Raw genomic sequence first — 129,222 nt, 5'->3', positions numbered from 1 at the left:
TTACCATTTTGACATTAGTTTGAGTTTTCAAATACAAGGACATTTTATGAAGTAGGTTTCAGGCTTCTGGTCATAAACACCAAGCAACAACTTTGGCATAATCAAAACCAAACTTTACACACTACACTACAAGCAAACTTAAAACGCGAATAACTAAACTAAATGCAATTGGAAAAGTTAAAAAACTGTACAAATGCAACTTTTGCGAGTTCAAGGATAAGGAATCATACCAGCTTATGGTCTTAGTCAACATGATTTGATTTCTGTTTAAAGTTCTTGATAAGTATACTACCTCGATTATCGGTATTGTTGTCCACATAAACTCATGCTTATCAAACGTAATCACACTTAGGAGATACGCATTACGGTAAGGATTATACTTACAGGTCGATGTGAATCCACTTCACGACACATTCCCGTATCAAGGTATGCACGAGAATTCATCTTACCGGTGAGTATACCGATTTTCATCTGTTTGACCGTATAAGATGTAAGATACTCACTTATTTTGATTTGAAAACAAGCCCTATGTGATAGAATCACTTATTGATAAGGAACTTGGTTTTCGATGCATGAGGGCACAGGAGCAAGTCCGTGAACAGGTCAGTACTTTCGTACAGCAGAGAGACGAACTTGACTCCTGGATAGATGTGATATTTTATCACTTATTTGTTTGGACATGTGATTGTTTATCACTTATTGAGGTCGGATGCAATATGTACACGTATGTATGGTATCATGGAAGATCTAGACTTGCGTCCCGTTATTTTTCGGTAAAAGATACAACCATGATACCCAGATGATAAGCAGCATAAAGACCGAATATCTCAGAACCTCGGCAATCTATCAAACGAAATTTCGGGACCAAGACCATATGCCAATGAATGGTTCCACCTGACTTGAAGTCTGTTAGGTTTGTATCATCCTGCACATTTTAGTTTGATTGTGAGCCTACTGATACATCGTTAGCAGAGATACTTATCATTTGTTTAACGATTTTAACCATGTTGACCGACCACACCAGTGAATATCATCACCTTCCTTTTCCAAGAAACTCATTTTTGGGTTTTCTAAATTTTTTTTTTATTTTTGAATTTTTCGAAAGAAAAGACAGAATCATAAAGACATCTTTTTGGATTTTTTTTTTTTTTTGAGTTTTTCTAATGTTTTTGTATTTTCTTGAAATTTTCACCCCCTAAAGTGCTAAAAGATTACGAAAGTGAAAATCTTTTTGTATTTTTCTTAGGATTTAGAAAGAAAATATTTACAAAAACGATTAGCCAAAGAAGTTTACTCGGGTATCACCTTAATGCCATTGACCAAAAGTAGATAATCAAACCCTGATTTATCAAAAGATTTTGTAAACAGGTCGGCACGTTGGTGATCGGTGGGGATATGAACGATATGGATTAACTTTTTATCAAAACAATCACGTATGAAGTGATATTTAATTTCGATGTGTTTGGTCTTGGAATGCTGCACAGGATTTCTAGTGATCTGTAAGGCAGCATTGTTATCAACAAAAATAGGAGTAGATAGGAATTCAAAACCGTAGTCACGCATTTGTTGTTGTATCCACAAGACTTGGGAGCAACAACTGGAGGCAACAATATATTCTGCTTCACAGGTTGATGTAGCAACACACGTTTGCTTCTTGCATTGCCACGTAACCAGGCGACTTCCTAAGAATTGACATCCTGCTGTTGTTGATTTGCCGTCAATTTTGCAACCGCCGAAATCAGAATCACTGTATGCAGTTAAATCAAAGCTATCATCCCAAGGGTACCAAAGACCGGTGTCTGGGCATCCCTTCAAATAGCGAAAAATCCTTTTTGCAGCTGACAAATGAGAGGCCTTTGGATTAGCTTGATATCTTGCAAGCATGCACGTTAATAAAGGTGATCTGCCGTTGAGATACAAATTTCTGCTACACGTTTTAATCCAGTGTCTGAGCAATAAACGGGCCGGTTATGACATCGACGAAACAGACCTTTGATATGTTGTTCCTGTTTCGTCAAAGTCAATGGCAAATCACATGTGATTCGTCGTCTGTTGGGCTTAGCTTTGGGCTTACTTCTGGTTCGTCGGCCCAACTCTTGTTTCGCCGATGTTAACAACCCAGCTGCTATAAATAGGCACAGATAGTCACAGTTTAGAGTTAGAGATGAGAGAATACCCTTCAAGTCTGTAAACTGTGTTTGTATCAGTTTGTTCTCATCCAGTTAATCAAACGAGTGTGTTTCTTTGGTTAACCATTGTGTGTTACTTTGTTCTATGTTTGATTTGGCTTAGTTAAGTGGATTCCACATACTTAACTTTGTTTGTTATAAACAAGGCTTTGGTAGTGAAAATCGATCCTCCGATTTCGAGACCTACAAGTACGTTACAGGTTCTCTTTTTCAATTCAGGTTTGATACCATTTTCAGTAGGTGGCAAAGAAACCGCAAGCAGGATGCACGTGTACATAATAAAGGAATGAATACCAACAGAACATGAGAGAATATGAACATTTCCTTTGTTTATGTTCAGAATGTCAGATAATTTGTTTGTTTTGATTAATACCTCTAATTTTATAATAGTGAACTAATTACTTTGATCACCGTATGGAAGTTGTTTAAAGTTAAGATTTTAGAACAATTTTCATAATATGGATGTTTTGTAATTCTAAATTTGCCTCTTCATCCTTTGTTGTGTGTTCATTCCCTTTAGAATCAATTTAACAAATGAACATATAAATAGATATAGAAAGAGCCATTCGAACAGGAACAAGTGTTTCTTTGGTGTACCACTACTAGAAAAATTAAAAAATTTGACACCTTTTTCCGTCGGAAATTCGTCACAACTCGCGATTTTCTACGAATTTGTGACAAAATGTATATGTAGGAAAACCACTCGTAGGAAACTAGTTTCTTACGCATTTTCTAGGCATTTTCCTACCCATTTCTGACAGAAAAGGGCTGTCACAAAGGACAAATTGCTACACATTTTCTACGCATTTTCCTACCCATTTAACATAAGTTAATTTTTAATTTTTGCTACACAATTGTCACGAAATTTAATTTTTATATTTTTTCATAGTTTATAGTTTATGACAAATTTCCGACTACCTATTTACTACGCATTTCTGACGAAATTTAATGTTTATATTTTTTCATAGTTTGTGACAAATTTCCAACTACCTGTTTACTACGCATTTCTGACGAATTTGTAATAAATAAAATGACAAAAGAGTCTTTTTATTTTTCATGGAATATAACGAGTTTGAAAATATTTAACATGGCTATTTATTTTTTTTATTTAAAATGACGAATTTGATTGAATATCTCTCTACCATATGGAATATAACCAGTCTTTTTATTTTTCATGTGTGCCTTGTATATGAAAATATTTAACATGGCTATTTAACAGTCATCATATTTAAACTTGAATGATTATTTGCTACAAAAATTTAGGAAAGATCAATGGAAGGAAAGTAATTGTGATGAATATCATATAGTTGAAGGGCTCAAATGTAGCTTTGTGATTGACGAATAACTAACTTGAGTTAGTCCTAAATATGATATTCTCTCAATTGTACTTAATATCAAATATGGAATGAGAAGCAACTAACTTTGAATCGAATCAATCTATTTTATCTATTTTATCTGAATTCTTTCTCAACTTTGTCCTCCAACATTTGTATAAAAGCTGACGGTCAAGGACTCCATTGTTATCAGACTTTTTACCTCAACCTCCAACATGGCAGACAAAAATAGGAATCAAGGGATGGGGATGTTGTAAAACACCAAAGAAATCAACACTCAATTGAAAAACAGAATGATGCCCACTTTTTGCTTTCTTAACCTCAATTATCTATCATATCATCTGAAGATAAGTAGCAGGGAGAGGGAGAAAATGGGAGGGGAAAAGAAGATTTGTTTTGTTATGTATAAACATTTTGTGTTTCTTGAAGTTTATTTTCATCCGTTGATTTAAAAGGATTTGAGCAATGGATCACCCTAGGATTGTGATCCATGTGATGGCTAACCAAGCATTTTGATTGGCTCACATGTTTATATTTGAAAGTGATTTATTTAACATATGCCTCCATCACATTTTTTTAGTTGAAAGTTGGAATCTATAAATTTTATTATTGTTATACATAAATTATCAATATATTTTATAAAACATTTTTTAAACTATATATTTCAAAAATTGTATTCTATATACGATATACATGGACGAAGTAATTTTTTAAAATCTTATATTTATTATACAATTAAATATGTTTTTGATTCATGTTTATAATTTTTTTAAAATCTTATATTTATTATACATTCAAATTAGGGTTGTAAACGAGTCGAGCCGAGTCGAGCCAGGGTGGGGTCGAGCTCAAGCTCGAAATTAATTCAGGCGGTTAAACTTGGCTTAAGCTTTACGTCAGAGTTAAACGAGCCTAAGAACGAGCCAACGAGCCGACCCATGGGCCGAGTCGAGCTTAGCTCGAGCTGGCTTGGTTACAAAATAAGCCACCTTGGTTCACGTCATCTCAAATTGAGTTTTTTTAGCTAGTTTTTCTCGAGCTTCTTTCGAGCGAGCTACGAGCCGAGCTACGAGTCGCGAGCTTTATGAACAACCCTAATTCAAATAGTGCCATGTGTAAGGGCACTATTTCGACGTGAAGAAGCTTGATAACGGTTTGGTTTACAGTTCTGTAGGTCCCTCGGAGGATGAGGTCAAACCTTAACCTTGTTATGTGAAACACACTAGCATGTGCGGAATCCAAGCTAGAGTGCAAACCGAGTAGAAACAAGCATAAACACAAGACACACAAAGTTCACCGATTAACACTACTTGTATTAATACGAATGAAAGGTTCGGTTACAAGCTCAATGTTCACAAATCTGTTTTGCAAACTCTCTAAGTGTGTGTGTGTGTTCTTGACAGAAGTGTCTCTCTATCTCTCGAGTCTATCTTTCTGTCTTGGTTATCTCTATCTAAAGTGAACACACTACATGGGTATATATACCCAACACAGATAGTCTGTCAGAAGGATCATGTAGGCTGATCGAAGGATCCGATAGATGATCGAAGCGATGTTAAACCTGTCGAAGGACCTATGTATATCTCGAAGGATGATCTATCGAGATTCATCTTTCGAGCTCATCGAAGGATCTAAACTATCCTTCGATGAGACATCCTTCGGCACAGACATGTTACATTCATGCACAAACTGTTTGGCCAAGTCAAACCAGGAGGATGGTTGACTTGGTCAAACTTACCAGACTAACAAAGACATCGTTTTACATCATGACCGAATACAGACAAAGTACAGACACAAGTGCACCAACAAACTCCCCCTTGGCTGTAGCTTTGTCTCGATCTTGATCATCCTTGATCTTCGTGTCTTCAAGACTCTGATGTCCTTTTAAGTCTTCAATGTCGGAGGATCTTCAAAGTCTTCACGTCTTGAAAGCAGAAAGTGTATCAACAAACTACCCGTATCATGTAGGAAGTGTGTTGACAAACTCCCCCTTAACATAAGCTCCCCCTTGAGTTATGCTCGTGAATGACTTGATCTTCAATGCTTGAGATCCTTGTGGTGTTGATGATGGTCAGCGGCAACTCGATCATCTTCATCTTTTGAGTGCCTTCACGTCGTGTCTTCATTCCAAAGCTTGTCGTCGACCATGTTCTCCTTGCCTTTAGGATCTGCACATGCAAGAAATCTAAACGCGTAATGAGAACAACTGCTTGGAATATAGTTAACATAAACAAATGACACACTAATGACCATGTCACAATCAAACACCGTCCGACAGTTTGAAAGTTTAATAAATTTGTCAGTTTTAGTTTCTAACTTTCAAAACTTGCAAATTTTGACCGTTTATGAAGATTTAGTCAATTCGGTTTTCGTTCAGGTTTCAGGTAACGAAGACTCGAGATCCAACATCGTACGATCGAAAATAAAATAGAAATAAAATCTTTTTGGCTTTTATAAAGTTTATATTAAAACATACCTAAAATCTTTTTGGTATTTTTGAATATTTCAAATGTAAAGACTGAAAGCAGTAAATAAATATATACAGACATTCTTTTTGCGAGTTTCGAGAGTAATAGAATCATATCAGTGTACGGTCATGCCAAAACGCTCTTGTTGTTCAATTAGTTAACATTAAGATAAGCATCCTATAACAATTATCGGTATTGTTGTCCACTTAAGCTCAACTTATCAGATGTAATCATGTTTAGGAGATACGTTAAGGTATGATTTATACTTACCGACCGGTGTTCATCCACATCACGACACATTCCCGTATCAAGGTATGCACGAGGGTTCATCTTACCGGTGAGTATACCGATTATCATCTGTTTGACCGTATATGATGTGAGATTCTCACTTATTTTGATTTGAAAACAAGCCCTATGTGATAAAATCACTTATTGATGAGGAACTTGATTTTCATATGCATGAGGGCACAGGAGCAAGTCCGTGAACAGGTCAGTACTTCCGTACAGCAGAGAGACGAACTTGACTCCCGGATAAATGTGATATATTATCACTTATTTTGATATGGACATGTGATTGTTTATCACTTATTGAGGTCGAATGCAGTATGAGATATGTACACATATGTATAGTATCATGGAAGATCTAGACTTGCGTCCCCGTTATTTTTCGGTAAAAGATACAACCATGATACCCAGATGATAAGCAGCATAAAGACCGAATATCTCAGAACCTCGGCAATCTATCAAACGAAATTTCGGTACTAAGACCATATGCCAATGAATGGTTCCCACCTGGTCTTCAGTCGATTTAAGTTTATATCACCCTGCACACTTTAAAATGATTGTGAGCCTACCGATACATCTTATATAGAGCTGCTTATCGTTTTTCATTTAAGGTTTAAAGAGGTTTGGATAGACCACTAATGTACTATCATTTTCTCTTTTGCTCGCCAGGAAACTCATTTTTGTTTTTCTATTGTTTTTGTGTTTTTGAAATTTTTCGATGTTTTTTGATTTTCAGATTTTTGGATTTACTCCCCCTAAAATCAATAAACTAAGACAAATTTAAAAACAAAGATATTTACAAAAATGATTTTCCGATGTTGGTTTTACTCTTGCTTGACCTTAATGCCGTTTACCAATAATAAAAAGTCAAATCTTGATTTGTCAAACGCTTTGGTAAATAAGTCGGCACGTTGGTCATCGGTGTGGATCTTAACAACATCAATTAGCCTTTTCTCAAAGCAATCACGTATGAAGTGATATTTGATTTCGATGTGTTTGGTCTTTGAATGCTGCACAGGATTTCTAGTGATCTGTAAAGCAGCAGAATTATCAACGTAAATAGGAGTAGTTAGGAATTCAAAACCGTAGTCGCGTAATTGTTGTTGGATCCACAGAACTTGGGAGCAACAACTTGAGGCAGCAATGTATTCAGCTTCGCATGTTGATGTGGCGACGCATGTCTGCTTCTTGCACTACCATGTGACTAGGCGATTTCCTAAAAAATGACATCCAGCCGTTGTGGATTTGCCGTCGATTTTGCATCCACCAAAATCAGAATCACTGAATGCGACCAATTCAAAGTTATTATCCCTAGGGTACCATAGACCGGTGTCAGGGTAACCCTTCAAATAACGAAAAATCCTTTTTACAGCTGCAAGATGTGAGGCCTTCGGGTTAACTTGATATCTGGCAAGCAGGCATGTTGGTTACATTATGTCTGGCCTTGATGCTGTGAGGTACATAAGAGATCCGATCATTGCGCGGTAGTATGAGGGGCTAACAGCTTCACCCTTCAAGTCTGGAGTAATTCCGAGATTTTGTGGCAGCGGGGTACCAATGGGCGTTGCATTAGACATCTGGAACCGGCTCAAGATGTCACCAACATATTTAGTCTGATGAATGAATATCCCAGACTCAGTTTGTTGCACTTGTAGGCCCAAAAGGAAAGTCATTTCCCCCATAGCACTCATCTCGAATTTATCCTGCATGATGCGCTCGAAATTCCTACACAAGACATCATTAGTAGAACCAAAAATAATATCATCAACGTATACCTGTACCAGAAGAAGATCTCCATCTTGTTCTTTGATGAAAAGAGTACAGTCGATAAGACCTCTTCAAAAACCGTTCTCCAGCAGATAGTTAGATAAGGTTGCATACCAAGCTCGCGGTGCTTGATGAAGACCATAGAGAGCTTTGTTGAGCAACCAAACCCGATCGGGATGGATAGGATCTTCAAAACCTGGAGGCTGTTCGACGTATACCTCTTCTTCAACCACACCATGTAAGAATGCACTTTTGACGTCCATCTGGTAAACTTTGAATCCTTTGAATGAGGCATAAGCCAGAAAGATCCGAATTGCTTCCAGACGTGCAACAGGTGCATATACTTCGTTGTAGTCGATTCCTTCTATCTGACGAAAACCTTGAACGACTAAACGTGCTTTGTTCCGGATAACAACTCCGCGGTCATCCTTTTTGCATTTGAAAACCCAACGAGTACCAATCTTCTTGTAGCCAGCAGGCCTTCCTGCATTGCTTCAACCCAAGAGTTATCTTTCATGGCTTCTTTCCAAGTTCTTGGCTCTTCCTGTGAAACATAACACGCGAAAGACCAATCGTTTTGTTGCCCTGATTCTCGAATAGCTGCATACAGGCCTGCATTGTTGTTGTTTCGCAACATGTTTCTTGTTTGAATGCCACTTTGCACATTTCTAATGATGTTTTGTTGAGGATGGGTATTATGAATCCTTGTTTCTGGATTATCTGGAACTGGAATATTTATACCCAGGTTGTTGAGATTAAGATCAACAACTAAATCAATGCCCGGAATTGACGAAGTGGATGATGCAGTAGCTTCAGCTGTTCTATGGGTATCCACTGGAGGAGTACCCTCTGAAGTACCATGAACTGCTGTGGTTGGAGCTTCTTGATCTGCATCTAGAAATTCATCATCCTCTGAAGATTCGTTCAATTCGGCAGCATCGTGAAAATCCTCATTGTCGAGAGTATTATTGTTCACCGAAGATGGTTCTTGATTGACAAGAATTGGACGAACCACCGGTGAAACTGTTGCATTGTCACTCTCGAAAAACATCCTTGCCGCAGCACTTTCTTCAACGGCTTCAACATTGATCGAATTGAAAAAGTCATCGTACTCAAACATCCAAGGCTGACCAGGACATTTGACTGGCAAAGTGTGCCTTTGTACTCTGACCTCAAACCATTCCTCGACCCTTTTAGTCTCTAGATTCCAGACTCGTAAGTTAGGGGTGGCATACCCAAGAAAGTATCCATCAATTGCTTTTGCCCCAAACTTGCCATTAGGATCGATGATTGTACATGGAGCTCCAAACGGTTCAAGATAAGACAAATCTGGTTTCCGTTTTTGAAGAAGCTCAAAGCAGGTCTTATTGTGCCTTTTGACTGTAAGGACGCGGTTCAATGTGTAACATGCAGAGGCCACAGCTTCAGTCCAGAATGGAATGGGCAACTGCGACTCTACCAACATTGTCCTAGCAGTCTCGATCAATGTGCGGTTCTTACGTTCAGCGACGCCATTCTGTTGAGGAGTATAAGCTGCACTAAACTCATGATGAATACCCTTTGAAGTGCAAAACTCCGCCATGGCATGATTTTAAAATTCGGTACCATTGTCGCTACGTATCCGCCTAACCTTCAACTTATACAAATTCTCAATCTGAATGATCAAGTTTTTGATAATACCAAAGGTTTCACTCTTGTGTGCCATGAACGCTACCCAAGAAAATCTTGAATAATCATCAGTAATCACGAGGCAGTATTGATCACCCCGAATACTCTTGTGCTTGACAGGACCGAATAAATCCATGTGCAAACGTTCAAGAGGAACTGCCACCGTGTTGATCTTCTTAGTAGGGTGCTTCTTCTTTGTTTGCTTTCCTTTCTGGCACGAAACACAGACGTCTTGAAGATGGAAGTTTTTGAGAGGAACACCATTCACCAATTCATTTGAAACCAAATGATTCATTTTGCGTAAGTGAATGTGACCCATTCGTCTGTGCCAAGAGATAGAATCTTTTTCTGTGGCTTTGGAAACGAAACAAGTTGCTTGTGCAGACGTAGTGATAGCTTGGCTCATATCAAGGACGTACAAATCATTTATCCTTGGAGCTGACAAGAGAATCCATTCTTTTGGAATTTTGAAGCCGGGTTTCAGCACATGACATCCATTAGCATCAAAGTGTACTGAGAATTGCTTGTCACAAATTTGAGAAACACTAAGAAGATTGTGATCAAGTTGTTGCACAAAGTTGATCTTGTCAAAGCTGACAATCCCGTTGGATATCATTCCTTCACCCGTAATATAACCACCTTTATCTCCAGCAAAAGCAACATAACCTCCTCTAATAGATTTGACGTCGTAGAGAAGCTTCATGTCGCCTGTCATGTGCCTGGATGCCCCACTATCAACAATCCAATGACTACTGATAGTTCCTCCTGGAACACCCTGCACATGAACTCAATCAATTAGTTGGAGATGGGGACCCAAGCCATTGTGGTCTTGGGTCTTCCATTTTCATCAATAACAATAACTTCTTGTCTTTGATGATTGGTGAATTGTGATGGTCCCCCTGATTCAGTAACCATTTTTGGTTTCCATGTCTGTTTTGTTTTACCAGTGTTGTTCTTTAAAATTTTAACTTCATGATTGTCTGAAGTTTTTGAATTTTCTGGTTTTACAGAAACAGCTGTTTTGTTAAACACATCGGTTTTAATCGCCTTTTCAATTTTCTTGACCTGTTGGCGTCTCTGTTTCATTTCCCTTTCTTTTACAAGGCGGGGATCTTGCTTTGCAGAAACAGGTCGCTTACTGTCAGTTTGGTCACGGGGAACATCAACTTTTTCTTTTTGTTTATGAAGATATGGACAATTTCGAATTATATGTCCAATTGTTCCACACTCAAAACATGATCTTCGTTCAACAAACCCCGAAGTATCATGTGATCGTCTCGCCGATGATGTTGAACTTTGTGAACCCGAGGTACTAGGCTTTGAACTGGTTTGTTCATTTCTTTTCAATACAGTAGGTTTCTTGACAAAATCTAAGTTCGATTTATTTTCAAACGTTTCAATCTTGTCCGTTCCCGTCGATTTCACAAAGTTTACATTCTTGTTTTTCTTCCGATTCGGCTTCTTTTGAGTTTGAGCCGGTGATTTTGCTTTTGGCTTGGTGTGATTTTGCTGTTTCTGCACTGTTGGTAATTTCTTGTTGCCAAATTGTTTTCGAATTTCGGCCTTTGGAATAGGAGGACACTGTGTAACTGTAACACGTGGTCCTGTCTTTCCCAAAAACTTACTTGTCGAGTTTTCCAAAACTTTGTTGATTAAGGATTGATTCACATTCTTAATGGGAAAGTCTTTGTCTGAATAGATTTTATCATCACCAATAAGAGTGTACAGCAAGTTCACACTCTCCGACTCTTTTACAGGCGAGGACTCAATTACCACAGTCTTAGCGGGTTTTGCAGGAGGATCACATAGAATGTGATTCTCGAGAGGTATGTCCTCATTTTTGACTACCGCATCAGACTTTGCTGGGACAGCATCATCAGATTCATCATCAGAAGAATCAGCATCCTCAGTAATGACTGGAGGATCATGATTCAGTTCAGCAGAAGACACACATGTATCTGCTGATACATCCGAATCTGATGATACTTCCTTTGTATATCCGAGCCCTGCTGCAAATTCTTTCACATCTAGAGGCACAGATGGTTCAAAGAACACTCTGTCCTCCTCATCCGGCATAGCATCATAATTATGTCTCACTGGTGGTGGACAATTCTTATAGCCTATGCATGTGACGTCCCTTTTCTCCTTTTGGACATCAATGATGTGATCCAGCACATAGCTAGAACTCAAATAACTGTCTAACTTGAGTTGGATTGCCTCACTTTCCGTCTTTACACAAGCCATCTCTTTTTGCATTGTCTCAAGGCGAGAGATATACAAATTAATGTCAGTTTGTTTTCTGGAAACCATTTTACTTAACTCGGTTTTATCTTTCTTTAACTTTTCGATTACCGATTTAAACTCCTTTTCATGATTTTCATAAAACATATTGGCTTCAGTGCATTTGGAAAGATCCACAGTCAACTTCTGGTTGTGGATAAATGTCACATCATATTTCTCTTGCAAAGCTTCATGCTTACTTTGCAAGTCACACAAATTCTCATTCACTGTAGTATGTTTGTCTTGCAAGTCAAACAAACTAGCTTGTAAAGCATCATGTTTGCCTTGCAACTCAGACATACTTTTCTCTAAATCAGCATATCTAGCATGCAACCTATCACATTCATCACAATTTACAGCAGTGGGTTCATCGACACATACCTGACTTGATGAACCGTCGACATTAGCCATAAAGGCTGAATGGAGAGAAGACGAAGAATAAGCAGCTTGATCCACCAAGATAGATCTTCTTTGTGTTCCTGCTTCAGCTTCCTTCAAAAGTTCATCAATATCTGCATCGATTGCTGCATTTGATGTCTCACCCATATGATCATCGCCTGAACTCGAGGATTCTTCATCTGAACTCCTGCTATAACCCGAAGAGTCGTCATCCTCAGAAGATTCACCACCACTGGCGGAAGATTCTCCACCACTGGTGTGAACTGCCTCCTCCACAATTCTAGCGAAACAAGCTGTACCATCCTGAGCATCACCACTCAACTGGATTGACCAGTCACAACCTTCATCCACTTGAACCACAAGTGCCCGGTTGGCTTGGTTGTTGACAGGCACTAATGTACGCTCATTGTTTCTGTTCTGGTTCTGCTGGTTGCCTTGGTTTCTGAAGGGGTTCTGGTTCCCGTGATGTGCTGGCTTTGTACATTCCCTTTTAAAGTGACCCCGTTCACCACAGTTGAAGCATTTTACTGCCTGTTTATCGAACCCATACTTGGTGTCTTTCTTGCTTCCAAGCTGGTTCTGCCAGTACTTTCCATCCAATCCTCTGCCCTTCTCACAGCACTAGCAAAGGCCCACTTGATATCCATCAAGTCCATCTCTTCTTTATCAATCTGCCGATAGTCTTCTTGTGTCAGATTAATGTTGCCAATCTGACCTTCTATTAACGCATAGTACGCGCTCACTACAGTGTTAAGCAGCTCCATGTGTTCCCTTGCTACTTCTACACTGACTTTAGAGAAGCTTGAAGTGTCGAGCTGTACTGTATTTGGTTTTGATTGCTGACCAGCAGATGATGTTCCTCCATAACACGCATGTTGTTGTTGAGCAGGAGGAGGAGGAGGTGGTTGTATTGGATTTCCATACATGTCTGTGGTGGGAGGTGGCTTAACAGGAACTTGCACTGGATTGCCATACATATCCGTGCTTGTGACAAACGCCGTTTGTAGTGGAGCATGTGGACCGGTTCTTGCAGACGAAGAAGTGGAAGTTCCATAATACATTTCTGGATTTTGTGGCAATGGAACTCTTTTTGCCTTTAATGTTTCCTCCTGATCCTTGTTTTCTAAAAGCTGCACGAAGTCGTTGATGTTTGTAGTTCTCAAGACTCCGTTATACTTCAAGATTTCCAAGAAACTGCTCCATTGGGGAGGCAAAGCATCAGCAAACTTTTTCACCACTTCTGTTGTAGTTGTCGCTACTCCAAAATTGTTCAGCTCAGTAAGCAAGTGATAAAACCGGCTCGTCATGTCTCCCAGAGACTCCTTATCCATGCACGTGAAACAGTCGAATTCTTTCTTGAGCAGATCATGACGCAATTGACGTGTTGCTTCATTCCCTACTCCTCTGGTTTTCAATCCGTCCCACAACTTCTTAGTTGTCTTGAAACTGACAAACTGGTGATAGATATCTTTGCTTAACGCCTAAGTGAGAATGGCGTATGCTTTCTTTTCCAGATCATACGTTTTCTTTTGATCTTCAGGAAGATCGGCAAACATAGCAGTATCTGAAGCAGCAACCTCTATAGCTTGATCGAAATCTGTAGTGAAACGTATCCACAGTTCGGTATTTTGACCAAGAACGTATGTACGAAATCTATCAACCCAGCCCGGATATTCGTTTAAGTGCATCAACTTTGGAGGTCGATTCAAACTTCCGGTTTCGCTTTCGCTCAATAAGATACTTTGAATGCTCGGAGTTTGATTCGATACTAATGCCCATTGACTTGACGATATGGCATTTGCTTGCGAAGATGTCGACACTGGAGACTCGGCCCATGAAGGAGATAAACTTGTACTCGTGTACTTTCCACTGTCTGGAGCCGGTGTACCCCACCATGAGGGAGTGGAACCTGTACTTGTATATTTTCCACTATCTGGAGCCGGAGTTCCCCACCAACTCGGGTTCATCTTCTATGAAATAAGTTCCTGGAAATCACACTCAAATCAACTTAAAAAGTTATAAGTGACCAACCGAAAGATCCCTGATCGAAAGACAAGACAAACACAAACTTGTTAAAGTTAAAACAGACAAGAATCGAAAGGTAATACTTGTTCGAAGGATCAACACTTGTTCAAAGGATCAACAGTGTTCGAAAGATCACTGTTGAATTTCGAACAATGATTTCGAAAGACTCACTACCGAAAGATCCTTATCTTTCTAATATATATCCTTCGAATAGATTCCCTGGATCGAAGGATAGATCTCAGACTTCGAAAGACTGTTCGAAAGATGCTTATCTATCGAACTGTCTTTGATCGAAAGATGATCTTTCGATGTCGAAGGATATCCTTCGAACACTACTGACACAACTGACACGGAGATGACAGGTTGGTGAAAAGGTGATGGGTTGGTAGTCAACTTTCGGCAGAAAGGTATGTTCAGACCTTTCTTTCTACCAACTTTGATTTTTCAAATAAAATATTCCTAAAATGGAAAATCTTATCCAGAAAATCCGGTCACCGGAACACACCGGAATTTGGCCGGAAATCACCAAATTTCTTAAACACAAGTTTTAAATTACCCAACCCGCTTTTTAACACACCCGGTTGGTTTAGAACACGTTTTTATGTTTATAAATGCAAGAAAACCACCAAAAACGGGTACTAAACCAAGTGTCCAAACACACCAAGACCTTGAACAAACCCGGTTTTTAACAAGGTAAAGAGCCTTAGCTCTGATACCACTTGTAGGTCCCTCGGAGGATGAGGTCAAACCTTAACCTTGTTATGTGAAACACACTAGCATGTGCGGAATCCAAGCTAGAGTGCAAACCGAGTAGAAACAAGCATAAACACAAGACACACAAAGTTCACCGATTAACACCACTTGTATTAATACAAATGAAAGGTTCGGTTACAAGCTCAATGTTCACAAATCTGTTTTGCTAACTCTCTAAGTGTGTGTGTGTGTTCTTGACAGAAGTGTCTCTCTATCTCTCGAGTCTATCTTTCTGTCTTGCTTATCTCTATCTAAAGTGAACACACTACATGGGTATATATATACCCAACACAGATAGTCTGTCCGAAGGATCATGTAGGCTGATCGAAGGATCCGATAGATGATGAAGGATCATCTATCGATGTTAAACCTGTCGAAGGACCTATGTATATCTCGAAGGATGATCTATCGAGATTCATCTTTCGAGCTCATCGAAGGATCTAAACTATCTTTCGATGAGACATCCTTCGGCGCAGACATGTTACATTCATGCACAAACTGCACAAACTGTTTGGCCAAGTCAAACCAGGAGGATGGTTGACTTGGTCAAACTTACAAGACTAACAAAGACATCGTTTTACATCATGACCGAATACAGACAAAGTACAGACACAAGTGCACCAACAAGTTCCTATCGTATAAAACCAGAAACAATTCGGTATTGAAAACGCCAAATAGTGAGTACCGAAAACAATTTGGTACAAATTTAAATATTTAAAATATGGTAATAATAAAACTAGTTAAATATTTAAATATAGTAATAAAATTTCCGTAACAAATGCCTAGCAAGTTGCTACGCTTTTCCTACGCAGTAATTAATATAATGCATCCGTTATAAGTGTGTAGCAAGTTGCTACGCATTTCCGACGCAATAAATGTTTTGTCAAAAATGCGTAACAAGTTCCTATGCATTTCTGACGCAACAATTAATATTTAAATGAATTCAACATATAAATATAATTCCAACAAATAAATAATAGTTTCATCGGAAATGCGTAGCAAGTTACTATGCATTTCGACGCAATAGTTAATAACAACAATAATTAAACTTTAAATATAAATCAAATACAAATATAATGCATCCGTCATAAGTGTGTAGTAAGTTGCTACGCATTTCCGACACAATACTTAGAATTAGTATTTCTGTCACTATTGTGTCACAAATTGGCCAAAAAATCAAGGCTTTCTTTCTGTAGGAAATGCGTAGTATGTGTTAGAATTTGTGACACATTTTTTTGCGTAGGAAAATGCGTAGGAAATGCGTAGTAAATGTGTTGAATGGTTCCCACCTGACTTGAAGTCTGTTAGGTTTGTATCATCCTGCACATTTTAGTTTGATTGTGAGCCTACTGATACATCGTTAGCAGAGATACTTATCATTTGTTTAACGATTTTAACCATGTTGACCGACCACACCAGTGAATATCATCACCTTCCTTTTCCAAGAAACTCATTTTTGGGTTTTCTAATTTTTTTTTTTTTTGATTTTTTAATTTTTCGAAAGAAAAGACAGAATCATAAAGACATCTTTTTGGATTTTTTTTTTAGTTTTTCTAATGTTTTTGTATTTTCTTGAAATTTTCTCCCCCTAAAGTGCTAAAAGATTACGAAAGTGAAAATCTTTTTGTATTTTTCTTAGGATTTAGAAAGAAAATATTTACAAAAACGATTAGCCAAAGAAGTTTACTCGGGTATCACCTTAATGCCATTGACCAAAAGTAGATAATCAAACCCTGATTTATCAAAAGCTTTTGTAAACAGGTCGGCACGTTGGTGATCGGTGGGGATATGAACGACATGGATTAACTTTTTATCAAAACAATCACGTATGAAGTGATATTTAATTTCGATGTGTTTGGTCTTGGAATGCTGTACAAGATTTCTAGTGATCTGTAAGGCAGCATTGTTATCAACAAAAATAGGAGTAGATAGGAATTCAAAACCGTAGTCACGCATTTGTTGTTGTATCCACAAGACTTGGGAGCAACAACTGGAGGCAGCAATATATTCTGCTTCACAGGTTGATGTAGCAACACACGTTTGCTTCTTGCACTGCCACGTAACCAGGTGACTTCCTAAGAATTGACATCCTGCTGTTGTTGATTTGCCGTCAATTTTGCAATCGCCGAAATCAGAATCACTGTATGCAGTTAAATCAAAGCTATCATCCCTAGGGTACCAAAGACCGGTGTCTGGGCATCCCTTCAAATAGCGAAAAATCCTTTTTGCAGCTGACAAATGAGAGCCCTTCGGATTAGCTTGATATCTTGCAAGCAGGCACGTTAATAAAGGTGCCGTTGAGATACAAATTTCTGCTACACGTTTTAATCCAGTGTCTGAGCAATAAACGGGCCGGTTATGACATCGACGAAACAGACCTTTGATATGTTGTTCCTGTTTCGTCAAAGTCAATGGCAAATCACATGTGATTCGTCGTCTGTTGGGCTTAGCTTTGGGCTTACTTCTGGTTCGTCGGCCCAACTCTTGTTTCGCCGATGTTAACAACCCAGCTGCTATAAATAGGCACAGATAGTCACAGTTTAGAGTTAGAGATGAGAGAATACCCTTCAAGTCTGTAAACTGTGTTTGTATCAGTTTGTTCTCATCCAGTTAATCAAACGAGTGTGTTTCTCTGGTTAACCATTGTGTGTTACTTTGTTCTATGTTTGATTTGGCTTAGTTAAGTGGATTCCGCATACTTAACTTTGTTTGTTATAAACAAGGCTTTGGTAGTGAAAATCTATCCTCCGATTTCGGGACCTACAAGTACGTTACAGGTTCTCTTTTTCAATTCAGGTTTGATACCATTTTCAGTAGGTGGCAAAGAAACCGCAAGCAGGATGCACGTGTACATAATAAAGGAATGAATACTGTGAAAGCACCGGATCGATGACGAACATCAAACATTGCACTTGATTCAAGACATGAAGAACAAAATATGAAGAACAAGATAGAAATATGTAGAAGATGAATCTCTTTATTGATGAATCAGTCATCACAAATTACACAAACCAAAGGAGTATACATCATCTACAAGCTGGTTTAGATCACAAAGATCTAAACCCTAGCTTTCTCTCACTAACACAAAGTCTCTCTCTCTCTGGAACTCACACCAGGAGGAAGAACGAGTGGGAGAGGTGCACCAAGCTACAAGAGTTGCCCTAATCTACACAATACACACATATATATAGGCTAGGGACTAAACCTCGGACAAACCAATTCTACACCAAAACTCAGACAAAAGTTCTCCTAAAACTTGGACAAGTTGTCCCTAGGATAAACTTGAGACTAACTTTCAGGACATGTACACTAAAGACCCTAACAATTGGAAGGCATGCACTTTTCACCCAAAGTGCATTAACAGCTCCCCCTTAATCAATGCATGGTCTTCATGTGGTCTTGAATTCTTCGTTATGGTTGACTTTAACTTGGACTTCTGCTTTGGTTGACCAGAACTGATAAGCGACAGTTACCCGGCAGGAACTGCACTTACAGTCTCCCCCTTAACTGTTGCATCAGTTCTGTGTGGCATCGATAATCTTCAATCACCGGATACTGCACTTAGAGACTCCCCTCTAACTGAAGATATCATGTCAGCTTTCAACTTTGGCTGAGACTTGATCTTTCTGGTAGAGCACAACGATCTTCAACCCTTCTAATTAAAGACTTGCTGACGATCACTTAAGGCCGCTTTGAGAAACCCGAAGAATCCAACATCAAACACTGTAGATCCTCCCCCTCAAACTACTCTCGAATCAAATTAACGCGAACCGACCTACAACCACATGTAGGAATATCGCTCGATACATTAATCTTCAAACCTAACCGGTAGCAGAAAGAAACATTGGATTTCCAACGCCCAATCTTGAACACTTCAAACTTCACAAAGACAAGAAGTTTGGTTCGATAAGTTAATAACAAACTGAACTTTGTAAAAGTACATCCACCATCTTGATCAGAAGTCTTCAACCCTTCATGTATGATCTCATCTCGTCACGAATCTTCATGAATCAATCTCCTATCTTCACGAATCCCCTGAATCCCCGATGGCTTTCATCTCCGACCATCCCCTCAAATCAAGAAGCCCCACATTATTTCGAGACCAGAACTAATCTTCTCTACTCTAAATAGCAACTTAATAAGGCTCAATCTTCAACTAGTCATCAACCGAGAATTCAGCTTCATCATGTCAACACTTGATTAATAACATAAACACACGTGACAAAAACTCCATCACACATGAGCTATTTCACGCACAAGCTTTATATTTACAAAGAAAACAGGAACTTCAAAATTTTTACTCCCCCTATTTCTTTGTAAACAATACAAAAATCCAAGCAAGTCTTATTCTCTTCACCTCCTCACTTGATCCGGACAACATAAGTACCATAAAACTTTTCGATAATCCGAAACCGACTTCAAGTCTTCAAACTACGCATAATTCTAACTCTTAGTTAGTTATCCGGTACCCCAGGTAACCCGGAATAACTAGAAAAACTCGGAACATGCACAACTCGAAACTTCCGAACTACACAAACTTCTAAACTTAGTTAAAAATCCGGTAACCAGGTAACCCGGAATTCTAGAAAATTCGGAACTCGTGAAACCCGAAAGCTCTTGAAAACTCGAATCAGATCATCGGAATAGTACTTAGAGTACAAAGAAATTCAGAACAAGCAAAGAAATCCAAAAAACCCATAAATTCGATTTTTTTTTTTTTAGTTTGAAATTTTTTATAATGGATTTTGCCTCAAGGAGGTAGTATAAGAAACCAAAACAAATGTTAATTTTCCTATATCTACTAACCCGATAACCGTTCACCAGCTCGTTGTAAAACCGTTCGAAGCTCATTTTCCAAGCCCCGCAACAGAACCGGTTTCCTGATCACCCCGTTCATCCCCACTTGCAAACATCGCTCCCACACTTGTTCTTCGGCGCTCGCAGTCAAAGCAATAATCAACGGTCGATTACGGCTACGAAACTTACGAATCCGTGTGGCAACTTCGGAGCCGTCCATCTCAGGCATGTGGAGATCCAAAATCACGACGTGAAACGGGCTCATTGTGGGCCCGAGCGAGCTCAAGCACTCGAAACCGGATGACACTGTGATGACTAGGCAGCCGATTTTTTTTAAGGAGCTTTTTGGTGACCATTCGGTTTACATTGTCGTCATCTGCTAAAATTACTTGAAGGCCCCTGAAGATCGAGTTTGACTTTGGTTGGTCAACGAAGTTTCCAAGGTCAAACATTGGTCAGCTGAATGTTTGTTGAATTTGAAATCTGAGTACTAGACTTGTGCTTTGTATGTAGCCTTGCGAATTTGTCGACATCCATATTTTTCCTTGCATCATCTGTACTAGCTTTTTACACATAGTGAAGCTTAAACTGTCTTTAACTCGGTTCGCCTATTGCGGTTTAACTCACGAATTCATACTCAAAACCGCTAACTCCGATTGAAAACCGACATCACCGGTCCCTATATCAAACTTCACATTCACAAACTCGTCACCCACAGGTCGACTCGTTCCCCACCAAATTTGATTAAAAATCGGACCAACAAGTATACCAAAACTCAGAATTCTAATTTGATTAAAAGAACTCGGAATTAAAGAAACTGTTTGGTAAAAAGTCGGACAGTCTGTTTAAAAGCTCGGAACATGAACAGTATTTTAAAACTCGAAAAAAAAAACATAAGATTTAATATCAGAAACTCGGACATCAATAACATTTAAAAAACTCGGAAAACAGTCCTTTCAACAGTCATAACTCGGACTTGGAAACAGAATTAAAACTGGGACATGGACACTTCAAACGGAACTGTTACACAGATTAAAAAAAAAAAAAACACGCGGACAAACAAATTTGATTCTCACATAACTCGGAACAAAGAGAAACTCGGAACTGTTTCTGACTATGTAACTCGGACAGTAACGTATTGGATTTCAAAAAAAAACTCGGACTATGTAATCTTAACTTTGAAACTCAGACAATATTTGAAACTCGGACAATATTAACTTTGAAACTCGGAGCATTGTAAACAAACTCAGACAAAAGAAACTCAGACACAATGAAACTCACACACAAAAGAAACTCAGAACCATTAAAATTCGGACAAAAGAATCAAAGAAACTCAGAACTGGCTAAACCTCAGACCTTCAAAAATTGAAAACTCTGAATATAAGAAACTCTGAATAACATATTTATAGTTCAAAAGTCAGAACTTCTTGTTTCTCAGTTTAAAACCTCGGACAATCAACACTTCTCAGAACTTCTTGTTTCTTAGTTTAAACCTCGGACACTCAAGACTTCGCTGTTTAAAACACGGAGTACAAAACTTGGACCACCATATATATGCGAAAACTCGGAACACTTTTTGTGACAACTCGAACTTTAGACTTGCTTTGATGTAACGTTGGTGCACGATATGTGATTTTATAAACCCGAATGATTAATTGATCTCATGATATATGTTATGTTATATGCATTATGTGTGTATGTATGTCGTATGTATGTGAACCGGCCACACAAAGCCCTTTGGGCCACTCCTTGTTCTCGGGTCCATTAGGTAACCGAGTGGGCTCGGCCCACTCCCCATTCGCAACACAAAACCGGAACAAGGGACTTGTTTTACCACTTTTGCAATTCACAAACACACACACACAAACCCTAGAAGCTTTGCTCTCTCTCTCTCTCGGCTTGTTGAGGAACCGACGGCACAAGGCCATCCGACCACCCTCTTGTTCGGATCACATCTCGTTACTTGTAATCGGTTAGTATATTATCTATGATTATGTGTTTTATGCTTAGGTGATGCCATGATAAATCGGATTGTATGATTTAGTATTCGGTTGGTATGAGTTATTTGATTGTGCTCTTGTTAATCGATTTCTGTGAATGATGATCATGTTTTCATACGAAATAGGTTGCATGGGTGATTTGTTAATTGGTCCGAATTGATGGTTGTAATCGACTGAGATGATTCTGTTTGTGCATGCGAATTAGGGTGCATGCTAGGATGGTGTTATGATTAGGATTCGGTTTAGTGTTGGTTGATAATCCGATTATTGATTTGATACGGTTATGAATTTGCTAAATGATGAAGGTTTGAAGACATTATGAATATGATTGAATGTTGTACAATCCTTGTTTGATCTGATTTCCGAAACTGCCTAAGTGTTTGCTGAAATCACGGAGTTTAATTGACTAGAATTATGGAAACCAGTTACACAGCCGGTTGCGACTCAGATTTGCGAGTCGAAACCTCCCCCGTCTCGACTCGAAACCACAAACAGCACCAGCCGAAACCACGGTTGCGAGTCCCGTTGCGACTCGAACCAGACCATGATGAACCGAGATCTCCATTGCGACTCGCAACCAGCTGTTGCGACTCGTAACCTCCGGTTGCGACTCGAGATCTCCGTTGCGACTCGAGACCACCCTTTACACGCACACTGTTGGGCCTTCACTGTCACGGGTCCAATCTATTGAGCCCAACGATTTGAATTGTGGACTGTTTATTGATGGACTTGTATGTGTTTGCTATTTGGGCCGATTGAGAATCTGGACTGTTTTGTTATTGGGCTGCTTATGTCTTTGGGCCGGGTATGATTGGACTTAGAACGATTGGATCCTCACATGCTATGTCTTATCTGTTTACGTGCGTACATGTTTGCCATGACTATACGTGATTACTATATACGTGCTATATACGAACCTGACTCGTATAATAACCATGATAGGACGTGAGTGATCATTTATTTGCTACTTGTACTTTCTGTGTATCTGCCGAGCAAACCAAGGTGAGTTCACACAGCCAAGGCATGGGATTCCCGGGTCGGGAATGGGGTTGGATATGATGGATATGGAATGATTACTCGTACTTACGCATATACCAGACTATAGACCATCGTCCTCAGGTTAGTCAGGACACGTTACGTAAAGCCTACGTAACCCAGTACAATTGCCATATGTCTCCCGGGTCGGGAGGACACGTTACGTAAAGCCTACGTAACCCGATACCATCTACTGGCTTCCAGGTCGGAAGGCCACGCTGCGTAAAGCCTACGTAGCCCCCACGCGTACCACTGTCCTCGGGGAAGGGCACGTCACGTAAAGCCTACGTGACCCTGTACGTTTTCCTGTTCTCGGTAAAGAAGAACACATGGTCGGAAGTTAGTCTAGTAAGTACCGTTAATGAGAAGCCCTCATTAACCAGGATGAACATGGGAAGCCCCCACCTTTATTACACACTAGTATGGGAAGCCCCCACTAGCTATACTTATGCATTACACTATGAACTTACTTTCTGTGAACTCGCTCAACTAGTTTGTTGATTATTTGCTGCATGCCTTGCAGGACCTTAGGTATACTTGGAGCTTGCACAGGGAAGAGCAGGTCGTTGTGGGCAGATGGATCGTTAATGATGTTGAACTCATAACTCGTATAACTATTTGGATTTACTTTACGATGCTTCCGCTACTTAAAACAGTGTTTGGTTTTTGAAACATCAATCATGTCATGGTGACTTATATTAACTACTTCTATTATTAATTGCTATGGTTTGATATGATTGATGGCTTGATCCTGGTCAGTCACGCTCCCAAGCGGTGGTACTCCGCGGGTGGATTTTGGGGGTGTGACAGATTGGTATCAGAGCCATTGGTTATAGAGAACTTGGTTTTAATATGGGAAAACGTTTTTATTAAAACCGGACTATAACCAGAACAGTGCTCTCAACGATCCACAACGACGCTTCGCTCCACGTGCAAGACTCGACACACTAGGTAATAAGGTTATGTTTATTGCCTGTTTGCTAGAACTGCTTAGAACTTTGCTCGCATTACGCATAGATACACATACTTTGATTACATGAGAACACCTATATGCCTACGCTTTTCTGTCATCGCCCTACTTGCGAACCATTCTTACGTATGCTACCTGTTACTATGAAGATCATGTCTGGACGAATCAACATGACACAAGCCCAGCTAGAGGCTCTCGTTCAAGCTCAAGTTGCTGCGGCAGTTGCAGCAGCTCAAGCAGGTAGTATATCCTGCAGTATAGGCACACACTAGGATCTTTAGATCCTACATTAACTCTCGTATTTAACTTCGTCCTATTCGTACACAATAGGTCAACACGCGCAGCAGCCTGTCTGCACGTTCAAGAACTTCATGGACTGTCGTCCAAACTCTTTCAGCGGCACAAAGGGGGCAGTGGGACTCCTCCATTGGTTTGAAAAGTTAGAATCGGTATTCGAAATGTGCGAGTGCCCTGAGGCTCGCAAGGTCAAGTTTGCTACTGGCACTTTGGAAGGAATAGCATTGACTTGGTGGAACGCCCAAGTTCAAATCTTAGGGTTGGCAGCTGCTAACGCCACCCCATGGAACGATTTTAAGGAACTCATCAAGCGTGAGTATTGCACGCGGGAAGATATTCACAAGCTGGAAGACGAGCTGTATAACTTGAAAATGGCTGGATCGGAAATCGAGGCGTATACTAAACGGTCTAATGAGCTGGCCGTTCTGTGTCCAACTATGGTGGACCCTCCATACAAGCGCATTGAGTTGTATCTCAAGGGATTGGCGCCAGAAATTCAGAGCCACGTGACGTCGGCTAACCTCGAAAACATCCAGGAAATCCAGCGCCTTGCTCACCGTATCACCGATCAGGCAGTGGATCAGAATAGACTGCCCAAGCGTGTTAATGCTACTGCTAACGTCACCACCTCAGTTACTCCTGCTACGTCTGGTGACAGTAAAAGAAAATGGGATGGAGACTCTAGTAAAAATTCAGCATCGGTTCAGCCACAATCTCAGCAGCAGAAGATTGACCACTATCAGAGTCCCAGTCAGCAATCCTCTAGTGGTCACAGACAGAGGAGATATCAGGGTAGTCAACCTAGGTGCCACAACTGCAACAGGCATCACCACGGCCCGTGTAACAAGGGTCGCTGTCAACGGTGCCTCAAAATGGGTCACGAGGCCAAAGACTGCAGGAGCCCTCGTCCTGCGAATCAGAATCAGCAGCCTCAGCAACCAGCTCCACAGAACCAGCAGCAGCAGCAGCCACAGCGTGGAAACCGGGGATGTTTCCAGTGTGGGGCTGAAGGTCATTTCAAACGCGATTGTCCTCAAGTGAACCAGAATCGCAACAACAATAACAACCAGGGCAACGGCAACAACAACGGTGGAAACAACAACAACGGCAATGAAGCTCGTGGTCGCGCTTTTGTGCTAGGTCGAGGCGACGCAGTGAACGATCCCAACGTTGTCATGGGTAAGTTTCTCCTTGACAATATTTACGTTACTGTTTTATTTGATTCGGGTGCGGATACAAGCTATATGTCTGTGAAAATGTGTCAACTGCTAAAACGTGCACCAACACTTTTACCTACCAAACATGTAGTAGAGTTAGCTAACGGTAAAAGTCTAGAAGCCACGCACGTAGTTCAGGGTTGTAATCTCATCCTAGCTGGCCAAGCTTTCACTATCGACCTCATTCCCATAGTTTTGGGTAGCTTCGACGTCGTGATTGGGATGGATTGGCTTTCCCAACACCAGGCAGAAATCTTATGCAGCGAAAAGGTTATTCGCATTCCACGTTCTGGCCAGGAACCTCTAGAAGTTCAAGGCGACAAGAGTGGTGCTGTGGTTGGCATCATCTCTTTCTTGAAGGCTCAGAAATGTTTACGAAAGGGGCACACTGCCATTCTGGCTCTCGTTACAGACGCATCAGCAAAGGAAAAGAAATTGGAGGATATTCCAATTGTACGTGATTACCCTCAGGTGTTTCCTGAAGACTTACCTGGCTTACCGCCTCATCGTCAGGTCGAATTTCAGATCGAGCTCGCTCCAGGAGCAGCACCCATAGCTCGCGCACCATATCGTCTAGCTCCATCGGAATTGGAGGAACTGTCAAAGCAACTGCAGGAACTCTTGGAAAAGGGTTTCATACGACCAAGCTCTTCGCCTTGGGGAGCTCCAGTGCTTTTCGTGAAGAAGAAAGACGGTACGTTCAGGATGTGCATCGACTACCGTGAACTCAACAAGGTGACGGTGAAGAACCGTTATCCTCTTCCGCGCATCGACGACTTATTCGACCAGTTGCAAGGGTCGTGCTACTGTTCGAAGATAGATTTAAGGTCTGGGTACCATCAGCTGAGAGTCCGGGATGAGGACGTCTCCAAGACAGCTTTCAGAACTCGTTACGGTCACTACGAGTTTCTCGTCATGCCATTCGGGTTAACGAACGCGCCTGCTGTATTTATGGATCTTATGAACAGGGTGTGCAAACCCTATCTCGACAAGTTCGTCATTGTCTTCATCGACGATATTCTGATTTACTCCAAGAGTCAGGAGGAACACGAGCAACATCTTCGTCTGATTTTGGAACTCCTTCGGAAGGAGCAGTTGTACGCCAAGTTTTCTAAATGCGACTTCTGGCTTCGTGAAGTCCACTTCTTAGGCCATGTAGTGAACAAGGATGGGATCCATGTCGATCCATCCAAGGTAGATTCGATCAGGAACTGGCCTGCACCGCGTACACCAACAGAAATACGCCAATTCTTGGGTCTGGCAGGTTACTACAGACGGTTTATTAGAGACTTTTCGAAGATTGCTCAGCCGCTTACGTTACTGACACAGAAAGGTGTTACCTATCGCTGGGGAGAGCCCCAGGAGACTGCTTTTCAGCACTTAAAGGATAGGCTTTGCAGCGCACCTATTCTTTCACTGCCAGAGGGCACAGAAGATTTCGTAGTATATTGTGATGCATCCATTCGGGGACTGGGATGTGTATTAATGCAACGCGACAAGGTTATCGCTTACGCCTCTCGTCAACTCAAGGTTCACGAACGGAACTACACGACGCACGATTTAGAGCTGGGAGCTGTTGTTTTTGCGCTTAAGATATGGCGACACTACCTGTACGGTACCAGGTGCACGATTTACACCGATCACAGGAGTCTCGAGCATATTCTTAAGCAGAAGGATTTGAATATGCGTCAACGACGATGGGTCGAGTTACTTAACGACTACGAATGCGCTATCAAGTATCATCCAGGCAAAGCCAATGTTGTGGCTGATGCCCTCAGTCGAAAGGACACTTTACCACGGCGCGTACGAGCGCTACAGCTAACGATTCAGTCTAGCCTTCCTGCACAGATACGAAATGCTCAGGTAGAAGCATTGAAGCCCGAAAACGTCAAGGCAGAAGCCTTACGCGGCTCACGACAGCAGATGGAACAGAAGGCAGACGGTGCTTATTATGTAACGGGCCGGATTTGGGTCCCACTTTATGGCGGTCTACGCGAACTTGTAATGGACGAAGCTCACAAGTCTCGCTACTCGGTACATCCAGGGTCGGATAAAATGTACCACGACATCAGCACTACATATTGGTGGCCAAGTATGAAGGCCCATATCGCTACGTACGTTGGAAAGTGCTTGACTTGTGCGAGAGTCAAGGTTGAATATCAGAAACCAGCTGGCCTACTTCAGCAGCCTAAGATACCTCAATGGAAATGGGAAGAAATTTCCATGGATTTCGTTACAGGCCTACCTAGATCCCAGCGTGGGAACGATACAATCTGGGTCATAGTGGATCGACTCACCAAGTCTGCACACTTCCTGCCGATTAAGGAAACGGATAAGTTCTCCACTCTTGCAGACGTATACCTCAAAGAAGTTGTCTCGAGGCACGGGGTGCCCACATCTATCATTTCGGATCGCGACGCACGATTCACGTCAGAGCTTTGGCAAGCGATGCACAAATCTTTCGGCTCACGGCTAGACATGAGCACAGCATACCACCCTCAGACGGATGGGCAGTCTGAGCGAACGATCCAAACTCTAGAAGACATGCTTCGGGCATGCGTTATCGATTTCGGCAACGGCTGGGAAAAGCACCTCCCTTTGGTGGAGTTCTCGTATAATAATAGTTATCACACCAGCATACAAGCCGCTCCATTCGAGGCATTGTACGGGCGTAAATGCCGGTCACCCCTCTGCTGGGCAGAGGTGGGGGATAGTCAGATCACGGGTCCAGAGATTGTAGTGGACGCCACAGAAAAGATTGCACAGATACGACAACGCATGGCGGCAGCACGCGACCGTCAGAAAGCCTACGCGGACAAGCGTAGAAAGCCATTGGAATTTGAGGTCGGGGACCGGGTTTTATTGAAAGTTTCACCCTGCAAGGGTGTGGTACGTTTTGGCAAACGGGGCAAACTGAATCCGCGGTATGTCGGACCATTCGAAATCATAGAAAAGATTGGCAAGGTAGCCTACAAGTTGAACTTACCAGCTGAACTCGGGGCAGTTCACAATGTCTTTCATGTATCGAACCTAAAGAAGTGCCTATCTGATGAAAATCTCATCATTCCTTTTAAGGAACTTACTATCGACGAGCGGTTGCAGTTCGTTGAGGAACCAGTCGAAATCACGGACCGGGATGTGAAGGTCCTCAAACACAAGAGAATCCCTCTTGTCCGAGTTCGTTGGAACTCCAAACGTGGCCCAGAGTACACCTGGGAACGCGAAGACAGGATGACAGAAAAGTACCCCCAGTTATTCGGGAACCAGGCAACCACTACTGAGGCTGAAGCTACTACTTCGGAATTTCGGGACGAAATTCCAGATCAACGGGGGGAGGATGTGACACCCCAGGAAAATCAGTGAACAATACAGTTTACCTAGCTTCCTCAGTGAGTGCATACCAAATTTCGGGACGAAATTTCCAATTAGTTGGGGATAATGTGACAACTCGAACTTTAGACTTGCTTTGATGTAACGTTTGTGCACGATATGTGATTTTATAAACCCGAATGATTAATTGATCTCATGATATATGTTATGTTATATGCATTATGTGTGTATGTATGTCGTATGTATGTGAACCGGCCACACAAAGCCCTTTGGGCCACTCCTTGTTCTCGGGTCCATTAGGTAACCGAGTGGGCTCGGCCCACTCCCCATTCGCAACACAAAACCGGAACAAGGGACTTGTTTTACCACTTTTGCAATTCACAAACACACACACACAAACCCTAGAAGCTTTGCTCTCTCTCTCTCTCGGCTTGTTGAGGAACCGACGGCACAAGGCCATCCGACCACCCTCTTGTTCGGATCACATCTCGTTACTTGTAATCGGTTAGTATATTATCTATGATTATGTGTTTTATGCTTAGGTGATGCCATGATAAATCGGATTGTATGATTTAGTATTCGGTTGGTATGAGTTATTTGATTGTGCTCTTGTTAATCGATTTCTGTGAATGATGATCATGTTTTCATACGAAATAGGTTGCATGGGTGATTTGTTAATTGGTCCGAATTGATGGTTGTAATCGACTGAGATGATTCTGTTTGTGCATGCGAATTAGGGTGCATGCTAGGATGGTGTTATGATTAGGATTCGGTTTAGTGTTGGTTGATAATCCGATTATTGATTTGATACGGTTATGAATTTGCTAAATGATGAAGGTTTGAAGACATTATGAATATGATTGAATGTTGTACAATCCTTGTTTGATCTGATTTCCGAAACTGCCTAAGTGTTTGCTGAAATCACGGAGTTTAATTGACTAGAATTATGGAAACCAGTTACACAGCCGGTTGCGACTCAGATTTGCGAGTCGAAACCTCCCCCGTCTCGACTCGAAACCACAAACAGCACCAGCCGAAACCACGGTTGCGAGTCCCGTTGCGACTCGAACCAGACCATGATGAACCGAGATCTCCATTGCGACTCGCAACCAGCTGTTGCGACTCGTAACCTCCGGTTGCGACTCGAGATCTCCGTTGCGACTCGAGACCACCCTTTACACGCACACTGTTGGGCCTTCACTGTCACGGGTCCAATCTATTGAGCCCAACGATTTGAATTGTGGACTGTTTATTGATGGACTTGTATGTGTTTGCTATTTGGGCCGATTGAGAATCTGGACTGTTTTGTTATTGGGCTGCTTATGTCTTTGGGCCGGGTATGATTGGACTTAGAACGATTGGATCCTCACATGCTATGTCTTATCTGTTTACGTGCGTACATGTTTGCCATGACTATACGTGATTACTATATACGTGCTATATACGAACCTGACTCGTATAATAACCATGATAGGACGTGAGTGATCATTTATTTGCTACTTGTACTTTCTGTGTATCTGCCGAGCAAACCAAGGTGAGTTCACACAGCCAAGGCATGGGATTCCCGGGTCGGGAATGGGGTTGGATATGATGGATATGGAATGATTACTCGTACTTACGCATATACCAGACTATAGACCATCGTCCTCAGGTTAGTCAGGACACGTTACGTAAAGCCTACGTAACCCAGTACAATTGCCATATGTCTCCCGGGTCGGGAGGACACGTTACGTAAAGCCTACGTAACCCGATACCATCTACTGGCTTCCAGGTCGGAAGGCCACGCTGCGTAAAGCCTACGTAGCCCCCACGCGTACCACTGTCCTCGGGGAAGGGCACGTCACGTAAAGCCTACGTGACCCTGTACGTTTTCCTGTTCTCGGTAAAGAAGAACACATGGTCGGAAGTTAGTCTAGTAAGTACCGTTAATGAGAAGCCCTCATTAACCAGGATGAACATGGGAAGCCCCCACCTTTATTACACACTAGTATGGGAAGCCCCCACTAGCTATACTTATGCATTACACTATGAACTTACTTTCTGTGAACTCGCTCAACTAGTTTGTTGATTATTTGCTGCATGCCTTGCAGGACCTTAGGTATACTTGGAGCTTGCACAGGGAAGAGCAGGTCGTTGTGGGCAGATGGATCGTTAATGATGTTGAACTCATAACTCGTATAACTATTTGGATTTACTTTACGATGCTTCCGCTACTTAAAACAGTGTTTGGTTTTTGAAACATCAATCATGTCATGGTGACTTATATTAACTACTTCTATTATTAATTGCTATGGTTTGATATGATTGATGGCTTGATCCTGGTCAGTCACGCTCCCAAGCGGTGGTACTCCGCGGGTGGATTTTGGGGGTGTGACACTTTTGCTCTTTCAACCTTGGAGTAATTAAAACTCAGAGTTTAATTCTTTCAACCTCGGACTGCTGAATGTTGAATGATTGAAACTCGGAGCACTTTTGATCTTCATCATCGGACTTGACTGTTGAATAAATTAAAACTCGGAAAATGTTCACATATGTAAAGACTTTTGCTGTAAAAGGTCAAAACTCGGAGCATCCTTCAACCAGTTCAAGAACCTCGGACATAGAAATTTGGGGTTTAAAAATCAACCTCGGAGCAAACAGATTGCATCCTCACACAACCCGGACAACAAAGAGGTTAAGAAAAACTCGGAATATACACTTGTGCTATAAAAACTCGGAACAAAACACGATGAACTGTATGTTTAAAACTCGGAGACATGTACAAAACACCAAGTCTCGGAGCCTGACAAAACTCAGACATCAAAACTCGGAACCGTTGGATGTAAAACATCGGAACTTTATAAACTCTCAAACTCGGAATATTTAGATTTCGTGTAAAACCCGGAATACAGAGAGGCAGGCGAAACTCGGAATATGAATACTCGGACAGGAGAAAAATATAAAACTCGGACATGGTGAAGATCAGAAACAAGTTTCCGGACTTTCTCCCTAGTGTGACTTCACACTAATTCACCAAAACCCCGGAAACAACAAACACAGAGTTTTAAAAACTCAGACAAGTTTAACACTAAGAAAAAACTCGGACAGAACAATTTTTGGATCAAACCTCACATCTGCAATAACTTGGAGAACAAAATAACCACGAACAGCTCCATTTTCTTCAACTTTTCTGCAAAATCTTCAAGTCTTCAAGATGTTTGGCGGAAACAAACATCAAATCAAGAGCAATGGTGATTCAGAAGGCGGTTAGACCATTCTGAATCGGTAACCATGCTCTGATACCACTGTGAAAGCACCGGATCGATGACGAACATCAAACATCGCACTTGATTCAAGACATGAAGAACAAAATATGAAGAACAAGATAGAAATATGTAGAAGATGAATCTCTTTATTGATGAATCAGTCATCACAAATTACACAAACAAAAGGAGTATACATCATCTACAAGCTGGTTTAGATCACAAAGATCTAAACCCTAGCTTTCTCTCACTAACACATAGTCTCTCTCTCTAGAACTCACACCAGGAGGATGAACGAGTGGGAGAGGTGCACCAAGCTACAAGAGTTGCCCTAATCTACACAATACACACATATATATAGGCTAGGGACTAAACCTCGGACAAACCAATTCTACACCAAAACTCAGACAAAAGTTCTCCTAAAACTTGGACAAGTTGTCCCTAGGATAAACTTGGGACTAACTTTCAGGACATGTACACTAAAGACCCTAACAATTGGAAGGCATGCACTTTTCACCCAAAGTGCATTAACAGCTCCCCCTTGATCAATGCATGGTCTTCATGTGGTCTTGAATTCTTCGTTATGGTTGACTTTAACTTGGACTTCTGCTTTGGTTGACCAGAACTGATAAGCGACAGTTACCCGGCAGGAACTGCACTTACAAATACCAACAGAACATGAGAGAATATGAACATTTCCTTCGTTTATGTTCAGAATGTCAGATAATTTGTTTGTTTTGATTAATACCTCTAATTTTATAATAGTGAACTAATTACTTTGATCACCGTATGGAAGTTGTTTAAAGTTAAGATTTTAGAACAATTTTCATAATATGGATGTTTTGTAATTCTAAATTGTAGGTCCCTCTCGGAGGATGACGAACCTAAACCTTGTTATACAAACCCACTAGCGAGTGCGGAATCCAAGCTAGCAAGCAAACCGAGATGAAACAAGTATAAACACAAACACACAAAGGTTCACCGATTAACACCACTTGTATTAATACGAATGAAGGTTCCGGTTACAAGCACAATGTTTACAAATCAGTTTTGCAAACTCTCAAGGTGTGTGTGTGTTTCGGACAGAATGCTCTCAACTTTCTATCTCTCTATGTGTGCATCTATTATCAAGTCTGTCTTCTAACACACACTGCATGGGTATATATATACCCAGCACAGATTGTCTTGTCCGAAGGATTCGATAGATGGTCGAAGGATCATCTATCGACTACAAAGTCTTCGAAGGATCTGCATTAACCTCGAAGGATGATCTATCGAATCATCCATCGAAGGTTCATCTTTCGAGTTCATCGAAGGATCAACATTATCCTTCGATGAGCATCCTTCGAGCCAGACAAAAGACAACCATATTTCTAACTGTTTGGCCAAGTCAAACTAGGAGGACAGTTGACTTGGTCAAACTTACATGACTAACAAGGACATCGTTTATAACGTGACCGAATACAGACAAAGTACAGACACAAGTGCACCAACAAACTCCCCCTTGGCTGTAGCTTTGTCTCGATCTTCGATGTTTGCAGATTTGTCTTGACCTTGATCATCCTTGATCTTCATGTCTTCAAGACTCTGATGTCCTTTCAAGTCTTCAATGTCGGAGGATCTTCAAAGTCTTCACGTCTTGAAAGTAGAGAGTGTATCAACAAACTACCCGTATCATGTAGGAAGTGTGTTGACAAACTCCCCCTTAACATAAGCTCCCCCTTGAGTTATGCTCGTGAAACACTTTAATCTTTATGAAGTGAGATCCTTGTGGTGTTGATGATGGCCAGCGGCAACTCGATCATCTTCATCTTTTGAGCGCCTTCACGTCGTGTCTTCATTCCAAAGCTTTGTCATCGACCGTGTTCTCCTAGCCTTTAGAATCTGCACATGCAAGAAATCTAAACGCGTAATGAGAACAACTGCTTGGAATAGTTAGTATAAACAAATGACACACGAATGACCATGTCACTATCAAACACCGTCCGACAGTTTGAAAGTTTAATAAATTTCTCAATTTTAGATTTAACTTTCAAAACTTGCAAATTTCGACCGTTTATGAAGATTTAGTCAATTCGGTTTTCGTTCAGGTTTCAGGTAACGAAGACTCAAGCTCCAACATCGTACGATCGAAAATAAAGCAGAAATAAAATCTTTTTGGCTTTTACAAAGTTTATATTAAAGCTCACCTAAAATCTTTTTGGTATTTTTGAAATTAAAAGACAACAATTTTAATATCCTTTGAGTGTTATCAAACGACATCACCGCTAATGTCGTGCTGATATGCACCAAACGACGAAACTGTTTAAAATAAGACAATAAAAGTTAAGCAGTAAATATATACAGACATTCTTTTTGCGAGTTTCGAGGGTAAGAGAATCATATCAGTGTACGGTCATGCCAAAACACTCTTGTTGTTCAGTTAGTTAACATTAAGATAAGCATCCTGTAACAATTATCGGTATTGTTGTCCACTTAAGCTCAACTTATCAGATGTAATCATGGCGAGGGGATACGTTAAGGTATGATTTATACTTACCGACCAGTGTTCATCCACATCACGACACATTCCCGTATCAAGGTATGCACGAGAATTCATCTTACCGGTGAGTATACTGATTATCATCTGTTTGACCGTATAAGATGTGAGATACTCACTTATTTTGATTTGAAAACAAGCCCTATGTGATATAATCACTTATTGATGAGGAACTTGATTTTCATATGCATGAGGGCATAGGAGCAAGTCCGTGAACAGGTCAGTACTTCCGTACAGCAGAGAGACGAACTTGACTCCCGGATAAATGTGATATTTTATCACTTATTTGATATGGACATGTGATTGTTTATCACTTATTGAGGTCGAATGCAGTATGTAATATGTACACGTATGTATAGTATCATGGAAGATCTAGACTTGTGTCCCCGTAATTTTTTGGTAAAAGATACAACCATGATACCCAGATGATAAGCAGCATAAAGACCGAATATCTCAGAACCTCGGCAATCTATCAAACGAAATTTCGGTACTAAGACCATATGCCAATGAATGGTTCCCACCTGGTCTTCAGTCGATTAAAGTTTATATCACCCTGCACACTTTAAAATGATTGTGAGCCTACCGATACATCTTATATAGAGTTGCTTATCGTTTTTCATTTTAGGTTTAAAGAGGTTTGGATAGACCACCGATGTACTATCATTTTCTCTTTTGCTAGCCAGGAAACTCATTTTTGTTTTTCTATTGTTTTTTGTGTTTTTGAAATTTTTTTGATGTTTTTGGATTTTCCGATTTTTGGATTTACTCCCCCTAAAATCAACAAACTAAGACAAATTTAAAACACAAAGGGTATTTACAAAAATGATTTTCCGATGTTGGTTTACTCTTGCTTGACCTTAATGCCGTTTACCAGTAATAAAAAGTCAAATCTTGATTTGTCAAATGCTTTGGTAAAAAGGTCGGCACGTTGGTCATCGGTGTGGACCTTAACAACATCGATTAGCCTTTTCTCAAAGCATTCACGTATGAAGTGATATTTGATTTCGATGTGTTTGGTCTTTGAGTGCTGCACAGGATTTCTAGTGATCTGTAATGCAGCAGAATTATCAACGTAAATAGGAGTAGTTAGGAATTCAAAACCGTAGTCCCGCAATTGTTGTTGGATCCACAGAACTTGGGAGCAACAACTTGAGGCAGCAATGTATTCAGCCTCGCATGTGGAAGTAGCCACACAAGTCTGCTTCTTGCACTGCCATGTGACTAGGCGATTTCCTAAAAACTGACATCCAGCCGTTGTGGATTTGCCGTCGATTTTGCATCCGCCATGATCAGAATCACTGAATGCGACTAAGTCAAAGTTATTATCCCTAGGGTACCATAGACCGGTGTCAGGGTAACCCTTCAAATAACAAAAAATCCTTTTTACAGCTGCAAGATGTGAGGCCTTCGGGTTGACTTGATATCTGGCAAGCAGGCACGTTGGGTACATTATGTCTGGTCTTGATGCTGTGAGGTACATAAGAGATCCGATCATTGCGCGATAGTACGAGGGGCTAACAGCTTCACCCTTCAAGTCTGGAGTAATTCCGTGATTTTGTGGTAGTGGGGTACCAATGGGCGTTGCATCAGACATCTGGAACCGGCTCAAGATGTCACCAACATATTTAGTCTGATGGATGAATATCCCAGACTCAGTTTGTTGCACTTGTAGGCCCAAGAAGAAGGTCATCTCCCCCATAGCACTCATCTCGAATTTATCCTGCATAATGCGCTCGAAATTCCTACACAAAACATCATTAGTAGAACCAAAAATAATGTCATCAACATATACCTGTACCAGAAGAAGATCTCCATCTTGTTCTTTGATGAAGAGAGTACAATCGATAAGACCTCTTCGAAAACCGTTCTCCAGCAGATATGTAGATAAGGTTGCATACCAAGCTCGCGGTGCTTGATGAAGACCATAGAGAGCTTTGTTGAGCAACCAAACCCGATCGGGATGAACAGGATCTTCAAAACCTGGAGGCTGTTCGACATATACCTCTTCTTCAACCACACCATGTAAGAATGCACTTTTGACGTCCATCTGGTAAACCTTGAATCCTTTGAATGAGGCATAAGCCAGAAAGATCCGAATTGCTTCCAGACGTGCAACAGGTGCATAGACTTCGTTGTAGTCGATTCCTTCTATCTGACAAAAACCTTGAACGACTAAACGAGCTTTGTTCCGAATAACCACTCCACGGTCGTCTTTCTTGCATTTGAAGACCCATCGAGTGCCAATTTTCTTGTAGTTCTCAGGTTTTTCAACAAGCTTCCAAACACCAAGCTTTTGAAATTGCTGCAATTCTTCCTGCATGGCCTCAACCCAAGCACTGTCTTTCAACGCTTCTTTCCACGATTTTGGTTCTTCTTATGACACGTAACACGCGAAGGACCAGTCATTTTGTTGACCAGATTCTCTTATAGCTGAATACAAACCAGCATTCCGGTTGTTTCTCAGCTGATTACGCGTCTGCACACCGCGATGGACATCTCCTATAATATTCTGCTGGGGATGGGTATCATGAATCCTCATTTCAGGATTTTCTAGCACACGTGCATTGATACCCAAATTGGTAAGATTAAGATCAACAACCAACTCCACACCAGGAATGTGTGTAGAAGTGGATGCATTCCCTTCAGCAGTGTCTACATTCTGCGTGTGAGGTGTATCACCAGAGGCACCTTGAACAGGAGCAGCTGGAGCCCAAGATCCTTCAGCTGCATCATGATATTCATCATCTTCAGAAGAATCATTATAATCAGCAGCATCTTCATAAACCTCATTTTGAACCATATTGTTGACAGACGAAGAAGCTTGAGGGTCAACAACAATAGGTCTAACCAAAGGCGAGACAGCAGCGTTGTCACTTTCCAACAACATCCTAGCCGCTGCTGATTCTTCGTCAAAGGTTGGCAGATTGAAGGAGTCAAATAGCCCATCGTAATCGAACATCCACGGATCACCCGGAGCCCTAACAGGACTCGTGTACCTTTGAACCCTCACTTCACTCCAAAGCTCAATCTTTTTGGTAGCTAGATTCCAAACACGAAAATTCGGAGTAGCATATCCAAGGAAGAAACCCTCGATAGCTCTTGCTCCAAACTTTCCATCCGGCTCAATCATAGTACATGGAGCACCAAACGGTTTCCTTTTCTGAAGGAGTTCGAAGCAAGTCTTGCCATGTCTCTTTACTGTAAGAACTCTGTTTAACATGTAGCATGCAGCCGATACAGCCTCCCCCCAGAATTGAATAGGGAGTTCCGACTCTACTAACATTGTTCTTGCAGTTTCAATAATCGTCCGATTCTTCCTCTCTGCGACACCATTTTATTGTGGAGTATAACGAGAACTGTACTCATGAAGAATGCCTTTAGAAGTACAAAACTCATCCATAACTTGATTCTTGAATTCGGTTCCATTGTCGCTTCGGATCCTCTTCACTTTCAACGAATAGAGATTCTCCAACATTGTAAGAAGATCCTTGAGGATGCCAGGAGTTTGACTCTTGTGTGCCATGAAGGATACCCAAGAAAATCTAGAATAATCATCAGTAAAAACTAGACAATAAGCATCTCCGAATGTTGTCTTGTGTTTCATAGGTCCAAAAAGATCCATATGAAGACGTTCGAGAGGCATGCTGACAGTGTTGATTTTCTTCAAAGGGTGAGACTTCTTTGTTTGCTTCCCTTTTTGGCACGAGACACAGATATCTTGTAAATGAAAACTTCTCACAGGCACACCATTCACAAGATTATTTTTCACCAAATGGTTCATCTTTCTCAAGTGAATGTGTCCCATTCTTCTGTGCCAAGATATAGACTCCTTTTCCGTGGCTTTTGAGACAAAGCAAGTGACTTGTGCAGATGTAGTAATCGCTTGGCTCATGTCGAGAATATAAAGATCATTAACTCTCGGAGCCGATAAGAGAATCCATTCTTGTGGAATTTTGAATCCAGGTTTCAGCACATAGCAGCCGGCATCATCAAAATGCACGGTGAATTTTTTATCGCAGATTTGCGACACACTGAGAAGATTGTGATCAATTTGCTTAACATAATTGATCTTATCAAAGCACACGATGCCATTGGAGATACTTCCCTCTCCAGTGATGAATCCTCCTTTGTCTCCCGCAAAAGCAACATACCCTCCTCTAATGTTTCTCACGTCGTATAGGAGCCGTAAGTCGCCAGTCATGTGCCTGGATGCTCGACTATCAACAATCCAGTGACTATTAATAGTTCCTCCTAGAACATCCTGCACATGTCATTTAAAAACATCAGTTGAGAATGGGGACCCAAGCCTTAGTGGTCTTGGGTCGTCCCTGAGCATCACGAAACGTGATATCAATCTCTTGATGGTTTTCAAGAACAACTGCTCCCCCTGAATTGTCACCCGCCTTAGGTAACCAAGTTCGTTTTTGCCTACCAGTTTTTGAAGATTCTGGTTTTACAGGTTGTGACACACTTCATTCCTTTTGAATTGTTTTAACTTCAGATTTTAAGGCTTTTTCAACAGTTTTCATGTTCTTACGTCGTTGTTTAGTTTCTTGTTCTTTTACAGTTCGTTTGTCATGTTTAGGTGAAACTGACCGACGTTGAGGATGAACTGTTTCAGGTGGAGCTTTCTCAACAAATTTATTCTTTGGAGAATTTGGGCAGTTTTTGATGATGTGCCCAATTTCTCCACATTAAAAACATGTTCTCCTTTCAACAAATTTAGGAGAACTTGATTGACCACAAGATGTCGAACTCGTGGAACCCGAGGTACTAGCCTTTTCATCACACCCATTTGTGCGTTGAGTGTAATTGTTATCACTGTTACGTTTTAAGATTGTGACTTGTTTTACAAAATCAGTGTTAGACTTGTTCTCAAAAGTTTGAATCTTATCAGTACCCTTGGATGACACGAACTTGACATCTTTTGCTTTCTTTTGAAATCGAGCTCCTTTTGTTTCAGACTTCATCTGAGAGACTTTGTGCTTTTGAGCTCGTTTGACTGGTTGTTTACCATTAGAAGCACTAGGTTGTTGAGTGGTTGAAGATTTTTGATTACCAAACTGTTTTCTAATCTCAGCCTTAGGAATTGGATCACATTGTGTTACCACAATTCCCGGAAGTGTTTTTACCAAAAATTTGTTTGTGTTGTCTTCAAAGACTTTATCAATCAGAGATTGATTTACATTTTTAATTGGGAAAACGTGATCTGAGTAGATTTTATTGTCTCCAACCAATGTATACAACACATTACTGCTTTTAACAGTAGACACACATGTCTTATCAACTTTGACAGAATCAATCACTTGTTTCTGAACAGATGGGACATCAGGAGTATCAGGATCACAAAGAATGTGATTCTCTCGTGGAATAACTACTCCTTTCATCTTGTTAAGTGAATTATTCTGATCACTTACCTCCACTTCTGACTCATCATCCGATGTCTCATAGTCCTCGATAATTGGAGGACTTTGCTTTACGGATGATGAAGTTTCTTGTTGCTCAGAAGATGTGTTTGAAGAATTGTCCGGTTTGAACCCTAGGCCAGCAGCAAATTCCTCAACATCAAGAGGCACACTGGGTTCATACCGAGGCATTTCCTCCTCATCAGGCATCTTGGTATAATTATTCATCAAAGGGGGCGGACATTTCTTATACCCTATGCCTTTCTGATTTCCCTTCGGTTGCTGAACATCGATGATGTGATCAAGCACAAATTGGGAGTTAGAATAACTTTCCAATTTTTGTTTGATCGCATCATGCTCGCATTGGGCAATGGCTAATTGCTTCTTAGTTTCTTCCACAATGTTAATGTATTCATTTATACTTACTTGCTTGTGGTAAACTACTTTGTTAACCTCGGACACATTCTTCTTTAATGTTTCTATTACAGATTTAAATACTTTTTCATTCCGAGTTAAAGCCATGTTCGCCTCTTTGCATTTCGACAGTTCAATAACCAAATTCTGATTATGGCTATGAAGCTTTTCTGATTCAAGCTTCATATCAGCACATGATTTACAAACACTAGGAGCAGGAGGTTCAGAATTTACCTGACTAGAAGAGGCTGAACCGTTTGCCATAAAGGCAGTTTGAAAAGAAAAAGCTCCATCTTCAGAAAATAACTTCTCCATTTCCTTTGATGCAGTAGCCGCCTTCCTAATCAGAATTGATTTCTGACATTTAAGCTCATCAGCTTCATTCAGTAGATCTTGAATATCATCACCTCCTTCCTCCTTCACATCAGACTCTGAGTGATTATCCCCAGAAACAGAGCCTTCTTCATCAGAACTTCCAGAATAACCAGAACTGTCATCACTTCCAGAGGACTCTTCTTTATGAACATGCTCGATGATCTTTGCATAACAAGCTGTTCCACTTCTCTGATCATCTTCACCAAACTGCACTGACCAGTCACATCCCTCATCAGCTTGAACAGCCAACGCCCGATTGGGATTTGAAGTTCCAGGCTGGCCCTGATTGTTATTAACTGCCACCATCCTCCTTTCACGGTTTTCTTATTGGGCATTCACATTTGTAGTACTCGTCTGGTTTCTGAAAGGGTTGTGATTGCCTTGTTTTGTTGGTTGAGTGCACTCACGTTTGAAGTGCCCTTTATTACCACAATTAAAGCATGTAACAGCATTGATATCAAACCCATACTTCGTATCTTTCTTTCCTTCCAACGAAGTTCTACCAGTACGAGCCATGAAGTCTTTGGCCCTTCTAACTGCACTTGCAAAAGCCCACTTAATATCCATCAACTCCATTTCTTCCTTGTCGATCTGTTGATAATCTTCATTGGTCATGTTGATGTTTCCAAGCTGACCTGCTACCAAACCACAGTAAGCACTGACCATTGTATTGATAATTTCCATGTGCTCCTTAGCAACTTCAATGCTGAGGTGTGAAAGGTTTGAATTATCGACTCGGATTGTGTTAGGGTTTTGAGGTTGAGGATTGCTTGTATAGTGAGCCTGCTGTTGTTGTTGTTGTGGAGGTTGGACTTGTGGCTGTGTTGGGACAGGAATGTAAGACCTCGGATCAAAAGCCGGAGCAGCAGTTGATTGAGGAAACGGAAGAGAACTTGTGTTGGACACAAATGCAGTTTGCAGTTTAGGTTGCTGAGCTGCAGCGGATCTTGCCAAAGCATCGAAGCCTGGAAGGTACATTTCTGTATTCTGAGGAGCGAGAGCACGCTTTGCTTTCCTGATTTCTTCATCATTTTTATGTTCCAGCTTCTGAATGAACTCATAGATGTTAACCGTGTCTAGAGTTCTAGTGTTCTTCAACAACTCAATAAAGGAACTCCATTTTGGAGGTAAAGCGTCAGCAAACCTATTCACCATGTCTTGTTGAGTAGATATGTTGGTGCACTTGTGTCTGTACTTTGTCTGTATTCGGTCACGATATAAACGATGTCCTGATTAGTGTTGTAAGTTGACCAAGTCAACCATCCTCCGGTTTGACTTGGACAACAGTTGGTAAATATTGAAGGATGTTCTGTGTCGAAGGATAGCTCATCGAAGGATATTGTAGATCCTTCGATGGCATCGAAAGATAGGCTTCGAATGATAGACCTCGAAAGGTGATCTGTCGAGGTCACTGCTGATCCTTCGAATACCTTGTCATCGATAGATGATCCTTCGGACCATCTATTGGATCCTTCGGACCAGACATCATGGGCTGGGTATAAATACCCATGCAGTGTGTTGAGTTCTTCAGAGACAGAGAGACAGACACTTAGACAGATTCACACACATCCGAGAGATAGCTTTGAGAGCATTCTGTCCAAAACTCACACACACACTTTGAGAGTTTACAAGTTAGATTTGTAAACATTGTGCTTGTAACCGAAACCTTCATTTGCATTAATACAAGTTGTGTTAATCGGTGAACCCGTGTGTGTTTGTGTTTATACTTGTCTCATCCCGGTTTGCTTGCTAGCTTGGATTCCGCACTCGCTAGTGGGTTAGTATAACAAGGTTTAGGTTCGTCATCTTCCGACAAGGGACCTACAAGTGGTATCAGAGCTTGGCTCTTTACCTTGTTTAAAACCGGGTTATTCAAGTTCTTGGTGTGTGTTTGAACACTTGGTTTAACACCCGTTTTTGTTGGTTTTTTCTACACTTTTAAACTGGAAAAAGTGTTTTAAACTTACCGGGAGTGTTCATAAGTGGGTTGGGTAACTTAAAACTTGTTTAAGTGATTTGGTGCTTTTCCGGCGAATATTCCGGTTAAAGTTCCGGTGACTGGTTTTAGGATAAGGTTATCCTTTCTGGGCAACCTTTTTCAAAGTTGGTAGGAAAGTTAGGCCTGCACATACCGTCTTGCCGAAAGTTGACTTACCAACCCATCACCTTTTCACCAACCTGTCACATCAACGTCAGTTGTGTCAGAATCTCTCGAAAGATATCTTTCGACATCGAAAGACCATCTTTCGATCAAGGAAAGCTCGAAAGATTATTATCCTTCGATCCATCCTTCGAAGTCTGAAACATATCTTTCGAAAAAGGAATCTATTCGAAAGACAGTGTCCGAAAGATAAGGATTTAACTCGAAAGATAAGGATCTTTCAAAGGAGAATCCTTCGAGTTCTTGAATCTTTCGACATCATTGTTCGAGATTCAACAGTAATCTTTCGAGTACTGTTGATCCTTCGAACAAGTGTTGATCTTTCGATTGTGGTCAGTTTATTGTTAACAAGTTTCTGTGATTTCAGATCTTTCAACCAGGATCCTTCGACTGTGTGATCTTTCGGAATTTTCACTTAGCATTTATTTTGCTTATCAATCATGAATCCGAATTGGTGGAATCCGGCCCCCGACAGTGGTAAATATACAAGTTCAGGTGTCACTCCCTCATGGTGGGGTACACCGGCGCCAGACAGTGGAAAATACACGTCTACAAGTCTATCGCCTTCATGGGCCGAGTCTCCGGTATCGACATCTTCTCAGGGAAATCAGTGGGCGTTAGTCTCGAATCAAACTCCTAGTATCCAAAGTATCTTACTGAGCGAAAGCGAAACAGGAAGTTTGAATCGACCTCCAAAGCTGATGCATTTAAATGAGTATCCGGGTTGGGCTGACAGATTCCGTACATATGTTCTGGGCCAGAATACAGAGCTGTGGATACGTTTCACCACAGATTTTGATCAAGCTATCGAAGTCGCCGCTTCAACAACTGCTAGTTTTGCCGATCTTCCAGAGGATCAGAAGAAAATATATGATCTGGAAAAGAAAGCCTACGCCATTCTCACTCAGGCGTTAAGCAAAGACATCTATCATCAGTTTGTCAGCTTCAAGACTACAAAGAAGCTGTGGGACGGTTTGAAAACCAGGGGAGTAGGGAATGAAGCAACACGTCAATTGCGTCATGATCTACTCAAGAAAGAATTCGACTGTTTCACATGTTTAGATAAGGAGTCTTTGGGAGACATGACAAGTCGGTTTTATCATTTGCTTACTGAGCTGAATAATTTTGGTGTGACGACAACTCAAGCAGAAGTGGTGAAAAAGTTTGCTGATGCTTTGCCTCCCCAATGGAGTAGTTTCTTGGAAATCCTGAAGTATAACGGAGTGTTGAAAACTACAAACATCAACGACTTCGTGCAGCTTTTGGAAAACAAGGATCAGGAGGAAACATTAAAGGCGAAGAGAGTTCCATTGCCACAAAATCCTGAAATGTATTGTGGAACTTCCAATACTTCGTCTGCAAGAACAGGTCCACATGCTCCTTTGCAAACAGCTTTTGTCACAAGTACAGATATGTATGGGAATCCGGTGCAAGTTCCTGTAAAGCCACCTCCCACCACAGACATGTATGGAAATCCAATACAACCACCTCCTCCTCCGCCTCCTGCTCAACAACAACGTGCATGTTATGGAGGAACATCATCTACTGGTCAACAATCAAAGTCAAGTACCGTACAGCTCGACACGTCAAGCTTCTCTAAAATCAGTGTAGAAGTAGCTAAGGAACACATGGAGCTGCTTAACACTGTAGTGAGCGCGTACTGTGGGTTGATAGAAGGTCAGATTGGCAATATTAATCTGACACAAGAAGACTACCGGCAGATTGATAAAGAAGAGATGGACTTGATGGATATCAAGTGGGCCTTTGCGAGTGCTGTGAGAAGAGCAAAGGATTGGATGGAAAGTACTGGAAGAACCAGCTTGGAAAGTAAGAGAGACACCAAGTATGGGTTCGATAAACAAGCTGTTAAGTGCTTCAACTGTGGTGAACGGGGTCACTTTAAGAGGGAATGTACAAAGCCAGCCCAGCACGGGAATCAAAACCCCTTCAGAAACCAAGGCAATCAGCAGAACAGAAACAATGAGCGTACTTTGGTGCCTGTCAACAACCAAACCAACCGGGCACTTGCAGTTCAGGTGGATGAAGGTTGTGACTGGTCAATCCAGTTGGGTGGTGATGCTCCCGATGGAACAGCATGTTTTGCTCAGATTGTGAAGGAGCTAGTTCACACCAGTGGTGGAGAATCTTCTGCCAATGGTAGTGAATCGTCTGAAGATGAAGACTCTTCCGGGTACAGCAGGAGTGTTGATGAAGAATCATCCAATTCTGGTGATGATCATGTGGGTGAGACATCAAATGCAGCAATCGATGCAGATATTGATGAACTTTTGGGAGAAGCTGCAGCAGAAACTCAAAGAAGATCTATTCTGGTGGATCAAGCTGCTTTTACTTCGTCTTCTCTCCATTCAGCCTTTATGGCTAATGTCGACGGTTCATCAAGTCAGGTATGTGTCGATGAACCCACTGCTATTAACTGTGATGAATGTGATAGATTGCATGCTAGGTGTGCTGACTTAGAAGGAAACATGTCTGAGTTGCAAGCCAAACATGATGCTTTACAAGCTAGTTTGTTTGACTTGCAAGACAAACATAGTTCCTTGAGTGCTGAGTGGTGTGACTTGCAAAGTAAGCATGAGGCTTTGCAAGAGAAATATGATGTGACATTCATCCACAATCAGAAGTTGACTGTGGATCTCTCAAAATGCACAGAAGCCAACATGTTTTATGAAAACCATGAAAAAGAATTTAAGTCAGTAATTGACACTTTAAAGAAAGATAAAACTGAACTGACTAAAATGGTTTCAAGAAAACAAACTGATATTAATTTGTATATATCTCGCCTTGAGATTATGCAAAAAGAGATGGCTTGTGTGAAAACCGAAAGTGATGCGATCCAACTCAAGCTAGACAGTTATTTGAGCTCTAGCTATGTGTTAGATCACATCATTGATGTTCAGAAGGAAAAGAGAGATGTCACATGCATTGGCTACAAGAAATGTCCACCACCAGTTAGACACAATTATGATGCCATGCCTGATGAAGAGGACAGGGTGTTCTTTGAACCATCTGTGCCTCTAGATGTGAAAGAGTTTGCTGCAGGACTCGGATACCAAAAGGAAGTATCCTCAGATTCAGATGTGTCAGCAGATACATTTGTAAGTGCTGAACAAAATCAAGATCCTCCAGTTGTGATTGAGGATGCTGATTCTTCTGATGATGAATCTGATGATACTGTCCCAGCAAAGTCTGATGCGGTAACCAAAAATGAGGACATACCTCTCGAGAATCACATTCTATGTGATCCCCCTGTACAACCCGCTAAGACTGTTGCAACTGAGTCCTCATCTGCAGAAGAGCCGGAAAGTGTGAATTTGCTGTACACTCTAGTTGGTGATGATAAAATTTACTCAGACAAAGATTTTCCTATTAAGAATGTTAATCAATCCTTAATCTGTAAAGTCTTTGAGAATTCGACGAGTAAGTTCTTGGGAAAGGCAGGACCTAAAGTTACAGTTACACAGTGTCCTCCTATCCCAAAAGCTGAAATCCGAAAGCAATTGGGCAACAAGAAATTACCAACAGTGCCAACACAGCAAAATCACACCAAACCCAAAGGTAAAACACCGGCTCAAGCTGACAAGAAGCCGAACCAAAAGAAAAAGAAAAAGGTTAACTTTGTGAAATCGACGGGAACGGACAAAATTGAAAAGTTTGAAAATCAATCTAACTTAGATTTTGTCAAGAAAGCTATTGTCGAGAAAAGAAATGAACCAAGCAGTTCTAAGCCTAGTACCTCGGGTTCACAAGGTTCAACATCATCGGCTAAGCGATCACATGATACTTCGGGGTTTCTAGAACGAAGATCATGTTTTGAGTGTGGAACCATTGGGCATATAATTCGAAATTGCCCATATCTTCATAAACAAAAAGAAAAGGTTGATGATCCCCGTGGCAAGACTGACCGTAAGCCATCTGTTTCCACAAAACAAGATCCCCGACTTGTAAAAGAAAGGGAAAAGAAACAGAAACGCCAACAGGTCAAGAAGGTTGAAAAAGCAATTAAAACTGATGTGGTTCAAAAACAATCTGTTGTTGTAAAACCAGAAAATTCCAAAACTTCAAACAATCAAGAAGTTAAAATTTTAAAGAAAGACACTCGTAAAACAAAACAGACATGGAAACCAAAATCGGTTACTGAATCAGGGGGACCATCACAATTCACCAACCATCAAAGACAAGAAGTTATTGTCATTGATGAAAATGGAAGACCCAAGACCACAATGGCTTGGGTCCCCATCTCCAACTAATTCATTTGAGTTCATGTGCAGGGTGCTTCAGGAGGAACTATCAGTAGTCATTGGATTGTTGATAGTGGGGCATCCAGGCACATGACAGGCGACATGAAGCTTCTCTACGACGTTAAATCTATTAGAGGAGGTTATGTTGCTTTTGCTGGAGATAAAGGTGGATATATAACGGGAGAAGGAATGATATCTAACGGGATTGTCAGCTTTGACAAGATCAACTTTGTGCAACAACTTGATCACAATCTTCTTAGTGTTTCTCAAATCTGTGACAAGCAGTTCTCAGTACACTTTGATGCTAATGGATGTTATGTGCTGAAGCCCGGCTTCAAAATTCCAAAAGAATGGATTCTCTTGTCGGCTCCAAGGATAAATGATTTGTACGTTCTTGACATGAGCCAGGCTATTACTACGTCTGCACAAGCAACTTGTTTCGTTTCCAAAGCCACAGAAAAAGACACTATCTCTTGGCACAGACGAATGGGTCACATTCACTTACGCAAAATGAATCATTTGGTTTCAAATGAATTGGTGAATGGTGTTCCCCTCAAAAATTTCCATCTTCAAGACGTCTGTGTTTCGTGCCAGAAAGGAAAGCAAACAAAGAAGAAGCACCCTACAAAGAAAATCAACACGGTGGCAGTTCCTCTTGAACGTTTGCACATGGATTTGTTCGGTCCTGTCAAGCACAAGAGTTTTCGAGGTGATCAATACTGCCTCGTGATTACAGATGACTATTCAAGATTTTCCTGGGTGGCGTTCATGGCACACAAGAGTGAAACCTTTGGCATCATCAAAAACTTGATCATTCAGATTGAGAATTTGTATAAGTTGAAGGTTAGACGGATACGTAGCGACAATGGTACTGAATTTAAAAATCATTCCATGGCGGAGTTCTGCACTTCAAAGGGTATTCTTCATGAGTTTAGTGCAGCCTATACTCCTCAACAGAATGGTGTCGCTGAACGTAAGAACCGCACATTGATCGAGACTGCTAGGACAATGTTGGTAGAGTCACAGTTGCCCATTCCATTCTGGACTGAAGCTGTGGCCTCTGCATGTTACACATTGAACCGAGTCCTTACAGTCAAAAGGCACAACAAGACCTGCTTTGAGCTTCTTCAAAAACGGAAACCAGATTTGTCTTATCTAGAACCGTTTAGAGCTCCATGCACAATCATCGATCCTAATGGAAAGTTTGGGGCAAAAGCAATTGATGGATACTTTCATGGGTATGCCACCCCTAACTTACGAGTCTGGAATCTAGAGACTAAAAGGGTTGAGGAATGGTCTGAGGTCAGAGTACAAAGGCACACTTTGCCAGTCAAAAATCCGGGTCAACCTTGGATGTTTGAGTACGATGACTTCTTCAATTCGATCAATGTTGAAGCCGTTGAAGAAAATGCTGCGGCTAGGATGTTTTTCGAGAGTGACAATGCAACAGTTTCACCGGTGGTTCGTCCAATTCTTGTTAATCAAGAACCATCGTCTTCGGTGAACAATAATACTTTCAACAATGAGGATTTTCATGATGCAAACGAATTGAACGAATCTTCAGAGGATGATGAATTTGTGGATGCAGATCAAGAAGCCCCAACAACAGCAGTTCATGGTATTTCAGAGGGTACTCCTCCAGTGGATGCCCATAGAACAGCTGAGGCTACTGCATCATCCTCTTCGTCAATTCCGGGCCTTGAATTGGTTGTTGATCTTAATCTCAACACCCTGGGTATAAATGTTCCAGTTCCAGATAATCCAGAAACAAGGATTCATAATACCCATCCTCAACAAAACATCATTGGAAATGTGCAAAGTGGCGTTCAAACAAGAAACATGTTGCGAAACAACAACAATGCAGGCTTGTATGCAGCTATTCGAGAATCCGGGAAACAAAACGATTGGTCCTTCGCGTGTTATGTCTCACAGGAAGAACCAAGAACGTGGAAAGAAGCCTTGAAAGATAATGCTTGGGTTGAAGCAATGCAGGAAGAGCTGCAACAATTCCAGAAGCTGGGTGTCTGGAAACTCGTAGAGAAACCTGCTGGATACAAGAAGATCGGTACCCGTTGGGTTTTCAAATGCAAAAAGGATGACCGTGGAGTTGTTATCCGAAACAAAGCACGTTTAGTCGTTCAAGGTTTTCGTCAGATTGAAGGGATCGACTACAACGAAGTGTATGCACCAGTGGCACGTCTCGAAGCAATTCGAATCTTTCTAGCCTATGCATCCTTCAAAGGATTCAAGGTTTATCAGATGGACGTGAAAAGTGCATTCTTACATGGTGTGGTTGAAGAAGAGGTGTACGTCGAACAGCCTCCAGGTTTTGAAGATCCTATCCATCCCGATCGGGTTTGGTTGCTCAACAAAGCTCTCTATGGTCTTCATCAAGCACCGCGAGCTTGGTATGCAACCTTATCTCACTATCTGTTGGAGAACGGTTTTCGAAGAGGTCTTATCGACTGTACTCTTTTCATCAAAGAACAAGATGGAGATCTTCTTCTGGTACAGGTATACGTTGATGATATTATTTTTGGTTCTACTAATGATGTCTTGTGTAGGGAATTCGAGCGCATTATGCAGGATAAATTCGAGATGAGTGCTATGGGAGAAATGACCTTCTTCTTGGGCCTACAAGTACAACAAACTGAGTCTGGGATATTCATCCATCAGACTAAATATGTTGGTGACATCTTGAGCCGGTTCCAGATGTCTGATGCAACGCCCATTGGTACCCCATTGCCAACTAATCACGGAATTACTCCAGATTTGAAGGGAGAAGCTGTTAGCCCTTCAAACTATCGCGCAATGATTGGATCTCTTATGTACCTCACAGCATCAAGGCCAGACATAATGTACCCAACGTGCCTGCTTGCTAGATATCAAGTTAACCCGAAGGCCTCACATCTTGCTGCTGTTAAAAGGATTTTTTGTTATTTGAAGGCGTACCCTGACACCGGTCTGTGGTACCCTAGGGATAATAACTTTGAATTGGTAGCTTTCAGTGATTCTGATTTTGGCGGATGCAAAATCGACGGTAAATCCACAACGGCTGGATGTCAGTTTTTAGGAAATCGCCTAGTCACATGGCAGTGCAAGAAGCAGACATGTGTCGCTACATCAACATGCGAAGCTGAATACATTGCTGCCTCAAGTTGTGGCTCCCAAGTTCTTTGGATCCAACAACAAATGCGGGACTACGGTTTTGAATTCCTAACTACTCCTATTTACGTTGATAATTCTGCTGCTTTAGATATCACTAGAAATCCTGTGCAGCACACAAAGACCAAACACATCGAAATCAAATATCACTTCATACGTGATTGCTTTGAGAAAAGGCTAATCGATGTTGTTAAGGTCCACACCGATGACCAACGTGCCGACTTATCTACCAAAGCATTTGACAAATCAAGATTTGACTTTTTATTATTGGTAAATGGCATTAAGGTCAAGCAAGAGTAAAACCAACATCGGAAAATCATTTTTGTAAATATCTGTTTTTTAAATTTATCTTAGTTTATTGATTTTAGGGGAGTAAATTCAAAAAATATGAAAATCCAAAAACATCGAAAAATTTCAAAAACACAAAAACAATAGAAAAGCAAAAATGAGTTTCCTGGCGAGCAAAAGAGAAAATGATAGTACATCAGTGGTCTATCCAAACCTCTTTAAACTTTAAATGAAAAACGATAAGCAGCTCTATATAAGATGTATCGGTAGGCTCACAATCATTTTAAAGTGTGCAGGGTGATATAAATCTTAATCGACTGAAGACCAGGTGGGAACCATTCATTGGCATATGGTCTTAGTACCGAAATTTCGTTTGATAGATTGCCGAGGTTCTGAGATATTCGGTCTTTATGCTGCTTATCATCTGGATATCATGGTTGTATCTTTTACCGAAAAATAACGGGGACGCAAGTCTAGATCTTCCATGATACTATACATACGTGTACATAATACATATTGCATTCGACCTCAATAAGTGATAAACAATCACATGTCCAAATCAAATAAGTGATAAAATATCACATTTATCCGGGTGTCAAGTTCCTCTCTCTGCTGTACGGAAGTACTGACCTGTTCACGGACTTGCACCTGTGCCCTCATGCATATGAAAATCAAGTTCCTCATCAATAAGTGATTATATCACATAGGACTTGTTTTCAAATCAAAATAAGTGAGTATCTCACATTTTATACGGTCAAACAGATGATAATCGGTATACTCACCGGTAAGATGAACTCTCGTGCATACCTTGATACGGGAATGTGTCGTGATGTGGATGAACACCGGTCGGTAAGTATAAATCATACATTAACGTATCCCCTCGCCATGATTACATCTGATAAGTTGAGCTTAAGTGGACAACAATACCGATAATTGTTATAGAATGCTTATCTTAATGTTAACTAACTGAACAACAAGAGTGTTTTGGCATGACCGTACACTGATATGATTCTCTTACCCTCGAAACTCGCAAAAAGAATGTCTGTATATATTTATTTACTGCTTAACCTTTATTGTCTTCTTTTAAACAGTTTCGTCGTTTGGTGCATATCAGCACGACATTAGCGGTGATGTCGTTTGATAACACTCAAAGGATTTTAAATTGTTGTCTTTTAATTTCAAAATACCAAAAAGATTTTAGGCGTGTTTTAATATAAACTTTATAAAAGCCAAAAAGATTTTATTTCTGCTTTATTTTCGATCGTACGATGTTGGAACTCAAGTCTTTGTTACCTGAAACCTGACTGAAAACCGAATTGACTAAATCTTCATAAACGGTCAAAATTTGCAGATTTTGAAAGTTAGAATTTAAAATTGACAAATTTATTAAACTTTCAAACTGTCGGACGGTGTTTGATGATGACATGGTCATACGCGTGTCATGTGTTTATGTTTACCATATTCCAAGCAGTTGTTCTCATTATGCGTTTAGATTTCTTGCATGTGCAGATTCTAAAGGCTAGGAGAACATGGTCGATGACACGCTTTGGAATAAAGACACGACGAGAAGGCGCTCAAAAGATGAAGATGATCGAGTTGCCGCTGGCCATCATCAACACCACAAGGATCTCACTTCATAAAGACCAAGTCATTCACGAGCATAACTCAAGGGGGAGCTTATGCCAAGGGGGAGTTTGTCAACACACTTCCTACATGATACGGGTAGTTTGTTGATACACTCTCTGCCTCAAATACGTGAAGACTTTGAAGATCCTCCGACAATGACGACTTGAAAGGACATCAGAGTTTTGAGAACTCGAAGATCAAAGACCATCGAAGTTCGAGACGAGTCTACAACTATAGAAGATAAAGACAAAGCTACAGCCAAGGGGGAGTTTGTTGGTGCACTTGTGTCTGTACTTTGTCTGTATTCGGTCACGATATAAACGATGTCCTGATTAGTGTTGTAAGTTGACCAAGTCAACCATCCTCCGGTTTGACTTGGACAACAGTTGGTAAATATTGAAGGATGTTCTGTGTCGAAGGATAGCTCATCGAAGGATATTGTAGATCCTTCGATGGCATCGAAAGATAGGCTTCGAATGATAGACCTCGAAAGGTGATCTCTCGAGGTCACTGCTGATCCTTCGAATACCTTGTCATCGATAGATGATCCTTCGGACCATCTATTGGATCCTTCGGACCAGACATCATGGGCTGGGTATAAATACCCATGCAGTGTGTTGAGTTCTTCAGAGACAGAGAGACAGACACTTAGACAGATTCACACACATCCGAGAGATAGCTTTGAGAGCATTCTGTCCAAAACTCACACACACACTTTGAGAGTTTACAAGTTAGATTTGTAAACATTGTGCTTGTAACCGAAACCTTCATTTGCATTAATACAAGTTGTGTTAATCGGTGAACCCGTGTGTGTTTGTGTTTATACTTGTCTCATCCCGGTTTGCTTGCTAGCTTGGATTCCGCACTCGCTAGTGGGTTAGTATAACAAGGTTTAGGTTCGTCATCTTCCGACAAGGGACCTACAAGATACAACCCCATAAGCACACATTTCACTAATCAGATGATAGAACCATGTTGTCATATCATTTAGAGTTTCGTTTTCCAAAAAATGAAACGATTCAAACTCTTTCTTCAACAAATCATGACGAGACTTTCGAGTAGCTGCATTGCCTTCTCCTCTAGCAACTAAGGCATCCCACAATGTTTTCGTGGTCTTGCAGTAGGAGAACTGATGATAGATATCTTTGTTGAGTGCTTGTGTAAGTGTAGCAAAGGCCTTTTTCTCCAATTCATAAGCCTTCTTGTCGTTTTCGAGCATATTGGCATAACCTTCTGAAGTGGACGCCGCAACCTCAAGATTAGCATTGAATGCATTGATGAAACACGTCCAAAGATCGGTGCTTTGCCCTTGAACATACGTGTGAAAGCGGTTTTTCCAAGATGGAAAGTCGTTCATATGATTCAACTTTGGTGGACGATTGTTGCTGCCTGTTTCGCTTTCACTAATCAAGAGGTTTTGAATGCTTTGACTTTGATTGGATACCAAAGCCCATTGACTTGGACTGATTGATGGCGGTGGAAACATACTTTTCGCCCAAGCTGCAGCAGAAGTTAGTTCTTGACTAGATTGTGAGTCCAAACTCCAATCCCAAGGACTTGTACAACTCATTTTGGTGAAATACTAATTGAAGATCTACACAAACACAAACTGTTAAATTCAAACAGACAAGCATTTGAAAGATACAACCCTGTTCGAAAGATCAAGATTTGTTCGAAGGATCAACAGTGTTCGAAAGATCACTGTTGAGTTTCGAGCAAAGACTTCGAAAGATTCACAATTGACAGATCCTTATCTTTCGAGCAGTTATCTCGAAAGATTCACGGTTTGAAAGATCCTTATCTTTCGAGCAATTATTTCGAAAGATTCACAATTTGAAAGATCCTTATCTTTCGAATAACTATCTTTCAAAAAGATTCCCTGGATCGAAGGATAGATCTCTGACTTCGAAAGATGGGTCGAAAGATGATTATCTATCGAGCCTTCCTTGATCGAAAGATGGTCTTTCGACTTCGAAGGATATCCTTCGATCACACTGACACAACTGACAAAAAGGTGACAGGTTGGTGAGAAAGGTGATTGGTTGGTGTACCAACTTTCGGCAGAAGGGATGTTCTGCACACGACTTTTCACCAACTTTTTGACTTTCAAATAAACTATGCCTAAAATGGCAAACCTTATCTAGAAAGTCTGGTCACCGGAGATAACCGGAAATATGGCCGGAGAACACCAAGTTACTTAAAAACAGGTTTTTAAGTTACCCAACCCAACCTTGAACACTCCCGAAAGGTTTAGAACGCGTTTTTCAGTTTAAAAATGCAAGAAAACCACCAAAAACGGGTGCTAAACCAAGTGTCCAAACACACCAAGAACTTGAACAAACCCGGTTTTAAACAAGGTAAAGAGCCACGGCTCTGATACCACTTGTAGGTCCCTCTCGGAGGATGACGAACCTAAACCTTGTTATACAAACCCACTAGCGAGTGCGGAATCCAAGCTAGCAAGCAAACCGAGATGAAACAAGTATAAACACAAACACACAAAGGTTCACCGATTAACACCACTTGTATTAATACGAATGAAGGTTCCGGTTACAAGCACAATGTTTACAAATCAGTTTTGCAAACTCTCAAGGTGTGTGTGTGTTTCGGACAGAATGCTCTCAACTTTCTATCTCTCTATGTGTGCATCTATTATCAAGTCTGTCTTCTAACACACACTGCATGGGTATATATATACCCAGCACAGATTGTCTTGTCCGAAGGATTCGATAGATGGTCGAAGGATCATCTATCGACTACAAAGTCTTCGAAGGATCTGCATTAACCTCGAAGGATGATCTATCGAATCATCCATCGAAGGTTCATCTTTCGAGTTCATCGAAGGATCAACATTATCCTTCGATGAGCATCCTTCGAGCTAGACAAAAGACAACCATATTTCTAACTGTTTGGCCAAGTCAAACTAGGAGGACAGTTGACTTGGTCAAACTTACATGACTAACAAGGACATCGTTTATAACGTGACCGAATACAGACAAAGTACAGACACAAGTGCACCAACATAAATTTGCCTCTTCATCCTTTGTTGTGTGTTCATTCCCTTTAGAATCAATTTAACAAATGAACATATAAATAGATATAGAAAGAGCCATTCGAACAGGAACAAGTGTTTCTTTGGTGTACGGCTCTAATTCGTAGAGTAAACTTATTTGCTCACAACTATTTAACAAGAATCCCGACTCAAAGATTTCGGAAATGGGTCATTTAAACATGTTTTTTTTATGCCGGTCAATACATAAGTGTTTTTGATAACACAATTCACTTTACTGTGATAATTTCTAGCCAAAAAGGATGACACCTCAATAGGAACATCGGACACACTAGACCCTTACTGTGATAATAGACATCATATTGAATATGATATCAGCCAGACACCCGCCGCAAACAGTCAACAACGTAAAACAACAAAATCGGCTGAATATCTACATAAAAAACGACACTTGCAATTTATCTTAGTATTTACCTGAGATTGTCTTCCGAAATTCCATAAACAGACACAATAAAACGCTTATAAACTGAAAAATGTATGATATCATTAAAAGCATAAAAATATTGGGTCAACGTGTTCACAAACAGACACAATCTTTTGTGTTTCTTCTTCGTATCACACATCTCTGATTTCTCAATTAATGAAACCTATGGGCAATCCTGTCTTAGGGTTGAGCACTCTTCAAATATTATGGCTTCTCTTGAGGAACGGCTAGTGCCGGACATGTATACCTGTTTTGGTGTGGCATTTCTTTGTTTCCTCTGTTAATCGCAAATTTTGATTTTGATTGAAACTCTGTTACGGATTTGGAATTTGATTCGTTGAGGTTACCAAAGAAATCTGCAGAGGTTTATCTCTTTTTCTCCGGTTTGCAATCTTCGATTTGGTATTCAACGGTCATTAAACCGATTCTGATTTTAGTGACAGATTTTTCGCTTGGGTTTTACTGTTATTTAGGGTTTCAATTTTGGGTTAGTAAAAATTATTAGTATTATAAACTTGATTGTGTTTTATGGCAATATAAGTGTATGTTTTATGTATAGAGCATTGTCTTAGGTTAGTGTTAACATTAGTTTGGAAGTTACTGGCAGTTTAATTGCTTGCTACCGTTTAATGGTTTTAGTTTTCCGCCAATTAACCGCCATTAACAACCTTGTATATAAGTGTAACTTGAGCTGAGGGTCTCTCTGGAAGCAGCCTCTCTATCACTAGGGATAGAGGCAAGGTCAGTCTACATCCCACCCTCCCTAGACCCTATAAGTAGCTTTGCTATTTGTGGGATTTACTGGGTATGGTTGTTGTTGTTGTTGTTGTATATAAGTGTAACTTCCTGCAACCATGGAAGACACCAAGATATTATTATTCGATATCCATTCTATCATTTTTGATAAAGTGTTTATTGGTTGTATGCGTGTGTGAGTATTTTGATATCCAACAAAAAATCAAAGATAGAGAATCAGTTGTGTTCTTTGTGCCTTGCTCTGGTATCAATTTGAAGGCTATAATCAGGTCGCTTAAACAAACAACAATTTGTATTTACAACAATGGATTGAATGAAACGCTTCACTTTATCAATCTCTGTGTACTGGATTGTTGATTACAAATAACTGAGGATATGACCGTCTAACATCACGACGTTAAACAACCAGATGCAACGCATCACTTCAATCTAATGTACCTACTTACATTTTTGACAAAAACTTAAACGCAATTACAATTTAGGCAATAACTACACTAACAGAGTTTCTAACTAAGTTTACTTAAACTAAAAAGATCAGAGATTAACCAACAATAAATTTAAAGGACACGTTTTCTTTTATCAAGTTACACAGGCTATCCTTATACGTGGTCACGTTACAGATTTGAAAAATTAGACGAGATTGCATACTATAAATTTTAGAAATGTTTTTTTAGTCGTAGTACAATTTACATTGAAATGTACATTATATCATTTTAAAGAACAAAATCATGTATATGTAAAAAATCCCCCTGGAGGTGCATAAGAAGAACAGACAATGGAACAATTTTTATCTAAAAAATGTATGATACTGGTAAAGGCATAAAACTCTTGAGAATCTAATAAAGAAAAGTCAATCCAAGGTGACCCTGGGGCCGGATTTGGAAGGTCTAGCACTGCTACATTAGCTACATTTGTTCATTCATAAAAATACTAGATCTGTTGTTCAAAGTAGTCTTCTATATATGAGCTGGAATGGAAATCTCACCACCCTTTGAACTTTGAGATCAGTCCATCTCCTTGATAGGCAAGTGGCTCTAAATTTCCCAATTATGAGCACCAATTTCTATCAATGCATGGTCATAGTCTATGCAATGTCACATTGGACGCCAAAGCAAAGGATTGAATTTTGGATGATACGCTAACAAAATGTGGGGGATCTGATATATCTTTGTTTAGATCTTCATATCTTGAACACTTCTTTTTGAGCATTGATTTGGGCTTAAGATAAGTCCCATGTTTGACTTGGGATTTTCCGACTCTGACCACTCTGTAAATTTCAACGTGTTACATTCACATTGCAACTTCCTAATGAGTTTGTGGTCTCCGCACCAAAGCTCTCATCGTTCACATATAACGGCATGACTCGGTTTCTTACAAGATATGAGGTTTTAGTTTGCATGAAAACTCTAGTGATACATGTTTTTTTTTTTTTAATTTAGATAACTTCTTTGGTTACTCATGTAGAGAAGTAAGTTCTCGTAAATTTGTTTATTGGTTTAATTATGTGGTAAAAGGGGAATGAAATTCAAACGCAGTGAAGATAGTAATATCCAAACAAGTTCTTTCGAATAATTATCTTTGTCCATCCCATCAAATCTGTTTTGGTGATTTATGTTCACTTTCTACGTTCTTAATGATTTTGCTTTCAATTTTCATGTCTTGCCTTGTGGAATATTACATGCAAACCAACTGGGGTAGCCCAGTTGGCCACCGACACCCACCTCTTCTCAGAGGTACCGGGTAGTCTTGGGAGTGGCATATGTCGCCCAGGATAAGAACTCAGCAAGGGCAATTCACCGTGAAGCTAGCTTGGTCGGGTAGCGGCTCCCGGAGTGGGATCAGTCCGGTGGTTGGGAGGACCGTGCACTAACCCCCCCCCCCCTCAATATTACATGCAAAATTTAAGCTGTTAACTCCCTTAAAAGAACAAGATACAAAAGGAGTGATGGACATTGTAATAAATATATGTCAAATACATGCTAGATTATGATAAATAAAACGTATGATTTGAATTTATGCCAACAAATCCTCCCATTTGAATCCATAGAAAGTAGAACAATCAGAATCTTATAAAAGGTAGATTTTATTAGCTTTATTGCATAAGTGTATATTCAATTAAAGATTATGCCATGGTAAATCGATCAGTGTGGAACCAGGTATGCATCTCGACTAATTTGACTCTTAAATCTTTGCAACCAATATTACTCTTGTGGCCCATAAAAAAAAATTATGGGATTCTTTCGAAAAATGATTCCTTAAACAACTCCATCATCTTATGTATAGTGATACCGTCTTTGATCCTCATTCGCTTTAGAAAACTAAATCACACATTCCTTTTCAATCATATATATAACTAGTTGTGAATTACTTTATCCCCAACGGTGCAATGGTGCATTCAATGAATAGGATTTGTAGCAAGGTGTAAACCACATTGGGTTTTGAGTTACTAATTATGAAAATTTGGATGAATCCCAAAAGGATTTCATTAGCTATAGGAAGTTGACAATCCTTCCCAACCCAATCCATTTGTGGAACCACTCAAATCAATGTTTCTGTGATTCTGGAGAGCCGCCATCATTATATCACTACACTACAAGAAAAGAGGCAATAGTCGCCGCTAAAGCTAAAGTTACTAATCCTCGCCACTAATACTTTTAAGGTCGTCAGTATTGATCCATTTGTCACCGCTAAAAATTCTTATCGTCGCTAAAGGTGTACAACCACTAGCGACGACACGTCGTCACAATAGACCTACGTCGGTAAAGAATCTGATCATTAGTAGCGACAAAATCTCCGCTAAAAGTCCATTTAAAATTTTTTTTTTTTTTTTCATTTACAATAATTTCCGGTTTTCAACGATACACAAAGCCTGCCAATTTCCAGTTTTTCTTCGCCACTCACAACAAACTACATAAACATAATAATTATATAAACATCCTAAAACTACTTAAAAGTTATTCATTTAATTCACATATTAACATCATAACATTGCATAAAACGTGTAAAACTACATCATGTTATCATCACCGCCATTGTCTTCGTGTCCGTCGCCTTGATCCGTGACTTCATTTCAACTCGAAGTGACTTCGTCTGGATCGAAGACGTGGTGGGTGGGCGGATTTATCTAGCATACACACATATATACACAAAAAATCAAGAAATTAACAAAATATGTAACAAAATAAAGAAGAAATTCAACTCAAAACAAACTTTACTAACCGATTTAGAGGAGAATTTGGTGAAACTGATGAGAATGAACCGATTTGGGGGAGAATCCGTGAGAAAGGTGAAGGGTTTGGTTGGAAATGGGGAGAAAGGGTGAGTTTTGTAATGTAGGTTGTGAAACAAACAACGGTTTGGTTTCAGTTCCTTGTTCATCAAGTGAAGAATGTTGGAGCGCGATTGAACATGATAGTTTTATTCTTGGTTTATATATATTCGGCAAGAATCTTCGCGTTGTGAACAAGTTCATGGGGGATAAAGATATGCCAAATGTTATATGGTATTACTATGGGAAGTTTTATAGAATTAAAAAAAAAAAGAATTAAAAAGTCTCTTCCTGGAAAAAAGATTTTCAGAGGGTGGAGGCTGCACGAGCTTTTGTCTCGATTGCTTTCTAATGTGACCGATGAGTGTAAAGTTAGTTTGACTCAGGTACTTTGTTTACTATTGACTATTCTATACCTACAACAATGGGTTATTAATGTATGGTTTCTTGCAGGTAATTAAAATGTTTGAGGAGGGAAAACTTTTGTTTGAGAAGTATGTGTTCACTTTAAGGGATATGATGGGCCTCGATCTTCTTGTACAAGCCGTAGCCATTGGCAAAGGAAAAGAAGACCTTACTATCAAGACCAGAACACCATTAAGAAGTAAAAAAAGTTGAATCTACATGTTCGTCTCTTAAAACAGAAGAGTTTGTGGTCTCCACACCAAAGCTCTCATCGTTCACATATAATGGCATGACTCGGTTTCGTTACCTGCCATATATCTTTTCACAAAAGAGTGCAAGTTTTTTGAATTCACGATCCACACCTTCCAGAAACTCAAAAAGACTGATATGAAAAATAAAGGGCAATAATAAATCATGATTGATTTTACCAAAATATTATACAAAGATACCAAACCAGATTCAGTATAAATATTTTGACATCTTGTTGACTCAATCAATCCCTAACAATGACCTTTAATTTTAGATTCTATTATATACAAACTTAATTGTGTTAAAAAATTATCTTCGTCTAATTTTCATTATACAATGCGTGTGATATTCAAAATCAAGAGGAATATGATCAGTAAGATCCGCAATTCACATAAAAAAAAAAAAAAAAAAAAAAAAAACCCTCAAAATCAAAGATATATGGTAAATCGTAGATCCACAAAATCGGCCCAAAATTTTTATAGAAAACGTGCTAAATTTGCAACAGATTTAAGACGAATACAAAATTTAATCGATAAACAGTTACCTGAGATGAGATCGTCCTCCGAAATCCTATAAGCAGTCAACGATGTTTCTTCATCACCCTGCACAATGAGATCTATTATCACTCATGAAAAACTCGGAAGGCAAAAACTGATGACGGACGATACAACTCACAGATGATTTTGCGATATCACTGGGCTCGATTTCATCAAACACGGACCATAATGCGGCCATCTAGCTAATTGTCTGACGGCAGAATAAAACCTAACAAAAGAATAACAACGATAGTAGGCTTTTATAAGTGGGTCACCCAACAAAAATTTACAGTTTTTGCCCATTTTTTTAATTTTCACTCTACCCCCTCCGTTTATTTCTTTAAGTGTAATCGTTCATATCTTCAGTTGTAATTTTACATCCTAATATTTTTTTCTCACCTAGCTATCTTTTTGTACGTGAACAAACCTAGGTAGGCGAGAGTTAACATACATGGGTGGTTGTTTCATAAAAGTCAACTTTGGCTAAGTCATTGTTCGTTCATAATAAATGTGTTCTTGATGTCCTTTGTCCCGTTCCTGTGCTCGGCGTCGGGTGCTTTGCACCCTCCTGACTACCACAGTGCGTGCCTTGTTATATGGGATTACATTCTTAGGGTCTGTTTGGTATGGCGTAATAGAATGGATGGACAACGGAATGGACGAGGTAAAGGAATGGATCATTATCATTCTCTATCTTGTTTGGGTACCATGTCAGAAAGAAAAAATCATTATTTTGTGTTGTTTGGTACCCAAGAAAAGACAAAGTAATAAAATTGGTTTCTTACAAGATATGAAGTTTTAGTTTGCATGAAAACTCTAGTGATACTAATTTTTTTTTTATTTAGATAACTTCTTTGTTTACTCGTGTAGAAAAGTAAGTTCCTTAAATTTGTTTGTGTTTAAAACCTACATCAAAAAATAAATATTGGTTTATGTGGTAAAGGGGGAATGAAATTCAAATGCAGTAAACAAGTTCTTTCGAATAACTATCTTAGTCCATCCCATCAAATCTGTTTTGGTGATTTATGTTCACTTTCAACTTTCTTAATGATTTTGCTTTTAGTTTTCATGTCTTTCCTTGTGGAATATTACATGCAAGGATTTAAGCTGTTAACTCCCAAAAATGAACAAGATACAAAAGGAGTGACGGACAATGTAATAAATATATGTCAAATACATGCATAGATTATGATGAAGAAAACGTATGATTTGAATTTATGCCAACAAATCCTCCTGTTTGAATCCATAGAAAGTAGAACAATCAGAATCTTATAAAAAGTAGGTTTTATTAGTTTTATTGCATAAGTGTATATTCAATTAAAGATTATGCCATCATAAATCGATCAATGTGGAACCAAGTATGCAATCTCGACTAATTTGACTCTCAAAACTTTGCAACCAATATACTCTTGTGGCCCATAAAAAAAATTTATGGGATTCTTTCGAAAAATCATTCCTTAAACAACTCCATCATCATATGTATAGTGATATCGTCTTTGATCCCCATTCGCTTTAGAAGACCAAATCACACAATCTTTTTTTACCATATATAAAACTAATTGTGAAGATTACTTTATCCCCAACAGTGCAATGGTGCATTCAACGAATAGGATTTGTAGCAAGGTGTAAACCACATTGGGTTTTTAGTTACTGTTGGTACACTTTATGTGGACGCGACTCGACTCGGTTCGATTCGATTCGGGTCGACTTGGTTAGGTTCGGCTCAAGCCCGACGTCACGACATTCCTCCGTCGTGCGCCCCAGAGTTCGACACGCGAAGCACGGAGAGCCGCGAACCTATTCCCGATGACACATCACCATGACATCTCATGATTAGACCTGTCAATTTTGACCCATGAGCATAAATTTGGGCTGATTTGGACTTTAAAAAAGAAGGCATGGGCTGTTTTGGGTTGTCATCTATACTTAAGCAGGTTGAAATGGATATATACAAATTTTAATAGAAAAAATAGTGGGTCAGGATGGGCCAACTTAAAATACACGGTAGGTCAGGATGGGTAATTACATTCTGGTCTTGAAAAGTCCAAAACACAGAATGTAGATAACAGATCTATCACGCAAAACAAATTTCAAGGCACAATGATTGAGAATCGAACACTATTGCAAAATCGGCCAGCGAAACGTTAATGCGGTGGCGTTATTCCTCCAGTGGGATCAAATTTCCAACAAATTGTTTGGAGAATTGAACGATATTGCAATCAGTTTATGTTCTAACGTTCAAAACTGTTTGAAGATTGCGACATTAGTAGCTTAAATCTCCCCAATTTCAGTACAAACGCAATACGGTTAGGTTTACCAATTTCTGTTTGTTGTTACCGTAAATTAGTAGCTTAAATCTCTCCAATTTGTTGCCGCTGGTTCCGGATTGTGTATGAATTTGACAAATTTGTTGTTTGGAGGACTGGAAAGTTCAGTTGTTTTTATTTTGAAGTTCCATATTTCATAGTTGCTTGCTTACAAACCGTTCGACGAAATACCTCAGTGAAGCCATTTTAGTGTTCTTGATCAGGTGTTGTGAAAGTGAGAAGAGGTGGATCAAAGAATCCAATCGCCTTTGTTGCTATAATCATTGTAGTTTCTTGTTTTTTTTCTGATAAAGAGAGTATGATATGATAAGAAAGATTTGGTTTATACATTTGATGATATCTGTTGTGATTCAAGCTGTTTTTTTTTTGGTTTAAGCGGACGTGAAGCTATATACAATTTAGAATTTAAAACTGAAACTCTCTACCTTTTATTTATGATTCCATGAAATTTAGAATTAAAAACTAAAACTTTGGTGGATTTAAGTTAAATAAAGCTTAAAACATGTTAACTGTATGTAGTTTGTATTGACTTATTCACTGTAAAATTTTTGTATGTTGGATACTTGGATTACTGTTTTGTTTTGGTGTCATTATCAATTATGCAGCACTAACGATATGAGAAGATGATTATTGAGTTGCTGAAAGTTGGAAAGGACAAGTGTGCGCTCAAGGTGGCTAAGAGAAAGTCGGGTACCCATCAGAGGGCGAAGAAGAAGAGAGAGGTTATGTCAAGCATTCTTGGCAAGATGAGATATTTTTCTTCTTTTTTGGATTTTTTAGAATTCTTATGATTTTTTAGATTTTTTTGGATTTTTTTTTAGAATTTTTTAGATTTTTTTTAGAATTTTTAGGATTTTTAAGAATTTTTTTGATTATTTAGATTTTTTTTTTATTTTTTAGAAATTTTATGATTTTTTAGATTTTTTATAATTTTTTGGATTTTTTAAATTTTTTTCATTTTTTATAATTTTTTTTATTTTTTAGAACCCATCTTAACCTAAACCCACCCTAACCTAAACCCATCTTGACCCATTACCCATCCAACCCTTTTTTTAAAATACCCATCCTAACCTATACCCATCCTAACCCAAACCCATCTTGACCCATTACCCAAACCCATCCAACTTGCCCACTTTGCCACCACTAATCATGATGATGTCATGATGATGTCACAAGGTTGACTAAACTTACAATCTGCATATTTGAGAATTTATGTACGTCCATGTACATGTATTTTGGACCAATCTCTTCTTGGGCCAATCAAATCACATGGGCCTAAATTCACTAGGGCCGAAACCTGTTAATTGTGCATGCATGTCGACGAAACTCTACAAGGTTTCGTCGACTTTGAGGTTTCGTCGGGTCCAAGCATTTCGTCGACTGGTCCCCTATATAAACAGCGACTGAGACATAATAGGTGAGACACACCAGAGAACAGAGTGAGTTTGTGAGAGCATTATCGTTTGTAATCTTTGTAAACAAAACTATGTGGTTCATAATAGTAGATCTGAAGCTTTAAACGTTTTATCCTCTCTTTGCTTTATTTTGTCTCTCGATCTCGGTTTAACTTACCGGTTGGATTCTGCACAACTGTGTTTGTCGCATAACAAGGATACGGTTAACTAGATCCTCCGCTAGTGGACCTACAAGTGGTATCAGAGCCTTGGCTCTTTTCCTTGTTAAAACCGAGTAATGTTTGTGTGTTAAACAAGTTGGTCAAGTTTTCTAAAAGGTTGTGAACTTTTCAAAGAAAATGGGTTAAAAAGTCTAGAAAACTTGTTATCTTGTAATAAATTTTCTTAAAAAACCTAGTTAAAACACATGGAGATAAGTTAAAAGACGTGTTTTTTCTTAAAATTTCTGCAAAAATCTTGTTTGGAAAATTTTTCCGGTGAGGTGTTTGGCCGGGAAATGTCACCTGAATCTCATTGTAGGAGATAAGTTTTAAAAGTTTTCTAAAAGGAGTTGATTTTTCGTGTGTATGTATCCTTCCAAAAAGAGTATTCCATCAAACCACTTTACAAACTTTGTAAACCAGATTCTCCTTATATTAGAAATAGTCCACCAACTTTCTGAGAAAACACGTGATTTCACAAGATCATTCCTTCTTTTTAGAAATATGTTTCTTTTTGTCTGTTAGTGAATTTTGGTCAAAAGGTTTAATCAATTCTTACAAAATATCAGTCCAACTTTTCGTGGGCCATTTGTTTTAGTATTGCATCAGTTAGTCCTAGTGGGCCAATATTGAATTTGGGCCGATTACAAAAAATAAATAAATAAATAAATTGGGTTTAAGTCTTCGTTGAATTTACATTGGACTTCATAGAATTTGCATTGGGCCTGGTATTGTTCAAAGTAAACATCGGCTGTTTGTATCATAGTTATTTCTCAGCGAAGGTGTGATTTGGTTAATACATCATGAGTTCAGATTGGTGGGGTTGGGAACCTGACCTTAATGCGGATATGTATACGGGTAAAGGTTTAGTACCTTCATGGACTCAGTCTCCCACAACGTCGTCATCAGCACAAATGACTCCTATTACGGCAAACCAGTGGGCACTTATTACTAACCAAAATCAAAGTATACAAAGTCTTCTTTTGAGCGAAAATGAAACCGGTAGTAGCAACCGTCCACCGAAACTGATGCATATGAACGAGTATCCGGTTTGGAAGAAAGGTTTCATATGTATGTTATTGGGCAAAACACGAAGTTGTGGTTATCTTTTACCATGGAATTCGATCAAGCACTTGAAGAAGCCAGTTCAAATGCTGCAACGTTTGGAGATCTTTATGCCGAAGATAAAAAGGCATATGATTTAGAAAGGAAAGCATATTCAATTCTAACTCAAGCCTTAAACAAAGATATTTATCATCAGTTTGTGAGATTCAAAACGACAAAAGGTCTATGGGATGCATTGAAGGCGAGAGGTCACTGAAATGCATCGTCACGAAAACTGAGACATGATCTGCTCAAAAAGGAATTCGACGGCTTCATGTGTATGGAAAGGGAGTCGTTGGGAGATCTTGCAAGTCGATATTATCATCTGTTGAGTGAAATGGGTAATTTTGGGGTAGTGATAACTCCGGAAGAGGTTGTCACAAAGTTTGCCGATGCATTGGCAGTTCAATGGAATGGTTTCTTGGAGATTCTGAAGTATAATGGCACGCTGGCTACAACCAACATCAATGATTTCATTCAACTCTTGGAGAACAAAGATCAAGAGGAAATCAGGAAGCTAAAAAGAGTGCCGGTTCTACAAAATCCCGAGATGTACTATGGAAATTGTGGAGGGAACAACACAGTTACAAAACCTGCTCAACATGCTGAGCTTCAAACGGCTTTCGTCTCGAGCACCGATATTTATGGAACACCAAAACCATCTGCCCCAGAGCAAAGCTATCAGTCGTCTACTGGAGTACCATCATTTCTTGATCCAAACTACAATAGTCAACAACAAGCCTGCTATGGAAACGCTTCATCAACAGTGAACGCTAGTCAACCAACTAATTCAAACACGGTTTGGCTAGACACTTCAAGTTTCTCGAAAGTGAGTGTTGAAGTGGCAAAGGAACATATGGAGCTGTTAAACACTTTGGTGAGCGCCTACTGTGGGTTGGTAGCAGGGCAAATTGGGAATATCAATTTGACTCAGGAAGATTATCAGCAGATAGATAAGGATGAAATGGATTTGATGGATATCAAGTGGGCATTTGCTAGTGCTGTGAGGCGAGCAAAAGACTTCATGGAAAGAACCGGTAGAACCAGCTTGGAAAGCAAGAAGGACACCAAGTATGGGTTCGATAAACAAGCGGTCAAGTGTTTCAATTGTGGTGAACGGGGTCATTTCAAACGGGAATGTACGAAGCCAGCTCAGCATGGGAACCAGAATCCGTTCAGAAATCAAGGCAATCAACAGAATCAGACTCAACCCAGGAATGACGAGCGTGCCTTAATGCCTGCAAACAATACTCATCAAGCAGGTCCATCAAACAACAACCGAGCTCTTGTGGTGCAAATTGATGAAGGTTGTGACTGGTCGATTCAGTTGGGTAACGGTGATCAGGGTGGAACAGCGTGTTTTGCTGAAGTTGTTAAAGATCTAAAACACACGTGTGGTGGAGAATCTTCTGATGAAGACAGTTTTGGTTATAGTGGGAGCTCAGATGAGGAAACCTCAAGTTCAGGAGAAGACAACACGGATGAAGTGTCACATGAGTCCATTGATGCAGATGTTGAGGAGCTATTAAGGGAAGCTAAAGCAGGAAATGACAGAAGATCTATTCTGGTGGATCAAGCTGCTTATTCTTCTTCTTTTCTTCTCATCATTCAGCCTTTATGGCTAATGTTGGCAGTTCATCAAGTCAGGTATGTGTCGATGAATCTAAAACTGATAAATGTGATAATTGTGTTGTTTTGGGTGGGAAATTGTTTGACTTGCAAAGCAAATATGATGATTTGCAAAGCAAGTATGACGTGACATTTATCCACAATCAAAGTTTGGTTGTGGATCTCGCAAAATGCACAGAGGCCAACTTGTTCCACAAAAATCATTAAAAAGAATTTAAGAAAGTAATTGACATAATAAAGGAAGATAAAACCGAGCTAGTAAAATCAGTTTCAAGAAAACAAACTGCTTTAAACAATTACATCACTAGGCTCGAGGAAGCGCAAAAGGAGTTGGCCTATGTCAAATGTGAAAATGAGGCGATCCAGCTTAGGATAGATAGTTACTCAAACTCTAGGTATGTGCTAGATCACATCATTGACATACAGAAGGAGAAAAAGGATGTCACGTGCATTGGATATAAAAAGTGTCCTCCACCGTACAGACCCAATTATACCGCAATGCCTGATGAGGAAGATAAACCTCAATTTGAGCCATGTGTTCCTTTAAATGTTGAGGAATTTGCAGCTGGACTTGGTTACCAAAAGGAAGTATCATCAGATTCGGATGTGTCAGCAGATACGAAAGTATCAACTGCTGCACAAAATCAGGATCCCCCACTCATTGTTGAGGATGCTGATTCTTCAGATGATGAATCCGATTATACTAACTCTACACAGTCTGAAGCAGTTACCAAAGAAGAGGACATACCTCTCGAGAATCACATTCTATGTGATCCTCCCACAAAACCAGCTAAGACTGTTCAGGTTGAGTCTACTTCTGCACAAGAATCTGAGAGTGTGAATTTGCTGTACACTCTGGTTGGTGATGATAAAGTTTATTCAAACAAAGATTTTCCGATTAAAAATGTCAATCAATCTTTAATCTGAAAAGTTTTTGAGGATTCGACAAGTAAGTTTTTGGGAGAGTCGAGTTCACGAGTTGTGGTAACTCAATGTCCTCCGATTCTAAAAGCTGAAATTCGAAAACAATATGGCAATCGGAAATTACCAACAGAGAAAATTCAGCAAAATCACATTAAAACAAAAGGAAAATCGACAACTCAAGGTCGAAAGGAACAGAACCAGAGGAAGAACAAAAAGGTGAACTTTGTGAAGTCAAAGGGAACGGATAAAATCGAAACATTTGAAAACAAATCTAACATAGATTATGTTAAGCAAATTAAAAACTTGAAAAGAGATGGTCAAAACAATTCAGGAACAAGTACTTCGAAATCACAAAGTTCATCAACGAGACATCAACATGATACTTCGGGGTTTGTTGAACGAAGATCATGTTTCAAGTGTGGTGAAATTGGACATATAATTCGAAATTGTCGGTATCTTCATAAGTTAAAAGCAAAAGTTGATGTTCCCCATGAGCAAAATTACCAAAAGCGATATGTTTCTTCAAAAGAAGATTCCCGTCTTGTGAAAGAAAGGGAGAAGAAACAGAAACGCAAGCAAATCAAGGTAATTGAAAAGGCTCTTAAAACCGATGTGGTTCAAAAACAACCTGTTTCAGTCAAACCGGAAATTTCAAAAATTTAAAAAACTTCAAACAATCATGAAGTTAAAATTTCAAACAATTAAACTAGTAAAACTCAACAGACATGGAAACCTAAATTGGGCACAAACTCAGGGGGAGCATCACCATTTCCAAATCATCGCGAAGTCGAAATAACTTTTGTCGATGAAAATGGAAGACCCAAGTCCACGAAGGCTTGGGTCCCCATCTCCGACTGATCATTTGAGTTTATGTGCAGGGTGTTCCGGGAGGAACTATCAGAAGTCTTTGGATTGTTGATAGTGGGGCATCCCGGCACATGACAGGTGACATGAGGCTTCTCTACGACGTTAAAACTATTAGAGGAGGTTATGTTGCTTTTGCTGGAGATAAAGGCGGGTATATTACTGGTGAAGGAATGGTTTCCAACGGGGTTGTCAGTTTCGACAAGATCAACTTTGTGCAACAACTTGATCACAATCTTCTAAGTGTTTCTCAAATCTGTGATAAGAAGTTTTCAGTGCACTTTGATGCTAATGGATGTTATGTGCTGAAGCCCAGTTTCAAGATCCCGAAAGATTGGATTCTCTTATCTGCACCAAGGGTTAATGATTTGTATGTCCTTGATATGAGCCAAGCAATCACAACGTCTGCACAAGTAACATGTTTTGTTTCTAAAGCCACGGAAAAGGAAATAATCTCTTGGCACAGACGAATGGGACACATTCACCTAAGGAAAATGAATCATCTGGTGAAGAATGAGTTAGTAAATGGTGTTTCTGTAAAAAATTTTCAGTTGCAAGACGTCTGTGTCTCGTGCTAGAAAGGGAAACAAAGAAAGAAATCGCACCCGATAAAGAAGATTAACACAGTTCTAGTGCCGCTTTAACGGTTGCACAGTGATTTATTCGGTCCTGTCAATCGCAAAAGCATCAGTAATGACTCGTACTGCCTCGTAGTGACGGATGATTATTCAACATTTTCTTGGGTGGCGTTTATAGCACACAAGAGTGAAACTTTCGAAATTATCAAAAACTTAATCATTACGATTGAGAATTTGTATACTTTGAAAGTTAGACGCATACGCAGTGACAATGGTACCGAGTTTAAGAATCATGCCATGGAGGAGTTCTGTAGATCCAAAGGTATTCTTCACGAATTCAGTGCTAGATACACTGGCGTCGCTGAGCGTAAGAATAGAACTTTGATCGAAACTGCAAGGACTATGTTGGTAGAGTCACAATTGACCAGTCCATTCTGGTGTGAAGCTATGGCCTCTACATGTTACACGTTGAACCGAGTCCTTATAGTAAAAAGGCACAACAAGCACTACTAGAAAATTGGGCAATTGTGACCAACATTTGCTACCGCAAAAAATGATAGCAAATTTAGCCACCAATTTGCCACGAAAATGAAAATAAGTGTATTTGTCATGATATGGTATCAAAGTGGTTGCAATTTTTGCCACCTTTTTATTTTCGGTGGCAATTTGTGAGAAAAATACGTAAAAACATGAAAAATAAAAAAGTATTTGTTAATTGTGACTATGTTATTGGTGACAACATGAAAATTCTAATAGACGAGTGAATTTTTAATGAATCTGCGCGCCTCAAAAGTCAATTAGGGTTCAACCAAATAACTCCCTCCCAAAATTTTAATCCTTGCTTCTCATCCTCTCCCCTACGTCTAGCAATTCAAAGAACTTTGCTCCCATACGTTTGCTGATCGAGGAACTAAGCCTCTTGCAGAAGCAATTTCAAAGAACCCGCTCCCATACGTTTTGCAACCGATTCAACCTCTGTAGAAGAATTTGCAAACCCTGACCCTAATTTGAGGCGTCACGATTCTCCGACGGTTCTAGAAGACGGCGCCGCCGCGTCAGAAACACCGCCTCTGGCTGCTAAAGCGATTATAGCGTCATTGCGGACCGTGATTCTTCTCTCTCTTCGGCTTATGGTCAACCGGCGCTTTCACCACGGAATGTTAAGTCAAATCCACTTCGATCTTCACACTCATCTGCTCCTAAGGTTCGTTGTTGACATCTGTTTGATTGTCATAGTTGTATTTGTGTATATGTGTTTGATTATTATGCTTGAGATATGGTGTTATTGATTAAAGCAGGACTACGGTTACATTTTGGAGCCATAGTTTTTTCTTATTGGATTTAAGAATGATAAGTTTAAGGTTTAGGTGTTTATATTTCGAATATGTTATGCTGTTAGACCAATAGATTACAAGCTTGGTTTTAAAAAACTTGTTGCAATCCATTGCTACGCACAAGGCGCGCACATCACGTGTTGAGGCGATCGTTATTAAAAAATATTTATAGATAAAATTTTAACTTGTTAACTTCAAACAATCAAACCAAGATTACAAGGATCAACATAATATATATATTCTCTAGTTTTTAAATTTTTTATAGTTAAAAGAGCAGACTTACCATTCATGACCTAACTCCTTTCCTTTTCAAATAAAACCAAAAGTTGGTTTACATTTTTTATATTGAATGAGATCAAATACAATATTGTTTTATATTGAATGAGATCAAAATACAGTAGTGGCATGTTGCACCAGAAAAAAGTTAGTGTAAAGGCAATTCTTTGATGCTGTCTTTGTCTAATGTTTATTGTAATTAAGAACTAGTTTTTAAAATGATATATATCTCTTGTTCAGACTATGTTGGTAACAAACCAGCTGTTGGCTTCTAGCATGCAAGTATCGACGAAATAAACTCTGCCTAGGATCCCATTAACCATTTGATATGCATAATCTAATCAGCACTTGACCTGCATCCATGCCGCTTGAGCCTGAGCCCGAGCCTAAATATGGAGTGATGAGATTGTGGGACGGTTTAAAGAGTTTGGTGGTTCGGTTTGTGATGAGAGTGTAGATGTTTATAAAGAAGGCGTGGAACCTCGGAGTAGATGACCCTAGAAAATTCTTGCATAGTCTTAAAGTCGGAATCGCTTTAATCGCCGTTTCTTTGTTTTACTACATGAGACCGTTGCATGATGGTGTTGGTGGTAGTGCCATTTGGGCTGTTATGACCGTTGTTGTCGTCTTTGAATATACTGTTGGTAGGTACTTCTTTTTAATTTCTAATACACACTTTAACCAACATGAGTTTTACTTATAAGTTTAAAAGTAAGTGTTTATTAATGTGTATAAAAATTGCAGGTGGAACTTTGTCCAAGTCTTTGAATAGAATTTTTGGCACTACTCTTGCTGGATTTCTTGCACTTGGGATTCATTGGATTGCTAGCCATTTAGGCCACCAATTTGAGCTATACATCATGGGGATTTCTCTTTTTTAACTAGGTAATTAACTATAAAAAATCTTATCATGAAAGTTTTCAATTGCATTACATAGAGCCTAATTAAGTTTCACCAATTAACTAATGATCTTTAATTTGTTACAGCTTTGGCTACAACCTTTTCGAGATTTATTCCTATAGTGAAAGCTAGATTCGACTACGGTTAATCAGGTAAGACATTATTTAATTAATACCTTCTGTAATCAAGTTGGGTGTGGCTAATTAAAATTTTGTAAGGCCAACAGATTAGGTAAATACAACCCACATCTGGATTTACACACAAAAAAAAAAAAAAAAAGAAAAAAAACTGAAGTTTAAAGAGCCTTCTAGATCGCGGTTGGGATATCGCGTATGTTGATATTCGGTCAGTGTTACATAATATGAATGGAAAAATGAAATAGAAATGAGAATATTTTTCTTTTAATTTTGTTTCCTGTTTTGCTTTTCAGGGGTGGAGGTAGAAGAGGAAAGAGATGGCATGAAGATTGTCGAGGTACTAAAAAACGTAATAAAACAGACTCGTGTTCGGTTAAAGTTAAATGAATGAACACGAACATGCCCCCATTTGTATTCGTTCGGTTCATTTATAGGTCTATGTCCCGTATCCACAAACGTTTTAAAACTAATACATACATGTCCCATTACCCATCTGGAATGTTTCAGGTTTTGGGTTGGTCCGTCGGGTTCAGGTCGGTTCGTTCATGTTTTTGCAGATTGCTGCTTGAATTTTGATCTATTATATTAGCGAATTTGGAATTTTATGTTTTTTATGATCATCAACTAACTGTTTTGTGCATGATTAGGGTGCTGATAGCTTGCATGAATCAACTAGCTAATTTGAGATTTTATCATTTTTATGATCATCAACTAGCGAACTTGGGATTTTATCATTTTGATCTATTATGTTTTCTTGTTTCATTTCTTGAAATTACATAATTGTGGTTTTTTATATTGATAGAACTCTAATTCGGTTCATATATGTTGGTGCACTTGTGTCTGTACTTTGTCTGTTTTCGGTCACGATGTAAGTTTGACCAAGTCAACCATCCTCCGTTTGACTTGGCCAAACAGTTAGAAAATGGTTGTAACTTGTCTGTGTCGAAGGATGTAACATCGAAGGATAGTTTAGATCCTTCGATGAGCTCGAAAGATAAACCTTCGATGGATGATGATTGACCTCGATAGATCATCCTTCGAGATATGTTTAGATCCTTCGACAGGTTTAACATTGATAGATGATCCTTCGATCAATCTATCGGATCCTTCGGACAGACAACCTGTGTTTGGGTATATATACCCATGTAGTGTGTTCATTTCATTAGAGACACAAGTGACAGAAAGATAGACACTCGAGAGATAGAGAGAGTATTCTGTCAAGAACACACACACACTTAGAGAGTTTGCAAAACAGATTTGTAAACATTGAGCTTGTAACCGAACCTTTCATACGTATTAATACAAGTGGTGTTAATCGGTGAACATTGTGTGTCTTGTGTTTGTGCTTGTTTCATCTCGGTTTGCACTCTAGCTTGGATTCCGCACTTGCTAGTGTGTTAACATAACAAGGATAAGGTTTAACCTCAACCTCCGAGGGACCTACAAGTGGTATCAGAGCCGTGGCTCTTTTCCTTGTTAAAAACCGGGTTTGTACAAGACTTTGGAGTGTTTGTTTAGCACCCGTTTTTAGTGTTTTTCTCGCATTTCTTGGCATAAAAACGTGTTCTAAACTAACCGGGTGTGTTAAGGGAAGGTTTGGGTAACTTAAAACTTGTTTTTAAGAAACTTGGTAATTTCCGGCCATATTTCCGGCTTACTCCGGTGACCGGTTTCTGGATAAGGTCTTTCCTTTTTAAGAAATATTTTATTGGTCATATCTGAGTTGGTGAAAAAGTATGGTCTGACCATACCTTTCTACTGAAAGATCTCTACCAACCCATCACCTTTTCACCAACCTGTCACTTTTCGTGTCAGCTGTGTCAGAAGAGTTCGAAAGATATCCTTCGAAGTCGAAAGATTATCTTTCGATCAGAGGAGGTTCGACAGATATTGATCCTTCGAACATCCTTCGAAGTCTGTGATCTATCTTTCGAGCCAAGGAATATTTTCGAAGGATATATTGTTCGAGCTACAGTTATTATTCGAAAGATAAGGATCCTTCGTCTTGGAGAATCTTTCGAAGTCGTTGTTCGAAATTCAACAGTGATCTTTCGAACACTGTTGATCCTTCGAACATATAGTATCTTTCGATTCTTGTATGTTTGAATTTAACAAGTTTGTGTTTTTTAAGGTCTTCTATTAGTATCTCATCAAAATGAGTTGTACAAGTCCTTGGGACTGGAGTATTGACTCACAATCTAGTCAAGAACTAACCTCTGCTGCAGCTTGGGCGAAAAGTATGTTTCCACCGCCATCAATCAGTCCAAGTCAATGGGCATTGGTATCCAATCAAAGTCAAAGCATTCAAAATCTTTTGATTAGTGAAAGCGAAACGGGCAGCAACAATCGTCCACCAAAGTTGAACCATATGAACGACTTTCCATCATGGAAAAACCGCTTTCACACGTATGTTCAAGGGCAAAGCACCGATCTTTGGACATGTTTCATCAATGCATTCAATGATAATCTTGAGGTTGCAGCGTCCACTTCAGAAGGTTATGCTAACATGCTCGAAAATGACAAGAAGGCTTATGAATTGGAGAAAAAGGCCTTTACTACACTTACACAAGCACTCAACAAAGATATCTATCATCAGTTCTCCTACTTCAAGACCACGAAAACATTGTGGGATGCCTTAGTTGCTAGAGGAGAAGGCAATGCAGCTACTCGAAAGTCTCGTCATGATTTGTTGAAGAAAGAGTTTGAATCGTTTCAGTTTTTGGAAAACGAAACTCTAAATGATATGACAACACGTTTCTATCATCTGATTAGTGAAATGTGTGCTTATGGGGTTGTTTCTACTCAACAAGACATTGTGAATAAGTTTGCTGATGCCTTACCTCCAAAGTGGAGTTCTTTTATTGAGTTGTTGAAGCATACTGGAACTCTAGACACGGTTAACATCTATGAGTTCATTCAGAAGCTGGAACATAAAAATGATGAAGAAATCAGGAAGGCAAAGCGAGCTCCCGCTCCTCAGAATACAGAAATGTACCTTCCAGGCTTCGATGCTTTGGCAAGATCCACTGCAGCTCAGCAACCTAAACTGCAAACTGCATTTGTGTCCAACACAAGTTCCTTTCCGTTTCCTCAATCAACTGCTGCTCCGGCTTTTGATCCAAGATCTTACATTCCCGTCCCAACACAGCCACAAGTCCAACCACCACAACAACAACAACAACAACAACAGGCTCATTATACAAACAATCCTCAACCTCAAAACCCTAACACAATTCGAGTCGATAATTCAAACCTTTCACGCATCAGCATTGAAGTTGCTAAGGAGCATATGGAAATTATCAATACAATGGTCAGTGCTTACTGTGGTTTGGTTGCAGGTCAGCTTGGAAACATCAACATGACCAATGAAGATTATCAACAGATCGACAAGGAAGAAATGGAGTTGATGGATATCAAATGGGCTTTTGCTAGTGCAGTAAGAAGGGCAAAAGATTTCATGGCTCGAACCGGAAGAACTTCGTTGGAAGGAAAGAAAGATACAAAGTATGGGTTTGATATTAACGCCGTTACATGCTTCAATTGTGGTAATAAAGGGCACTTCAAACGTGAGTGCACTCGACCAACAAAACAAGGCAATCACAACCCTTTCAGAAACCCGACGAGTACCACAAATGTGAATGCCCAGCAAGAAAACCGTGAAAGGAGGATTGTGGCAGTTAATAACAATCAGGGCCAGCCTGGAACTTCAAATCCCAATCGGGCTTTGACTGTTCAAGCTGATGAGGGATGTGACTGGTCTGTGCAGTTTGGTGAAGGTGATCAAGGAAGTGGAACAACTTGTTATGCAAAGATCATCAATCACACCAAGCATGTTCATAAAGAAGAGTCCTCTGAAAGTGATGACAGTTCTGGTTATTCTGGAAGTTCTGATGAAGAAGGCTCTGTTTCTAGGGATAATCAATCAGAGTCTGATGTGAAGGAGGAAGCAGGTTCTAGTGTTGAGGATTTATTGAATGAAGCTGATGAGCTCATATGTCAGAAATCAATTCTGATCAAGAAGGCTGCTACTACATCCAGGGAAATGGAAAAGTTCTTTTCTGAAGACGGATCTTTCTCTTTTCAAACTGCCTTTATGACAAATGTGTCAGCCTCTTCGAGTCAGGTAAATTCTGAACCTCCTGCTCCTAGTGTTTGTGAATCATGTGCTGAAATGAAGCTTGAACTAGAAAAGCTTCATAGTCATAATCAAAATTTGGTTATTGAACTTTCCAAATGCAAAGAGGCAAATATGGCTTTAACTCGGAACGAAAAAGATTTTAAATCAGTAATTGAAACATTAAAGAAAAATGTGTCCGAAGTGAACAAAGTAGTTTACCACAAGCAAGTAAGTATAAATGAATACATTAACATTGTGGAAGAAACTAAGAAGCAATTAGCCATTGCCCAATGTGAGCATGATGCGATCAAACAAAAATTGGAGAGTTATTCTAACTCCCAATTTGTGCTTGATCACATCATCGATGTTCAACAACCGAAGGGAAATCAAAAAGGCATAGGGTATAAGAAGTGTCCGCCCCCTTTGATGAATAACTATACCAAGATGCCTGATGAGGAGGAAATGCCTCGGTATGAACCCAGTGTGCCTCTTGATTTTGAGGAATTTGCTACTGGCCTAGGGTTCAAACCGGACAATTCTTCAAACACATCCTCTAAGCAACAAGAAACTTCAGCATCTATGAAGCAAAGTCCTCCAATTATTGAGGACTATGAGACATCGGATGATGAATCAGCATTGGATGTGAGTGATCAGGATAAATCACTTAACAAGATGAAATGAGTAGTTATTCCACGAGAGAATCACATTCTTTGTGATCCTGATACTCCTGATGTCCCATCTGTTAAGAAACAAGTGATTGATTCTGTCAAAGTTGATAAGACATGTGTGTCTACTGTTAAAAGCAGTAAAGTGTTGTATACATTGGTTGGAGATGATAAAATCTACTCAGATCACGATTTCCCAATTAAAAATGTAAATCAATCTCTGATTGATAAAGTCTTTGAAGACAACACAAACAAATTTTTGGGAAAAACACTTCCGGGAATTGTTGTAACACAATGTGATCCAATTCCTAAGGCTGAGATTAGAAAACAGTTTGGTAATCAAAAATCTTCAACCACTCAACAACCTAGTGCTTCTAATGGTAAACAACCAGTCAAACGAGCTCAAAAGCATAAAGTCTCTCAGATGAAATCTGAAACAAAAGGAGCTCGATCTCAAAAGAAAGCAAAAAGTGTCAAATTCGTGGCATCCACAGGTACTGATAAGATTGAGACTTTTGAGAATAAATCAAACACAGATTTTGTACAACAGGTCACGATCTTAAAACGTAACATTGATAACAATTACACTCAACACACAAATGGGTGTGATGAAAAGGCTAGTACCTCAGGTTCCACGGGTTCGACATCTTGTGGTCAATCAAGTTCTCCTAAATTTGTTGAAAGGAGAACATGTTTTAAATGTGGAGAATTTGGGCACATCATCAAAAACTGCCCAAATGCTCCAAAGAATAAATTTGTTGAGAAAGCTCCACCTGAAACAGTTCATCCTCAACGTCGGTCAGTTTCACCTAAACATGATAAACGAACAGTAAAAGAACAAGAAACTAAACAACGACGTAAGAACATGAAAACTGTTGAAAAAGCTTTGAAATCTGAAGATAAAACTGTTAAAAGGGAACCAAGTGTGTCACAACCTGTAAAACCAGAAGCTTCAAAAACTGTTTACAACACTCAAACTGGTAGGCAAAAACAAACTTGGTTACCTAAGGCGGGTGACAATTCAGGGGGAGCAGTTGTTCTTGAAAACCATCAAGAGATTGATATCACGTTTCGTGATGCTCAGGGACGACCCAAGACCACTAAGGCTTGGGTCCCCATCCTCAACTGATGTTTTTAAATGACATGTGCAGGGTGTTCCAGGAGGAACTATTAATAGTCACTGGATTGTTGATAGTGGAGCATCCAGGCACATGACTGGCGACTTACGGCTCTTATACGACGTGAGAAATATTAGAGGAGGGTATGTCGCATTTGCGGGAGACAAAGGCGGATACATCACTGGAGAGGGAAGTATCTCCAATGGTATTGTGTGCTTCGATAAGATCAATTATGTTAAGCAAATTGATCACAATCTTCTCAGTGTGTCGCAAATCTGCGATAAAAAATTCTCCGTGCATTTTGATGATGCCGGCTGCTATGTGCTGAAACCTGGATTCAAAATTCCACAAGAACGGATTCTCTTATCGGCTCCGAGAGTTAATGATCTTTATATTCTCGACATGAGCCAGGCGATTACAACATCAGCACAAGTCACTTGCTTTGTCTCCAATGCCACGGAAAAGGAGTCTATATCTTGGCACAGAAGAATGGGACACATTCACTTGAGAAAGATGAACCATTTGGTGAAAAATAATCTTGTGAATGGTGTGCCTGTGAGAAGTTTTCATTTACAAGATATCTGTGTCTCGTGCCAAAAGGGGAAGCAAACAAAGAAGTCTCACCCTTTGAAGAAAATCAACACTGTCAGCATACCTCTCGAACGTCTTCATATGGATCTTTTTGGACCTATGAAGCACAAGACAACATTCGGAGATGCTTATTGTCTAGTTGTTACTGATGATTATTCTAGATTTTCTTGGGTATCCTTCATGGCACACAAGAGTGAAACTCCTGGCATCCTCAAGGATCTTCTTACAATGTTGGAGAATCTCTATTCGTTGAAAGTGAAGAGGATCCGAAGCGACAATGGAACCGAATTCAAGAATCAATTTATGGATGAGTTTTGTACTTCTAAAGGCATTCTTCATGAGTACAGTTCTCGTTATACTCCACAACAAAATGGTGTCGCGGAGAGGAAGAATCAGACGATTATAGAAACTGCAAGAACAATGTTAGTAGAGTCGGAACTCCCTATTCAATTCTGGGGGGAGGCTGTATCGGCTGCATGCTACACGTTAAACAGAGTTCTTACAGTAAAGAGACATGGCAAAACTTGCTTCGAACTCCTTCAGAAAAGGAAACCGGATCTTTCTTACCTAGAACCGTTTGGTGCTCCATGTACTATGATTGAGCCGGATGGAAAGTTTGGAGCGAAAGCTATCGAGGGATTCTTCCTTGGACATGCTACTCCGAATTTTCGTGTTTGGAATCTGGCTACCAAAAAGATTGAGCTATGGAGTGAAGTGAGGGTTCAAAGGTACACGAGTCCTGTTAAGGCTCCGGGTGATCCGTGGATGTTCGATTATGATGGACTATTTGACTCCTTCAATCTGCCAACCTTTGACGAAGAGTCAGCAGCGGCTAGGATGTTGTTGGAAAGTGACAACGCTGCTGACTCGCCTTTGGTTAGACCTATTGTTGTTGACCCACAAGCTTCTTCGTCTGTCAACAATATGGTTCAAAATGAGGTTTATGAAGATGCTGCTGATTATAATGAATCTTCTGAAGATGATGAATATCATGATGCAGCTGAAGGATCTTCGGCTCCAGCTGCTCCTGTTCAAGGTGCCTCTGTTGATACACCGCATGTGCAGAATGTAGACACTGCTGAAGGGAATGCATCCACCTCTACACACATTCCAGGTGTAGAGTTGGTTGTTGATCTTAATCTTAACAATTTGGGTATCAATGCACGTGTGTCAGAAAATCCTGAAATGAGGATTCATGATACCCACCCCCATCAGAATATTATAGGAGATGTCCATCGCGGTGTGCAGACGCGTAATCAGCTGAGAAACAACCAGATGCTGGTTTGTATTCAGCAATAAGAGAATCTGGTCTTCAGAATGACTGGTCCTTCGCGTGTTACGTGTCACAAGAAGAACCAAAATCGTGGAAAGAAGCGTTGAAAGACAATGCTTGGGTTGAAGCCATGCAGGAAGAATTGCAGCAATTTCAAAAGCTTGGTGTTTGGAAGCTTGTTGAAAGACCTGAGAACTACAAGAAAATTGGCACTCGATGGGTTTTCAAATGCAAGAAGGACGACCGTGGAGTGGTTATTCAGAACAAAGCACGTTTAGTCGTTCAAGGTTTTCGACATATAGAAGGGATCGACTACAACGAAGTCTATGCACCTGTTGCACGTCTGGAAGCAATTCGGATCTTTCTGGCTTATGCCTCATTCAAAGGATTCAAGGTTTACCAGATGGACGTCAAAAGTGCATTCTTACATGGTGTGGTTGAAGAAGAGGTGTACGTCGAACAGCCTCCAGGTTTTGAAGATCCTATTCATCCCGATCGGGTTTGGTTGCTCAACAAAGCTCTCTATGGTCTACATCAAGCACCACGAGCTTGGTATGCAACCTTATCTAACTATCTGCTGGAGAACGGTTTTCGAAGAGGTCTTATCGATTGTACTCTCTTCATCAAAGAACAAGATGGAGATCTTCTTCTGGTACAGGTATATGTTGATGATATTATTTTTGGTTCTACTAATGATGTCTTGTGTAGGAATTTCGAGCGCATTATGCAGGATAAATTCGAGATGAGTGCTATGGGGGAAATGACTTTCTTCTTGGGCCTACAAGTGCAACAAACTGAGTCTGGGATATTCATCCATCAGACTAAATATGTTGGTGACATCTTGAGCCGTTTCCAGATGTCTGATGCAACGCCCATTGGTACCCCACTGCCACAAAATCATGGAATTACTCCAGACTTGAAGGGTGAAGCTGTTAGCCCCTCATACTACCGCGCAATGATCGGATCTCTTATGTACCTCACAGCATCAAGGCCAGACATAATGTACCCAACGTGCCTGCTTGCCACATATCAAGTCAACCCGAAGGCCTCACATCTTGCAACTGTAAAAAGGATTTTTCGTTATTTGAAGGGTTACCCTGACACCGGTCTATGGTACCCTAGGGATAATAACTTTGACTTGATCGCATTTAGTGATTCTGATTTTGGCGGATGCAAAATCGACGGCAAATCCACAACGGCTGGATGTCAGTTTTTAGGAAATCGCCTAGTCACATGGCAGTGCAAGAAGCAGACGTGCGTCGTTACATCAACATGCGAAGCTGAATACATTGCTGCCTCAAGTTGTTGCTCCCAAGTTCTTTGGATCCAACAACAATTACGCGACTACGGTTTTGAATTCCTAACTACTCCTATTTACGTTGATAATTCTGCTGCATTACAGATCACTAGGAATCCTGTGCAGCACTCGAAGACCAAACACATCGAAATCAAATATCACTTCATACGTGATTGCTTTGAGAAAAGGCTAATCGATGTTGTTAAGGTCCACACCGATGACCAACGTGCCGACCTTTTTACCAAAGCATTTGACAAATCAAGATTTGACTTTTTATTATTGGTAAACGGCATTAAGGTCAAGCAAGAGTAAACCAACATCGGAAAATCATTTTTGTAAATATCTTTGTGTTTTAAATTTGTCTTAGTTTATTGATTTTAGGGGGAGTAAATCCAAAAATCGGAAAATCCAAAAACATCGAAAATTTCAAAAACACAAAAACAATAGAAAAACAAAAATGAGTTTCCTGGCGAGCAAAAGAGAAAATGATAATACATCAGTTGTCTATCCAAACCTCTTTAAACCTTAAATGAAAAACGATAAGCAGCTCTATATAAGATGTATCGGTAGGCTCACAATCATTTTAAAGTGTGCAGGGTGATATAAATCTTAAATCGACTGAAGACCAGGTGGGAACCATTCATTGGCATATGGTCTTAGTACCGAAATTTCGTTTGATAGATTGCCGAGGTTCTGAGATATTCGGTCTTTATGCTGCTTATCATCTGGGTATCATGGTTGTATCTTTTACCGAAAAATAACGGGGACGCAAGTCTAGATCTTCCATGATACTATACATACGTGTACATATTGCATTCGACCTCAATAAGTGATAAACAATCACATGTCCATAACAAATAAGTGATAAAATATCACATTTATCCGGGAGTCAAGTTCGTCTCTCTGCTGTACGAAAGTACTGACCTGTTCACGGACTTGCTCCTGTGCCCTCATGCATATGAAAATCAAGTTCCTCATCAATAAGTGATTCTATCACATAGGGCTTGTTTTCAAATCAAAATAAGTGAGAATCTCACATCATATACGGACAAACAGATGATAATCGGTATACTCACCGGTAAGATGAACCCTCGTGCATACCTTGATACGGGAATGTGTCGTGATGTGGATGAACACCGGTCGGTAAGTATAAATCATATCTTAACGTATCCCCTCGTCATGATTACATCTGATAAGTTGAGTTTAACTGGACAACAATACCGATAATTGTTATAGGATGCTTATTTTATTGTTAACTAACTGAACAACAAGAGTGTTTTGACATGACCGTACACTGATATGATTCTCTTACCCTCGAAACTCGCAAAAAGAATGTCTGTATATATTTATTTACTGCTTAACTTTTATTGTTTTATTTTAAACAGTTTCGTTTGGTGCATATCAGCACGACATTAGCGGTGATGTCGTTTGATAACACTCAAAGGATATTAAAATTGTTGTCTTTTAATTTATTCAAAAATACCAAAAAGATTTTAGGTGTGTTTTAATATAAACTTTATAAAAGCCAAAAAGATTTTATTTCTACTTTATTTTCGATCGTACGATGTTGGAGCTCGAGTCTTCGTTGCCTGAAACCTGAACGAAAACCGAATTGACTAAATCTTCATAAACGGTCGAAATTTGCAAGTTTTGAAAGTTAAAGAATAAAATTGACAAATTTATTAAACTTTCAAACTGTCGGACGGTGTTTGATTGAAACAAGGTCATTCGTGTGTCACTTGTTTATGCTAACTATATTCCAAGCAGTTGTTCTCATTACGCGTTTAGATTTCTTGCATGTGCAGATCCTAAAGGCAAGGAGAACATAGTCGATGACAAGCTTCGGAATGAAGACACGACGTGAAGGCTCTCAAATGATGAAGATGATCGAGTTGCCGCTGACCATCATCAACACCACAAGGATCTCAAGCTATAAAGATCAAGTCTTTCACCAGCATAACTCAAGGGGGAGCTTATGTTAAGGGGGAGTTTGTCAACACACTTCCTACATGATACGGGTAGTTTGTTGATACACTCTCTGCTTTCAAGACGTGAAAACTTTGAAGATCCTCCGACATTAAAGACTTGAAAGGACATCAGAGTCTTGAAGACACGAAGATCAAAGATGATCAAGATCAAGACAAAGCTACAGCCAAGGGGGAGTTTGTTGGTGCACTTGTGTCTGTACTTTGTCTGTTTTCGGTCACGATGTAAGTTTGACCAAGTCAACCATCCTCCGGTTTGACTTGGCCAAACAGTTAGAAAATGGTTGTAACTTGTCTGTGTCGAAGGATGTAACATCGAAGGATAGTTTAGATCCTTCGATGAGCTCGAAAGATAAAACTTCGATGGATGATGATTGAACTCGATAGATCATCCTTCGAGATATGTTTAGATCCTTCGACAGGTTTAACATCGATAGATGATCCTTCGATCAATCTATCGGATCCTTCGGACAGACAACCTGTGTTTGGGTATATATACCCATGTAGTGTGTTCATTTCATTAGAGACACAAGTGACAGAAAGATAGACACTCGAGAGATAGAGAGGGTATTCTGTCAAGAACACACACACTTAGAGAGTTTGCAAAACAGATTTGTAAACATTGAGCTTGTAACCGAACCTTTCATACGTATTAATACAAGTGGTGTTAATCGGTGAACATTGTGTGTCTTGTGTTTGTGCTTGTTTCATCTCGGTTTGCACTCTAGCTTGGATTCCGCACTTGCTAGTGTGTTAACATAACAAGGATAAGGTTTAACCTCAACCTCCGAGGGTCCTACAATATACATCAATAAGGTATGTAAAAAAGTGTTTAGATACGCCTTTTTGAAAGCGATTATGTGATTTTTAACTGATACTCTCTTTAGATGAAGAAACACTAAGAGCTGGATTGTCATTTGTTGAATAACATATGCAGAGTACTCAACCCGAACCAACCCAGACCCGTTTCAACCCGACAAAATTGCCCCTTGATGTACAATCACTTTAGAAAAACATTTTTTAATCGACCCGACCTGAAACCCGTTCCTACCCGAACCCGAACCCGTTCCGACCCGAACCCGTTTCGACCCAAACCAAAACAACCTTTTTTTAATTGATCCGTTTTGACCCGAACCCGTTTTGACGCATGACCCGACCCGACCCGTTTGCCAGGTCTACTAGTCATAGCTATAAATGCAAGTGAAATGTGGAAAGACATGCTGCCATATAAATATATCCAAAAAGTAGTTTTTTTGTGATTTTATCTTTGAACAACATTATGGATGTTTTATTACCAGATTTAGTTTTTATGTTATTTGTTTGTACTTGAATTTGCGTTAAAATGTTTTCTTGTGGATGCAGGAGTTGCTTTGCATGAAGGTTGGGTGGATATTCTTACAGACTTATGCCTCTTCTAAACATTTGGTAAGTCTCACTTTTGCAACATATGCGATAATAATTAGTTCACTGCTGGTAGAGGCTCAGTAAAAGATTTGAATTATGTGTGGTGTAGGAACATACTATAATACCTTTTGAGCTGGACTAAGAAAAAAGAAGAGAACAAAAGATTGAATGAAATTATTGCAGGGTTGGCGATGAAAAAAGAAAAAATATAAGGCGGAGAAAGAGGCTGATGCTTGATAGGATGGAAAACATTGAAGCTAGGAAAAAGACAAGGTGGAGAAAGAGGCGATGCTGGATAGGATGGAAAATAGTAAAGCAATGTTAAAAGTTAGGTCTCAAAAGATGTAACCATCGAGTTATGCTATGAACACTTTATTTTGCATATGTGTTATGTTAGGATAAATAAGGTATTTGATGTTCTAATTTGTATTTTTAAGTGGAATGTTTTATATAGTATTGAAAATTTGATAAATGCTTCAATTTATTTAAAAATGTGATCATTATTATTAGTAGGTTTATGAAATAAAATAGCGGGAAAGGAAAGAAATTGCAATTGAAAAGTACAATTGCGACCGCCCTTATGGTGGCAAAATAGCTAAATGGTAGCAAACTTTAAATCAAAGTGGTGGCTAAATGGTGGCAATATTGGTGGCTAAATAGTACCGAAACGGTGGCAAAAAACCGTCACAACTCGATAGCAAACAAGGCCTGGTGTAGAGCGGTCACAAATAATTTTGACCATTTTTGTGGTGGCAAAATGTGGTAGCAAAATATAAAATCGGTCGCTATTTGGTAACATTAGGGCAATTGACACGGGTGTTTTTGCCACCAAACTTTCGGTTGCAAAATGGTGGCAAGAGGACAATTGCTACCATTTTGCAACCAAAAACGCGGTGTCAAAAAGCCAGTTTTCTAGCAGTGAAGACCTGCTTTGAGCTTCTTCACAAACGGAAACCAGACTTGCAATTTCTTGAACCGTTTGGGGCTCCTTGCACTATGATCAATCCGGATGGAAAGTTTGGGGCAAAAGCAGTTGAGGGATACTTTCTTGGGTATGCCACCCCAAATTCAAGAGTTTGGAATCTCGAAACGAAAAGGATCGAGGAGTGGTCTGAAGTCAGAGTACAGAGGCACACCTTGCCAGTCAAATGTCAGGTCAGCCATGGATGTTCGAGTACGATAACTTTTTCAATTCGATCAATATTGAAGAAGAAGTAGTAGATGTTGCGGCACAGATGTTTTTCGAGAGTGACAACACAACAGATTCACTGTTGGTTCATCCAATTATTGTCAACAATCAAGAATCATCATCAGTTAACAATAATGCTCTAGAGAATGAGGATTTTCACGATGCTGCTGAACTGAACGAATCTTCAGAGGAGAGGATCATGAATTTCTCGATGCAGACCAAAAAGCTCCTGCAACAGCAGTGCATGGTACTTCTGAGGCAGCACCCCCTAAGGACTGCCCTAAATCAGCTGAAGCTACTGCATCATCCTCTTCGCCAGTTCAGGGTATTGATTTGGTTGTTGATCTCAACTTCAACAATCTGGGTATAAATGTTCCAGTTCTAGATAATCAAGAAACAAGAATCCATAATACCCATCCTCAACAAAACATCATTAGTAATGTTCATACTGGTGTGCAGACGAGAAATCAGTTGAGAAACAACAACAATGGTGGCTTGTATGCAGCGATCAGAGAATCGGGTTTACAGAATGATTGGTCCTTCGCGTGTTATGTCTCACAAGAAGAACCAAAGTCTTGGAAAGAAGCGTTAAAGGATAATTCTTGGGTGGAAGCTATGCAGGAGGAACTGCAACAATTCCAGAAGCTTGGTGTTTGGAAACTGGTTGAGAAGCCTGAAAACTACAAGAAGATTGGCACCCATTGGGTTTTCAAATGTAAGAAAGACGACCTTGGAATAGTTGTTCGAAACAAGGCGAGATTAGTTGTTCAAGGTTTCAGTTAGAGTTAGATTGAAGGGATAGACTATAATGAAGTTTATGCTCCGGTTGCACGTCTTGAAGCTATTCGGATTTTTCTAGCCTATGCTTCCTTCAAGGGATTCAAGGTTTACCAAATCGACGTGAAAAGTGCATACTTACATGGTGTGGTTGAAGAACAGGTGTATGTCGAACAGCCTCCGGGTTTTGAAGATTCTATTCATCCTAATCGGGTTTGGTTGCTCAACAAAGCTCCCTACGGATTACATCAAGCACCGAGAGCTTGGTACGCAACCTTATCTAACTATCTGCTAGAGAACGGTTTTCGCCGGGGTCTTATCGATTGCACGCTTTTCATCAAAGAAAAAGATGGAGATCTTCTGTTGGTTCAGGTATACGTAGATGATATTATTTTTGGTTCCACTAACGATGTTTTGTGTAGGGACTTCGAGCGTGTTATGTAGGAGAAATTCGAGATGAGCACCATGGGGGAAATGAACTTCTTTTTGGGCCTGCAAGTTCAACAAACGGAGTCTAGGATATTCATCCATCAAACTAAATATGTCGGACACATCTTGAGCCGGTTCCAGATGTCCGAAGCGACGCCCATTGGTACCCCACTTCCGCAGAATCACGGGATTACTCCGGACTTCAAGGGTGAAAGCGTTAACTCTTCATTCTATCGCACAATGATCGGATCTCTTATGTATCTCACAGCCTCGAGGCCCGACATAATGTATCCTACGTGCCTGCTTGCTCGCTATCAAGCCAACCCGAAGGCCTCACATCTAACAGCCGTAAAAAGGATTTTTCGCTATTTGAAGGGTTGCCCGGACACCGGTCTCTGGTACCCTGGGATGATAGTTTCGACTTGATCGCGTTCAGTGATTCTGATTTTGGTGGCCTGCAAAATTGACGGCAAATCCACAACGGCTGGATGTCAGTTTTTAGGAAATCGCCTAGTCACATGGCAGTGCAAGAAGCAGACTTGTGTCGCTACATCAACCTGTGAAGCTGAATACATTGTTACCACAAGTTGTTGCTCCCAAGTCCTGTGGATCCAACAAAAAATGCGCGACTACGGTTTTGAATTCCTATCTACTCCTATTTTCGTTGATAATTCTGCTGCCTTACAGATCACTAGAAATCCTGTGCAGCATTCAAAGACCAAACACATCGAAATCAAATATCACTTCATACGTGATTGCTTTGATAAAAGGCTTATCGATGTTGTTAAGGTCCACACCGATGACCGTGCTGACCTTTTTACCAAAGCATTTGACAAATCACGATTTGACTTTTTATTAATGGTAAACGGCATTAAGGTCAAGCCAGAGTAAAACCAACATCGGAAAATCATTTTTGTAAATATGTGTTTGTGTTTTCTTAATTTCTCCTACTTTTTTTTTTTTTGCATTTTAGGGGGAGTAAAAACGAAAAATACAAAAACATTGAAAAATTTTAAAAATACAAAAACATCGAAAATTTTCAAAAACACAAAAATAATAGAAAAACAAAAATGAGTTTCCTGGCGAGAAAAAGAGAAAATGATAGTACATTAGGGGTCTGTCCAAACCTCTTTGAACCTAAAATGAAAAACGATAAGCAGCTCTATATAAGATTTATCGGTAGGCTCACAATCATTTTAAAGTGTGCAGGGTGATATAAATCTAAATCGACTAAAGACTGTGTGGGAACCGCTCATTAGCATATGGTCTTGGTACCGAAATTTCGTTTGATAGATTGCCGAGGTTCTGAGATACGTGGTCTTTATGTTGTTTATCATCTGGGTATCATAGTTGCTTCTTTTACCGAAAACAACGGAGACGAAGTCTAGATCTTCCATGATACCATACATACGTGTACATTTTGCATACGACCTCAATAAGTGATAAACAATCACATGTCCTAATCAATAAGTGATAAAATATCACAGTTTATCCGGGAGTCAAGTTCGTTTCTTTGCTGTACGTTAGTACTGACCTGTTCACGGACTTGCTCCTGTGCCCTCATGCATCGAATATCAAGTTCCTCATCAATAAGTGATTTAATCACATAGGGCTTGTATTCATCCAAAATAAGTGAGTATCTCACATTTTATACGTCAAAACAGATGATAAATGGTATACTCACCAGTAAGATGAACTCTCGTGCATACCTTGATACGGGAATGTGTCGTGTGTGGATGAACACTGGTCGGTAAGTATAAATCATACACTAATCGTATCCCCTCGCCACGAGTACATCTGATAAGTTGAGTTTAAGTGGAAAACAATACCGATAATCATTATAGGATGCTTATCTTAATATTAACTGAATGAACAACAAGAGCGTTTTGGCATCACCGTACACTGATATGATTCTCTTACCCTCGAAACTCACAAAATTAATGTCTGTAAGTATTTATTTACTGCTTTCTGTCTTTACATTTCACATATTCAAAAATTCCAAAAATATTTTAGGTGTGTTTTAGTATAAACTTTATAAAAGCCAAAAAGATTTTATTTCTATCTTATTTTCGATCGCCTGATGTTGGAACTCGAGTCTTTGTTACCTGAAACCTGAACGGAAACCAAAATGTCTGAATCTTCGTAAACGGTCGAAATTTGCAAGTTTTTGAAAGTCAAAACCTAAAATTGATAAAAATGTGTTAGACTTTCAAACTGATGTGTTCCGTTCGTTTATGTTAACTATATTCCAAGCGGTTGTTCTCCTTACGTGTTTAGATTTCTTGCATGTGCAGATGCTAAAGGCGAAGAGAACATGTTCGATGACAAGCTTCGGAATGAAGACACGACATGGAGGCACTCAAAAGATAAAGATGATCGAGTTGCCGCTGACCTATCATCAACACCACAAGGATCTAAAGAACTGAAGATCAAAAGATTCATGAGCATAACTCAAGGGAGAGTTTATTTTAAGGGGGAGTTTGTTAACACTCATCCTAAATGAAATGGGGAGTTTGTTGATACACTTTCTACTTACGACGCGTGAAGACTTTGAAGATCCTCCGACATGAAAGACACGGAAAACGAACCTCACGAGTAACGTCCAAGGGGGAGTTTGTTGGTACAGTTTATGTGGACGCGACTCGACTCGGTTTGATTCGATTTGGTTCGACTTGGTTAGGTTCGGCTCAAGCCCAACATCATGACATTCCTCCGTCGTGTGCCCCAGAGTTCGACACGCGAAGCATGAAGAGGCGCGAACCTATTCCTGATGACACATCACCATGACATCATCATTGTTTTGGTCAAAAATCACACAAGGATAATGTAACCAAACTTTATGTAAACGGGGTATGATGCTTGGCTAATTATGAAAGTAAAGGATCACTTCTGTGTAGGGATGGCAATCAAACCCGAACCCGATGGGTAAACCCAAAACCCGACACATTTGGGACGGGTTTGGGGTCGGTTAATCGGGTTTGGGACGGGTTTGGGAATAGTTTTTATTTTTTTCGCGGGTTTGGGACGGGTTTGGGATTTAGTGATATACCCGTTTACCCGACCCAATTACCCGATAAAGTATACCCGTTTACCCGATTGTATACCCAATATAATTTCTTTTATATTATTAATATGTATATATATGATACATCCATTTTTTACACATATAGATATTCTATTCCATATACATTGTAGTTATTTGATATATATTTTTATAATAACAAAACAAAATGTAACCGGTTAGTAGTTACCCGATAGATACCCAATGGGTTTTAAGATGAGTATACCCAACGAGTAATCTTTTTAAATTAACGGGTTTACCCGAAACCCGCGGGTATACCCGATACCCGATGGGTATTTACCCGCTAGAAACCCGACGGGTTTTGGGACGGGTTTGGGACAAGCTTATCTAATCGGGTTTGGGTTTGGGATTACCTAAACCCGTCCCAAACCTGACCCATTGCCATCCCTACTTCTGTGATAAAGATGCAAAGACACAATGATTTATACGAGGAAAAAGCCCTTGATCAATGTATGATCTCCGGCATAAAAAACCTCGGGTGATGGCAATTACCGATCACCAACTTCAATATAAGAAAAATATGATTACAACTTCGGATAGTAATGAGCTGAGTACAAGGATCACTATTGTTTTGAGCGTCTAAGTGTGTGAGAGTTGCGTTGTATGTCGTGTGTGTCCTTCCGAATGAGGAAGAGTGGTACTTATACGTGTGTAGGTGACCTATTTTAGGTAGCTAAACTAATATTCAGCTCATTACCCCTTTAGAAATGAGATACAATCTAGCCTAAATAGCCGCCCATAAATCAAGCCAAGTTTCCATATCCTGTGCAACGTCTATCTTCAATTAAGCTCTTGCCATAATTGTGAAGACGCGTCCCTTGATCATGATGCTTAGAGCGTATCCTGCTAGATATTCCTGCAAAAATAACATTGCATTAAGCGGAGATGATCGTTAGTATGAGGATCCTATAATGTCCCATGATCCTGATCCTGAAGTCCTGCTGAGGATCACTGTCTGCCAAAGAAACAAGGATCACTGGTTAGGATCACGTGTAAGGATCACCTATAATAAAAATCCAGCCCTAACAATTGCCCCCAAAATATAAAGAGTTTATTGTAAATAAACGAATTATATTTTGCTCTGATCTTTATTTCCAACGGACTATTCGGATAACTAGCCGTTATAAGCGGACTAGCCGTTGTGATCATTACGTCACAGATGTGACAATCCCTGCAAATCATGATTATAAATAGGAGATAGGGTTAGAATCACTCTGCATTTAAATTCGAAATATCTTCCCTTTATAATTGCTACTGAGGATTGACCAGGTACTCTCTTCTTCTTTCTTTCCTTTCTTCCTTCTCTTGCTCTGTTTTTTGCTTTTATTCTGTTTCCGTCCCGTCACAAATATGTTGCTCCGGAATTCTCCACACAAGGATTCCAAGAAGGATAGTCCCTTAAAAAGCCAGGGGATTATCAAGGATTCTCCTACGGAGAGGTGCTGCTTTACTGATGTTCACATAGACAAAATTCGTCATTGCTTTCCGGCGAATGCTATTTTCAAGTCCTTCACACCTACCGCTCTGAGTGACTCTGTTTCGAATACCTGGGTGGCTTTTCCTGCTACTCCATTCACCATAGGGTATTCATATCCTTTTCCATCGTTCACCCAATCTTTCTTTTCCTTAACCGGCATCTCATATATCCAAGCTATGCCGATGATCTGGAGGGTTCTGTATACCTTTGAGAGGATCATCGAGCAGGAAGGGATTGATCTAGGGATGGCGGAGTTAGCTGAGTTTTACGATCTCACCACCTTTGGTTCTCACCGGTATTTGTTGAAACGGAAGGTCGGGGAGGATCACCCTGTTTTGAAAGTTACCAAAAATGACACAAACTGGAAGCGTCGTTTCTTCTTTGTGAGAAGAGATTCCATCCCAGATGGGAAGGATCTGCCCAAGGAATGGGCCACTCATGATAGGATAGAGGATCCTTGAAGGATCACTATCAGCCCTGTCTCATATAATGAGGATCACTAACTTCTCTTTCTATCTCTTGTGCAGCTATATCCATTGCTCATCTGAAATTAAGCCCTGCTGCAAAAGAGAGAGTCCTAGCTTTTAAAAAGCTTAATCCTGAAATCAGAAGTTTTCAAGTCACCGTCCAAGATTCTCAAGAAGTATCCTCTGCATCTGCCACTATGTCAAGTAAGTATCCTTATAGAAAAATAAGTTTTACGTAAGAGCATTTAATTTAATAAGGGAACTTATCTTGTTTTTGAATTGTAGGTGCTGGAAAATCTGCCAGGTCTGCTAAATCTGCCTCCAAATTTGGGATAAGTGATCTTGCCAATGTCACGTCTTCAAAGAAGAAGGCTCCTGCTGCCAGTCCTTCAGTATCAGCTCCCAAAGCACCTATCCGAGGCAAGGGGAAGAAGAGGAAGACTACTGAAGATCTACAAGGATTTCCCCTCCTCCGTCAGCAATTCCTTGACTATGTGAATGAGGTAAGGATCACTGCCCCTGTTGGTTATCCGTTTCGGATATCCTGTTTCCGTATCCTGTTTCTTTAAGGATCATCCGGTTCTGGACTTACCTTGTTTCTTTCTTTGCAGAAACTTGCCGAGATCGAGACCTATCTTGGCCATGTTGAGGATCAAGAGAGCCAGATTGCCGACCTTCAACAAATGGGCGTGCTTAAGGATCTCAAGATAGCAGATCTTGAGAAGGAACTCCGGGCCATGAAGGATGAAGCTGCTCAGAGGTTGATCGATATGGATAATGACAAGCAGGAGATTACCCAAGACGCCAAGGTCTCCGCGGCAATTGCTATGTACAAGATACAACTTCAGATGGCTGAGGAGGCTCAGGATCCTACCTTTGACAAAAGCTCGTGGGACGTTGAAGGTTGGAAGGCAAGGCTGGCGGACCTGGAGGACGAGGATGAGGCTGAGGAGATCCCCATGCTGGAAGGTGGTGATGCTGAGAAGGATCAAGGTGGAGATGCTGGTGGTGACGAAGCAGCGAAGGTGTAGGCTGCATGATTGGGCGATGATGGATATTGTTGACTAGGCCGGAGCCCAATTTTTTAGGTTTGGTAATAGTTTTTTGTGGTTGTTGATGGTTTGAAACAGTTATGGTCTGTAATCTCTGAACAATAGTTTCTTAGGGTTAAGGATCTTGGATCCTTTGAACAATAGGTAGGATTACAAAAGGTGGAGGGATCCTCTGTTTGGGGGATGAAGCCTTTGTGATCCTGCCGCTTTTACTTTCCTGCACAATGCTAAGACCGCATAGACAATGGACACCCTTTGCCAACCCATGTGGACGGGCCACGTTTTGCTGGTAGGAATGTGGGTTGGAAATTTTGACAACTTTTTGAAAGGGTTAATGATCCTTTTGTTTAATAATATAACTTTAACTTTTCTAGCTTATCTCGTGTTGTTATCCTTATCTTCTTGTTTCTTAGTTGTTTTTGTAGTATATTTGTTTAAGGTGGCAAGAGTTGAAAATATGTTATCCAAATTTAGGATATGATCCCAGATCAAATATCCTGATATTGAGAATTTTCTTTAGTTCAAGGATCATAGGTTTAGTTGTCAAAGTATAAGGGTCGGTCAGGATAATGAATATAATCAAAATAGTCAAGGATCATACCTGAGGATCCAAGTTAGGATCCTAACCTTCAATCGAGACAATCGTAGATAAGATTTTGATGGATAATAAGGATTAAGGATCCTTATGTGTTTTACCTTTGACAATCCTGAAAAACGAAGCACAACTTGGGACTAAGCCAATGTAAGAAATAAATTAGTAACTGGGGACATGCCCAGAGGATAACCGAGAATGATCCCGGAGGATCACTGGGGACAAGCCCGAAGGATAACTGGGGATGATCCCAGAGGATCACTGGGGACAAGCCCAAAGGATAACTGGGGATGATCCCGGAGGATCACTGGGGACAAGCCCAAAGGATCGTATGTAAACTGGAGTATGGCCCTTACTGGCGACTATCCAAACTTAGTGACATGAAAATGTCAAAACCTTAGCTAACGTGAAAACGTTAGAAACCTCAGGAACGGATGTATGGTACGTCTACCATTATACGGAGGATCCTGGGTATAGCCAGTACGATGAGGTTGTCAGCCCCGGAAGTGGGTACTGGTCCCAAAGACGTGAACTATATCAGGATCATCGTGCGCTGCTGGCAGAAACTGGGGATAATCCCAAGGATAACTGGGGTTGGACCCAAGGATCTGCGGTGCTTTTGAAGATCTTTGACGATATGCTGAAGATACCTGAACTATCATAACTCAAATGTTTCGTGAGTAGAGGATGAAGGATACAGGATCCTTATCCTTTGGTAAAAAGTAAGGAAATGTAAATGTTTTAGGATAAGCATATTACCAGAATAAGGATCACTGACATCATCGGGATCCTTCGAGGATACTTCAGTGTGAGGATCACATGCTTGAGGGATCATGTTCACATAAAGTATCTCTTTAAGTGAACAGCATTCCAGGCTCTTGGTAACAAGTTTCCTTCCATAGTTAGCAATCTGTATGCCCCCTTTCCTTCTTCAGCTTCAATTAAGTAAGGGCCTTCCCATTTTGGTGCTAACTTTCCGTCAGCAGGATTGATAGTATTTTGAAATGCTTTTCTCAACACCATATCTCCGACTTGGAATTTCCTTAATCTGACATTTTTGTTGTAGGCACCAGCCATTCTTTGTTGGTAGCTTGCCATCCTTATTCTAGCTAGATCCCTGATTTCCTCAATAGTATCCAAATCCTGAGCTAGGATTGTAGCATTTTCTTCAGGATCACGAGCACTTGTTCTAGCAGTTGGGATCACCATTTATGTTGGGATCACTGCTTCTGCCCCAAATACTAAAGAGAAAGGTGTTTGACCAGTGGCATTCTTGGGAGTTGTCCTATCAGCCCATAGCACATAAGGTAACTCTTCTGCCCATTTCCCCTTTTTGGATCCTAGCTTCTTCTTCAGATTGTTGATGATGATCTTGTTGGATGATTCTGCTTGACCATTGGCTTGTGGGTGAACTGGTGTTGATGTGATCATCTTGATTCCCCAACTGTCACAACTTCTTTTTCTCTGACTTGAGCAAAAGCTTCAGCTTCTATCCATTTAGAGAAGTAGTCAGTCATAGCAAGCATAAATACTTTTCCACCAGGTGCTTTAGGGAGCTTGCCAACTATATCCATCCCCCATCTCATGAATGGCCAAGAGGACGGTATTGGGTGTAAAAATTCAGCTGGCTGATGGAGGATATTGCTATGTCTTTGGCAAGGATCACACTTCTTAGCATACTCTACAGCATCCCTTTTCATGGTTGGCCAGTAGTATCCTGTTCTAAGGATCCTTGAGAATAATGCCCTGCCCCCAGTGTGGTTTCCGCAATCTCCTTCATGGAAGTCTCTCAACACTTCTTCAATTTCAGGATCCTCAATACATCTTAAATATGGTCCTGCAAGGGATCGTTTATATAGCACATTATTTAAGATTGTAAATTGAGATACCTTGATTCTGAAAGCTCTAGGATTTTCTCCCATTGGGATCTCTCCGTCTTGCAAGTATTTCATGATTGGTGAGATCCATGATCCTGCATAAGATTGAGCTTCTTCACTGGGGATTACTGCAGTATCCTCTTCTATTTCCATGGCCACTTGACTTTCAATAGCGGGGGCCAGGATATGGATGATAGGGATACTTATGTCTTCTGGAATTTTTAAGGATGATCCTAAGTTGGCCAATGCATCAGCTTCCTTGTTATCCTCCCTTGGTACCTGTGTTAAGCTGAAAGAAACAAAAGAGAGTGCCAATTCTTTGACTATCTCTAAATATTTGGTTAGTTTTTCACCTTTAACAGCATAGGATCCGTTAAAGTGATTGGTGATTAATAATGAGTCTACATATACTTTAAGATATTTTACCCCCATATCCTTAGCAATTTGCAAGCCAGCAATCAAGGCTTCATACTCAGCCTCATTGTTAGTTGCTTGGAACTCACAGGCTATGGAGTGGGGTATTATGTCCCCCTGTGGCGATTTTAGTAGGATCCCGAGCCCTGTGCCCTTGACATTTGAGGATCCGTCAGTGTGTAGTATCCAAGGATCCTGGTTTCATCCAGCTGCTGGACCTCCAATTCTGCTTCTTTTTGTAGATCACTACTGAAATCAGCCACAAAGTCGGCTAAGGCTTGTGATTTAATGGCTGTTCTTGGTTCATATCTTATATCATGGGCACTAAGCTTCACTGCCCACTTAGCCATTCTCCCTGACATCTCCGGTTTCCTGAGGACATTCTTGATTGGAAAATTAGTTTTAACAACAATAGTATGGGTTTCAAAATAATGCCTTAACTTAGTGGATGCCATGATTAATGCAAGAATAAGTTTTTCGAGGTGTGAGTACCTGGATTCGGCATCAAGTAGACTTTTACTTACATAGTAGATAGGATATTGTGTACCTTCATGATCCTTGACAAGGACAGCACTTACAGCGGTTGAGGATACCGCCAGGTATAAGGATAACACATCTCCTTTTTCCGGTTTTGCTAATGCTGGTGCTGAGGACATATATTCTTTAAGGGCTTGTAAAGCCTTCTCATGCTTCTCAGTCCATTCAAACTTCTTATTCTTCCTTAGGATATCGTAGAATTCTTTGCATTTTTCTGAGGATTTCGATATGAACCTGTTCAAAGCTGCTATCCTGCCTGTCAGTCTTTGAACATCCTTGGCATTGGCAGGAGATTTGATATTTATTAATGCTTTGATTTGTTCCGGACTTGCTTCAATGCCCCTCTGGGTTACCATGTATCCTAAGAACTTTCCTGCCTTAACACCAAAATGGCATTTCGAAGGATTAAGTTTCATGTTGTAACTATCAAGGATATCGAATGCTTCTTCCAAATCCCTTAGGTGATCCTCAGCTTTCTTTGACTTGACCACCATGTCATCTATGTACACTTCCATAGTTTTTCCAATTTGATCTTTGAACATCATATTCACCAGCCTTTGATATGTTGCACCTGCATTTCTTAGTCCAAAAGGCATGGCAATATAACAATATAAACCGGTTGGGGTCATAAAGGCTGTATCCTCTTGGTCAGATGGTTCCATCTGAATTTGTTGGAATCCAGATAATGCATCCATAAAGGTCAACAGTTCATGCCCCGCTGTTGCATCCACCATGGAGTCAATGTGGGGTAATGGGAAAGGATCCTTGGGACATGCCTTATTCAGATCAGTGAAATCGACACATACCCTCCACTTTCCATTTTTCTTTTGGACAACAACCACATTGGCTAACCATTTTGGATACTTTACCTCTCTGATCATACCTGCTCGAAGTAGTCTTTCTACTTCTTCTTGGATAATGGCATTCCTTTCTGGTGCAAACTTCCTCCTTTTTTGATGGATTGGTTTGATAGACCTGTCAATGCCAAGTTTGTGAGTAATAATATCCTTAGATATACCTGTCATATCTTCATGTTTCCAAGCAAAGGTAGATTTTCTTCTTTTGAGGAAGGATATCATGTCTTCTTTCATCTTGCCAAGGATCCCTGATCCGATATAGATTTTTGATTCAGGATCACTAGGATCCAAGAGGATTTCATCCACATCTTGTTCCCTTGCCTCCAAGACATTCCTCGGAGGATACTGTAATTGCTATTGCTCCCTTGGCTTCGAGGTTGGCTTCATAGATGAGGTATAACAATCCTTAGCCTCCTGCTGATCACTATCGATCTTGATTATTCCCCATGGGCTAGGGAGCTTCACACATTGATGGTAGGTAGATGGGACTGCTTTCATATCATGTATCCAAGGCCTGCCAAGGATAACGTTGCAACAAGATAAACAGTCAATAACACAAAATTTTTGATAATTATGTAATCCTTCCACGTAGATTGGGAGTTTGATGTCCCCCAAAGTTTTCTTCGTTTCCCCACTGAATCCTACAAGCACGGAGGATCTTGGTGTGATGTCTGATTCTGGGATTCCCATCTTCTTCAGGACATCAAGCTGGATAATGTTCACTGAGCTCCCTCCATCAATAAGGATCCTGCGGACAAAATGGTTAGAGATAAAGAGAGTGATGACTAAACTATCATGGTGAGGATCCTGAATGTTAATGCGATCATCCTCATCAAATAGGCCTTTCACCATTATCCATTTTTGATTCTTTTGCATGTCTTTTGGCTGCCGAGAAGGATGTACCACAGATGTCTGATCCTCCGGATATAAAGTTGATCACTTGTGCATTTGCCGGAGGTGCTGGAGCTTTTTCGGGGATCCTTTCAGGATCCTGAGTCCTTTGCTTTTTTCTTCCCAATAATTCTTTCAGGTGCCCCTTGCTTAACAGATATCCAATCTCTTTCCTTAAAGCTATGCATTCTTCAGTTAGATGCCCGAAATCCTCATGGTATGCACACCATTTTGACTTGTCTTTAGTCCCAGATGGTTTATCATTCTTCTTGGGCCATCTAGCTTTTTCACCTAGATTCTGCATTGCAAGGATTAGTTCATGATTATCAACGGAAAAACAATATTCTGAGATTGGAGGATATTCTTCATCATCCTCTTCTTGGTCAACAACATGCACATTCTTGTTCTCATTTCTATGGTAGGATTTGAATTTATTGTTCTTGAAGGAGGATCCTTGCTTCTCCTGTTTTGAGGATCCTACTTGTCTCTCCTGGATCCTCTTGTCATCCTCTAGCCGGATGAACCTGAGTGCTCGAGTTCTTACTTCATCTAGATTCCTGCATGGTGTCATAGCAAGATCATCATAGAATAATGAATCCTTAAGCAGTCCCATCTTGAAGGCTTCAACAGCCGTAGCCATATCCAAGTTGGGAATGTCTAAGGATTCTTTACTAAATTTAGTTATATAATCCCTTAGTGATTCATTATGACTTTGAGTTATCCTGTATAAATCACTAGTTAATTTTTCAAATTTTCTGCTACAAGAGAATTGGTTATTGAATAAATTAACTAAATTAGCAAATGAAGTAATAGAGTAGGGGGGAAGACTTAGCAGCCACTTAAGAGCTGATCCAGTAAGAGTAGATCCAAATCCTTTACATAGGCATGCTTCCTTCAACTTTTCTGGGATAGGATTGATCTCCATCCTCTCCCTGTATTGTGCTATATGCTCCTCTGGATCCGTTGTGCCATCATACAGCTTCATGGTAGGGATATGGAACCTTTTGGGTACCTCTGCATCACAAATTGGTGGTGCAAAGCGAGATACTTTGTGGCTCCCATCTGCAATCTCTGGGATAGGCTTGACTACCCCTGGAACACTTGAGATCATATCTTTTAGCTTCTGCAATTCCCTGGCCATAGCATGATTGACACCTGTATCCTGCATGAACCCATGGTTAGTAGTAAGATGATTATTTAAAGTGTTACCTCCCATTGAGTTCAAGTTAGTGAATCCGTATTGCTGGGATTCAGGGATAACGGAGGGACCAGTGGAAGCAATGGTCTGCATTGGAATGAAGTCCCCTTGATGGACATCTAGACTTCCTGTTTGCAAACTTTTCAGGGATCCTGGCATCTGGAAGGATCCTGGTATTTGGAAGGATCCTGGTATCTGGGATGATCCTGGAACGAAGGAGGATCCTTGAACCTGGGATGATCCTGGAACGAAGGAGTATCCTTGACCCTGGGATGATCCTGGAATAAAGTGGGATCCTTGAAACTGCTGTGCCCCCGGATAGGCTCCTGAATTCATGAAGGATCCCATGTACTGAGGATAGGATCCTACTGGCTGAAAATGTGAGCCTGATGTCTGAGTCATTGCTGCCGACTTGAGATGCGATCCTCTTAACTCCCCTATGATTTGCACGTCCGGGATCCCTGATGGCTGGGAAGTGATCATTGGAGTATCGAAGCTCAAGGATTTGGGCATCAGTGGGGAGTGATCCTCTGCCGCTTTCTTTTGTCTTTTGAGGTCTCCAATTTCCCTGAGGATCCTGTCATTAGTCTCATCCTGCCGCTGCATACGATCCTTCATCTGCAAAATTAAAGCAAATATATCACTAGTACTGGGAATAGAAGAATTCATAGCAGAAGAAGATGGAGGTTTAGAGAAAGTGGGAGTTGATCTCTTCTCAGTATTTTTCTGAGATCCTGCCGGTGGAGGAGGCAAGGTGGTCTGTGATGAGGTGACTGCAGACATCGCCGTGGACGTGTTCTTCAATGATGAAGCCATATAACTCTTTGAAATGATTTCGAACAAAAGATTTTCTTATGAATGAAGCACCAATTGCCCCACGGTGGGCGCCAAACTGTTTTGGTCAAAAATCACACAAGGATAATGTAACCAAACTTTATGTAAACGGGGTATGATGCTTGGCTAATTATGAAAGTAAAGGATCACTTCTGTGATAAAGATGCAAAGACACAATGATTTATACGAGGAAAAAGCCCTTGATCAATGTATGATCTCCGGCATAAAAAACCTCGGGTGATGGCAATTACCGATCACCAACTTCAATATAAGAAAAATATGATTACAACTTCGGATAGTAATGAGCTGAGTACAAGGATCACTATTGTTTTGAGCGTCTAAGTGTGTGAGAGTTGCGTTGTATGTCGTGTGTGTCCTTCCGAATGAGGAAGAGTGGTACTTATACGTGTGTAGGTGACCTATTTTAGGTAGCTAAACTAATATTCAGCTCATTACCCCTTTAGAAATGAGATACAATCTAGCCTAAATAGCCGCCCATAAATCAAGCCAAGTTTCCATATCCTGTGCAACGTCTATCTTCAATTAAGCTCTTGCCATAATTGTGAAGACGCGTCCCTTGATCATGATGCTTAGAGCGTATCCTGCTAGATATTCCTGCAAAAATAACATTGCATTAAGCGGAGATGATCGTTAGTATGAGGATCCTATAATGTCCCATGATCCTGATCCTGAAGTCCTGCTGAGGATCACTGTCTGCCTAAGAAACAAGGATCACTGGTTAGGATCACGTGTAAGGATCACCTATAATAAAAATCCAGCCCTAACAATCATGATGATGTCACAAGGTTGACTAAACTTACAATCTGCATATTCGAGAATTTATGTACGTGCATGTACATGTATTTTGGACCAATCAACTTCTTTGGCCAATCAAATCACTTGGGCCTAAATTCACTTGGGCCGAAACCTGTTAATTGTGCATGCATGTCGACGAAACTCTACAAGGTTTTGTCGACTTTGAGGTTTCGTCGGGTCCAAGCATTTCGTCGACTGGTCCCCTATATAAACAGCAACTGAGACAGAATAGGTGAGACACACGAGAGAACAGAGTGAGTTTGTGAGAGCATTATCGTTTGTAATCTTTGTAAACAAAACTTTGTGGTTCATAATAGATCTGAAGCTTTAAACGTTTTATTGTCTCTTTGCTTTATTTTGTGTCTCGATATCTGTTTAACTTACCGGTTGGATTCCGCATAACTGTGTTTGTCGCATAACAAGGATACGGTTAACTAGATCCTCCGCTAGTGGACCTACAGTTACTAATTATGAAAATTTGGATGAATCCCAAAAGGATTTCATTAGCTATAGGAAGTTGACAATCCTTCCCAACCCAATCCATTTGTGGAGCTACTCAAATCAATGTTTCTGAGATTTTGGAGAGCCGCCATCATTATGACACTACACTACAAGAAAAGAGGCAATAGTTGCCGCTAAATCTAAAGGTACTGATCCTCCCATTATCCCATTTGTTTTTTTTTTTTTTTTTTTTTTTTGGGCCACAAATCCAATCGCTCATATTTCTTGTTCATCTAAGGTTGTGACCCGAACAACAATTCTATGCCATTTTACTTTTAGCATGCGACTAAAAAGTAAAACAGATCTCTTTTAGTTGTCCAGTTTTGGGATGAGTCACATTGCAAGAAGCGCACAATAAAACGCTTATAAACTGAAAAATGTATGATATCATTAAAAGCATAAAAATTTTGGGTCAACATGTTCACAAACAGACACAATCTTGTGTGTTTCTTCTTCGTGTCACACATCTCTGATTTCTCAATTAATGAAACCTATGGGCAATCCTGTCTTAGGGTTGAGCACTCTTCAAATATTATGGCTTCTCTTGAGGAACGGCTAGTGCCGGACATGTATACCTGTTTTGGTGTTGCATTTCTTTGTTTCCTCTGTTAATCGCAAATTTTGAGTTTGATTGAAACTCTGTTACGGATTTGGAATTTGATTCGTTGAGGTTACCAAAGAAATCTGCAGAGGTTTATTTCTTTTTCTCCGGTTTGCATTCTTCGATTTGGTATTCAACGGTCATTAAACCGATTCTGATTCCAGTGACAGATTTTGTGCTTGGGTTTTACTGTTATTTAGGGTTTCAATTTTGGGTTAGTAAAAATTATTAGTATTATAAACTTGATTGTGTTTTATGGCAATATAAGTGTACGTTTTATGTATAGAGCTTTGTCTTAGGTTAGTGTTTACATTAGTTTGGTAGTTACTGGCAGTTTAATTGCTTGCTGCCGTTTAATGGTTTTAGTTTTCCGCCAATTAACCGCCATTAACAACTTTGTATAAGTGTAACTTCCTGCAACCATGGAAGACACCAAGATATTATTATTCGATATCCATTCTATCATTTTTGATAAAGTGTTTATTGGTTGTATGCGTGTGTGAGTATTTTGATATCCAACAAAAAATCAAAGATAGAGAGAATCAGTTGTGTTCTTTGTGCCTTGCTCTGGTATCAATTTGAAGGCTATAATCAGGTCGCTTAAACAAACAACAATTTGTATTTACAACAATGGATTGAATGAAACGCTTCACTTTATTAATCTCTGTGTACTGGATTGTTGATTACAAATAACTGAGGATATGACCGTCTAACATCACCACGTTAAACAACCAGATGCAACGCATCACTTCAATCTAATGTACCTACTTACATTTTTGATAAAAACTTAAACCCAATTACAATTTAGGCAATAACTACACTAACAGAGTTTCTAACTAAGTTTACTTAAACTAAAAAGATCAGAGATTAACCAACAATAAATTTAAAGGACACGTTTTCTTTTATCAAGTTACACAAGCTATCCTTATACGTGGTCACGTTACAGATTTGAAAAATTAGACGAGATTGCATACTGTAAATCTTAGAAAATTTTTTTAGTCGTAGTACATTATATCATTTTAAAGAACAAAATCATGTATATGTAAAAAATCCCCCTGGAGGTGCATAAGAAGAACAGACAATAGAACAATTTTTATCTAAAAAATGTATGATACTGGTAAAGGCATAAAACTCTTGAGAATCTAATAAAGAAAAGTCAATCCAAGGTGACCCTGGGGCCGGATTTGGAAAGTCTAGCACTGCTACATTAGCTAGATCTGTTGTTCAAAGTAGTCTTCTATCTATGAGCTGGAATGGAAATCTCACCACCCTTTGAACTTTGAGATCAGTCCATCTCCTTGATAGGCAAGTGGCTCTAAATTTCCCAATTATGAGCACCAATTTCTATCAATGCATGGTCATAATCTATGCAATGTCACATTGGACGCCAAAGCAAAGGATTGAATTTGGGATGATACACTAATAAAATGTGGGGGATCTGATATATCTTTGTTTAGATCTTCATATCTTGAACACTTCTTTTTGAGCATTGATTTGGGCTTAAGATAAGTCCCATGTTTGACTTGGGATTTTCCGACTCTGACCACTTTGTAAATTTCAACGTGTTACATTCACATTGCAACTTCCTAATGAGTTTGTGGTCTCCGCATCAAAGCTCTCATCGTTCACATATAATGGCATGACTCGGTTTCTTACAAGATATGAGGTTTTAGTTTGCATGAAAACTCTAGTGATACATGGTTTTTTTTTTTTTTTTTTTTTTTTTTTTTTTTTTTTAATTTAGATAACTTCTTTGGTTACTCGTGTAGAGAAGTAAGTTCTCTTAAATTTGTTTATGTTTATAACTACGTCAAAAATAATTATTGGTTTATGTGTTAAAAAGGGGAATGAAATTCAAACGCAGTGAAGATAGTAATATCCAAACAAGTTCTTTCGAATAACTATCTTAGTCCATGTAGGTCCCTCGGAGGATGAGGTCAAACCTTAACCTTGTTATGTGAAACACACTAGCGAGTGCGGAATCCAAGCTAGAGTGCAAACCGAGTTGAAACAAGCACAAACACAATACACACAAAGTTCACTGATTAACACCACTTGTATTAATACGTATGAAAGGTTCGGTTACAAGCTCAATGTTTACAAATCTGTTTTGCAAACTCTCTAAGTGTGTGTGTGTTCTTGACAGAAAGCTCTCCCTATCTCTCGAGTGTCTATCTTTCTGTCTCTGCTCATCTAAATGAAATGAACACACTGCATGGGTATATATACCCAACACAGGTTGTATGGTCGAAGGATCAAACTGACCGATCGATAGATCATCTGTCGATCACAAAGCCATCGAAGGATCCATATACTTCGAAGGATGGCATATCCTTCGAAGTCCATCTGTATCCATTGAACGATATCTTTCGAGCTCATCGAAGGATATACACAATCCTTCGATGTCTTATCCTTCGACCCAAGACAGTTTACAACCATTTTCTAACTGTTTGGCCAAGTCAAACCAGGAGGATGGTTAACTTGGTCAACTTACGGGACTGACAAGAACATCGTTTTACATCATGACCGAATACAAACAAAGTACAGACACAAGTGCACCAACAAACTCCCCCTTGGCTGTAGCTTTGTCTCGATCTTGATCATCTTTGATCTTCGTGTCTTCAAGACTCTGATGTCCTTTCAAGTCTTCAATGTCGGAGGATCTTCAAAGTTTTCACGTCTTGAAAGCAGAGAGTGTATCAACAAACTACCCATATCATGTAGGAAGTGTGTTGACAAACTCCCCCTTAACATAAGCTCCCCCTTGAGTTATGCTCGTGAAATACTTGATCTTTACAGCTTGAGATCCTTGTGGTGTTGATGATGATCAGCGGCAACTCGATCATCTTCATCTTTTGAGTGCCTTCACGTCGTGTCTTCATTCCGAAGCTTGTCATCGACCATGTTCTCCTTGCCTTTAGAATCTGCACATGCAAGATATCTAAACGCGTAATGAGAACAACTGCTTGGAATATAGTTAGCATAAACAAATGACACACGAATGACCATGTCACAATCAAACACCATCCGACAGTTTGAAAGATTTACAAATTTATCAATTTTAGTTTCCAACTTTCAAAACTTGCAAATTTCGACCGTTTATGAAGATTTAGTCATTTTGGTTTTCGTTCAGGTTTCAGGTAACGAAGACTCGAGCTCCAACATCGTACGATCGAAAATAAAATAGAAATAAAATCTTTTTGGCTTTTATAATGTTTATATTAAAACTCACCTAAAATCTTTTTGGTATTTTTAATATTTGAAATGTAAAGACTGAAAGCAGTAAATAAATATATACAGACATTCTTTTTGTGAGTTTCAAGGGTAAGAGAATCATATCAGTGTACGGTCATGCCAAAACACTCTTGTTGTTCAATTAGTTAACATTAAGATAAGCATCCTATAACAATTATCGGTATTGTTGTCCACTTAAGCTCAACTTATCAGATGTAATCATGGCGAGGGGATACGTTAAGGTATGATTTATACTTACTGACCGGTGTTCATCCACATAACAACACATTCCCGTATCAAGGTATGCACGAGGGTTCATCTTACTGGTGAGTATACCGATTATCATCTGTTTGACCGTATATGATGTGAGATTCTCACTTATTTTGATTTGAAAACAAGCCCTATGTGATAGAATCACTTATTGATGAGGAACTTGATTTTCATATGCATGAGGGCACAGGAGCAAGTCCGTGAACAGGTCAGTACTTTCGTACAGCAGAGAGACGAACTTGACTCCCGGATAGATGTGATATTTTATCACTTATTTGAGTTGGACATGTGATTGTTGATCACTTATTGAGGTCGAATGCAGTATGTAATATGTACACGTATGTATGGTATCATGGAAGATCTAGACTTGCGTCCCCGTTATTTTTCGGTAAAAGATACAACCATGATACCCAGGTGATAAGCAGCATAAAGACCGAATATCTCAGAACCTCGGCAATCTATCAAACGAAATTTCGGTACTAAGACCATATGCCAATGAATGGTTCCCACCTGGTCTTCAGTCGATTTAAGTTTATATCACCCTGCACACTTTAAAATGATTGTGAGCCTACCGATACATCTTATATAGAGCTGCTTATCGTTTTTCATTTAAGGTTTAAAGAGGTTTGGATAGACCACTGATGTACTATCATTTTCTCTTTTGCTCGCCAGGAAACTCATTTTTGTTTTTCTATTGTTTTTGTGTTTTTGAAATTTTTCGATGTTTTTGGATTTTCAGATTTTGGATTTACTCCCCCTAAAATCAATAAACTAAGATAAATTTAAAACACAAAGGTATTTACAAAAATGATTTTCCGATGTTGGTTTTACTCTTGCTTGACCTTAATGCCGTTTACCAATAATAAAAAGTCAAATCTTGATTTGTCAAATGCTTTGGTAAATAAGTCGGCACGTTGGTCATCGGTGTGGACCTTAACAACATCGATTAGCCTTTTCTCAAAGCAATCACGTATGAAGTGATATTTGATTTCGATGTGTTTGGTCTTTGAGTGCTGCACAGGATTTCTAGTGATCTGTAAAGCAGCAGAATTATCAACGTAAATAGGAGTAGTTAGGAATTCAAAACCGTAGTCCCGCAATTGTTGTTGGATCCACAGAACTTGGGAGCAACAACTTGAGGCAGCAATGTATTCAGCTTCGCATGTTGATGTAGCGACACAAGTCTGCTTCTTGCACTGCCATGTGACTAGGCGATTTCCTAAAAACTTGTTAGGTCCGGTTTCGATACCGATTCGATTGCGTAACGACACGTTCGACGTGCGGAATCCGTGAACGTGTATGACCGAACACACGAGATCGTACTAATGTCGTGATTCCATTGATGATGTAACGATTACAAGCTCCGTGAATCACGTTTTGCCACTTTCTCTCTCTAGTTTCTCTCTCTAAGCACCTAGCTTCTCCAAGCTCTAATGTGGCAAAAAAGTCTCCAACTCTTAACCTAAGGCTCCTATTTATAGGCACAAGGTTATAAGAGATTCCCTCTTATTTACAAGTTTGCCACCTTGCCTATTTCTTATAATTACAATATAAAGCCTATTTTACTACAGTTTCAGTTACGGTTCTGATTGACGCAGGCGATAGACATCACTGCACTAACAGACTCCCCCTTGGATATTGCCGCAGTCAATCTGTAGTCAAACTCGTAGCGACTTGTCTTTCTCTCTCTCTCTGAGTCTTCTTTGAAGGTTTGACGGTATCAGCAACCATAGACTCCCTCTTTCTCGAACAAAATCCCCGTGGATCTTGTTTTTGAGCTTCCGTTGCTCCCCCTCTCGCTTAGACTCCTTTTTCTTCAGGCTCCCCCTTTCGTCAAGCTTCCGTGCTTTTGGGATCGACACCTGCTTTCCGATTACAAGCTCTTCCAAGAACGATACTTTGCTCTTTGAATCCACGCTTTCGTTTGCGTTGAGCTCGTCTTCAGACTCCCCCTTAGACTCAGCTGTCGGGATCGTAGTCTGGCTTTCATTGGTTCACAAGTTCAGGATCAATTCCTGGCTTTGTTCTACATCTGCTCAGGACTTGAAACCTGGTTAACCTGCATATCCTCTACCTCACTATAAGTTTCACAAATTTATAACAATTAATTCCCGTAAACTTACTGGTAGATATCATTTTCAACAAACACATTAGTTACATCAAGTTCAAATAAATGACCTTGATTAACCAATATACACAATCTTTTGAAATATTTGTATATGACATTTAAGGTTTTCAACATATTCTCCCAAACCTGTTCATCATGAATAGCACTCAAATTTTGAATATCAGCTCTTCAACATCAGTTGTCGAAAATCTTTTTGACTTTTCAAAGAATTTATGCTAAAACACTCCGAAAATATTTTTGGATTTTTGTTTTTGAAAGAAATGTAGTAAACAAATATATACAAATAATATTTTTGTGAGTTTGTGTAAGAGGATCATATCAGTTCATGAGACAAATCACTAGCACCGTTAAGCTTTAATCATTTTAAGTTCTAAACGATTCACCTCGATTGACGATATAGTTGTCCTCTTAAATTTTCACACAATTTTCAATCTATTCAGGATACGATTTAGATGTTTTAGGAACTTAGCTCAATTCATGTGTCCCACCTCTTGAATATACTCCCGTATCCAGAATCTCAATATTCAGTTTTACAGGCAAGAATACTACAATGATGTCTGTACATAATTTAGGGGTTAAATGCGAGAACTGAGGGATCTCAGGTCAGAACTTCCGTTCAGCAGAGAGATATCAGCTTCGACTTAGCAGTGTGTCCCCTTTAGAGGATCTTTTTAGCTACAACAGATGATTATCAATTTTATTGTCTAATCACTGAGGGCTAGAATGCTATGTTTCAAGCATTTACTGCAAAGCATTATCCAGGGACTAGGTCAGAACTACCGTTCAGCAGAAGTCCCGGAATAATACCCCAGACATCATAAAGTATTAACACCTAGTATATCAGAATACGAGACCTTTCAAACGAGATTTCAGGGGTTACCTATATATCCAAGTAGTGTTCCCCACAAATTTCGCAAGTTTGAAATTTTATGTTTATATCCCGAATAAATCTACTAAATGTACGAAAACCTATCGTCACATTATCAGTGAGACCGTTTATCACATTTGACATTACATTTCTTTAGCGTGCTGTGATAGTCCACTGATGTACTATCATTTCCTCTATTGTCAACAAAACTCATTTTTGCATTTTCAATGTTTTTGGAATTTTCAAATTTTCTAAATTTTTTTTTTTAATTTTTCTCCCCCTAAAATCAAAATATGTTTCACTATTTTCTGGAAAATTTGAAAACTGTACAAATAAAATGACAAACTGATATCGAATCACTTCAATTCGCCATTCATTTGGCATAAACAATCAGAACTCCCCCTCACAACAAACTATTTTCCCATTGTGATTTCAAAACACTTAAGTTTGTTTTAATCAAAATGGTTTTTCCGGAAAATTAGTTTTGTGTGACATTTCATAAACTCGGGGTTTCATCACATTGTTTTTCATATTATCACTTGTAGGAAAGATGAATCAAGTACAACTTAATGTCCCTGATTTATCTTTTGAAAGACGAAAAATCACCATAGTGAAATTTCTCAAGAAATATGCCGATTCATGTTCCACGCTTACCAACCTGGGAACTCCGGCAAGTCAGGATTTTTCATTTAAACAGATTCACCCAAGCCTGACCAGTCTTGGGTGATTTTGACAATTTTACCTCAAAACTTGGCTCTTCTGGTTTTAACGAACCAGAATCATTGCCTGAATGTGGCTTGTCCGACTTTGATCTGTCAGATTCATTGCCGACATGTGGCTCCTTTGTTTCCGAAGAAACAGATTCATTGCCACTAAATGTTACCTTTTTCTTTATCTCCTCTTTTGTCCTCAGATTTGCATCTGACGAACTCTGCTTGCTTGACTTTGCAGTCGAGTAAAGCAATTCATCAGTACTCTTATTCTTACCAACAGATGAACCCGGGGACAAAATCCTTTCCAGATATTCTCTGGCCTTCTTCCTCTTCTTACGCAGTCTGTCTTTCTGCCCCTGAGAAAGTTTTACTTTTGTTTCCTGAACTTTAGGTTCTTGAACCTTCTGTTCTTTGGGCTTGACTTTGACTGGTTTCTTTGCCTTATTTTGAGATTCAGCCCTCGATCTTCCCATTGATCTCCTTGGGCAATCTCTGGCAATGTGTCCTCGAATTTGACAGTTAAAGCATCTTCGCGTTTCATAACTCCAATTCTGGCAGTTAACAGCAATGTGACCTCTAACTCCACAAGAGTAACACACTCTGTTATCATACCATATATCACCTTCACTCCAAATGCTCAGATCATAACACTGTCTGGCATTGTGGAAATCTGCACTTCTCCTCAATGTTGGATTTGGCTTTGAAGCACTGTGGTCAAACCTGCACCACTTATTACCAACATTTTGTGAGTTTTCATTTTTAACTTTTTGTGATTTTTGAAAATGATTGGATGATTGATCTGATGAGCTTTTATTTTCCTTTTTAGGATTTTTCGATTTTTTAACAATTTGTTTTTGTTCTGCACTCTTCTTAACAGGTTTCTGTTTTGAGCATTCACCTATTTCAGTAGATTGCAAAACAGTATTTTTGAATTTTTCTTTTAATTCTAAAAACAATTTTTGTTTTTCAATTTTTTCATTTACATCATCAGATGTCGCATCACAATCTTCAACTTTGACATTGTCAAAGTTTGTGACATTGTCACTTATTGGAACAGAATTGATCGGTTTTGGACAAGGAAAATTCAACTTGTCTGATGAAGTCACAAAACCTTTCAATTTCGTTTCAAGTTCATCAATCTTGATCCTGGAATTCTCAGCTTCATTTTCAAGCTGTGATATTCTCTCAAGATAAGACTTGATTGATTTTTCATTTTCAGTTTTAAGATTTTCAAGAACAGATTTTTCATTTTCCAAGACTCTTAACTGTTCTTGAAATCTTGTTTCATTCTCTTTTAAATTTTTGTTTTCCAGTTTAATCCAGAAATCTTCAGATTCTGAAGATTTGCTTTTTCTTTCAAAATCTTTTTCAAACTCAGCAATTATCTTTTGAGCATCTACAGCTTCATGCTCAAGTCGAATAATTTTAGCAAGATGAGAGTTTATTTCGCTTTGTTTTTCCAAATTATTTTTGCCAAAAATATCTCTCTCATCTTGTAAAATCTTCATTTGACTTTTGAAATCATTTTCCAATTTTTTAAAATTGTTGTTTTCCAATAACAAACTCTCAAGACTCTTTAAGAGTTTGTCATTTTCAGATCTCAATTTTTCACAGTTTGAACGTAAGCCCTGAATCTGTTCGTCATCAGCTTTCTTCTCGTTTTTCAGAGTATTGTTTTCCAATGTCAAGCTTTCCACATCCTTCATGAGTTTCACACTGTCGGCTTCTGATTTTTCGCATTTCGAGCATACAACTTCACATTTTGAAGTTTTATCCTTCTTAGATTCTTCAATCTTTGTTATTCCTTCTCTAACCCTGTTGATTAATTCACTAAACTCATCCAAACTTATATTTTCTGAGTTTCTTTCTATTTCATCTAATAACTCTTTCTTTTTCTTTTTCTCTTCTTCATCTCCCCACCATTTCTTCTGCCAATAATCATCCTCTTCTTTGTACTCCTGGATGATGGCTTCAATGTCTATCTTCTTGTGGTCGACAGCAATGTTACCATATTCATCCAAATAACACTCTCTATCTGGATCCCATCGGTTTGCACGTTTTGCTTCCTCATAGACACCTGAGAGTCGGATGATCTTTGCTTCAGCAACCATTTTTCGATATTCGTACTTTTGTTGTTCTGTACGATTATCCTTCCACGGAATAGGTTCATTTTTCGCCATGAACTTATTTTTGTGAATTACCTTGTAAATTCCCTCGAGTTATCTGCAAATCAACAACCAAACAATCAGTTTAAAAATATCAAACAACTTAAATGGAACACTTTGCTTTGATTGAGTTGAATGGTAACATTAAAATATGTTTGAGCGGTGGAAAAATGAGATTATATTGGGTAAGTGGGGCGGTGCAATCAAAACAACTCTCAAAAATACATGCAATAAAGTGGCCGACAAATGTATTTGACTCACAAACAATGATTTAACCTCAAGAACTTTGATTGGTTGATTATGGCGGTGGGTCGGTGAATCGGTGGTCACCTGTTGGGCGGTGCAAGTAAAGGAATGGATTGGGTATTAAATGTTAGTGGGTCGGTGCACTCAACATGATTTGGCCGTTAATCATTGAAGTCACATGGTTTCTTGAACTATGATAAGAGTTTCACGTGATGCTAGTCGTTCAGGTTACACGTGCTATTCGATTGGATGTTAAAGGCGGTGAATCGAATAGGAGTCCTAGTCGATCGGCTGGGGTCAAAAAGTCAATGACTTTTTAATGAATGTCAGAAGCTGTTCGTTCGGTGTAGCCAGCCGATCGAGTGGTCTACTCGATTCAAGTTGCTATTCGATAAAGTTCCTGTTCGAACCAAAATCCTCTTCGATCGAGTGGCCTGTTCGAACGAGTGGCCTGTTCGATCGAGTGGCCTAACCGAACGAGTGGCCTGTTCGATCGAGTGGCCTAACCGAACGAGTGGCCTAGCCGATCGAGCGGGGTGTTCGATCGAGCGGCGTGTTCGATCGAACTTACTAGCCGATCGAATGGGGTGTTCGATCAAAGACACTTCCTATTCGATTCAAGACAAAACCAAAACTGCTGTTCGATCGGCTATACCAGCCGATTGAAGTTACTGTTCGATCAGTTTGTGTGTAATATAAGAATCTGATTTATCAGTTAAAAATAACCAACAACTTACACATGCAAACTGACAGCCTTTAAGCAATTACAAGATTTACCGCCGACAACCTAATTAACTTCTAAATTCTCATTTGACCAAAGTATTAAGTGGGGCGGCAAACTAATTGTGATAGGGCCATTGATATTAGTGGGGCGGTGCAATTGTTACCTTTTAGTTCATTCACTTTAAATGCATGTGATGACGTATTCTTACTGATTAAAGTTGACTTAAATGATTTACAAGATGATGTGTTGTGCTGTTATTGGCTAACCGATCGGTGATACTATTCGATTGGAGGATTCCTAGCCGATCGGCTAGAGTCAACAAGTCAAAGTTTTTAATTAATGCTGCTGTTCGAACGGTTTAGAGGTGCTAGCCGTTCGGCTAGGAATGCTAGCCTATCAAAGATACACCTGCTGTTCGATTCAAAGCAACTTTGCTAGCCGATCGGTTAGCACTTTGCTAGCCGTTCGGTTAGGAATATTCCTGCTGTTCGATCCAAGTTCCTGTTCGAATGAAAATGTCTTGTTCGAGCGGTTAGCTTCTTGCTAGCCGTTCGAGTGGCCTAACCGAACGACTGGCTTGTTCGAACGAATTGAAATTTCCTATTCGATCGAGTGGCCTGTTCGAACGAGTGGCCTGTTCGATCGAACAAGAACTGATGAACACTTCGACGAACGATTTCAGCAAAAAGTTCACAAAAACGCAGATTTCTCCCAAACGGCTTGGAATTTTGACCTGAAAATTTGTAGGATTATAGATCAGATATATGCGCACAACATATCAAAATTTCAGCCAATTTGAACCGTAAAAACCCGTTCAAATTTGTAAAATTCATAGAAAAACGTGAAGAACAAGAAAGTTAAGAAAAATTTGACAAATCTGGATGTTTTTGGCTCTGAATTTGCTGAAAACTTGTACGAATCTGTGAGTTTGATCTTCGCAACCGAGAACCTGCTCTGATACCACTTGTTAGGTCCGGTTTCGATACCGATTCGATTGCGTAACGACACGTTCGACGTGCGGAATCCGTGAACGTGTATGACCGAACACACGAGATCGTACTAATGTCGTGATTCCATTGATGATGTAACGATTACAAGCTCCGTGAATCACGTTTTGCCACTTTCTCTCTCTAGTTTCTCTCTCTAAGCACCTAGCTTCTCCAAGCTCTAATGTGGCAAAAAAGTCTCCAACTCTTAACCTAAGGCTCCTATTTATAGGCACAAGGTTATAAGAGATTCCCTCTTATTTACAAGTTTGCCACCTTGCCTATTTCTTATAATTACAATATAAAGCCTATTTTACTACAGTTTCAGCTACGGTTCTGATTGACGCAGGCGATAGACATCACTGCACTAACAAAACTGACATCCAGCCGTTGTGGATTTGCCGTCGATTTTGCATCCGCCAAAATCAGAATCACTGAAAGCGACCAATTCAAAGTTATTATCCCTAGGGTACCATAGACCGGTGTCAGGGCAACCCTTCAAATAACGAAAAATCCTTTTTACAGCTGCAAGATGGGAGGCCTTCGGAATCACTGAAAGCGACCAATTCAAAGTTATTAGTAGAACCAAAAATAATATCATCAACATATACCTGTACCAGAAGAAGATCTCCATCTTGTTCTTTGATGAAAAGAGTACAGTCGATAAGACCTCTTCGAAAACCGTTCTCCAGCAGATAGTTAGATAAGGTTGCATACCAAGCTCGCGGTGCTTGATGAAGACCATAGAGAGCTTTGTTGAGCAACCAAACCCGATCAGGATGGATAGGATCTTCAAAACCTGGAGGCTGTTCGACATATACCTCTTCTTCAACCACACCATGTAAGAATGCACTTTTGACGTCCATCTGGTAAACCTTGAATCCTTTGAATGAGGCATAAGCCAGAAAGATCCGAATTGCTTCCAGACGTGCAACAGGTGCATAGACTTCGTTGTAGTCGATTCCTTCTATCTGACGAAAACCTTGAACAACTAAACGTGCTTTGTTCCGGATAACAACTCCGCGGTCATCCTTTTTGCATTTGAAAACCCAACGGGTACCAATCTTCTTGTATCCAGCAGGTTTCTCTACGAGTTTCCAGACACCAAGCTTCTGGAATTGTTGCAGCTCTTCCTGCATTGCTTCAACCCAAGAGTTATCTTTCATGGCTTCTTTCCAAGTTCTTGGCTCTTCCTGTGAAACATAACACGCGAAAGACCAATCGTTTTGTTGCCCGGATTCTCGAATAGCTGCATACAAGCCTGCATTGTTGTTGTTTCGCAACATGTTTCTTGTTTGAATGCCACTTTGCACATTTCCGATGATGTTTTGTTGAGGATGGGTATTATGAATCCTTGTTTCTGGATTATCTGGAACTGGAATATTTATACCCAGGTTGTTGAGATTGAGATCAACAACTAAATCAATGCCCGGAATTGACGAAGAGGATGATGCAGTAGCTTCAGCTGTTCTATGGGTATCCACTGGAGGAGTACCCTCTGAAGTACCATGAACTGCTGTTGTTGGAGCTTCCTGATCTGCATCTAGAAATTCATCATCCTCTGAAGATTCGTTCAATTCGGCAGCATCGTGAAAATCCTCATTGTCGAGAGTTTTATTGTTCACCGAAGAAGGTTCTTGATTGACAAGAATTGGACGAACCACCGGTGAAACTGTTGCATTGTCACTCTCGAAAAACATCCTTGCCGCAGCACTTTCTTCAACGGCTTCAACATTGATCGAATTGAAAAAGTCATCGTACCCAAACATCCAAGGCTGACCAGGACATTTGACTGGCAAAGTGTGCCTTTGTACTCTGACCTCAGACCATTCCTCGACCCTTTTAGTCTCTAGATTCCAGACTCGTAAGTTAGGGGTGGCATACCCAAGAAAGTATCCATCAATTGCTTTAGCCCCAAAGTTTCCATTAGGATCGATGATTGTACATGGAGCTCCAAACGGTTCAAGATAAGACAAATCTGGTTTCCGTTTTTGAAGAAGCTCAAAGCAGGTCTTATTGTGCCTTTTGACTGTAAGGACTCGGTTCAATGTGTAACATGCAGAGGCCACAGCTTCAGTCCAGAATGGAATGGGTAACTGCGACTCTACCAACATAGTCCTAGCAGTCTCGATCAATGTGCGGTTCTTACGTTCAGCGACAGTATAAGTTGCACTAAACTCATGAAGAATACCCTTTGAAGTGCAAAACTCCACCATGGCATGATTTTTAAATTCAGTACCATTGTCGCTACGTATCCGCCTAACCTTTAACTTATACAAATTCTCAATCTGAATGATCAAGTTTTTGATAATACCAAAGGTTTCACTCTTGTGTGCCATGAACACCACCCAAGAAAATCTTGAATAATCATCAGTTATCACGAGGCAGTATTGATCACCCCGAATACTCTTGTGCTTGACAGGACCGAACAAATCCATGTGCAAACGTTCAAGAGGAACTGCCACCGTGTTAATCTTCTTTGTAGGGTGCTTCTTCTTAGTTTGCTTTCCTTTCTGGCACGAAACACAGACGTCTTGAAGATGGAAATTTTTGAGGGGAACACCATTCACCAATTCATTTGAAACCAAATGATTCATTTTGCGTAAGTGAATGTGACCCATTCGTCTGTGCCAAGAGATAGAATCTTTTTCTGTGGCTTTGGAAACGAAACAAGTTGCTTGTGCAGACGTAGTAATAGCTTGACTCATATCAAGGACGTACAAATCATTTATCCTTGGAGCTGACAAGAGAATCCATTCTTTTGGAATTTTGAAGCCGGGTTTCAGCACATAACATCCATTAGCATCAAAGTGTACTGAGAATTGCTTGTCACAAATTTGAGAAACACTAAGAAGATTGTGATCAAGTTGTTGCACAAAGTTGATCTTGTCGAAGCTGACAATCCCGTTGGATATCATTCCTTCACCCGCAATATAACAACCCTTATCTCTAGCAAAAGCAACATAACCTCCTCTAATAGATTTGACGTCGTAGAGAAGCTTCATGTCACCTGTCATGTGCCTGGATGCCCCACTATCAACAATCCATGACTACTGATAGTTCCTCCTGGAACACCCTGCACATGAACTCAAATGATTAGTTGGAGATGGGGACCCAAGCCATTGTGGTCTTGGGTCTTCCATTTTCATCAATAACAATAACTTCTTGTCTTTGATGATTGGTGAATTGTGATGGTCCCCCTGATTCATTAACCGTTTTTGGTTTCCAGGTCTGTTTTGTTTTACCAGTGTTATTCTTTAAAATTTTAACTTCATGGTTGTCTGAAGTTTTTGAATTTTCTGGTTTGACAGAAACAGATGTTTTGTTAACCTCATCGGTTTTAATTGCCTTTTCAATTTTCTTGACCTGTTGGCGTTTCTGTTTCTTTTCCCTTTCTTTTACAAGGCGGGGATCTTGTTTTCCCAAAACAGTTTGCCTCCGGTCAGTTTGGTCACGGGGAACATCAACTTTTTCTTTTTGTTTATGAATATATGGACAATTTCGAATTATATGTCCAATTGTTCCACACTCAAAACATGATCTTCGTTCAACAAACCCCGAAGCATCATGTGATCGTTTAGCCGATGATGTTGAACTTTGTGAACCCGAGGTACTAGGCTTTGAACTGGTTTGTTCATTTCTTTTCAGAACAGTAGCTTTCTTGACAAAATCTAAGTTAGATTTATTTTCAAACGTTTCAATTTTGTCCGTTCCCGTCGATTTCACAAAGTTTACATTCTTGTTTTTCTTCCGATTCGGCTTCTTTTGAGTTTGAGCCGGTGATTTTGCTTTTGGCTTGATGTGATTTTGCTGTTTCTGCACTGTTGGTAATTTCTTGTTGCCAAATTGTTTTCGAATTTCGTCCTTTGGAATAGGAGGACACTGTGTAACTGTAACACGTGGTCCTGTCTTTCCTAAAAACTTACTAGTCGAATTCTCAAAGACTTTACTGATTAAGGATTGATTAACATTCTTAATAGGAAAATCTTTGTCTGAATAAATTTTATCATCACCAACAAGAGTGTACAGCAAATTCACACTCTCCGACTCTTTTTCAGAAGAGGACTCGATTGCAACAGTCTTAGCGGGTTTTGCAGGAGGATCACATAGAATGTGATTCTCGAGAGGTATGTCCTCATTTTTGACTACCGCATCAGACTTTGCTGGGACAGCATCATCAGATTCATCATCCGAAGAATCAGCATCCTCAGTAATGACTGGAGGATCCTGATTCAGTTCAGCAGAAGACACACATGTATCTGCTGATACATCTGAATCTGATGATACTTCCTTTGTATATTCGAGCCCTGCTGCAAATTCTTTCACATCTAGAGGAACAGATGGTTCAAAGAACACTCTATCCTCCTCATCCGGCATGGCATCATAATTATGTCTCACTGGTTGTGGACAATTCTTATAGCCTATGCACGTGACGTCCCTTTTCTCCTTTTGGACATCAATGATGTGATCCAACACATAGCTAGAACTCAAATAACTATCTAACTTGAGTTGGATTGCCTCACTTTCCGTTTTTACACAAGCCATCTCTTTTTGCATTGTCTCAAGGCGAGATATATACAAATTAATGTCAGTTTGTTTTCTGGAAACCATTTTAGTTAATTCGGTTTTATCTTTCTTTAACTTTTCAATTACCGATTTAAACTCCTTTTCATGATTTTCATAAAACATATTGGCTTCTGTACATTTGGAAAGGTCCACAGTCAATTTCTGATTGTGAATAAAAGTCACATCATACTTTTCTTGCAAAGCTTCATGCTTACTTTGCAAGTCACACAAATTCTCATTCACTGTAGTATGTTTGTCTTGCAAGTCAAACAAGCTAGCTTGTAAAGCATCATGTTTGCCTTGCAACTCAGACATACTTTTCTCTACATCAGCACATCTAGCACGTAACCTATCACATTCATCACAATTTACAACAGTGGGTTCATTGACACATACCTGACTTGATGAACCGTCGACATTAGCCATAAAGGCTCAATGGAGAGAAGACGAAGAATAAGCAGCTTGATCCACCAGAATAGATCTTCTATCCCTTAGTGCTGCAGCTTCCTCCAAAAGCTCATCAATGTCAGCATCAACCGAAACATTTGCTGTCTCACCCACATGATCATCACCTGAACTGGATGATTCTTCATCAACACTCCTGCTGTACCCAGAAGAGTCTTCATCTTCAGAAGATTCACCACCACTGGCGGAAGATTCTCCACCACTGGTGTGAACTAAATCCTTCACAACTTGAGCAAAACATGCTGTTCCATCCGGAGCATCACCACTCATCTGGATTGACCAGTCACAACGTTCATCCACTTGAACCACAAGTGCCCGGTTGGCTTGGTTGTTGACAGGCACTAATGTACGCTCATTGTTTCTGTTCTGGTTCTGCTGGTTGCCTTGGTTTCTGAAGGGGTTCTGGTTCCCGTGCTGTGCTGGCTTTGTACATTCCCTTTTAAAGTGACCCCGTTCACCACAGTTGAAGCATTTTACTGCCTGTTTATCGAACCCATACTTGGTGTCTTTCTTGCTTTCCAAGCTGGTTCTGCCAGTACTTTCCATCCAATCCTTTGCCCTTCTCACAGCACTAGCAAAGGCCCACTTGATATCCATCAAGTCCATCTCTTCCTTATCAATCTGCCGATAGTCTTCTTGTGTCAGATTAATGTTGCCAATCTAACCTTCTATTAATCCACAGTACGCGCTCACTACAGTGTTAAGCAGCTCCATGTGTTCCCTTGCTACTTCTACACTGACTTTAGAGAAGCTTGAAGTGTCGAGCTGTACTGTATTTGGCTTTGATTGCTGACCAGCAGATGATGTTCCTCCATAACATGCATGTTGTTGTTGAGCAGGAGGAGGAGGAGGTGGTTGTATTGGATTTCCATACATGTCTGTGGTGGGAGGTGGCTTAACAGGAACTTGCACTGGATTGCCATACATATCCGTTCTTGTGACAAATGCCGTTTGTAGTGGAGCATGTGGACCGGTTCTTGCAGACGAAGGACTGGAAGTTCCATAATACATTTCTGGATTTTGTGGCAATGGAACTCTTTTTGCCTTTAAAGTTTCCTCCTGATCCTTGTTTTCTAAAAGCTGCACGAAGTCGTTGATATTTGTAGTTCTCAACACTCCGTTATACTTCAAGATTTCCAAGAAACTACTCCATTGGGGAGGCAAAGCATCAGCAAACTTCTTCACCACTTCTGCTGTAGTTGTTGCTACACCAAAATTGTTCAACTCTGTAAGAAAGTGATAAAACCGGCTTGTCATGTCTCCCAACGACTCCTTATCCATGCACGTGAAACAGTCAAATTCTTTCTTGAGCAGATCATGACGCAATTGACGTGTTGCTTCATTCCCTACTCCTCTGGTTTTCAACCCGTCCCACAGCTTCTTAGTTGTCTTTAAACTGACAAACTGGTGATAGATATCTTTGCTTAACGCCTGAGTGAGAATGGCGTATGCTTTCTTTTCCAGATCATATGTTTTCTTTTGATCTTCAGGAAGATCGGCAAACGTAGCAGTGTCTGAAGCAGCAACCTCTATAGCTTGATCAAAATCGGTAGTGAAACGTATCCACAGTTCGGTGTTTTGACCAAGAACGTATGTACGGAATCTATCAACCCAGCCCGGATATTCGTTTAAGTGCATCAACTTTGGAGGTCGATTCAAACTTCCGGTTTCGCTTTCGCTCAATAAGATACTTTGAATACATGGAGTTTGATTCGATACTAATGCCCATTGACTTGACGATATGGCATTTGCTTGCGAAGATGTTGACACCGGAGACTCGGCCCATGAAGGAGATAAACTTGTACTCGTGTACTTTCTACTGTCTGGAGCCGGTGTACCCCACCATGAGGGAGTGGAACCTGTACTTGTATATTTTCCACTATCTGGAGCCGGAGTTCCCCACCAACTCGGATTCATGTTTGAAAAGAAAAATGAATTCTATATGAATATCTCGAAAGATGACAGCCAGCCGAAAGATCCTAGCTCAAAAGACAAGACAAACAGAAACTTGTTATATTTAAACAGACAAGAATTGAAAGATCAACACCTTGTTCGAAGGATCAACACTTGTTCGAAGGATCAACAGTGTTCGAAAGATCACTGTTGAATTTCGAACAATTGATTTCGAAAGATTCACAATCACAATTGAAGGATCCTTATCTTTCGAACAAAGATTTCGAAAGATTCACAAGTGAAAGATCCTTATCTTTCGAATATATATCCTTCGAATAGATTCCCTGGATCGAAGGATAAGTCTTTGACTTCGAAGGATGGGTCGAAAGATGATTATCTATCGAAACTTCCTTGATCGAAAGATGATCTTTCGATGTCGAAGGATATCCTTCGATCGCTTCTGACACAGCTGACACTGAGATGACAGGTTGGTGAAAAAGGTGATGGGTTGGTAGTCAACTTTCGGCAGAAAGGTATGTTCAGACCTTTCTTTCTACCAACTTTGATTTTTCAAATAAAATATTCCCAAAATGGAAAACCTTATCCAGAAAATCCGGTCACCGGAACACACCGGAATTTGGCCGGAAATCACCAAATTTCTTAAAAACAAGTTTTAAGTTACCCAACCCGCTTTTTAACACACCCGGTTGATTTAGAACACGTTTTTATGTTTATAAATGCAAGAAAACCACCAAAAACGGGTACTAAACCAAGTGTCCAAACACACCAAAGTCTTGTTCAAAACTCGGTTTTAACAAGGAAAAGAGCCAAAGCTCTGATACCACTTGTAGGTCCCTCGGAGGATGAGGTCAAACCTTAACCTTGTTATGTGAAACACACTAGCGAGTGCGGAATCCAAGCTAGAGTGCAAACCGAGTTGAAACAAGCACAAACACAATACACACAAAGTTCACCGATTAACACCACTTGTATTAATACGTATGAAAGGTTCGGTTACAAGCTCAATGTTTACAAATCTGTTTTGCAAACTCTCTAAGTGTGTGTGTGTTCTTGACAGAAAGCTCTCCCTATCTCTCGAGTGTCTATCTTTCTGTCTCTGCTCATCTAAATGAAATGAACACACTGCATGGGTATATATACCCAACACAGGTTGTATGGTCGAAGGATCAAACTGACTGATCGATAGATCATCTGTCGATCACAAAGCCATCGAAGGATCCATATACTTCGAAGGATGGCATATCCTTCGAAGTCCATCTGTATCCATCGAACGATATCTTTCGAGCTCATCGAAGGATATACACAATCCTTCGATGTCTTATCCTTCGACACAAGACAGTTTACAACCATTTTCTAACTGTTTGGCCAAGTCAAACCAGGAGGATGGTTAACTTGGTCAACTTACGGGACTGACAAGAACATCGTTTTACATCATGACCGAATACAGACAAAGTACAGACACAAGTGCACCAACAAACTCCCCCTTGGCTGTAGCTTTGTCTCGATCTTGATCATCTTTGATCTTCGTGTCTTCAAGACTCTGATGTCCTTTCAAGTCTTCAATGTCAGAGGATCTTCAAAGTTTTCACGTCTTGAAAGCAGAGAGTGTATCAACAAACTACCCGTATCATGTAGGAAGTGTGTTGACAAACTCCCCCTTAACATAAGCTCTGATACCACTTGTAGGTCCCTCGGAGGATGAGGTCAAACCTTAACCTTGTTATGTGAAACACACTAGCGAGTGCGGAATCCAAGCTAGAGTGCAAACCGAGTTGAAACAAGCACAAACACAATACACACAAAGTTCACCGATTAACACCACTTGTATTAATACGTATGAAAGGTTCGGTTACAAGCTCAATGTTTACAAATCTGTTTTGCAAACTCTCTAAGTGTGTGTGTGTTCTTGACAGAAAGCTCTCCCTATCTCTCGAGTGTCTATCTTTCTGTCTCTGCTCATCTAAATGAAATGAACACACTGCATGGGTATATATACCCAACACAGGTTGTATGGTCGAAGGATCAAACTGACTGATCGATAGATCATCTGTCGATCACAAAGCCATCGAAGGATCCATATACTTCGAAGGATGGCATATCCTTCGAAGTCCATCTGTATCCATCGAACGATATCTTTCGAGCTCATCGAAGGATATACACAATCCTTCGATGTCTTATCCTTCGACACAAGACAGTTTACAACCATTTTCTAACTGTTTGGCCAAGTCAAACCAGGAGGATGGTTAACTTGGTCAACTTACGGGACTGACAAGAACATCGTTTTACATCATGACCGAATACAGACAAAGTACAGACACAAGTGCACCAACAGTCCATCCCATCAAATCTGTTTTGGTGATTTATGTTCACTTTCTACGTTCTTAATGATTTTGCTTTCAATCCTATATATAACTAGTTGTGAAGATTACAATCCTTCCCAACCCAATCCCTTTGTGGAACTACTCAAATCAATGTTTCTGTGATTCTGGAGAGCCGCCATCATTATGTCACTACACTACAAGAGAAGAGGCAATAGTCGCCGCTAAAGCTAAAGGTACTAATCCTCGCCACTAATACTTTTAAGGTCGTCAGTATTGATCCATTTGTCGCCGCTAAAAATTCTTATCGTCGCTAAAGGTGTACAACCACTAGTGACGACACGTCGTCACAATAGACCTACGTCGGTAAAGACTCTGATCATTAGTAGCGACAAAATCTCTGCTAAAAGTCCGTTTTTAACTTTTTTTTTTGCATTTACAATAATTTCCGGTTTTCAACGATACACAAAGCCTTCCAATTTCCAGTTTTTCTTCGCCACTTACAACAAACTACATAAACATAATAATTATATAAACATCCTAAAACTACTTAATAGTTATTCATTTAATTCACATATTAACTTCATAACATTGCATAAAACGTCTAAAACTACATCATGTTATCATCACCGCCATTGTCTTCGTGTCCGTCGTCTTGATCTGTGGCTTCATTTCAACTCGAAGTGACTTCGTCTTGATCGAAGACGTGGTGGGTGGGCGGATTTATCTAGCATACACACATATATACACAAAAAAATCAAGAAATTAACAAAATATGTTACAAAATAAAGAAGAAATTCAACTTAAAACAAACACTACTAACCGATTTAGAGGAGAATTTGGTGAAATTGTTGCGAATGAACCGATTTGGGGGAGAACCCGTGAGAAAGGTGACGGGTTTGGTGGGAAATGGGGAGAAAGGGTGAGTTTTGTAATGTAGGTTGTGAAACAAACAATGGTTTGGTTTCAGTTCCGTGTTCATCAAGTGAAGAATGTTGGAGCGCGATTGAACATGATAGTTTTATTATTGGTTTATATATATTTGGCAAAATCTTCGCGTTGTGAACAAGTTCATAGGGGATAAAGATATGCCAAATGTTATATCGTATTACTATGGGAAGTTTTATAGAAGCGCTGAACTCCAAAACTAGTCAATGTATCGAAAAAAAGAATCAAAAAGTCTCTTCCGGGAAAAAAGATTTTCAGAGGGTGGAGCCTGCAAGAGCTTTTGTCTCAATTGCTTTCTAATGTGACCGACGAGTGTAAAGCTAGTTTGACTACAGTACTTTGTTTATTATTGACTTTTTGTAGGTCCCTCGGAGGATGAGGTCAAACCTTATCCTTGTTATGTTTAACACACTAGCAAGTGCGGAATCCAAGCGAGAATGCAAACCGAGATGAAACAAGCAAATACAAGACACACACTATTCACCGATTAACACCACTTGTATTAATACGTATGAAAGGTTCGATTACAAGCTCAATGTCTACAAATCTGTTTTACAAACTCTCTAAGTGTGTGTGTGTTATCTATAAAGTGTCTCTCCAAGTGTCTGTCTATCTCTCGTGTCTCTCAGAGAAGTGAACACATTACATGGGTATATATACCCAACACAGATCGTCTGATCGAAGGATCAGATAGATTGATCGAAAGATCATCTATCGATCTGAAACCTGTCGAAGGATCTACATATACCTCGAAGGATGATCTATCGAGGTCCATCAACATCCATCGAAGGTTTATCTTTCGAGCTCATCGAAGGATCTAAACTATCCTTCGATAACTCATCCTTCGACACAGACATATTACAATTATGTACCAACTGTTTGTCCAAGTCAAACCAGGAGGATGGTTGACTTGGTCAAACTTACAGGACTAACAATGGACATCGTTTTATATCAGACAAAATACAGACAAGGTACAGACACAAGTGCACCAACAAACTCCCCCTTGGCTGTAGCTTTGTCTCGATCTTCGTGTCTTCAAGTCTCTGACGTCCTTTCAAGTCATCAATGTCGGAGGATCTTCAAAGTCTTCACGTCTTGAAAGCAGAAAGTGTATCAACAAACTCCCTGTTTCATGTGGGAAGTGTGTTGACAAACTCCCCCTTAACATAAGCTCCCCCTTGAGTTATGCTCGTGACTGACTTGACCATTAATGCTTGAGATCCTTGTGGTGTTGATGATGATCCGCGACAACTCGATCATCTTCATCATTTGAGTGCCTTCACGTCGTGTCTTCATTCCGAAGCTTGTCGTTGACCATGTTCTCCTTGCCTTTAGAATCTGCACATGCAAGAAATCTAAACGCGTAATGAGAACAACTGCTTGGAACATAGTTAATATAAACAAATGACACACTAATGACCATGTCACAATCAAACACCGTCCGACAGTTTGAAAGTTTAGTAAATTTGTCAGTTTTAGTGTCTAACTTTCAAAACTTGCAAATTTCGACCGTTTATGAAGATTTAGTCAATTCGGTTTTCGTTCAGGTTTCAGGTAACGAAGACTCGAGATCCAACATCGTACGATCGAAAATAAAATAGAAATAAAATCTTTTTGGCTTTTATAAAGTTTATATTAAAACACACCTAAAATCTTTTTGGTATTTTTGAATATATCAAATGTAAATACTGAAAGCAGTAAATAAATATTTACAGACATGCTTTTTGCGAGTTTCGAGGGTAAGAAAATCATATGAGTGTACGGTCATGCCAAAACGCTCTTATTGTTCAGTTAGTTCACATTAAGATAAGCATCCTATAACGATTATCGGTATTGTTGTCCACTTAAGCTCAACTTATCAGATGTAATCATGGCGAGGGGATACGTTAAGGTATGATTTATACTTACCGACCGGTGTTCATCCACATCACGGCACATTCCCGTATCAAGGTATGCACGAGGGTTCATCTTACCGGTGAGTATACCGATTATCATCTGTTTGACCGTATATGATGTGAGATTCTCACTTATTTTCATTTGAAAACAAGCCCTATGTGATAGAATCACTTATTTATGAGGAACTTGATTTTCATATGCATGAGGGCACAGGAGCAAGTCTGTGAACAGGTCAGTACTTCCGTACAGCAGAGAGACGAACTTGACTCCCGGATAAATGTGATATTATATCACTTATTTGTTTGGACATGTGATTGTTTATCACTTATTGAGGTCGTATGCAATATGTACACGTATGTATAGTATCATGGAAGATCTAGACTTGCGTCCCCGTTATTTTTCGGGAAAAGATACAACCATGATACCCAGATGATAAGCAGCATAAAGACCGAATATCTCAGAACCTCGGCAATCTATCAAATGAAATTTCGGTACTAAGACCATATGCCAATGAATGGTTCCCACCTGGTCTTCAGTCGGTTTAAGATTTATATCACCCTGCACACTTGAAAATGATTGTGAGCCTACCGATACATCTTATATAGATCTGCTTATCGTTTTTCATTTAAGGTTTAAAGAGGTTTGGAGAGACCACTGATGTACTATCATTTTCTCTTTTGCTCGCTAGGAAACTCATTTTTGCTTTTCTATTGTTTTTGTGTTTTTGAAATTTTTCGATGTTTTTGGATTTTCAAATATTTGGTTTTTGGATTTACTCCCCCTAAAATCAATAAACTAAGACAAATTTAAAACACAAAGGTATTTACAAAAATGATTTTCCGATGTTGGTTTTACTCTTGCTTGACCTTAATGCCGTTTACCAATAGTAAAAAGTCAAATCTTGATTTGTCAAATGCTTTGGTAAAAAGGTCGGCACGTTGGTCATCGGTGTGGACCTTAACAACATCGATTAGCCTTTTCTCAAAGCAATCACGTATGAAGTGATATTTGATTTCGATGTGTTTGGTCTTTGAGTGCTGCACAGGATTTCTAGTGATCTGTAATGCAGCAGAATTATCAACGTAAATAGGAGTAGTTAGGAATTCAAAACCGTAGTCGCGTAATTGTTGTTGGATCCATAGAACTTGGGAGCAACAACTGGAGGCAGCAATGTATTCAGCTTCGCATGTTGATGTAGCGACGCACGTCTGCTTCTTGCACTGCCATGTGACTAGGCGATTTCCTAAAAACTGACATCCAGCCGTTGTGGATTTGCCGTCGATTTTGCATCCGCCAAAATCAGAATCACTGAAAGCAACCAATTCAAAGTTATTATCCCTAGGGTACCATAGACCGGTGTCAGGGCAACCCTTCAAATAACGAAAAATCCTTTTGACAGCTGCAAGATGTGAGGCCTTCGGGTTGACTTGATATCTGGCAAGCAGACACGTTAGGTACATTATGTCTGGTCTTGATGCTGTGAGGTACATAAGAGATCCGATCATTGCACGATAGTATGAGGGGCTAACAGCTTCACCCTTCAAATCTGGAGTAATTCCGTGATTTTGTGGCAGTGGGGTACCGATGGGCGTTGCATCAGACATCTGGAACCGGCTCAAGATGTCACCAACATATTTAGTCTGATGAATGAATATCCCAGACTCAGTTTGCTGCACTTGAAGGCCCAAAAAGAAAGTCATTTCCCCAGACTCAGTTTGCTGCACTTGAAGGCCCAAAAAGAAAGTCATTTCCCCCATAGCACTCATCTCGAATTTATCCTGCATAATGCGCTCGAAATTCCTACACAAGACATCATTAGTAGAACCAAAAATAATATCATCAACGTATACCTGTACCAGAAGAAGATCTCCATCTTGTTCTTTGATGAAAAGAGTACAGTCAATAAGACCTCTTCGAAAACCGTTCTCCAGCAGATAGTTAGATAAGGTTGCATACCAAGCTCGCGGTGCTTGATGTAGACCATAGAGAGCTTTGTTGAGCAACCAAACCCGATCGGGATGGATAGGATCTTCAAAACCTGGAGGCTGTTCGACGTACACCTCTTCTTCAACCACACCATGTAAGAATGCACTTTTGACGTCCATCTGGTAAACCTTGAATCCTTTGAATGAGGCATAAGCCAGAAAGATCCGAATTGCTTCCAGACGTGCAACAGGTGCATAGACTTCGTTGTAGTCGATTCCTTCTATCTGACGAAAACCTTGAACGACTAAGCGGGCTTTGTTCCGGATAACAACTCCGCGGTCATCCTTTTTGCATTTGAAAACCCAACGGGTACCAATCTTCTTGTATCCAGCAGGTTTCTCTACGAGTTTCCAGACACCAAGCTTCTGAAATTGTTGTAGTTCTTCCTGCATTGCTTCAACCCAAGAGTTATCTTTCATGGCTTCTTTCCAAGTTCTTGGCTCTTCCTGTGAAACATAACACGCGAAAGACCAATCGTTTTGTTGCCCGGATTCTCGAATAGCTGCATACAGTCCTGCATTGTTGTTGTTTCGCAACATGTTTCTTGTTTGAATGCCACTTTGCACATTTCCGATGATGTTTTGTTGAGGATGGGTATTATGAATCCTTGTTTCTGGATTATCTGGAACTGGAATATTTATACCCAGATTGTTGAAATTGAGATCAACAACTAAATCAATGCCCGGAATTGACGAAGAGGATGATGCAGTAGCTTCAGCTGTTCTATGGGCATCCACTGGAGGAGTACCCTCTGAAGTACCATGAACTGCTGTTGTTGGAGCTTCTTGATCTGCATCTAGAAATTCATCATCCTCTGAAGATTCGTTCAATTCGGTTGCATCATGAAAATCCTCATTGTCGAGAGTATTATTGTTCACCGAAGATGGTTCTTGATTGCCAAGAATTGGACGCACCACCGGTGAAACTGTTGCATTGTCACTCTCGAAAAACATCCTTGCCGCAGCACTTTCTTCAACGGCTTCAACATTGATCGAATTGAAAAAGTCATCGTACTCAAACATCCAAGGCTGACCAGGACATTTGACTGGCAAAGTGTGCCTTTGTACTCT

At 39.9% G+C, this 129,222-nt stretch overlaps 2 long non-coding RNA genes and 1 pseudogene across 3 annotated transcripts; 1 reads left to right on the top strand and 2 right to left on the bottom strand.

Moving 5' to 3' along the window:
* Positions 1-19,905: 19,905 nt before the first annotated feature.
* Positions 19,906-59,113, bottom strand: LOC110900429 (annotated as a pseudogene).
* Positions 59,114-59,446: 333 nt separating this feature from the next.
* On the bottom strand, positions 59,447-61,225 carry LOC110897417. Its single transcript, XR_002568619.2, has 4 exons — positions 61,136-61,225; positions 61,005-61,062; positions 59,758-60,529; positions 59,447-59,662 (listed from the first exon to the last, which is right to left on the bottom strand). It is a non-coding gene; the product is annotated as an uncharacterized LOC110897417 (long non-coding RNA).
* Positions 61,226-70,825: 9,600 nt separating this feature from the next.
* On the top strand, positions 70,826-85,518 carry LOC110897418. 2 transcript variants are annotated; one of them, XR_002568621.2, is made up of 6 exons: positions 70,826-71,241; positions 71,888-72,291; positions 72,392-72,532; positions 72,634-72,699; positions 85,093-85,155; positions 85,244-85,518. It is a non-coding gene; the product is annotated as an uncharacterized LOC110897418 (long non-coding RNA). The 2 variants fall into 2 exon arrangements; XR_004876013.1 differs by lacking the exons at positions 85,093-85,155; positions 85,244-85,518 and adding an exon at positions 72,978-73,501 and having other exon boundaries at positions 70,827-71,241.
* The last annotated feature ends 43,704 nt before the right edge of the window (positions 85,519-129,222 follow it).

Source organism: Helianthus annuus, chromosome 13, assembly GCF_002127325.2.
Source record: "Helianthus annuus cultivar XRQ/B chromosome 13, HanXRQr2.0-SUNRISE, whole genome shotgun sequence".
NCBI lineage: Eukaryota > Viridiplantae > Streptophyta > Magnoliopsida > Asterales > Asteraceae > Helianthus > Helianthus annuus.
The sequence above is the reverse complement of the archived record's forward strand: the minus strand, read 5'-3'. Positions and strand labels throughout refer to the sequence as shown.